This window comes from Nerophis ophidion, linkage group LG04 (genome assembly GCF_033978795.1).
Source record: "Nerophis ophidion isolate RoL-2023_Sa linkage group LG04, RoL_Noph_v1.0, whole genome shotgun sequence".
Classification (NCBI taxonomy): domain Eukaryota; kingdom Metazoa; phylum Chordata; class Actinopteri; order Syngnathiformes; family Syngnathidae; genus Nerophis; species Nerophis ophidion.
The window spans coordinates 65,627,177-65,771,355 of record NC_084614.1 but is presented as its reverse complement, the minus strand read 5'-3'; the positions used below and the strand labels follow the sequence as shown (position 1 = coordinate 65,771,355).

The following is a 144,179-nucleotide window of genomic DNA, read 5'->3' as shown; positions in this document are numbered from 1 at the left end:
GAGTCATACCAAAGACTATAAAAATGGGACCCATTACCTCCCTGGAATTGGGGGTTAAATCACTAAAAATGATTACCGGGCGCGGACACCGCTGCTGCTCACTTCTCCCCTCACCTCCCAGGGGTTGTCCAAGGGGATGGGTCAAACGCAGAGGACAAATTTCACCACACCTAGTGTGTGTGACAATCATTGGTACTTTAACTTTAACTTAACTTAAAATGAATCCGTACATACATGGCAAAGTATGTTACAATAACAGAAAGCTGAAGAAGGAAAAATTATGCCTTTGAAATTGTAAACTCTATCAACGAAATTGTTGCGATCCGCTACACGGATCGTTTGTTGTTTAGATTTTGTGTATTTTCTTATTGTTTGGACTCTTCCGCTTCCTGAGTTGTGTGCATTTCCTTGTTTTGTATTCGTCACCATGGCAACCTCATTTGTTTCACCTGCACTGGCGCCTGACGCACACCTGTTTTGAATTATTATGTTAGTATTTAAAGACCGCCTGCTACCTTAGTTCTGTCTGGATGTTTTGTTTGCTTCTTGCAACAGTTGCGTTTGCCATTCTCGCCTTTTTGTATTCACCCTGCTAAGGCATAGCTTAGCTTCCGCGCGCTCGGCTCGCGCTTCCGAGGACTTTGAACTCGACTCTTGCTAACTATTAGCATTCCGCTTTCCGTGCATTGGCACACCTTTATTTTACCCTTTGTACAAGTGTTCTTTTGTTGTATTTTTATACTAAATAAGCTCCCACCTTCAATCCTGCTTGCTCCGGTCCTGTAGCATCTAGGGGTGACAAAACACGCGCATTCAAAATGCGTCGAGCACGCAACAGAAATAGTGCAGAACGAGAAGATGTGCAATGTAAAATGCACCCTGGCATACCCTGATAGTTGATGAGAGCACTGACATAACAGTACACAAAATGTTAGTCTTGTATATTAAACACAGGAAGGAAAAATGACATTCGCTAAAAAACTGTGTTTGGTGGCATCATCCAGCTGACAGCATGCATTTCTCAAAATCAGCCACAGTTTTACTCCATGCATGGATTGAACGTGCAAAAAAATGGGGGATGCTTGTTGGGAACTCGCATGGCTGCGTTATTTTGTGACCCCTAGATGCAGTAACCAGGCGAACGATGAGAAGGTAAGAGGATTTTCATATAATTAACAGACGAGAAAGCAGTTGTGCATATAAACGGTTCTTCAACATAAGCAATCCTCGAGCCCCGAGAAACAGGCATAAATAGCACCCTGCTTATTAACACCAGGTGTGGCAAGGCTGCCAATCAGCAGCAGGCGAGGGGAAACAGTGCTCAGAAATTGAAATTCAACCACAAGAAGAGCACTGATAGGAAATAAACACAAAACAAGGAAACAAACAAAAATGAAGTGACAGATCGTCACAATGCTGACCTGAGAGTGCCTCAGTAATGCCAGGTAAGTGCAATGATCTAAAAGAATCAATCAATCAATCAATCAATGTTTATTTATATAGTCCTAAATCACAAATGTCTCAAAGGACTGTACAAACCACTACGACTACGACATCCTCGGAAGAACCCACATAAGGGCAAGGAAAACTCACACCCAGTGGGCAAAGAGAATTTACACCCAGTGAGACGCCAGTGACAATGATGGCTATGAGAACCTTGGAGAGGACCTCAAATGTGGGCCATTGCTTTCGGTCCCCCCCTCTAGGGGACAGAAAGCAATGGATGTCTGGGTCTAACATGATACTGTGAAAACTCAATCCATAGTGGCTCCAACACAGCCGCGAGAGTTCAGTTCAAAGCGGATCCAAGACAGCAGCGAGAGTCCCATCCACAGGAAACCATCCCAAGTGGAGTGGGATCAGCATCGTAGAGATGTCCCCAACCGATACACAGGTGAGCGGTCCACCCTGGGTCCCGACTCTGGACAGCCAGCACTTCATTCATGGTCATCGGACCGGACCCCCTCCACAAGGGAGAGGGGGACATAGGAGAAAAAGAAAATAAGCGGCAGATCAACTGGTCTAAAAAGGAGGTCTATTTAAAGGCTAGAGTATACAAATGAGTTTTAAGGTGAGACTTAAATGCTTCTACTGAGGTAGCATCTCGAACTGTTACCGGGAGGGCATTCCAGAGTACTGGAGCCCGAACGGAAAACGCTCTATAGGCCACACAATGTGTGGCCTATAGAGAAGACTTGGGCGTTGATGATGATTGGAAAGATGTGCCTTTGACGCGAGATGTGGAAACTCTTCTGAGAACTGTATATTCCACTTTCTCTCAGTCCACCCTGAAGAGAGGCAAGATGGAGGACCTCGCAAAGATTCTTGATGGGGATGCACTGTCATTTAGCCCTTTGAGCGACGTGCGAAGGCCAAGCAGTGAATGCTCTTTTGAGGAACAACACTGTGCTTAAAGTATACTGCATGAAAATGCAATGACAACCTATATCCAGTGGCAAATTACTGCCACAAGAAGCTGAGGGATTCAAAGTTCAAGGTTATTCTCATTGCTCCGGGAGATGTTTTGGCCGAGCTGGCACAACTCTCCCTTTCTTTTCAAAGACGCAGCCTCAACTGTGATGGAAGCACACTGCTTTGCAAGAGCAAGAATTGTGAAGTTGCATTCCCAATACTTAAAGGATGAGAATTCAGTGGAGTGACCGTGTCAAAGAGGTGATTGCAGAAATACCAGGGAGATCAATCTTTTTATCCGCAAGTTCTGGGATGGATTGGATGCTCATTTTCCAGAGGATGAATTGAAAGACTGGTCTGCATTTGACATCAAAGCACTGAACTTTAACAATAAGTTTGATTATGGCTACACTGGCAAAAATGTATGAGGCCATTAACACTGAATATGGGGAGTTCCAGTACACCATGAAGCAAAAAACTAAACAAGGCTACATCAGCACCTTCTCTGATGTGAAGCTAAAGGTGATCTCACTGCTTGTGATGCATTTTAAGCATCCAGTGCAGATCGCGAAAGCTTCAGTTTAAATAATTGTATAAAAACTACATCCTGAAAGCATCTTGAAACAGACGAGACCATCAACACGAACACGCCCTATAATCACTGGAAGAGTGTAAAGGACAGAGGAGGACATACGATGGCATTTATTTTCAATATCAGATTTGCGTTATAATCATTTGTTAAAAAAAAACCTTTATAAATATGATTTAAATGGTTTTACTATATGATGAGGAGAAATGCAAATAAAAAAAACTGTAAAGTTGCATATTTGGTATATGAATTGAATTTGTATCACAAATAAGTGTGCAAAATGGGAATGGTTTAATGTTGACTATTTTTTTTTCTATTTGTCTAATTGTTTTAAAGCCAAACACACAAACAGAAATAAATCAGCTCTTCACCGTGACATTCAATGGTACTTTAACTTTAACAAGATGCAACCTATTACAGCAGAAATATTCAACTGGCGGACACCATACCGGTCCCCGTGTTCAGTTCAAAACTTAGGAGACAAACATTTTTGTAGCAAGTTCCTAAAAACACTAGCGTGCTTCTGTTGTATAGAAGAAATTGGACCACTGTAAACATGTTGGCAGAGCCTTGCATTGACATCAAACATACAACAATGGGCTCCAAACTTGTGATTTACATATCTGAGGCCTTCCTCAGGGCACCCTAAGTCCTGTCCTTATTTGCAGTTACACATTATTTCCGTAATGTGATTTATGTAACTAAGGTGCTGCTGTAGTTTGTTTACTTCAGATGCAGTCAGTAGTGTTTGTTCACCCAGCAGGCACAAGACATTAAATCAATGTTAAGAACTTGTGGAATTGGTCCTGACATTGAGCAACTGAAATGACAACATGCTTTTTGACGAAGTTTAATCAATATTGGGCTTTGATGTTGATTTGACGTTTGAAATTTGGTAATTTCCCAACCAATATTCTACAACACAAATACAACATTGAAACATGCTTTTTGACAACGTTGGTTCAATGTCAGGTTGTGCCGTTGATTTGACCATTGATATTTGGTCATTTCCCAATCAACAAAGTGCATCCAACATTAGACATCAACATCGTCTCAATTTACAAATAGAACTATTTTGCAACGTTGTTTCAAAGTAATTTTTTTAAGGACATGTAAGTATAACCAATGTTGTATCAATGTATTGTGCCTGCTTATTTATTTATACTAGTGGTGTTCCTCAAGGTTACATTTTAGGTCCTCTCTTTTTCATCATTTGGGCTATTCAACTGGTGGCCTGCAAGTTCATTCAAATAAACCTTTGAGAGACTCGCATTTTTGCAGCAGATTCTTAAAAACACTAGAGTGCTGTCATAACTCAGACAAAATAAATAGACCAAAATCAAATGTATATTTCAGAGGACAGTAGTTCTTCTGAAGATACAAAATAAGACTGACAGGGAAGGTAAACATCTGGCACTCCCGGTCCTGAGCTTTCTGAAAATGTGGCCTGTCCTCAAAACCCTGTACTACACAGTTAATGTAATTTTAATTGTTAATTATATATATTAAAATGAATTTAATATGAATTATTGCTGTAGTTTGATTATTTTATCAAGTCATGGAATGTGTTAAGATGTCACGTTTTGGGTACTGGTATGGCCACAGTGTACATTTTTAATGTTGCTCATGGATTTTGAGGGTTTGCTCATACATAGAAAAAATTAGAGTAAACATTGCTCTTATTTTCATGGCTCCACTTCAACAGCGTCTTTTCCCTTTCATCTTTGATGTAGCTTCCATAGCGAGTCTACTCACAGATATGAATTTGAACTGTACGCTACTTTATATTAGAAATGGCAATGCAGGAGAAAGAATGCCCTAAGGCAGTGGTTCTCAAATGGGGGTACGCGTACCCCTGGGGATACTTGAAGGTATGCCAAGGGGTAAGTGAGATTTTTCAAAAATATTCTAAAATAGCAACATTCAAAAACCCTTTATAAATATATTTATTGAAGAATACTTCAACAAAATATGAATGTAAGTTCATAAATTGTGAAAAGAAATACAACAATGAAATATTCAGTGTTGACAGCTAAATTTTTTGTGGAGATGTTCCATAAATATTGATGTTAAAGATTTTTTTTTTTTTCTTTAAGAAATGTTTAGAATTAAGTTCATGAATCCAGATGGATCTCTATTACAATCCCCAAAGAGGGCACATTAATCAATATTTTGCACTTTTATACGATTTAATAAATCCGAAACTGATGACATAGTGCTGTATTTTACTTCTTTATCTCTTTTTTTAACCAAAAATGCTTTGCTCTGATTAGGGGGTACTTGAATTAAAAAAATGTTCACAGGGGGTATATCACTGAAAAAAGGTTGAGAACCACTGCCCTAAGGTACAAACCCTGTTTCCGTATGAGTTGGGAAATTGTGTTAGATGTAAATATAAATGGAATACAATGATTTGCAAATCCTTTTAAACCCAAATTCAGTTGAATGCACTACAAAGACAAGATATTTGATGTTCAAACTCATTAACTTTTTTTTTTTTTGTAAATAATAATTAACTTAGAATTTCATGGCTGCAACACGTGCAAAACTAGTTGGGAAAGGACATGTTCACCACTGTGTTACATCACCTTTTTTTTTAACAACACTCAAAAAACGTTTAGGAACTGAGGAAAGTAATTGTTGGAGTTTTGAAAGTGGAATTCTTTCTCATTCTTGTGTTATATAGAGCTTCGGTTGTTAAACAGTCCGGGGTCTGCGCTACACATTTTCGACGGGAGACAGGTCTGGACTGCTGGCGGGCCAGGAAAGTACTCGCACTCTTTTATTACAAAACCACGCTGTTGTAACACATGGCTTGGCATTATCTTGCTGAAATAAGCAGGGGCGTCCATGATAACGTTGCTTGGATGACAGCATATGTTGCTCCAAAACCTGTATGGACCATTCAGCATTAATGGTGCCTTCACAGATGTGTAAGTTACCCATGCCTTGGGCACTAATACACCCCCATACTATCACAGATGCTGGCTTTTGAAATTTGCGACTATAACAATCCGGATGGTTATTTTTCTTTTTGTTCCGGAAGACACCACGTCCCCAGTTTCCAGATATAATTTGAAATGTGGACTCGTCAGACCACAGAACACGTTTCCACTTTGGATCAGTCCATCTTAGATGAGATCGGCCACCGCGAAGCCAGCGGCGTTCATTGGTGTTGTTGATAAATGGGTTTTGCTTTGCATAGCAGAGTTTTAACTTGCACTTACAGATGTAGCAACCAACTGTTGTTACTGACAGTGGTTTTATGAAGTGTTCCTGAGCCCATGTAGTGATATCCTTTACACACTGATGTCGGTTTTTGATGCAGTACCGCCTGAGGGATCAAAGGGCCGTAATATCATCGCTTACGTGCAGTGATTTCTCCAGATTCTCTGAACCTTTTGAAGATTTTACGGACCATAGATGGTAAAATCCCTAAATTCCTTGCAATAGCTCGTTGAGAAATGTTGTTCTAAAACTGTTTGACGATTTGCTTACAAATTTGGTGACCCTCGCCCCATCCTTGTTTGTGAATTACTTAGGATCAAATATGTTGTCTTTGTAGCATATTCAACTGAATATGGGTTGAAAATTATATGCAAATCGTTGTATTCCGTTTATATTTACATCTAACACAATTTCCCAACTCATATGGAAATGGGGTTTGTACTTTGATAGTAAAACATTGATTCCAAGGACATAAAATGTGAAACTGATGTTGGCATAGAAGTTGGTCTTTGCTCCTCTTTGTCAGTAATATATTTTTGGCATGTTAGCACACATCATAAATGGTAAAAACTGTAAAACAACTGCATTCACTTTTGTTGCGATAATTTAATTTGTATTTTTGAATATTACTCCGTATATGTGACACATTTTAGGCAGATGTAACCAATATTTTATTTGAAAAAATTACAATTTCATTAAAACCTTTAAGAGGCCTGAATAATTTCCGTTGATTATTTCAAAAATATAGTGACTCACAAGTGAAAAAGTATGCATCTCCATACTTTAATGGGGTCATGACTTATCTCAAACAGAATGCATCTCCAAAGTGCTTTGACCTTCTTTATTTTCATCCTAAAAACAAAGAAAAGACTTTTTATGATATGCCCATGGAAAGCATTTTCATAAGTAATTTTTGTCATTGTTATGTTTACAAAAGACACACAATCATCACTCCGCGTTCCATCAGGCGGTGCGGCTTTGTAGCGTACCAAAGTCGTACTAAAACATTTTGACAGATTTTTGAGTGCCGTGTGTAATGTTCTATATTCGCAATTGAACGTTCAAGTTTTGGTCTTGCTTGCCAGCGTCTTTTATTGAACAGGCGTCAACTTGCATTCCATACGCATCTCTTATGTGTGACTGACATCTACTGGTCACACATATCATTGCTTCTTGTACCAAATAAAATCGCTTCTAGGTCTATAAGGACAACCAGAAATAATCCATACATTATGCGCACTGAGTTACAAGGTTCACTGTCGATTATCGAGAAAATGTAAGGATTGTAAATGGGCCTTATATTCCGAAAAAATACGGTACTTTGACAGTAAAACATTGACTCCAAGGACATAAAAAGGGAAACTGATGTTGGCATAAAAGTTTGTTTTCCAGGGAATTGTTTAACTCTGGGTAGGTTGCTCCTCCACAGAGCAGCAGGCAGGCCAGATTAGGCAGGTGATAATTTGATCTGCCCGAGCACCAAGCAGCTGTTCTACATGATGATGTCCCCCAAGTGGCAAAATCCCCCCCAGCTCTGTTCCATTGCTGCTGAAAAAAAAGTCATAAAAAGCACATAAAATTTGGCGAGAGAGAATGTGTTTGCATCAGCTTCTTTTCTTTCCTTCTTTCTTTTAGTCATCCTAATGTTACAACAAGATTTGCCTACGCTCACGAGTACAAAGTCAACTTGCATAGACAATTTGTATCAACTAACAGGGATCAGCAAACATGGCAACTCGATCCCTACCATTTGGATATGTTTTTGTAAATTCATCTTACAAAAACAAATAAATACAAATTAGGGATAACAAAGCTAACAAATCAAAAACAATTATCGCACGGATTAATAGCGCAATTTATTTTGATCGTGCTCTGAATTATGTTTATGGATGTGCATGCTAAAGTTTTATACTAGCATTTTAGCTCATTTTGTATATTTAAACTTACAAATCTGAGTTTATGGTACAAACCCCGTTTCCATATGAGGTGGGAAATTGTGTTAGATGTAAATATAAACGGAATACAATGATTTGCAAATCACTTTCAACCCATATTCAGTTGAATATGCTACAAAGACAATATATTTGATGTTCAAACTGATTAAGTTTTTTTTTTGCAAATAATCATTAACTTTGGAATTTGAATCCAGCAACACGTGACAATGAAGTTGGGAAAGGTGGCAATAAATACTGATAAAGTTGAGGAATGCTCATCAAATACTTATTTGGAACATCCCACAAGTGTGCAGGCTAATTGGGAACGGGTGGGTGCCATGATTGGGTATAAAAACAGCTTCCCAAAAAATGCTCAGTCTTTCACAAGAAAGGATGGGGCGAGGTACACCCCTTTGTCCACAACTGCGTGAGCAAATAGTCAAACAGTTTAAAAACAATGTTTCTCAAAGTGCAATTGCAAGAAATTTAGGGATTTCAACATCCACGCTCCATAATATGATCAAAAGGTTCAGAGAATCTGGAGAAATCACTCCACAAAAGCGGCATGGCCGGAAACCAACACTGAATGACCGTGACCTTCCCTCAGACGGGACTGTATCAAAAATCGACATCAATCTCTAAAGGCTATCACCACATGGGCTCAGGAACACTTCAGAAAACAGCTGTCACTAAATACAGTTTGTCGCTACATCTGTAAGTGCAAGTTAAAGCTCAACTATGCAAAGCGAAGGCCATTTATCAACAACATCCAGAAACGCCACCGGCTTCTCTGGGCCCGAGTTAATCTAAGATTAACTGATGCAAAGTGGACAAGTGTTCTGTGGCCTGACGAGTCCATATTTCAAATTGTTTTTGGAAATATTCGACATCGTGTCATCCGGACCAAAGGGTAAGCGAACCATCCAGACTGTTACCGACGCAAAGTTCAAAAGCCAGCATCTGTGATAGTATGGGGGTACATTTCTGCCCAAAGCATGGGTAACGTACACATCAGTGATGGCACCATTAATGCTGAAAGGTACATACAGGTTTTGGAACATATGTTGCCATCCAAGCACCGTCTTTTTCATTTCACCAAGACAATGCAAGCCACATTTAGTACATGTTACAACAGCGTGGCTTCGTAAAAAAAGAGTGCGGGTACTTTCCTGGCCCCCATCGAAAATGTGTGGCGCATTATGAAGCGTAAAATACGACAGCGGAGACCCCGTACTATTGAACTACAAAAAAGTTAAAGTTAAAAGTACCAATGATTGTCACACACACACTAGATGTGGCGAAATTATTCTTTGCATTTGACCCATCACCCTTGATCACCCCCTGGGAGGTGAGGGGAGCAGTGGGCAGCAGCGGTGCCGCGCTCGGGAATCATTTTTGGTGATTTAACCCCCAATTCCAACCCTTAATGCTGAGTGCCAAGCAGGGAGGTAATAGGTCCCATTTTTATAATCTTTGGTATGACTCAGCCGGGGTTTGAACTCACAACCTGCCGATCTTAGGGCGGACACTCTAACCACTAGGCCACTGAGTAGGTGGCCTAACGACTGAAGCTCTACATAAAACAGGAATGGGAAAAATTCCACTTTCAAAGCTTCAACAATTAGTTTCTTCAGTTCCCAAACATTTATTGAGTGTTGTTAAAAGAAAAGGTGATGTAACACAGTGGTGAACATGCCCTTTCCCAACTACTTTGGCACGTGTTGCAGCCATGAAATTCTAAGTTAATAATTATTTGCAAATAAAAAATAAAGTTTATGAGTTTGAACATCAAATATCTTGTCTTTGTAGTGCATTCAATTGAATATGGGTTGAAAAGGATTTGCAAATCATTGTATTCCGTTTATATTTACATCTAACACAATTTCCCAACTCATATGGAAACGGGGTTTGTACTTAGCGCGATCTTAGAAGCAGGGCTGCCAAGTTTCAGAAAATGACAAGAGTGAGACTTTTGTGGCATGATGCGTTGGAAAAAAACAATGGCCTTTTAACAACGATTTTGCCTGTTTTAACGTCGATTTATACCTTAAAACTGATGTCCTCACCTCCAGCAGCTCTCCCTGCACTGTAGCCTCCTAATTCATCTCCACTATTTTCTCTGATGGCTCTTTTGTCTCATCTTCTGCATCTGTGTTCTCAATTTGTATCTCTTCTCCATCTCTGGCCTCACTGTCCTCAATCTATTGTGCTCTATGTTCACCTTCAAGTATTGCCAACACCTCAGTTAGGAATCTCGCTATTTTTGGCTGTCATAAGACTTGCTCGAAGTTGACATCATTTGCTCATTTGCATGACTGATTATAATGGATGCTGTAGAAGAGAGGAATAAAGTAGTGGGAGACATAAAAAGTGACTTAAAAATGCAAATTATGATTAAAATTGTATAGGAATTTTCTTCTGTTGGTTCTTAGTTTAGTTCTATTTTTGTTTGTTCTTCATCGTTAAATATTATTATCAAATTTGATCAAACGGCTGTAGGCTTGTATTATCCCCAAAACAAACTAAATCTGTTGACTGGCTCGTTAACATGAACAAAATGTTTGTTTTCATTTGTAGCGTGACAGTGGTTAAATTTACATCCCACTCTGTAAACCAAGGCAGAAACATGGGCAGATTTGCACAGAGTGAGTGTACATCTCCTCTGCTCCGAGAGGAATGGAACAAAACGTTATTGTCATTGACACTTAAAACTAGAGCAAAAGGTGTTTTCAGTACAAGCTGTCAAAGAGCAGACATTCAGTAGACAGCCTGTGAGGAAAGGCTCACAGCAGCACAGCTTGTACATTCAGAACATTCGAGTGTTACGTGCTTTCATGTCTCCAAAAAGTCGCTAGATTTGTCGCTTGTTTTTTTTAAGAAAGAATGTCGCTAAAAGGAGTTGGAAATATTCTAGATTTAGCATGAAAGTCCCCAAGTTGACAACACTGCGCTGATGTGTGTGTGAAAGAAAGTGCCGTCAAGACCCGCCTTAGGTTGCTTAGGGTTGGTTTACATTGCATGGTGCCTTCCATGGTTGGCTAGATTTAGGCACAATAATTTATGGCCTGGTCTGTAATTGGTTATTTCCGTCCGTCAATCAAAGTTACTTGAACTGCAGCAAACTGCGAGGAACAAAGTTCATTATTAAAAAAATAAATATTGATTACTAGAGAATGAGGACATATAAGCGTAAGAAATGTCTATTGTGGTGGGAGAATGGGTTAAATTACGTGGTTCTCATGCTCAAAGTATGAGGCTTGGCGGCACTGTTAGAAGTATGCTAACTCCTTCTACGTTAGCATGCTAATGTTTTAGGCTCGCATTTTACCTAATTTTGATAGTTTATACCGAAAAAAATCATGTTTTATTTATACATCTTACAAATATGCTAACTTATCTTATGTTAGCATGCTAACATGGTATGCTTTTAGCAATTGTTTTATGTTTACAGCTTAAAATCATATATTTTCATACTTGGCAGCGTCTAAGAAGTATGTTCACGTCTCTCATGTTAGCATGCTAACATTTCATGCTAGCCTTTTGTTCGTTTTAACCAGAAATCCGTTTTTTTGCTCCTTGGCGTCATCATACAAGTATGTCAACTTCATTGATTGATTGATTGAGACTTATATTAGTAGATTGCACAGTTCAGTACATATTCCGTACAATTGACCACTAAATGGAAACGCCCGAATAAGTTTTTCAACTTGTTTAAGTCGGCCGAGGTCCACGTAAATCAATCCATGCTAATTCATCCATATTAGCATACTAATATTTAATGCTAGTGTTTCTGCTCATTTCCTTCCTATAAACCTACAAACCCTAACCCAAATTTCCGAAAACAGATACAATTCATCAACACAAAAAAAAACACCTAAATAGAATTTTTGAACTTTGAAAATGAATGTGAAAAACTGACCCAAACTGGCAAACTGCTAGGTCAGCATTAATAGCGTTAATGAGTTGATTGTAGACTTCAGTGCAGTAAAAGTGGAACATGACTTTCAGACCAACAGCCAACATATTACAGTGCATGCAGAGCTAGATAAAGCTACTGGATGCAATCACTCATGCTACGTGAAATGCAGCTGCTGCCAGTTTAGTTATTTAAAAAAAAACATAAAAGGAGGTTGACAACAGCCACATCTCTGATGTCAAAGCCTGAACGGTTATTTACTTTGGGAGACCTTCCACCCAGAGACCAAAATAGACTTAGCTGTTAGCTGAATAAAGGAAATAATAACAGCTTTGACTGGAATTTGTGATTGACTATAACTGGCTGTGAGTATAGGGGACATGCTTTATCAGTATCATGCGCCAAACCCCACGTCGAAAAGCTGTGTGCACAACAAAAGGTGCTAATTGTCGCCATTAATCCCGATTTCCTAATTTAGATTTTTTTTAAATAACACATTATTTTATTCATTTTTGTTTTGTAGGATAAAGCGTTTTATATATTGTGTTCAGGAGGTAGTATTGCTGAACAATCTAAATTAATTATTATTGATTGAGGTGATTTTATTTCATTTTTCAGTATTAAATGGTTAAAGTTGGTCCAAAAAAAATATATATATATATATATATACATATATACATATGGGGCGGCATGGCGTAGTGGGTATAGTGGCCGTGCTAGAAACCTGAGTGTTGCAGGTTCGCTTCCCACCTATTGACATCCAAAATCGCTGCCGTTGTGTCCTTGGGCAGGACACTTCACCCTTGCCCCCGGTGCCGCTCACACTGGTGAATGAATGATGAATGAATGTTTGGTGGTGGTCGGAGGGGCCGTAGGCGCAAACTGGCAGCCACGCTTCCGTCAGTCTACCCCAGGGCAACTGTGACTACAGATGTAGCTTACCACCACCAGGTGTGAATGAATGATGGGTTCCCACTTCTCTGTGAGCGGTTTGAGTATATAACAATAGAAAAGCGCGATATAAATCTAATCCATTATTATTATTATTATCATATGTATAAATATATATATATACATGTAAATATATATGTATATATATATATATATATATATATTAGGGCTGCGAATCTTTGGGTTTCCCACGATTCGATTCAATATTGATTCTTGGGGTTGCGATTCGACTATATATATCGATTTTTTCGATTCAATGTGATTCTCGATTCAAAAACGATATTTTTCCGATTCAAAACGATTCTGTATTTATTCAATACTTAGGATTTCAGCAGGATCTACCCCAGTCTGCTGGCATGCAGGCAGAGTAGTAGAATTTTGTAAAAAGCTTTTATAATTGTAAATGACAATGTTTTATCAACTGATTGCAAGAATGTAAATTTGTTTTAACTATTAAACGAACCAAAAATATGACTTATTTTATCTTTGTGAAAATATTGGACACAGTGTGTTGTCAAGCCTATGAGATGCGATGCAAGTGTAAGCCACTATTGTTCTTTTTTTTTTTTTTTTTTATGAATGTCTAATGATAATGTCAATGAGGGATTTTTAATCACTGCTATGCTAAAATTATAATTAATATTGATACTGTTGTTGATAATATTCATTTTTGTTTCACTACTTTTGGTTTGTTTTGTGTCGTGTTTGTGTCTCCTCTCAATTGCTCTGTTTATTGCAGTTCTGAGTGTTGCTGGGTCAGGTTTGGTTTTGGAATTGGATTGCATTATTATGGTATTGCTGTGTATTGGTTTGTTGGATTGATTAAAAAAATAAAAATAAAAAAATAAATAGATTTAAAAAAAAAAAAAGAGAATCGATTCTGAATCGCACAACGTGAGAATCGCGATTCGTATTTGAATCTATTTTTTCCCACACCCCTGATATATATCAATCAACTTTTCCCCAGGTGCATGGCTTTGGAAGTAGGAGGAAGCCGGAGTACCCGGAGGGAACCCACACAGTCACAGGGAGAACATGCAAACTCCACACAGAAAGATCCCGAGCCCGGGATTGAACCCAGGACTACTCAGGACCTTTGTATTGTGAGGCAGTCGCACTAACCCCTCCTCCACCGTGTTGCCCTACATTTTATATATATATATATATATATATTTTTTTTTTTTTTTTTTTTTGAATAAGGAATTGTTTTAAAATTTCAAGCGAATTGTTGCACATTAAATCTTATGTTACAGATGATTTCATGTTCTCATGAATTGATTAACGTGGACCTCGACTTAAACAAGTTGAAAAACTTTTTCGGGTGTTACTATTTAGTGGTCAATTGTATGGAATATGTACTGTACTGTGCAATCTACTAATATAGGTTTCAATCAATCAATCGATCAGATTAAAAACAATGTTAAATTAAGTTATTATTTGCTGTAAATTTATGTTTTTTTCTGTTTTGTTTTTTTCTTTAACGTTAATAAGGATACAGTGTTATGCAGAGGTGTGTTTATAGCAATTTTATACACAAATGAAATTAGTTATAGTTGCGGCAGAGAGTGTGGGGGGTGAAATTTTTACCTCTTCCTGGGGGAGAAGGGGCGTCACAGAAAAGGATTGAGAAGCACTGCCCTAACCCTTAAAAAGTTAACATTTTCTGCAGAGAGAAGACAGAAAGAAACATGAAAAGTTTGCGCAGCTGTCAAATTCATCAAAAAGCATCCACCACGTTTCCCCAGCTGGGTTGAAGTCGACAAATTAGTGCATCACTTTTTTTCCCCGAGTCAAAGAAATCAGAATGCATTCGTGCCACACCTGCTTCTCTTTCCTGCAAACAACCGCCACCTGTCTCGAGGAGCTTCCAAAGGGCTGCTGTGCTCATGTGATTAATGTTCAATCATGGCCGCCGGCGTCTCCTGGCAAAAGGCGAGCCCGGTGTGTGTGATCGCTGCATCTGCAAGAGAAACAAACAAAACCTGAAAGTTTGTCATTTTCCATCTCGAGAGTCTACCCGCCTCGCTTCGCTTCGCTCTCCACCATCTATCACGTCGCCTCGTCTATATTTGACTGTGTTTCACTTTCTTTTGCACTGTAGAGTTTTTGCTACAAACAGGGGAGCGGGGTGTGTGGTTGTATGTTTTGTAGGTGAAAGGGAAGAAGTGAACTGATGCATGTGATTGCTCCTCTTTGTTAGTATTATATTTTTAGCATATTAGCACACATAAATGGTAGAAACTGTAAAACAAATGCATTCACTTTTGTTGCGATAATTCAATATGTATTTTTGAATATTACTCCATATATGTGATATATTTTAGGCAGATGGAACCAATATTTAATTTGACAAATTTACAATTTCATTAGCTCCTCTCTGAGCTGCCACCTTATCGTGGTAGAGGAGTTTGCGTGTCCCAATGATCCTAGGAGCTATGTTGTCCGGGGGCTTTATGCCCCCTGGTAGGGTCTCCCAAGGCAAACAGGTTCTAGGTGAGGGATCAGACAAAGAGCAGCTCGAAGACCTCTATGAAGAAGACAAAACATGGACCCAGATTACCCTCGCCCGGACGCGGGTCACCGGGGCCCCCCTCTGGAGCCAGGCCCGGAGGTGGGGCACGATGGCGAGCGCCTGGTGGCCGGGCATGTTCCCATGGCCCCCGGCCGGGCACAGCCCGAAGAGGCAACGTGGGTCACCCCTCCAATGGGCTCACCACCCATAGCAGGGGCCATAGAGGTCGGGTGCAATGTGAGCTGGGCGACAGCCGAAGGCAGGGCACTTGGCGGTCCGACCCTCGGCTATAGAAGCTAGCTCTTGGGACGTGGAACGTCACCTCACTGGGGGGGAAAGAGCCTGAGCTAGTGCGCGAAGTGGAGAAGTTCCGGCTGGATACAGTCGGACTCACTTCGACGCACAGCAAGGGCTCTGGAACCACTTCTCTCGAGAGGGACTGGACCCTCTTCCACTCTGGCGTTGCTGACAGTGAGAGGCGACGGGCTGGGGTGGCAATTCTCGTTGCCCCCCGGCTTAAAGCCTGCACGTTGGAGTTCAACCCAGTGGACGAAAGGGTAGCCTCCACCCGCCTTCGGGTGGGGGGAAGGGTCCTGACTGTCTTTTGTGCTTACGCACCAAACAGCAGTTCAGAGTACCCACCCTTTTTGGGTACACTCGAGGGAGTACTGGAAAGTGCCCCCCCGGGGGATTCCCTTGTCCTAGTGGGGGACTTCAACGCTCATATTGGCAACAACAGTGAAACCTGGAGAGGCGTGATTGGGAAGAATGGCCGCCCGGATCTGAACCCGAGTGGTGTTTTGTTATTGGACTTTTGTGCTCGTCACAGTTTGTCCATAACAAACACCATGTTCAAACATAAGGGTGTCCATATGTGCACTTGGCACCAGGACACCCTAGGCCGCAGTTCCATGATCGACTTTGTAGTTGTGTCATCGGATTTGCGGCCTCATGTTTTGGACACTCGGGTGAAGAGAGGGGCGGAGCTTTCTACCGATCACCACCTGGTGGTGAGTTGGCTACGATGGTGGGGGAGGATGCTGGACCGACCTGGCAGGCCCAAACGCATTGTGAGGGTCTGCTGGGAACGTCTGACAGAGTCTCCTGTCAGAGAAAGTTTCAATTCCCACCTCCGGAAGAACTTCGAACATGTCACGAGGGAGGTGCTGGACATTGAGTCCGAGTGGACCATGTTCCGCACCTCTATTGTCGAGGCGGCTGATCGAAGCTGTGGCCGCAAGGTAGTTGGTGCCTGTCGGGGAGGCAATCCTAGAACCCCTTGGTGGACACCAGCGGTGAGGGATGCCGTCAAGCTGAAGGAATCCTATCGGGTCCTTTTGGCTGATAGGACTCCGCAGGCAGAGGACAGGTACCGACAGGCCAAGCGGCGAGCCGCTTCAGCGGTCGCTGAGGAAAAAACTCGGACATGGGAGGAGTTCGGGGAAGCCATGGAAAACGACTTCCGGACGGCTTCGAAGCGATTCTGGACCACCGTCCGCCGCCTAAGGAAGGGGAAACAGTGCACTATCAACACCGTGTATGGTGCGGATGGTGTTCTGCTGACCTCAACTGCGGATGTTGTGGATAGGTGGAAGGAATACTTCGAAGACCTCCTCAATCCCACCAACACGTCTTCCTATGAGGAAGCAGTGCCTGGGGAATCCGTGGTGGACTCTCCTATTTCTGGGGCTGAGGTCGCTGAGGTAGTTAAAAAGCTCCTCGGCGGCAAGGCCCCGGGGGTGGAGGAGATCCGCCCGGAGTTCCTTAAGGCTCTGGATGCTGTGGGGTTGTCTTGGTTGACAAGACTCTGCAGCATCGCGTGGACATTGGGGGCGGTACTTCTGGATTGGCAGACCGGGGTGGTGGTTCCTCTCTTTAAGAAGGGGGACCGGAGGGTGTGTTCCAACTATCGTGGGATCACATTCCTCAGCCTTCCCGGTAAGGTTTATTCAGGTGTACTGGAGAGGAGGCTACGCCGGATAGTCGAACCTCGGATTCAGGAGGAACAGTGTGGTTTTCGTCCTGGTCGTGGAACTGTGGACCAGCTCTATACTCTCGGCAGGGTTCTTGAGAGTGCATGGGAGTTTGCCCAACTAGTCTACATGTGCTTTGTGGACTTCGAGAAGGCATTCGACCGTGTCCCTCGGGAAGTCCTGTGGGGAGTGCTCAGAGAGTATGGGGTATCGGACTGTCTTATTGTGGCGGTCCGCTCCCTGTACGGTCAGTGCCAGAGCTTGGTCCGCATTGCCGGCAGTAAGTCGAACACATTTCCAGTGAGGGTTGGACTCCGCCAAGGCTGTCCTTTGTCACCGATTCTGTTCATAACTTTTATGGACAGAATTTCTAGGCGCAGTCAAGGCGTTGAGGGGTTCCGGTTTGGTGGCCGCAGGATTAGGTATCTGCTTTTTGCAGATGATGTGGTCCTGATGGCTTCATCCGACCGGGATCTTCAGCTCTCACTGGATCGGTTTGCAGCCGAGTGTGAAGCGACCGGAATGAGAGTCAGCACCTCCAAGTCCGAGTCCATGGTTCTCGCCCGGAAAAGGGTGGAGTGCCATCTCCGGGTTGGGGAGGAGACCCTGCCCCAAGTGGAGGAATTCAAGTACCTTGGAGTCTTGTTCACGAGTGAGGGAAGAGTGGATCGTGAGATCGACAGGCGGATCGGTGCGGCGTCTTCAGTAATGCGGACGTTGTACCGATCCGTTGTGGTGAAGAAGGAGCTGAGCCGGAAGGCAAAGCTCTCAATTTACCGGTCGATCTACGTTCCCATCCTCACCTATGGTCATGAGCTTTGGGTCAGGACCGAAAGGATAAGATCACGGGTACAAGCGGCCGAAATGAGTTTCCTCCGCCATGTGGCGGGGCTCTCCCTTAGAGATAGGGTGAGAAGCTCTGCCATCCGGGAGGGACTCAAAGTAAAGCCGCTGCTCCTTCACATCGAGAGGAGCCAGATGAGGTGGTTCGGGCATCTGGTCAGGATGCCACCCGAACGCCTCCCTAGGGAGGTGTTTCGGGCACGTCCAACCGGTAGGAGGCCACGGGGAAGACCCAGGACACGTTGGGAAGACTATGTCTCCCGGCTGGCCTGGGAACGCCTCGGGATCCCCCGGGAAGAGCTAGACGAAGTGGCTGGTGAGAGGGAAGTCTGGGTTTCCCTGCTTAGGCTGTTGCCCCCGCGACCCGACCTCGGATAAGCGGAGGAAGATGGATGGATGGATGGATGGACAATTTCATTAGAACCTGTAGGCGACTTGAATAATTTCTGTTTATTAATATCAATGATATAGTGACTCACAAGTGTGAGTGAAAAGGTATGCATCTCCATACTTTAATGGGGTCATGACTTATTCATGAAAAGCATGTATCTCCAAAGTGCTTTGACCTTCTTTACTTTCATCTTACCAAACCAAGAAAAGACTCATGTTTTTTATGACTTGCTTATAAAAAGCATGTGCATATGCATTTTTTTTTAGTTGTTATGTTTACAAAAGAAACAGTCATTGTTGTTTGGACTAACACAATCATCACTAACCTATTAACTAAATGCATTTATATAATTTACTGTTAAGTAGCAAATTGTTGACAGACTTAAAACGGACTACTGTTACTTTTGTAAACATAAAAGCTCAGAAAATCTGAAAGGAGAACTGTACTATTGGTGGAATTTTGTCTAATTTTGTCTATCATTTACAATCCCTGTAGGTGAGTCAGGCACACATATTTGTCTTTATTGTATGCATTGTAACTCTTAAATAAATGCTAGCAAGAGTCAGCTAACAATGGGGTTTAGTGGGGATTCGGTCAATTCGGTCTATAAAGTTGTGAAGGGATGCGTCGGGCAAGAACACAGCAAAAGATAAGAAATAAAGGACTTATTAAAGTAATAAAATAGGCTAGAAACAAACTAAATAGAAAAGGCAAACACAAAGCGCTAGCATGGATGCTAGGAAAACAAACGGAAACACAAACACTAGGCACGAAGGCACGAAAAGGGGAAACAAAACACTTAGCATGAGAGCTAGGAATAAACAAAGGCGTAGCGTGTAAGCTAGCGAAAATATACGTATGAATTAGTCACTGTTGCACGAAGGCAAATTAGGATCCCAGGCAGAACAACGAAAAGAGGCGAGCTTAAATAAGGTAGCAATCAATAGTAAAATGTGTGCGGGAACTGAGAGTAGCAGGTGGAACTAATAAACAACCATGGTGACAAAGCAAACAGGAAATAAGGACGTCAAACAACAGAGTGATACCAAAATGCAACAAAAACAAGAATATGGGTATGATCCGGACATCCGATCATAACAAGTGTTCTAAAAAAATTCAAAAACCTCTATCAACATTTTATAAACATGCTGTAAGTTTATATATAATATAGTAACAGGCACATTCATGATAACATGTAATATTTACAAACTTTGCTCATTTTAAGCATATGGTGGCATACAACAATTGCTATTTCTTTAAACAACAACACTACTACTCATGGCATACTATATGAGAGACACAAAGACTACTTTGAGAATAATGATGATCCAGAATCTTATATTTTTGCGTCTAAATATAAGAAAGATGAGCTACAAGTTTTAGAAGCTGAGTTATAAGCAGATCCAGCAAGTAGCAGTATTGCTAAGACTAAACAAGAAATAGGAACTACGATCATAATAACACTATCACTTACAGGACAATGTCTGCTCTCATTGGAATACTGACTGATGGTATGTTTAGATGAAGAATTAATCGTAATCCTCAATCAGGTAAGAAAAAAAAAAGTGCTTCAAACAAGCCTCATTTTGTGTCTCTTTTGCAATCTCAGAGAACAAGTTAATCGTTAAAGTTGACCAACTTCTCGGTTTATGTTTACGACCTCCTACTATTCAGATCAGAGGCATGATTTATGATCTAGAATTAACTTTCACCAACTCAGAGGCGATGCAGCAGCTCAGTGCTTCAATAGCTGCATAAGCCAGTTACCTCACTGTGATCACAGCACCACTAAAAGTAGTTTATCTTTTTTAGCGCTATGTTGCTAATACTTGGTCAATATTAAGGTTACAACATGTAAATGGAGTATTGTTGGCAGCTTTTGAAATTTTATTTAGAAGCCTTTATGGCCGCAATACAGTACTCCCATTAGCTGCACCCCGTACATGCAGTATGTTACAAATTAGAATGCATATGCAAACATATGTGTTCTTGTCTTACATAGGGATTGTGAGTGATAGGTACATTTCCCCAAAATAAGTGCAGTTCCCCTTTAAAACACTGTATCTAATTTTTTGGGGGGGAAAATCCCAGAAACGGCTTTTAAAAATGTTTTGAGCTAAAAATGAAAAAGTCAGACAATTTTCTTTTCATTGGTGAGTCATGATCACGTTAAAGGCTCATCAAAATCACGTATCAAAACCATGTTTGTAAAAATAAAAACTCAAACTATTTGGAAACACATGCTTTTTATTCTTACTCTCATGATGACGTTAAGAAAAACACATATCTCCAAATTGTTGGAAAAAACAGCAAGGGCTAATTTAAAGACAATTTAGAGATACATATTTGGCGAGTCTGATAGCGTTGAAGGCTTTTCAAAGCCAACTATTACAAAGACAACGGTGTCTTTTCTTTCTTTTGCAAACATACTTTTTTTGAACGCCCACAACAAGTGTTCCCTGAGCAACACATCTCCAAATGATAATTGTTTTGTAAAAACACAAGCTGTGACAATTTGCAGACATGTGCTTTCAATTTTCCTGATGGAACTCTCCTGAAGGAATCAGTAAAGCACTATCCGTCTATCTTTTTTTATTGGCAGATCATGAGTGCAAAAAAGATTCCTAAAACCATTTATTTTCAAACTCTTTTTAAAAAAACAAAACAATGTCTTGTCTTGTTTTTTTTGGGGGGGGGGATTAAAAATTCGAAAAATCTGACAATTTGGAGATACATGCTTTGCATTGGCAAGTCATGATCGCATCCATCCATTTTCTGCCGCTTATTCCCTTTGGGGTCATGAAGGGCACTGGTGCCTATCTCAGCTACAATCGGGCGGAAGCCGGGGTACACCCTGGACAAGTCGCCACCTCATCGCAGGGCCAACACAGATAGACAGACAACATCCACACTCACATTCACACACTAGTAACCATTTAGTGTTGCCAATCAACCTATCCCCAGGTGCATGTCTTTGGAAGTGGCAAGAAGCCGGAGTACCCGGAGGGAACCCACGCAGTCACAGGGTGAACATGCAAACTCCACACAGAAAGATCCCGAGCCCGGGATTGAACCCACGACTGCCATGTAATATTTTTTTTAGGACTGAATACAACTAAATGCGTGCATTTTTAAGTAAGAGCAACATTTTTAGTATATAATAAGTCTCTTATTCTTTTTAATAACATTGTTATTCCGAAGCTAACCAACAATAAATAAAATACTTCTTACCATTAATGCGACTTCTTGAACAGGTGCGGTGAAACCGGATAGATGGATTAAAATGCATGAAAATGTTTTATATTTTGAACGTTATTTTTGACACTGTGATTACCAACGGAATTATTCATTCCTTACCGTGTTAAGCAATGTCAGCTAAGATTTATCTGAGAGCCAGATGCAGTCATCAAAAGAGCCACATCTGGCTCTAGAGCCATAGGTTCCCTACCCCTGTCTTACTGTATGTCAAACGAGAACTAAGTTCCCGCGAGGATCCTTGGTCCACTGGTCCCTTTATACAGCTTTACGTCATCAGTCAAATGTGTGTTATGCGTGGACTGCCACCGGCTGCGGCGGAGAGTGGGCGTGGTCCGCTTGATGAGCGCGGGGGTGTGTCTGGAGTGCGCTGTCAGCGGGTCCTCTGGGTGGACCAACAGCGGAGGGAGACGTAGACTGCGCATGTTCCACAACAACGGGAAAACAAACCTCACCATAGTCCAAGTCGTGACATCAATAAGATAATAGTTTTTGCAAAAAAATGTGGACACATGGCTTTCAGAACCCTTGAACTTTATCATGACTTGCCAATGATCAGCATGTATCTCCAAATTTGTAGACTTAAAAAAAAAAAAAAGACGAGCCATTGTGGTTTTTCCTCAAAAAAGTTTTGAAAATAGGATTTATTGCGATCATGACGGCTTCGCGGTGGCAGAGGGGTTAGTGTGTCTGCCTCACAATACTTTTAAAAATATTTAGCTTGTATGGCTCTCTCAGCCAAAAAGTTTCCCGACCCCTGCAGTAAGCGATCATCCTGCTTTATACAATCCTGCTCTCCCTGTGTTCTGCCTCTCCGTGTTCTCAGTGTGTTTTCTTGTGTCGCTCCCGCAGTACCCTCCATCGCCTGGAAAGAGAGCTGTGCGTCTCTCTTTTCCCCGCATTTTCCTCTGGACTCTGACTGCCTCTCTCAATCCTTGACCCCACTTTGGACTCGGACCTCTTGACGCCCCTCTCAGCCCCACGGACTTCCGCTTGTATCTCGGATCACCTGCCTGTTCACCTGGACGTTCCTTCGCTCTCGTCAACACTTTGGTAACACACACTCCAGTTAATCTACACACATAGTCTTACACCATACACACTCTTGGGTTTTTGACACACACCATTCTATAGTTTGTTAGTATTGTCTATTATTATTATTATTATTATTATTATTGGTATTATATATATATATATATATATATATATATTTACTATATATATATTAAATCTCTGTACACTGCTGCCACCTGGTATCCGTTTGCTGTCACCTCCATTACTTAAACATAACACCCGTGGTGCAAAGCGACTGGACCGGGCACGACGTGAAGGTAATGACATATTTTATTTTAACACTCAAAAGTACTACAAAACCCACGGCGTTCACAAGGAGGGGAACAAACTTAACGCAGGAACAAAACTAACATATAAACAGACTAAGGACATGAAACGGAACTACACTTACTGTGACGTGAAAAGCATGAAACTATGGCAAGAAGTGAGCAATCAGAAGTGTCAGGAAGGTGGTAGAGGGTGATGTCGCCACGCTGACTGCCCGGCAACTCCAGGCTTAAAAAGTGACGTGGTGATTTGCAACAGGTGCATGAGTCCAAGTGAATCAGGTGCGTGACATGGGGACAGGTGGAAACTAATGGGTTGGCATGGAACAAAACAATGGAGTGAAAAAAAAGGAACTAATGGAGTCTTGAAGTAATCTAACACAACTAAACAAAACATGATCACAAGGACATGACAATTGACCTTACAAAATGTTTAAGTATTTGATAAATTTTAGTTTATTGTTAATATTTATTGTTTATATTGTAGAAAAAGTGCACAGTCTACAAAGTCAAATTCCATATGTGTTACACATACCTGGTCAGTAATGCTGGTTCTGATAACATAAGTAGGAGTCTGGAAATCTGCTTACCGGGTATGTTTATTTTAAACTTATACTTTAGAACAGAGGAAGTTCTTTTCACAAAAGATATGCAAGTTTCCAAAACTGTTCAATAATTAGTGTGATAAGTACCTAAGTTTTGTAGAATAGGCAAAAGCACACTTTTTAATACATATGTCTCCTCAACTTTTGATCAAATGTTTCGACCAGAAAGAGAACAGCCACCTGGTGTTCACCTCCATTTAAAAACGAAGAAGTCATCAGTGGGCTGTCATAAGAAATTTAAATCTCCCCATGTCAATGGCTATGAAAAAGCAATTTATGACATCAAAAGATTTAGTCCTTGCTGGCAGCACGCTCTGCTTACTGTCCAAAATCTGATGTGGATGTAAAATCAAACAAAGCCACGAGCTCCGATCAAAGCTGAAGTCACACACTTTTGATTAGGTCGGAGCCAAACAACAGTCCTGCGACTGTCATGCTTGTAAGGTGATCCTTTTCCAGTTTAGTCCTTGATCTAAATACAGATTATGCTTGTTGAAATGTCATTAAATAACTTCTGAATTGCACTCAGAATGTCATAATTGTATCATTGTTGACATCTACATCTATGTTACACTATCCAGTTTTTTCTTCCGTATTCGTCACATTAGGTATGGGTTGGGTTTAGTTGTGTATAGTTCAATATGCATTTTTAAAAGCCATTAAATATCTGAACCATGCAATCCCTCTTTTTAGACCTCTTTAGTATGCAGTACTTTTATTTTATATGATTCACTGGCAAGTTACTCATCATCATCCCGCCTACAGTCCCTGGGATACAGCAGATAAGGAGCAATGCACAGTAATTCTCAACACAACTGATTACCAAAACCAGTTGCTTACACACACAATGATTCTAACACATAGGACATACTTAAAAGAGACCCAACAAGTGAGAACAAGAGGATACACATTCAATATTTGCAAACTCTATAAAAGTCAGAAGCCATCAACCGGGCATTGTATTAAAGATTATACCCACAAGAAATTATCCCTGGTGTTTATGGCCTTCCAAAAATACCCAAAAATGGGGTTCCTCTCAGACCTATTGTCAAAGACATTAACTGTTTGACATTCAATATTGCTAAGTGTGTGGTCAACATCTTACCACCTTTGGTTGGCAAAACTCTACCTCATGTCCAAAACTTCATTGACTTTGTCGCGAAAATCAGAAATGTAAAACTTGATAACAATGAAACTACGGCATCATTGGACATCACCTCCCTGTTCAGCTGTATTCCAACCCAGGAGGTAGTGGAGACGGTGAGGCAACATCTACTAGTTTACAGGATAGATCCACACTAACCCCAGAACAGATTTGCCTTTTGCTGAAATTTTGCCTCAATACTATGTATTTTCAATTCATGGGAACGTTTTACGGACACAAACATGGGGTAGAAAGTGTACAAAGACTGATATTTTGCCAGTAATGGCATTTGGTTACGTTCACACTACAGGGTAGGATGTCCAACTCAGATTTTTTGGTCGAATCGGATCTTTTTAATGTAATTGTTGACATTACAAATACAATGCGTGAATGCGTGGGTTCCCTCCTGGTACTCCGGCTTCCTCCCACTTCCAAAGACATGCACCTGGGGATAGGTTGATTGGCAACACTAAATTGGCCCTAGTGTGTGAATGTGAGTGTGAATGTTGTCTGTCTATCTGTGTTGGCCCTGCAATGAGGTGGCGACTTGTCCAGGGTGTACCCCAACCCGCCTTCCGCCCGTTTGTAGCTGGGATAGGCGCCAGCGCCCCTCGCAACCCCAAAAAGGGAATAAGCGGTAGAAAATGGATGGATGGATAAAATAATGAGATTTTGCTGCTGGATGGAAGGTACTGAAATAAAAATATGTGCAATGTGAATTGAAACCTGCTGTTCAAAAGTAGTCAAAAATTGCAACGTCGATTAAATGTGATTACTTATAAATTACCTTTAGCCCAAGTATTCTCCGATTTACTGCGATGAGGTGGCGACTTGTCCAGGGTGTACCCCGCCTTCCGCTCGATTGTAGCTGAGATAGGCACCAGCGCCCCCTGCAACCCCAAAGGGAATAAGAGGTAGAAATGGATGGATGGATGGATTCTCCGATTTAGTATCACCACTAAACTAAGTGAGTAATTTATTTAAATCTTGAATAACGTAGGCCTAATTAAGTGTGTACGTACACACATATGATGTTATAGTCAAGTTAATCAGGTCTTGATTGTTGCAGTCCTGTCATAGTTTTGGCTTGGTAACATTGAAATACTTTAACAGAAGTTCATGGAGAGGTTTCAGCGTATAATCGGACTGGTGGTGGTGACCTCCGGATCCACATTCGCCCCGACTTCTGTCCCGAAAACGATCATATCATATTGATTACTGAGTCCTCTGGGTTACTCCACATGTCATCAAGATAATCCAAAATAGGAAACAGGTCTGGCTGTCCAACCACCATTTATTTGGGTGAACTGAGCTTCTGCCACCTAAGTCGCTGCCAGCACAATCATCTGTTGTGTGAAAGTAACAAACATAGTGTTGACAGAACAATAAACATTATTATTCCTCTTTTTGCCAAAATGGCACCCTAATGACCGATCAGATAACTTTCCATCTGTCCCTGCATTCTTTGTGAACTTTTCTCTTATCAACCTCATCTTCTTCATGGCAGTAGAGAAAGTTTTTCTTTCAGCCGTATTGATCGGTATGTAACTACAACATTTGCCTCTGCGACGAAGACCATGTTGGCGAGCAGTCGAAGGTAGAAGTGGTGCAACATTGACATGAGTTCCTAAAACATTATTTTTGCCTTTTTTCTGCTTATTTGTTAACTACTTTGCAACCGTCTATTTTGGCGAATAATTATGACGCTTATTGTTCTTTGATGACATATTGGTTGGATGAACGAGACTGGAGCGTTCACACTGCAGTCACAGTAGACACATGTCTGATTTATATCCACATACAAAAGAGGCCTGGGTATGATTTAAACAATTCAGAATTGCACTGTTCACATTGACATCAAAAAAATTGTTACAGGTCAAATATGGGCAAAAAAATCGGAATTGACCTGCAGTGCCAACAGAGCTGTTGATGAAGCTGTTTTGGAGCATGGATTATGTCACAAAATATGAAGCTTTTGCAATCAACAGATACCGTTTTCATGTAATCAGAAAATGGTTATTTACTGATGTTTATTGTTTAAGATAATGTCCAATAACGTCAAATACGAGTGAAATTGTATTACTTTGTATTATTTTACTCACAAATACACTGTCAAATTGTGTTCCAAACACACTTTGTGATAAGATGCGGGAAGTTGTTGCCAATGCTTTAAGTAGTGCAGAAAAACGTTGTCAAAGGCTATCTCACTAAGGACATTGAAATTGTAATGTGTGGGATTTAAATGCAAATGTATGATTTGTGTGACATTTTTTTTGGTTTGTTAAACGATATTTGAAAACATATTACAATATATGAAGCAATGAAAACGGTTGTTTAATGTTTCTGTTTAAGGTAATACGTCCAATAACGGTTTGCTACTCATGAAATTGTATTACTTTCATACTTTCAAATTTGAATGTCACAAATATGTTGTCAAAGCGTCTTCTGAACATGCTTTAGGATAAGATGCAAGAGTTTGCAGTTGCTTGTAGTGATGGAGAAAATGGTTAGGGGAAGAATAAACCGTAATGTATCTTGAGTTTTTAACGAAAATGTACTACAAGTGTGAAATTTTGGTTCTTTGTTGAAACTGCACACCTGTTCTAGACAATCATTTGAAAACACAGTCTGACATTTGTTTCAACCAACACTGCTGTAGTTTGCATGTAAAGTCCGAAAACGCTCGTTAACGCTTCTATTTAAGAAAATGCGTCCGATAATGCTATGCAACTCCTAGAATTGTATTACCTTGGTAATGAGATCATTAATCTTTCGGGGGTACCAGCCGAATATCATGACCTCAAACAGGTATTTAGTAAGGAATAGGCTCAGTCCCTTCCCCCACATCGTCCTTATGACTGTTACATTAGACTCCTCCTGGGGCATCGTTACCTGTGGCATGACTCTACAATGTGTCAGGTCCGGAACAGTGTATTAAGAGATTATATTTTCTCGTCTCTCGCGGCAGGTCTCATTCTCATTACTCTCTAAATGGGGCCTTTTTCTTGTTTTGTTCAGAAAAAAGTTGAATCTTTGTAGCCATGTATTGACCATCGTGGTCTTAACGACATAACTGTGAAGAATAGCTATCCTTTACCACTTAGGGATTCAGCCTTTACTTATTTATCTTCTGCTGCTATTTTTATAAAATTAGACTTACGCATTGCTTATCACCTGGTGAGAATTAAGGAGCGGGAGGAATGCCAGACCATTTTTAACACTCCTATCGGGCATTTTGAATATTTAGTTTTGCCTTTAGGCTTCACTAATGCGCCGGCAGTTTTCCATAATCTAATTAACGATGTCCTCAGGGCCATGATCCATTATTCTAGTTTGTGTACCTTGATGACATTTTCTTATCTTTTCCAGAAATGTCAAAGAAAATGTGCGCCACATTTGTCTCGTCTTTTAGAGGTAATTAGAGAATCGGCTACACGTCAAAGCTGAGAGATGCAAATTTCACTCGCAAGCTGTGTCGTTTATGGGGTTCATCATTGAGAAGCCATCTCAAACCTGATCCTGCCAAGAACCAGGCAGTGGTCGAGTGGCCATATCTTACACCAAGAAAGCACTTGCAAAGGTTCTTTGGTTTCACTAACTTCTTTAGTTGATGTATCCACAACTTCAGCAGCAAAGCTGAACTCTTGACAAGTCTCACGTTCTCTAAGCTACCTTTCCGGTGGTCCCCAGAAGCCGAGGCCGCCTTTTCTTCACTAAAGCGCAAATCCTTAAGCACGTTGATCCTGCTTTCCAATTTTTTGTCGAAGTTGATGCATCAGATTCAGGAGTAGGAGCAGTTCTTTCCCAGCATTCCTCGGTTGACCAGAGGCTTCACTCCTGTGCCTTCTTCTCGCGTCGCCTCACAGTTGCCAATATGAATAGCGAGCCATTGGTCTCGCGCTACAGCAGTGGAGGCACTGGTTGGGGGTAACTGCCATGTCATTCTTGGGCTTCACTGATTATAAAAACCTGGCATCTATAAGGCCTGCTTGAAGACTAATCTTCCGCCAAGCACGTTAGTCACTGTTTCTAACACGCCTTAACTTTTCTATTACCTACAGACCTGGCTCCCGCAACTCGAAGCCCAATGCGCTCTCCGAAGTTAACGGACCTCCCGCTGAGGAAACCATTATGGACATCATCATACCGAGTGATAGGACCGTGGTTGGTAGAGCGGCCGTGCTGGCAGCCTCTCCGTCCTCTCCACACGTCAAAGCTCCTTCCTCGGAATTACGGTTGTCTTTGCGCTGCTGTCAACTCCACGCCTGGGGTCCGCAGACTGGCATCATCCTACAAACTTAGACCTGGTCGCAACTACCGGCAGGTGTTTTCCACTGGACACATCTTGACCTATTTCCTAGTTCTATGAATATTGCTAGGTTAATATTATCGAGCTTAAAATAGTGACATTATGCTGCTTGATGGAAGGTACTGAAAACAAATGATATGTGCAATGATAATTGAAAACTGATATTCAAAATTTGTCAAAAATTGCAAAGTCAATTAAATGTGATTACTTATAAATTACCTTTAGCCCAAGCATTCTTCGATTTAGTATAACCACTAAACTAAGTGAGTAATTAATAATGGTCACTTAAAGGCCTACTGAAATGAGATTTTCTTATTTAAACGGGGTTTCAGGTTGGGGGTGGTAAAGGATAGCTATTCTTCACAGTTATGTCATACTTGATCATTTCACGATATTGCCCTATTTTTGCTGAAAGGATTTAGGAGAGAACATCTACGATAAATTTCGCAACTTTCGGTGCTAAGAGAAAAGCCCTGTCATCGTCACCCATCACACGGGTGACGATGACGTCACCCGTGTGATGGCTCCTCAAATATTCACATTGTTTTTAATGGGAGCCTCCAACAAAAGGTGCTATTCGGACCGAGAAAACGACAATTTCCCCATTAATTTGAGCGAGGATGAAAGATTCGTGTTTGAGGATATTGATAGCGACGGACTAGAAAAAAATAAAAAATAAATAAAAAAAAGTTTTAAAAAAAACGTGATTGCATTGGGACTGATTCTGATGTTTTTAGAGACATTTACTAGGTTAACTCTGGGAAATCCCTTATATTTCTATTGTGTTGCTAGTGTTTTAGTGAGTTTAATATTACCTGATAGTCGGAAGGGTGTCTCCACGGGTGTGTTGACGCCAATGTCTCAGGGGAGTCGACGGCAGCTATGGACGGCACACGCTCAGCTTTTCTTCGGTATGAACTGACTTTTTAACCACAATTTTCTCACCGAAACCTGCTGGTTGACATGTGGTCGGGATCCATGTTTTCTTGACCGTGCTCTGATCCATAGGAAAGTTTCACCTCCAGGAATTTTAAACAAGGAATCACTGTGTGTTTGTGTGGCTGAAGGCTAAAGCTTCCCAAATCCATCCTTCTAGTGTGACTTCTCCATTATTAATTGAACAAATTGCAAAAGATTCAGCAACACAGATGTCCAAAAAACTGTATAATTATGCCATTAAAGCAGACGACTTTTAGCTGTGTGTGTGGGCAGCACTCATACGTCCTAAAAACCAGTGACGTCTTGCGTACACGTCATCATTACACAACGTTTCGAAGACAAACTCCCGGGAAATTTAAAATTGTAATTTAGTAAACTAAAAAGGCCGTGTTGGCGTGTGTTGCAATGTTAATAATTCATCATTGATGTATAAACTATCAGACTGCGTGGTGGGTAGTAGTGGGTTTAAGTAAGCCTTTAAGTCCTGATCAACCATTGTCTACCGCTTATTCCCTTTGGGGTCGTGGGATCCTGAATAACATGATTTTTGCAGTACTGTCACAGTCTTGGCTTGGTAACTTTGTAATACTTTAACAGAAGTTCAGGGAGAGGTTTCAGCTTATAATCGGACTGGTGGTGGTGACCTCCTAGTGCACATTTCTCCCGACTTCTGTCCCGAAAATGATCATACCTTATTGCTTACTGAGTCCTCTGCGTTACTCCACATGTCATCAAGATAGTCCAAAATAAGAAACAGGTCTGGCTGTGCAACCACCATTTATTTTGGTGAACTGAGCCTCTCCCACCAAAGTCGCTGCCAGAACAATCATGTGTTGTGTGAAAGTAACAAAAATAGTGTTGACAGAACAATAAACATTATTATTCCTATTTTTGCCAAATTGGCACCCTAATGACCGAAGTTGGATGTTAACCAATCAGATAACTTTCAATCTGTCCCTGCATTCTCTGTGAACTCTTCTCTTATCAACCTCATCTTCATCATGGCAGTAGTGAAAGTTTCTCTCTCAGCCGTATTGATCGGTAAATAACTACATTGTTCTCCAAACATATGACACACTCTCCCCTTTTCTGCAAGCATCTAATCCAATGCTTTACGATTTTGCAATGCCATTTTGGATGTTTCATGCAATTGCTTCCCTAGAGCTTTTAGAGCAGAGGTGTCAAACTCAAATACATAGTGGGCCAAAATTCTAAACTGAACAAAGCCGAGGGCCAAAGTTGAACAACTTAACCTTTTAATAGGGACCCAAACAAGTTTTACATTGAATATTGAACAAGCAAGGCTTATATAACTTTATAGTGACATGCAAAATCGTGTTTTGTTGGTAGCGGGGATGTACATTGTAGCGTCCCGGAAGAATTAATGCTGCAAAGGGTTTTGGGTATTTGTTCTGTTGTGTTTATGTTGTGTTACGGTGCGGATGTTCCCCCGAAATGTGTTTGTTGTTCTTGTTTGGTGTCGGTTCACAGTGTGGTGTAACAGTGTTAAAGTTGTTTGTACGGCCACCCTCAGTGTGACCTGTATGGCTGTTGACCAAGTATGCCTTGCATTCACTTGTGTGTGTGTAGAAGCCGCATATATTACGTGACTGGGCCGGCACGCTGTTTGTATGGAGGAAAAGCGGACGTGACGACAGGTTGTAGAGGATGCTAAAAGCAGTACCTTTTAGGCACGCCCTCAATATTGTGTCTTGTAGGAGTAATGGCAATTATTAACTGGTCTCCATTGGTTCAAATCTAACATATACTTTGTATTTGTTTGATTGCTGAATCAAGGTTATATTACAGTGTCCTAATACGCGATTTTTGGGACCCACTCTTCCCTTTTAAGTTCCAACCACAAATTTATATCTTTACCTTGAGTTTTTGGACTTATTTGACACTAGTCTTCCACAGTTCTGCAACCTTAAAATTGTGAAACTCAGGACCTATGTTTTTAGTCGTGTAAAAAACAGCTGTTAATTGTGAGTTGCAAAAATTGTGCCGAAACATAACAACTGTACCTATAAGTAGTACTCTAACTTAATGAGTACTGAGACTAGTTGCAAGATAGCTTCATGCAGATCTTAGATTAGATTAGATAGTACTTTATCTATTCCGTCAGGAGAGTTCCTTCAGGAAAATTAAAATTTTCAGCACAATCCCATTCAAGTTTAGACAAACATTACAGGGAGACAGAACAGGATCGCTGACGGGTCTGCCGGCTTCCAGCGCCCCTTACAAAAAAGATGAGATAAAGGTAAACAAAGGGGGGGGGGGTAGAAAAAAATATAAGATTAAAATAAAATTTAAAAAATCGGTCTTTGCCTGGGCCCTGGAGAGGAGGTGCAGACTGAGGCCAAGGGAAAAAAACAAATAAATATAAAAAATAAAAAAACAACTCATAACCATGGTACACATCCCTCTTCCATGTGTGTAAGAGGGAAACATCAAAGAACACAGAGGACATTAAAGACATTAAAGCAGCAGATACAACCAGACACTTCTACATACAGCTATGAATAAAAAGTCAAATAAACATATCCACTGTGGTGGCCTCTGCGGTGTTCCACGCCATCGTCCGCTGGGGAGGAGGGAGCATGGTCAGAGACAGAAGCAGACCCAACAAAGCAACCAAGACAGCCGACTCCACTCTCGGCCAGTGTCCAGTCCGCATGGATGAGCGAGGATACGTCCAAGGTGACTGAGGTGTCCGACACCTGCTCACCCAGTCAAGACACCGCGAAGCCTCTCCGTCCCAGCGCTCAGTGCTAGCTCCGCAGCCCTGTCCCTTCATCCGCATCTCCTCCAGTACATCCAAACAGACTCTGGTGTAGCAGACACCCAGCAGCTGGTCTCCATAGCCAAAAGGCTCCCGGGAGGTAGATCCAGAAGTCCACAAAAAAAGCACCGCAGAGGTCACGAAAGTGCCACCCCTTGTCACACAGTCCCAAAGGGTCCCGGACCAAAAGGCAAAAAAATATAATAAGACATGAAAACAAGAGGGAAACACAAAAGGATGACACAAGAGCACAGAGCTCCTGCCTACAGCAGCCACTACAGCAGCGCCATCTTGGAAAAAAAAGAATATCTGATAGTTTTTAACTAATTTACAGGTGTCCAGTAGCTCTGCTATAAACCTAACAGCGACCTGATATATTAAAACACATTTTCGCTGATTGTGGCCAATGCAACAAACTTAAATTGCACTTTTTTCACAGTGGCTCACCTGAACCCAGAACCAGACCTACCTGATTGCGAGCTGTAAACTGGCCTGGCACACTATGCGGCACTGCAATCTCAGGATTAAACCACTGCCAAGGAGGATTACTCCTCCTTCAGAACAGCTGTTGCCATAATACTACAAAAAAAAAAAAAATGTTGGTAGCGTTAAACGACCAAGCCCAATATTGCCAACATTTGTAAACAGATAATACCAAGATTTAATACAAAGGTTTTTCTGTACAACATCGCCAACTAGTTGCCTGACATTCATATAACAACATATTTAGAAATGTTTACAGGTCAATGTGAAAAACAAATAATTGTGTAAAATTGCGTTGGGGAGTTTATGGTAATAAAAACTGTAACTGTCAGGGTTGCAAGTTTAGGTTGAAGTAGTTTGTCCGAGAAGGGAAATACAACACAAGCACTCACATCTTCCCTGAAGCTGCATGTAAAAATGTGGTATGACGCTGATACACTTGTCCAGCTGTGGTGAATATTAAGCCTTGAGGGGTTTTTTTGTGGGAAGGGCAACATGGAAATGAAGGAGCATGCCACCTTTGTGTTTGAAACGCATCATTAACAAACTCCCATCGGGATCATTGGGAAGAGAGAGAAACCAGACGTGTGGGGAAATCAATAGCTGGAATCAGTCTGAGCAGAACGGATATACAGACTGTACTTGTACACTCCAATACTTATATTTCACTTGACTTCCTGCAGTGTTACTTTCAACAAGTAAGAAATAATTTTTACTTGACTTGGGGAGATATTGAGACACTTGTTGGGACAACAAATCAAAATCTAAAATATTGTTTTCAAAATAAAACAGCCTGCTCGTCTACCAACCATATTTCATCTTAAAAGGCTCAATTCACAGACTGTTTTTAAAATATGAATTTCCATTTTTATGACAAAATGTCAAAAGGGCCGGCTAAAACAGTACTTTGTCAACTACACTACTAATAGACTACATGTTAGGACCGGACAATTATGGCAAAAATATTAATTACAATTATTTTTGAAGATATTGTAATCACAATTAATTACATGAATAATTATTCATTTGAAAACACAAGTATATATTCTACCACCAAAACTAAACTTTAAATATAACTTAAAAGAGCAATGATTATAAATTAGTAAAAAAAAAAAGAACGTAAACTACACAAAGTACAAAAATAATAATAATAAGAACTCCAAATGTAAATAATAGTACTGTAAAAAAAAACTATACAATTATGTTTTTCCATTAAATTTTTTTCATTCAATGTTTTACTTTTTACACTCATTTCACCACAGTGTGTGCTTTTAGTGTCATACATACATTTTAATGAAATATTTGTTAGTTAAATGCAAAAATCCTTACATTTATTGGTGCAATACATCTTTGGACAATTTTAACCAGTATTTTATGTCAAAGCTTAATAATTTTGTGTACCAATAAGTGTTTTAAGTACATTATGCAGAGATGTGTTGGTGTTCTGAGCTTGACGAGTTTTAAGACGACTTTAAGTTGCAAAAAAAGTTGTGACTGCTGTCCTGTTTGTACATTGATCTTACATCCAAGATGTCTTCACAACAAGTCAAACAGATTAAATTGGTTGTGGGTGTAAAGATTGTTCTTGCTAACTTTAGCTTGTTAGTGTAGTCGCTCTTTCTAGTGACCGTCTCAACACTGTTTAGTTTAGGGCGGGGCGTTTGAGTGTTTCAGATATAAATCTCCAATTTCGTTGTTCTTTGAACCTGTTCATTGCAATAATGACAATAAAAACTCTATTCTATTCTAAATGAGCAGTGAAGGACACGTTAAAGCAAACACTTGTGTTACTAGTGTAGCCACAAACAATAATGATGACCCAGCCAGAGAAACAGGGCTGGCATATATAACATCCTGATTGACAACAAGGGACAAGTGTGTCCTAATTGTATGGAACTTAAAGGCCTACTGAAACCCAGTACTACCGACCACGCAGTCTAATAGTTTATACATCAATGATGAAATATTAACATTGCAACACATGCCAATGCGGCCGGTTTAGTTGACTAAATTGCAATTTTAAATTTCCCGTTGAGTTTCTTGTTGAAAACGTCGCGGAATGATGACGCGTGCGCGTGACGTCACCGACTGTCAGGAAATATTAGCGCAGCACTATTTGCGGCTTAAAGTAGTCTCTTTTCATTGCGCAATTAAACAGTATTCTGGATATCTGTGTTGCTGAATCTTTTGCAATTTGTTCAATTAATAATGGAGAAGTCAAAGTAGAAAAATGGAGTTGGGAAGCTCTAGCCTTTAGCCACACAAACACAAGGGGATTCCTTGTTTAAAATTCCCGGAGATGAAGCTTTACTATGGATCAGAGCGGTCAAGCGAACATGGATCCCGACCACTTGTCAACCGGCAGGTTTCGGTGAGAAAATTGTGTTAAAAAGTTGCCTCCCACCGGAGACCTGTGGAGTTTGCACCGTCCTTGTACAGGCCGTCGACTTCCCTCAGACACTGGCCTCAAGACACCCGCGGACACACTCCTCCGACTATCAGGTACTATTTAATCTCACTAAAACACTAGCAAAAAAATAGAAAGATAAGGGATTTCCCAGAATTATTCTAGTAAATGTGTCTAAAAACATCTGAATCCGTTCCAATGCAATCGCCTTTTTTTTTCTAGTCCTTCGCTATCAATATCATCATCCACAAATCTTTCATCCTAGCTCAAATTAATGGGGAAATTGTCGTTTTCTTGGTCCGAATAGCTCTTGCTGCTGGAGGCTCCCATTATAAACAATGTGAGGACGTGAGAAGCCCTCACCCTTGTGACGTCATCGTCTGCGACTTACGGTAAAGGCGAGGCTTTTTTATCAGCACCAAAAGTTGCAAACTTTATCGGCGATGTTCTCTACTAAATCTTTTCAGCAAAAATATGGCAATATCGCGAAATGATCAAGTATGACACATAGAATGGACCTGCTATCCCCGTTTAAATAAGAAAATCTCATTTCAGTAGGCCTTTAATTTGTCTTTATTACGAAAGCTTATTTTCCACACTGAAATTATGTAACTGAATTTTTTGCATTTGAATTTTGTAAACTGAATTTTTTAGGTCGAATTATGCCGAAAATGTCATTGAAAAAAAAATTCAGTGTTTTAAAATTCTGTATATAAAAATTGTATATCATTATTAATTATATGATATTAATCCATCAATTATATTTGTTTTAATAAGGTGGCGACTTGTCCAGGGTGTACCTCGCCTTGCGCTGGACTGCAGCTGGTATAGGCTCCCGCACCCCCCGTGAACCCAAAAGGGACAAGCTGTCAGAGACTGCTGTCGATTTTGAACCCCAAGATGCAGAGATGGCAGGCGTAGCACAGGAAAACATGACTTTAGTGTCAAAAAACAAATAGTGCAACTCGTAAGTGCACATGCAGGGAAAACAGGAACCAGGATAACAGGTTACAGGAAACAGGCAACAGGATACAATATACAAACATTGAGCCCTGACTGGAGTGCGAGGCTGGCATAAATAGTAGCCTGATTGGTAATTGCAACCAGGTGTGCCAGTCTGCCAATCAGGGACAGGTGAGGGAAACGAGCACTCAGGGAGACATGGAGGAAATGGAACCAAAATAAAAGCGCTGACAGGAAATAAATGCAAAAAGAGAGGAAAACCCAAACATAACCAAACTGTCAGTGACAAGCCTGACACAAGAGGTAGAAAATGGATGGATGAATGGATATTTAAAACATATTATCATTACTACTGTACATATTTTACACAATTATATATCTTTATTGACATTTAATTGGGTTAGCGGGGTTTCACATTGCATCAGATAAGTGGATGTAAACAATGAATTACACACCAATATTGCAATATTACATGTATTAATATTTATGATCTTCTTCTTAGGTTCAGTCTCGTCGATGTCGACCTTGGATGCTATCATGCCCCTGTCTTCTCCACTCTGCTCTTTCCACCACTCTATCTCTTAGTTCAGCCAATGTCATTCCTGTTGTTTTTATGATTCCTTCCATCCACCTTTGCCTTTGTCGTCCTTTTCGACGGCTCTCCTCAAATTTTCCAAGCATGACGTCTTTACCTAATTTGTTGTTTCTTCTCATGATATGATCCAAAGTAACCTAGCTTTTGTTTAATAATCCTGTCTAATAATGAAATGCTTGGTTTAATTTTGCTCTACCACTTCTTTATTTGAGATTTGATTTGTCCACCAAAATTGTTAAGACTCTGCGCCAACACTATAACTCAAAGGCAAGTATTTTTTCGTGAGTCTTGTTTTTTTAGTGTCCAGCTTTCACATCCATACATTGCTATTGGGATTATTATCGTCTCTATCATTGTGCTCTTGGTGCTTAGAAGAATGTGGTTGCTCTTGAGCATATTATTCAGTTTAATCAGTGAGGCTCTGGCCATTGTTATTCTTCTTTGGATTTCCTTTGAACACCCACTGTCTTCATATATTTCACTGCCTATAGGAAGCAGAACCAAAGCACGACTTTCATGTTTTCTTGATCCAACTTGAACTCTCTGATGATTTCTGTTGTCATTATCTTGGTATTTTTCATATTTAAGTATAAGCCCACTTTAGCACTTTCTTTCTTAACTTGAGCCAATATTTCTAGATCACTACAGGATTCACCCAGTAGGCTGGTGTCATCTGCGTATATTAGATTATTGATATTCAACCCCCCTATTGTGACTCCGATTGCCTTACACTCATCTGGAGCTTTCCTCATTATATCTTCTGCATATAGGTTTAATAGAAGGGGTGATAGTATACATCCTTGCTTAAACCTTTGCCTATCAGGAACCATTCGGTGTTACCATGTTCAGTTGTTATTACTGCTATTTTTGATACAGAATTTTCACTAGTAATATTAAATGTTCTGATATTCCTGTACATCTTAGTGAAAGCCATAGTTTATTGTGATCTATGCAGTCAGAAGCGTTGGTGTAATATATAAAGCACATGAATAAGCGAATATTTCTGATAATCATTGTGAATAACATCTATATATATATATATATATATCTATATATATATATATATATATATATAGATATATATATATATATTGCCAAATTGGCCCTAGTGTGTGAATGTGAGTGTGAATGTTGTCTGTCTATCTGTGTTGGCCCTGCGATGAGGTGGCGACTTGTCCAGGGTGTACCCTGCCTTCCGCCCGATTGTAGCTGAGATAGGCGCCAGCGCCCCCCGCGACCCCGAAAGGGAATAAGCGGTAGAAAATGGATGGATGGATATATATATATATATATATATATATATATATATATATATATATATATATATATATATATATATATATATATATATATATATATATATATATATATATATATATATATATACAGTGGGGCAAAAAAGTATTTAGTCAGCCACCGATTGAGCAAGTTCTCCCACTTAAAATGATGACAGAAGTCTGTAATTTTCATTATAGGTACACTTCAACTGTGAGAGACAGAATGTGAAATAAAAATCCAGGATATCACATTGTAGGAATTTTAAATAATTTATTTGTAAATTATGGTGGAAAATAAGTATTTGGTCAACCATTCAAAGCTCTCACTGATGGAAGGAGGTTTTGGCTCAAAATCTCACGATACATGGCCCCATTCAATCTTTCCTTAACACAGATCAATCTTTCTGTCCCCTTAGCAGAAGAACAGCCCCAAAGCATGATGTTTCCACCTACATGCTTCACAGTAGGTATGGTGTTCTTGGGATGCAACTCAGTATTCTTCTTCCTCCAAACACGACGAGTTGAGTTTATACCAAAATGGATACATGGATGATACAGCAGAGGATTGGGAGAATGTCATGTGGTCAGATGAAACCAAAATAGAACTTTTTGGTATAAATTCAACTCGTCGCTGGATGCAAATATAGCTACAAATGAGGCATAATGATGCAATATGTACATACAGCTAGCCTAAATAGCATGTTAGCATCGATTAGCTGGCAGTCATGCTGTGAACAATTATGTCTGATTAGCACATAAGTCAATAACATCAACAAAACTCACCTTTGGGATTTCGTTGACTTTATCGTTGGAAATGCATCTCTGTCGTAGCATCGCTATCGTCAGTAAAGTGTGCGAGGGACTTTCGCATCTTTTGACCACAGGTGCAACTTGAATCCGTCGATTGGTATGTGTTTGTTTGGCATTAAATGTGGGTGGAGGGAAAGCCTGGATGCAAATATAGCTACAAATCAGGCATAATGATGCAATATGTACATACAGCTAGCCTAAATAGCATGTTAGCATCGATTAGCATGCCGTGACCATTGATATATCTGATTAGCACACTCCATGTAAGTCAACTTGAATCCGTCACTGTTCGTGTTGTTACACCCTCCGACAACACACCGACGAGGCATAATGTCTCCAAAGTACGGAAAACAGTTGAAAAAACGGAAAATAACAGAGCTGATTTGACTTGTGTGTGTAATATGTTTGAGAAAATGGCTGATTGCTTCCTGTTGTGACGTCACGGTGAAAGGTCATTGCTCCGACAGCGAACAATTGAAAGGCGTTTCAATCGCCAAATTCACCCTCTTAGAGTTCGGAAATCGGTTAAAAAAACATATGGTCTTTTTTCTGCAACATCAAGGTATATATTGACGCTTACCTAGGTCTGGTGATAATGTTCTCCTTTAAAGGCAGTCATGGTTGAATTCACACCCAACTTTATTTGTACCAGAAATTCTATAGATGGGAAGATAATTAGGAACAAGAAAATATACGCCCTCCTTGCTATTTGCAGGACTCACGTCGGGAAGATGGCTGCACATGAAAAGCACGCAGAGCTCATGTTTTTAGATAAAAGCCCAGCGCTCTCGTGGCTTTTACCTGCTAATGCCGTGTCGTCTGCAGCCTCAGGGTCATTTCGTATTCTAATTAGCGAGTCGACTGACTGCTGCCATTTGACGGGCACTTTATACAACACACACAACGTCCAACTTCGCTTTGTAAGTACCAATTACTGTAGTTTTGTAGCAATCGCCTACACTGAACACCATGAATGTGACATTTTAAAGGAAACTTCTCTCTTGTTTTTCTTTGCTGAAAACTTATAGGGAGACAAAAACAACATCACCCTCAAACCCGAATGCGTCTTGGCGGCCGTCTCATCTGCCGCTTTGTTTTATCAACCGCAGACAAACGCCATCAATGTGTGTTTGCTCATTTGGCACCGCTCTAAACAGATTGACTTTTCTTCGGCGAAAGCTTTTATAGATGCGGCGACCACTTGGAAGCAACAGCTTGCGCAAACACAATCATAAGCAAAGCTACTCCATGGATCTGACGCTCAACCACGTATCGAACGAAAAAGCTCTCTTCTCTATTATTAAACACGCACTTCATTGGCGTTTTGATGAAGTCTAATTGGGTTTCATTAACTCTGTCATTACAGTCATGTTTAAAACCATTCTAATAATGACTATTTGAAGAAAAAATATGAATGATGTATCATGATGACTGTAAACACTGGATATTATTACATGCATTTTAAAGATAATAATAAAAATAAAAAAACTAAATTATTAATTTAGAGATTTTCTAGTAATTATAAAAAGTATTTAACAATAACAAATGGATGGGTGTGTGTTAAAAATATTTTTTTCTAATTATTTGAAAGAATAATAAAAAAATATTTATTAAATACACAATAATTACTGTTACACTTATTAAAATGATTAAATTCAATATTATTTATGATGAAAATGTATGTAAATAAATTTATATACACACACACACACGCACGCACGCACACACACACACACACATACACACACACACACACACACACATATATGTATATACACAGTGGGGCAAAAAAGTATTTAGTCAGCCACCGATTGTGCAAGTTCTCCCACTTAAAATGATGACAGAAGTCTGTAATTTTCATTATAGGTACACATTTAATGCCAAACAAACACATACCAATCGTTGGTCAGAAGTCGATCGCCAAATTCGTCCTTGCTTCCTCCCGTTCTGCTGTCTGTCGTGATATGGCTCAATAGCTTCAGTTTCTTCTTCAATTTCGTTTTCGCTATCTGCCTCCACACTCCAACCATCCGTTTCAAAACATGCGTAGTCTGTTGAATCGCTTGCGCCGCTGAAATCCGAGTCTGAATCCAAACTACTATGCTATACCTTTCTGTGCTATCCGCCATCTTTGTTTGTGGTGATGTCACGCTGTGACGTCCCTGGAAAATGGACGGGTGTATATAACGATGGTTAAGGTCAGGCACTTTAAAGCCGTTTTTCGGGATATTGCGTGATGGGTAAAATTTTGAAAAAAACTTTGAAAAATAAAATAAGCCACTGGGAACTGATTTTTATTGGTTTTAACCCTTCTGAAATTGTGATAATGTTCCCCTTTAATGCGGAACAACTCACACGCGCTCAGTTCAGCGAGCATCAAATGATTAAATGTCAAAGTCGACTAACAATAAACAGTATCCATGATACCAACTTCACACAGGTGTGCGTGAAGTTGGCACCCACCTTGTCCAAATCACCACAAACCAATCCGTAGTGCTGCATTTTTTTTCGATTATAGTTGTTATGTTATTAAAGTCTTATGATTCAAAACAGCTCCATAAAATGTTCTTAAACCATGACTTACAAAACCCAAAACCGGTGAAGTTGATACGTTGTGTAAATGGTAAATAAAAACAGAATAAAATGATTTGCAAATCCTTTTCACCTTATATTCAATTGAATAGACTGCAAAGACAAGATATTTAACGTTCGAACTGGAAAACTCTGTAATTTTTCGCAAATATTAGCTCATTTGGAATTTGATGCCTTTCAAAAAAGTTGGCACAAGTGGCAAAAAGGACTGAGAAAGTTGAGGAATGCTCATCAAACACATATTGGGAACAGGTGGGTGTCATGATTGGGTACAAAATCAGCTTCCATGAAATGCTCAGTCATACACAAACAAGGATGGGGCGTGAGCAAATTGTTTAAAAACAACATTTCTCAACCAGCTATTGCAAGGAATTTAGGGATTTCACCATCTACGGTCCGTAATATCATCAAAAGGTTCAGAGTATCTGGAGAAATCACTACACTTAAGCATGCCCGTGACCTTCGATCCTTCAGGCGGTACTGCATCAAAAACCAACATCAGTGTGTAAAGGATATCACCATATGGGCTCAAGAAAACTTCAGAAAACCACTATCACTACAGATTGTCGCTACAAATGTAAGTGCAAGTCAAAACTCTACTATGCAAAGCCAAAGCCATTTATCAACAACACCCAAAAACGCCGCCGGCTTCGCTGGGCCCGAGCTCATCTGACATGGACTGATGCAAAGTGGAAAAGTGTTTTGTGGTCTGACGAGTCCACATTTCAAATTGTTTTTGGAAACTGTGGATGTCGTCTCCTCAGGAACAAAGAGGAAAATAACCATCCGGATTTTTATAGGCGCAAAGTTGAAAAGCCAGCATCTGTGATGGTATGGGGGTGTATTAGTGCCCAAGGGATGGGTAACTTAGACATCTGTGAAGGCACTGTTCAATCAATCAATCAATGTTTACTTATATAGCCCTAAATCACTAGTGTCTCAAAGGGCTGCACAAACCACCACGACATCCTCGGTAGGCCCACATAAGGGCAAGGAAAACTCACACCCAGTGGGACATTGGTGACAATAATGACCCAGTGGGACGTCGGTGACAATGATGACTATGAGAACCTTAGAGAGGAGGAAAGCAATGGATGTCGAGCAGGTCTAACATGATACTGTGAAAGTTCAATCCACAATGGATACAACACAGTCGCGAGAGTCCAGTCCAAACACAGCAGCGAGGGTCCCGTTCACAGCGGAGCCAGCAGGAAACCATCCCAAGGGTAGCGGACCAGCAGCACAGAGATGTCCCCAGCCGATACACAGAGGGACATAGAAGAAAAAGAAAAGAAACGGCAGATCAACTGGTCTAAAAAGGGAGTCTATTTAAAGGCTAGAGTATACAAATGAGTTTTAAGGTGAGACTTAAATGCTTCTACTGAGGTGGCATCGCGAACTGTTACCGGGAGGGCATTCCAGAGTACTGGAGCCCGAACGGAAAATGCTCTATAGCCCGCAGACTTTTTTTGGGCTTTGGGAATCACTAATAAGCCGGAGTCCTTTGAACGCAGATTTCTTGCCGGGACATATGGTACAATACAATCGGCAAGATAAGATGGAGCTAGACCGTGTAGTATTTTATACGTAAGTAGTAAAACCTTAAAGTCACATCTTAAGTGCACAGGAAGCCAGTGCAGGTGAGCCAGTACAGGCGTAATGTGATCAAACTTTCTTGTTCTTGTCAAAAGTCTAGCAGCCGCATTTTGTACCAACTGTAATCTTTTAATGCTAGACATGGGGAGACCCGAAAATAATACGTTACAGTAGTCGAGGCGAGACGTAACAAACGCATGGATAATGATCTCAGCGTCTTTAGTGGACAGAATGGAGCGAATTTTAGCGATGTTACGGAGATGAAAGAAGGCCGTTTTAGTAACGCTTTTAATGTGTGCCTCAAAGGAGAGAGTTGGGTCGAAGATAATACCCAGATTCTTTACCGTATCGCCTTGTTTAATTGTTTGGTTGTCAAATGTTAGAGTTGTATTATTAAATAGAGTTCGGTGTCTAGCAGGACCGATAATCAGCATTTCCGTTTTTTTGGCGTTGAGTTGCAAAAAGTTAGCGGACATCCATTGTTTAATTTCATTAAGACACGCCTCCAGCTGACTACAATCCGGCGTGTTGGTCAGCTTTAGGGGCATGTAGAGTTGGGTGTCATCAGCATAACAGTGAAAGCTAATACCGTATTTGCGTATGATGTCACCTAGCGGCAGCATGTAGATGCTGAAGAGTGCAGGGCCAAGGACCGAACCCTGGGGAACTCCACACGTTACCTTAACGTAGTCCGAGGTCACATTGTTATGGGAGACACACTGCATCCTATCAGTAAGATAAGAGTTAAACCAAGACAGGGCTAAGTCTGACATACCAATTCGTGTTTTGATACGTTCTAATAAAATATTATGATCGACGGTATCGAAAGCAGCGCTAAGATCGAGGAGCAGCAACATAGATGACGCATCAGAATCCATCGTTAGCAATAGATCATTAGTCATTTTTGCGAGGGCTGTCTCCGTGGAGTGATTTGCCCTGAAACCGGATTGAAAGGTTTCCCATAGATTGTTAGACGCCAAGTGTTCATTTAACTGCTCCGCAACAATTTTTTCAAGGATTTTTGAAATAAAGGGAAGGTGAGACACCGGTCGGTAATTTACCATGAGGTCAGGATCGAGGTTAGGTCTTTTAAGAAGAGGATGAATAACCGCTTTTTTGAATGCTAGGGGAACAGTGCCCGAGGAGAGTGATAAGTTTATAATATTTAGCACTGATGGACCTAATAATACAAAAAGCTCCTTGATCAGTTTCCCAGGAAGAGGGTCAAGTAAACATGTTGTCTGTTTTATTCCATTTACACGTTGTAACAATTCCTCTAATGTTATTTCCTCAAAACGAGAGAAACTATTTTGGAGGGCAGTATCCGCCCCATATACCATCGTATCAGTGTTAATAGAACCCCGTTGTAGCTGGGACGCATTGTCTTTAATCTCCTTTCTAATGACTTCAATTTTCTTACTAAAGAATTGCATAAAGTCATCAGCTGAGTGGGTTGAGCTACTGGAAGGAGTCCCTTGTTGGGTTAGCGATGCTACCGTACTAAACAAAAATTTAGGATCGTTTTTATTACGGTGGATGAGATTTGAGTAATATTTAGCTTTAGCTAAGGTAAGCATGCGTTTATAAGTTATTAAACCATCACTCCATGCTTGATGGTGCACCTCAAGTTTAGTCGTGCGCCATTTGCGTTCCAGCTTTCTACATAATAATTTCTGAGCTCTAGTTTCTTCTGTAAACCACGGGGTGCGCTTTTTTGGAGCCTTTTTTAACTTTAGCGGTGCTATGTTATCAATGGTTTCGCGCAGGGCGTCGTTAAAGTTGTTAGTGAGGTTATTAATAGAGCCCACATACTTTGGGAATGGTGCCATTACCGAGGGCAGTAGGTCAGCAAGAGTTGTCGTTGTGGCTGTATTAATGTTGCGGCTGCTATAGCAGGTATTATTATTATTAGTTTGACGAACATGCGTCTGAACCTCGAATTTTATAAGGTAATGATCGGACAATACTTTAGTATACGGGAGTATCGTAACTTTGGAAACGGTGATGCCCCTGACAAGCACTAGGTCTATCGTATTACCGTTGCGATGCGTGGGTTCATTTATTATTTGTGTGAGACCACAGCTATCAATTGCAGTCTGGAGCGTTAATTATTAACTGTTAATTAATTAAAATTAAAAATTAAAATTTAAAATTAAAATTAAAAATTAAACTGTTAATGCTGAAAGGTACATACAGGCTTTTGAGAAACATTTGTTGCCATCCAAGCAACGTTATCAAGGACACCCGTGCTTATTTCAGCAAGACAGTGCCAAGCCACGTGTTACAACAGTGTGGCTTCATAGTAAAAGAGTGCGGGTACTAGACTGGCCTGCCTGTAATCCAGACCTGTATCCCATTGAAAATGTGTGGCGCAATATGAAGCCTAAAATACCACAACGGAGATCCCGGACTTTTGAACAACTTAAGCTGTACATCAAGCAAGAATGGGGAAGAATTCCACCTGAAAAGCTTACAAAATGTTAACAGAGTGTTGTTAAAAGGAAAGGCCAAGTAACACACTGGTAAAAATGCCCCTGTGCCAACTTTTTTGCAATGTGTTTCTGCCATCAATTTCTAAGTTAATGATTATTTGAAAAAAAATAAAAAAGTTTAGCAGTTCGAACATTAAATATCTTGTCTCTGCAATCTATTCAATTGAATATAAGTTTAAAGGGATTTGAAAATCATTGTATTCTGTTTTTATCCACGAATTACGCAAAGTGCCAACTTCACTGGTTTTTGGTTTTGTAAAAACTACAATAGTTAGACCAAATATTTTTGCAGCACAAAGACAGAACAAGTTTGGGAAGATCTTGACATAGTGAATGGTTGGGCGAACGTGGAAATAGTGTCAAAGCGGTTTGAGTTCCTTAAAAAAAAGGTAGAACCCATTTACCATTTACCATTAGTGAGGGTGGGGTCTAGATTTATAACACATTGATTACACATTTTAACATAAAAACCATAAAATATTACCTTAAAAACTGCCAAGCCAGGACATGGATTTTGGTTGCTTCTACGATGCAGAGAGGATTTGGAACGAGTCAGGCGTGGATGTGAGTACATGATTACATTTATCTACACACTAAATACAAAAAAAGGCAAAACAAAGGGCGCTCACAAGGAAGTACAATACTAGGCTATGAAACACAAACAGGAAACAAAAACACTTGCTCGATGGCATGAATAACAATGAACTAAAAACTAAAACGCACGATCGCATGGCTAGATACAAACGAAACAAAATCTTACATGGCGTGGTCAAAACAATCATCAACATGGCAAGGAAAGGTAGGTGCGTGGTCTTGAGGTAAGTAGCAAGTAGGCAAGCAGTAGCAAGTGGTTTGCAAGCAAAGTTCCCAGGCCGATGAACAGAAAACAAATTATTTAAATAGTGACTATGATGATAAGAAACAGGTGCGGGACTGAGGGCACGGGCGTGACTTGGAGACCAGGTGGAAACTAATGCGTAACTATGGAGACAAACAAAACCAGGAAGTGCAAAACGGGAAACGAGAGTCCAAAAACAAAACATAAACATGATCAAACATAAAACTGATTACCAGGCATGACAAAAAACTATAATAGTTACCAAAAAAAGTTTGCAGCACAAACAATCAGAACAAGTTTGGGGAGATTTTGACATGAGTGACATGACTATAAATCACTAAAAAACATTTTTACGGTACAAACGACTTGGAATTGTTTGGGGAGATTTGGACAAAGTGGGGGGCAACAGGTGAAAAGGTGCACGTACAAGCCATACGAGTGTTGCTGGTTGCGCAGTTTCCTACAAGATTCCCATTCTTGTAACCAGCGTTTGATTCCTAGCGCAGACGTCAACTAAATATGGTTCTTTTCAAGAGGCTTAAATGTGTCTCTTTTATTGAATCTGACCACCACAGTGCGCCCCACTGGGCATCCTTAGTGGAGAAGTCACAGTTTCTGTCATAAATTCAGCAGCATAGCTTCTAATTTACTGGCTAGTTCCAGTGACCCAAATATGACAGCGTGTTATCAGCAAGCAGTCAGTACATAGCTGATTGTGGGCCTTGGCAGACCCTAAAATACTGCGCCTGGCTCCCTGGCAGCCTGTCTTAGTGCGAATTATGTAAATACAAGCAGATCCTAAAGAAACGTATCAGCGTTACTCGTAACAATAAACGCGGCCTTATATCACACACCCGTGCCTCCCACCTGTGTGAGGAAACATAGAGGACGTAGGCCAAATGCATTTTTCATGAGTTTAAACATTGCATGTTTATCACGTGTTTGCCACGCAGGGCAGTCCATCCGTCTGAGTAGATGCCACCCAGCCATCTTTGACCAGCCAGCCAAAAGCGACACAGAATCCTCGCTCATGAGGGTCCTGCAAAGTGATAAGACTGCAGAGCCAAACGGCAAAAAGCATAATAATACATAAATCTGGGTCAAATTATGTAACATTGTATTTGCATTTTATTGGACAAGGGGTTTTAAGAAAATATACAGCTATTTTAATCTCTTAAAGAGATTAAAATCTCTCTTAATGAGATTTTCTTATTTAAACGGGGATAGCAGGTCCATTCTATGTGTCATACTTGACCATTTCGCGATATTGCCATATTTTTGCTGAAAGGATTTAGTAGAGAACATCGACGAAAAAGTTTGCAACTTCTGGTGCTGATAGAAAAGCCCTGTCTTTACCGGAAGTCGCAGACGATGACGTCACAAGGGTGAGGGCTCCTCACTTCCTCACATTGTTTATAATGGGAGCTTCCAGCAGCAACAGCTATTCGGACCGAGAAAACGACAATTTCCCCATTAATTTGAGCGAGGATGAAAGTTTCTCTGATGATGAAATTGATAGCGAAGGACTAGAAAAAAAAAAAATATTATAAAGTTTTTTTTAAAAAAGGCGATTGCATTGGGACTGATTCAGATGTTTTTAGACACATTTACTAGGATAATTCTTGGACATCCCTTATCTTTCTATTGTGTTGCTAGTGTTTTAGTAAGATTAAATAGTACCTGATAGTCGGAGGATGTGTCCACGGGTGTCTTGAAGCCAGTGTCTAAGGGAAGTCGACGGCAGATACAAGGACGGCGCAAACTCCACAGATATCCCCTGCCGGTTGACAAGTGGTCGGGAACCATGTTCAATTGACCGTTCTGATCCATAGTAAAGCTTCACCTCTGGGAATTTTAAACAAGGAATCTGTTACGGTGAGGTCGCATCTTGGATGCGCGAGGAGTGCCACCTCTCGATACCAAAGGACTGGAGCAGGCAGGAATGAAGGTAGGAGCAGATTTTATTATAAATAACCAAATTAAAACTTGACAAAAGAGCAAAACAAAGGTGTGCCTTAGCACAGGAAGCTAAATGCTACTATTAGCAAGAGGCAGAGTTCAGAGTTTGAAGTAGCGCGAGCCGAGCGCGCGGAGGCTAATCTAAACTTAGCGTGGAAACAAACAAAAGGGCAAAGAGAATATACAACGTAACAGTTGCCTTAAGCAAGCAAAACGTCCAGGAGGAACTGAGGTAGCAGGCGGTCTTAAATACAACACAATAATTAACTACCGGTGTGCGCCAGGCGCCAGTGCAGGTGAAACAATTAAGTTGCCATGGTGACGAGTATAAACTAGGAAGTGTTCAACCCAGGGAAACGGCAGAGTCCAAAACGTGATCAAACATACAGAAAAGTAAACAACAAACGATCCATGAAGTGGATCGTAACAGAATCACCGTGTGTTTGTGTGGCTAAATGCTAAAGCTTCCCACCTCCATCTTTCTACTTTGACTTCTCCATTATTAATTGAACAAATTGCAAAAGATTCAGCAACACAGATGTCCAGAATACTGTTTACGTAATTGCGCGATGAAAAGAGACGACGTTTAGCCGCATATAGTGCTGCGCTAATATTTCCTGACAGTTCGCGACGTTTTTAACAAGAAACTCTGCGGGAAATTTAAAATTGCAATTTAGTAAACTAAACCGGCCGTATTGGCATGTGTTGCAATGTTAATATTTCATCATTGGTATATAAACTATCTGACTGTGTGGTCGGTAGTAGTGGGTTTCAGTAGGCCTTTAAATACCACACCGGCATCCATTTTTTTGGTGAAATTTATTATGACATTGTAGTACGCGTTCGGGCGGAAGGCAGGGTACACCCTTGACAAGTCGCCACCTCAAAATAATACATTCAATTAGTAATAATAACAACTATTATCATAATATTTAAACAATAGCACACATTTTACTGAATTAGTTGGGCTCCACATTTAAAAGATATTAGATGTAAACAAGGGACTTTGTAAAAAAGACATTTTTAAATAAAACATTTTTTTAAATTGCATCACATGTTAAACAAAAAACAATACATTTTTAACGTTTGGTTTTATTTGCAGCGCTTATATAAATAATGGTAAGAAAAAAAAAATAGTCCAAAATAATCGTAGAGATGAATTTTTGCAACCACATTACTGTTAATTTGGCATTTTTTTAAGTTTGAATTTCCGACAGTGCAGAAGAAATATTTGGCTAGAAGCACAGAGGACCGTATTTGGGATAAAGCCAACTAATAAGGAGCGTAAACAGACACACACACACACGCACGCACACATGCACACACACACACACACACACACACACACACACACACACACACACGCACACACACACACACACACACACAAACAAACACACACACAAACACAATATACTCACAGCTGCTGCATCTAATAAAGGAAAATGTTGTGGAACACGTCATCTGTTTGGCTCTTGTTGCTGTCCTCTTCCTTCAGCATGAGTGGAAATGCAATAAAAAGAAGAACAAAGCACAGTAAGGGAGCATGTGACTAACACATGTTCATATAAAGTCATTAATCAGCCATTTATGAATCCATATGATTAATTTCCAGTACCATGCCCTCCATTGGACAATTCAAATACTTCTAATCTTCCTTCCCTCTCCTCTCTGCTTAAAAGTGTGGCTGCGTGTGATGAACAATGTGTAGGGCAGATCAATTCTATTTAGATAAGCTCGTCTCCAGAGAAGACAGGTGAGGAATGGGGGATGGATTTTTTCTTCTTCTTCTATCTCTTTGGGGATTTGGGTTGCTATCCCACTGGATTTTTAACAGCAATATGGCAGACGTTAGGCTCACTGGGTTAGCCTGCAGACGGCGTTTCTGCAAAACTGGATGATGGACCAACTAACCACTCGAATGTGATTGTCACCTGCTGATAAAAACGGAGGAAATCTCAATTTTTAGGGCTAGAAAAAAAAAATTGATTCCTATCTAAATGCATCCATCCATCCATCCATCCATTTTCTACCACTTATTTCCTTTTGGGGTGGTGGGGGGCGCTGGCGCCTATCTCAGCTACAATCAGGTGGAAGGCGGGGTACACCCTGGACCAGTCGCCACCTCATCGCAGGGCTCCTATCTAAGTCACAATTCTTATTCATCCCGATTCTAAATCGATTAATAATTTTCTAAATATAGCTTTTTTTTCTTTTAAGAATCAATCTTTTAGGCCAGGGGTCCCCAAACTAAGACCCACCAGTGTCCAAAATCCAGCTTGCAGGAAACATCCATCCATCCAACGATTTTCTACCGCTTGTCCCATTCAGGGTCGCGGGGGGTCGCTGGAGCCTATCTTAGCTGCATTCAGGTGGAAGGCGGAGTACACCCTGGACAAGTCAACACCTCATAAAAGGGGCAACACAGATAGACAGAAACCATTCACACTCACATTCACACACTAAGGCCAATTTAGTGTTGCCAATCAACCTATCCCAAGGTGCATGTTTTTGGCGGTGGGGGGAAGCCGGAGTACCCGGAGGGAACCCACGCAGTCACGGGGAGAACATGCAAACTCCACACAGAAAGATCCCGAGCCCAGGATTGAACCCAGGACATCTTAGGACCTTTGTAACACCGTGCTGCCATATATATATATATATATATATATATATATTTTTTTTTTAATCCATCCTTTCTAATCCATTTTCTACTGCTTGTTACTCTCGGTGACTCCTAGCCACTCAGGCAAATCATATTGTCATATAAATTACGAAGTGCGCACTATTTCAGTCAATTAGTACACAAGGAATATATATATATGTATATATCTATCTATCTATATATATATATATATATATATATATATATATATATATATATATATATATCTATATATATATATATATATACCTATATATATATATATATATATATATATATATATATATATATATATACACACACACGTTAGGTCAGGAAAAAACACAGAGGCTATATTATCCCTTCAAGCCTGTTTTGCAGGTTTCCCTGATTTTATCCCCTGAAACAGCGAAACAGGCTTGTAAGGATGATACAGTCTCTGTGTTTTTTCCTGACTTAAGGTACATTTCGCTCTACGCTGGTATTTAGCACAGTATAACGGTTAAACCAAAAACTCAAGTATATAAATATATATATACATACGTATAGACACAGTCCGGCCGCCGGCCAAATTGTTTTTAACCCAATTATGGGTAACCTTGTTTTAGGCCATCCCCACGCAACCAAAGGGAGCTTTTCTAACCTGTAACCTGTTTTTTTCAAAAGTTTCGTTGTAATCATAATATCAAATAACAATCGTGTTGAATTTGGAATCGATTCTGAATTGAATCACCGCCCCAAGAAATGGATTGAATCTTTAGCTGCCCAAAGATTCACACACCTAACCATTTCCTATTGAATACCTATAAAACGAGCAGAAAAAGAGGCTAACATTAGTATGCTAATAGTTAGCATGCATAAACTAACAAAATATTTGACTCTAAAAATGACCCGCAAAGTTCCATGCTAACAGTTAGCCTGCATGAGGTAGTAAAATATTTGACTCCGAGGTGTTTCACCTGTAAAACTATATCAAAATTTAGCATGTTAAAATTAGCGTGCTAGCAAGACAGAGTCAAGTAACAAAACATGTTGGTTGGTACAGAAATTTTTAATATTTTCTTTACATGTCCAAAAAGGAGTAGGAAGAAGCAAGGCTTCTTTAATCCTCCCCCTGTTCTAAATGTGTACTCAATTTAATGTGTTGTTAATACAAGTTATTTTCCTAAGTAGTTAAATCAGTTATGACTCACTTGATGAGATGGATAACATTTCATGTTCAATAAATCCATGACGTTTAATTCATCTTCTCTGTACTTTGTGAACACTTGTAGTTTGAACAGCCTCTTGAACTAGATGATCATATCAGTTAATGTTTTGATTTCTTTACTTAACCCATTCCATCATTTAATTCCACATACGGATATATTAATGGTCTGAAATGTTGTGCGAGCATACAAATGTTTTAAGTTAGATTTTCCTCTAAGGTTATATGTGTCCTCTCTAGTTGAGAAGAATTGTTGTACATTCTTGGGTAGCAGGTTATAGTTTGCTTTGTACATCATTTGAGCTGTTTGCAAATGCACCAAATCGTAAAACAGCCCAAAGCAAGCATGCTAACATTTGCATGCTAGCAATTCATATTAGCATGGAGCATTTTGACTTTTTGAATGGTTTGAATTGGTCGAGAGATGTGAACGTAGTAAAATTTTTTCCAATTTTTAACAGAGAAGAAGTGCTACGTACATTGGGAAATTTAGGGAAAATTTGAATTATTTGCACATTGAAAAAAGTGCAATGTTTTGATTGTGGAATGATTGAATTAGGTTTGAAAATGAGCACGTCATTGTTCGTATTTTGTGACTACACTTCCCATGATGCATTGCGTCAATGGCGGCTATCCATCAAATCTGAAATTTACTTTAAAACAAAACAAACGTCACGTCAAAGCTTTTACCAAAAATGCTTGCATTTACAAGGAAATGTTCGACTGTACATACGTTTATGAGTGTGTCTTGCAAGTATACTTTGATTTAAGACGGTAATGTTGTAGTTTCCGGCAATTTAGCTAATTCGGTGAAAAATGGTCAGTTATAGGACGGCGTTATTTCCGATGCGATCTAGCACGTCGCTCGAAAATAGGAAGGCTTTGCAACTAGAAATGTGCAATTTTCAGTGGTTAGCTATCAAGTCCCATATGGTCTAGCGGTTAGGATTCCTGGTTTTCACCCAGGCGGCCCGGGTTCGACTCCCGGTATGGGAACTGCTTCTTTTCCATAGAAAAAAAAGAATTCAAAACTTACAACGTTGTGTTCACGCTCACTTTACCCTGATGTTGAAGTACCATTTGCCGCATTTCAGCATGCTCGGAAATCCTACAAAGTACATTTCAAACGTTTAACTTCAACATGTTTTATGTGATGTCTTTGAACGCAACCGCCAATCAAACATAATAATTTTGTTATTCACAGTATTCCTGCTATTTAAAAATAGTTTTGAATTAATATTTACTTATGAAAACTTAAATATTGTTTTTAACTCAGAAATTAATATTATGACCCCATAATTAGCACTATACAAAATGAAGAAGGCAATATGTGTTGCATGTTAGGACGAATTAATGTGGCTTGTTTTTACCTTATTTTGGCCAACAGCGCCCGTCAGAGGCTGATGTCAGTTACAACACGCCTTCGCGTCAATTAATTATGGTATCTATTATTAATACATCTTTATCTTCCTTTACTACACACAGCAAAAAGGATAAACACTTAAAGCAAATTGTTCTAAGAGTTTTTCCTGTAAAGGTTAACATGCTTTTAGCTAGGGTAATGTTCAAATGATCACAGTAATCTCGGCAAAAGGTCACTGTGTATTGTTTATGCCATGTTTTTTTGGTAAATGAATTCAACCTGAAATTATCAGAGAAACACAGAGGAACAGATTAAATGCGCATTACTATTCTTTGTGGGTCGACGTAGAAACAAAAAAGAGGGAAAAAGAAGGAAAGATACAGGTCTGTCAAAGTGAGCACAAATCAAGGTGACACAAATGTAGGAGGAAAGACAAAAAGTGAGAGCTCAGCAAATAAAAAGAAGGTCTGGATACAGTAAGATTACATTACCTCTAATAGGAAATAACAGTGAAGGAATTTAATCTGTTCCAGTGTCAAGTTGTGGCCATCATTAAACTGTTTATTACCTGTACAAGTATTGTTTAAGTAACAATCTTAAAAATACATAAAAGTGTAGAAACGTGCAAACAAAACAGGAAAAAGTCAACAGCTGTAATGCCAATTAGGTCAAAAACGATATATATATATATATGTAAAAAAATAAGTTAGCTTTGCTGTATTTCATTTCCCAGTTAATGATCCAGTTCATGAAAAATAACAAACTTCAAGTAGTCTGACAAATGGTTACTGTCGAAATACAATATATCAAATATATTTCATAACCTTATATATGCTAATTTCAACAGTTTCTATAAAACATCAAATGAGGGAAACAGCAAGCTGTATTTCATGTTTATTTCATCTTTTTTTTTTTTACTATAGATGAGAAAAGGAGGATATATTTTATTGATCCATTTTATTTCTAACTGTATACACCTCAGTCATATTTTGGAGCTTGACACATGCTAACTGTTAGCATTCTGGGGACGGTGTGGCGAAGTTGGTAGAGTGGCTGTGCCAGCAATATGAGGGTTACTGGTTCAATCCCCACCTTCTACCATCCTAGTCACGTCCGTTGTGTCCTTGGGCAAGACACTTCACCCTTGCTCCTGACGGGTCCTGGTGAGCGCCTTGCATGGCAGCTCCCACCATTAATGGGTGAATGTGGAAATACTGTCAAAGAGCTTTGGACTCCTTTAAAAGGGGTAGAACAGCGCTATACAAGTACAACACATTTACCATTCTAGCTGTTTTAGCTAATTTTTTCATCTATACGTTTAAGAGCCATAAATATAAGCTAACTGTTAGCATGCAAACATTAACATGCTAGCGGTTTTCATATCATTTTGCCAATAAAAAGTTAAGAGTCATATTTTTAAGTGCTTTTCATATGCTAACTGTTAGCATGCTAACAGTAACTATTGTCCTATTGTCCACTGCCACAATCGAGTTTGTTCGGATCATTTCGTTTCAGGTAAGCTATAAATTGGGGGGTAAATTTTAAGTAGAAATTAATCTAAAATAGATGACAGCACAAGAGTGCATGATTCTGGCCTTCACTGGATTTATACAGAAACACAAACGTTCAGAGCTTTCTACACTGATCATTTTGAAAGTCCTTCAAAGTGTAAAATGGGCTGGGTTGAAACGCAAGTACCTTACAAAGTCCAGGTATGAAACATTGGGGATGATGTAGTTATCTCCACTCCACTCAGACTTGTTGATACGGTAAGGATCTTCACATTCAGTTATGGCTGTTTTGTCTTCATAACGACGACGAGACTTCATATCTAGTGACTCACGGTATCTATTTGTCATATAAAAGCCGGTGGCATGTTATTTACCAATGAATACTTTGAAAAATCAAGTGCACAATGAATAGCTTTTACCATGAAATGATTAACGTGGACCCCGACTTAAACAAGTTGAAAAAGTTATTCGGGTGTTACCATTTGTGGTCAATTGTACGGAATATGTACTGTACTGTGCAATCTACTGATAAAAGTATTAATCAATCAATCAAGCAATAGCTATGTTGTAAACAATGAGTGTCAGTAAACAAAGCCTACCAACATGGTCGCCAACAATGCATTGTGGGATATTTCTGCAAAAAGCCCAGTCTTCTATACATCTCAGGGTTTTATACATTTTGGTACTAGACACATGCTAACTTTTTGTTTGTTAAGTTTACCGATAGGAACTTAAAGGCCTACTGAAACCCACTACTACCGACCACGCAGTTTGATAGGTTATATATCATTGATGAAATATTAACATTGCAACACATGCCACTACGGCCGGTTTAGTTTACTAAATTGCAATTTTAAATTTCCCGCGGAGTTTCTTGTTGAAAACGTCGCGGAATGATGACGCGTGCGCGTGACGTCAGGAAATATTAGCGCAGTACCATTTGCGGCTAAAAGTTGTCTCTTTTCATCGCGCAATTAAACAGTATTCTGGACATCTGTGTTGCTCCCATTATAAACAATGTGAGGACGTGAGGAGCCCTCACGCTGGTGACGTCATCGTCTGCGACTTCCGGTAAAGGCAAGGCTTTTTTATCAGCACCAAAAGTTGCGAACCTTATCGTCGATGTTCTTTAGGAAATCCCTTCAGCAAAAATATGGCAATATCGCAAAATGATCAAGTATGACACATAGAATGGACCTGCAATAACCGTTTGAATAAGAAAATCTCATTTCAGTAGGCCTTTAAGAGTCATATATTTAGGTCCTTGACACATGCCAACTGTTAGCACACTAACATTTTATGGAAATAACTCCATCTCAAAATTGGTTAAGATTGGTTATTAGTTTATGACTGTGTTTGTATTGACTCAGACAACATCCACTAGTGGGTTAACAATATGCGTGTGTATATTTGGCTCCAAATTCCATAACTTCCTTCAGAATGGGAATCCTGAGTCATAAGTATCTCCGCAGACTTATGTTGCGTGTGGGGGTGCGAGGGCCCGGTTAACAGTAATCAATTTTTATTTAATTAAGGCCTGAGCAGCAAAGGCTGCGAAAGCCATGTTGTAATGTCTCCGTTTTCACTTTTCTCTCACTTTAATTGCATTTTGAGGCCCTTGACATATACGAAAACATGCCATTTTTTTTTTAGGGGCCTCCGTTTTGGCAAAAAAACCTTTCTAAATTGGCTCTGTAGCACTCCCTCAAATAATTGAAGCCAAAACCCCTTCCCATCAGTTTCATGCATCGTCACAAACATCGTTAGATACATCTATCGTCGACAGCACACTTTCCTTTCAAGCCCACATAAACAGCATTACCCGGTCTGCTTACTTTCATTTACGGAATATTAATCGTCTTCCCCCATCCCTTACCCCACATACCGCTGCCATATTAGTCCATAGCCTGGTCACCTCTCGCCTGGACTATTGCAACTCTCTCCTGTTTGGTCTCCCTCACAAACTTCAGCTTCTCCAGAACTCTGCAGCCCGGATAATCACCAGAACCCCTTCAATCCAGCACATCACCCCTGTTCTGCAGCAACTCCACTGGCTACCCATCAAACACCGTATCCACTTTGAAATAATTCTCCTCACTTTCAAAGCCATCCATAACCTCTCTCCATCATATCTCTGACCTGATCCATGTCGCCATGCCCTCACGTTCCCTAAGATCCTCTTCATCCATCCAGCTCACTGTCCCCCTTATTTAAACTGAGCTTTGAGCCGCTCTGCCCCACATCTTTGGAACTCATTACCACCAGACCTTCGCAACTTGGACTCATTATCCCTCTTCAAGTCAAGACTCAAAACACACCTATTCCGGACTGCGTATTCTTTGTTATCATCCTATCTTATCTATCTTTGTTGTTATTATTGTTGGTTTTATCCAATTTGATTTTATTGTTTTGATTTTGTACGGTGTCCTTGAGGCCTGGGGAAAAGACAGACGACATCTACTTCAGGAGGAGGTCCGAGCAGGCTTGGAGGAAGAGAGAGTGGTCAGGGTAGTGGGACTCCGGCAACAGGGGGCATGGACAAGATGGGAGGGCACGTTGCAGCGCAAAGTCACCTGGTCAAACATCATGCAGGCAGACCTCCACCGCGTCCAGTTCCTCGTGGCAGCAGTCTACGATTCCCTCCCTAGCCCAGCAAACCTCCATGTTTGGGGGAAGAGCAAGACAGCTTCCTGCTCCATTTGTTCTGGAAGAGGCTCCTTGGAACATCTCCTCAGCAGTTGCCCAAAGTCTCTGGCTGATGGTCGCTATCGCTGGCTTCATGACCAGGTACTCAAAGCAGTTGCTGAGAGCATAGCCTCAGCCATCAGCCCCAGCAAGCAACATCATGCGCCAAAGAAGGCAATGTATTTTACCAAGGCTGGAAAGAGACCTTGCGCACGTCCAAAGGCAACAACAGGACTCCTTCACACAGCCCCTGATTGGCAGCTACACGTTGACCTGGGAAAACAACTGAGGTTCCCCCAGCACATTGTAAAAACATCTCTACTGCCAGCCATGATCATCCTTTCAGAGGCTTCGAAACATCTTATCATGCTGGAACTAACTGTGCCTTGGGAGGAGCGGATTGAGGAAGCCAACGAAAGGAAACGTGCCAAGTATCAGGAGCTGGTTGATGACTGCAGGGGCAGGGGCTGGAGGACTTTCTGCGAACCAATAGAAGTTGGCTGCTGTGGCTTTGCAGGACGCTCCCTCTGCAAAGTGCTTGGCCGATTGGGAGTCACAGGGGCGGCCAAAAGGAGGGCCATTCAATCCGCGAGTGAAGCGGCAGAGAAAGCCACAAGGTGGTTGTGGCTGAAAAGGGCAGATCCGTGGGTTGCTACTGGGACTTGATCACCCCGGCTGGGTCGCCTGGATGAGGGTGTCTGATGTTGCGAGACCAGAAACACCCGATAAATCCAGGTTACATCACTGATGATGTGTCTCAGTGCATCCAGGACATGTATCTTTCAATGCCCGAAAGGCGCCTTATAAATAAAATGTATTTATTATTATTATTATCGTGACAGGACGCACATTAAAGTGTCAAGAACTCATATTTAAAAACAAACAGGAAGTCCGCCATCTTGGTGTCCGCTTGCCATTTTTGGGCCAAAAACGTTAAACTCCTCCAAGGGACTTTGGTCAAATGAGTTGCCATAAAATGTAAGATATGAGTGTGAATGTTGTCTGTCTATCTGTGTTGGCCCTGCGATGAGGTGGCGACTTGTCCAGGGTGTACCCCGCCTTCCGCCCGATTGTAGCTGAGATAGGCGCCAGCGCCCCCCGCGACCCCGAACGGGAATAAGCGGCAGAAAATGGATGGATGGATGGATGATAAATTGCCATGGAATTTTGCATATGCCTTCGGATGTGGGCGTGCTTTGGTGCCCAAATTTGATTTGATGACTCGCCACAAGACTTTCATCTTTTATAACTTAGCTCCATAAACGCCGATCTTGATCAGAATTGTTCCAAATGATTATGACACTGAAGAATTGGATCGGCGAAGGCCCTCTCAATGCTGTTCGCAGCTTTAATTAGTATTTGAATCTCTGCTACAACCAATCTTGTATTACAAATAAGTCAGCAATCATTGGCATGTTTTTGAATGAAGTAAAGAGGATTAAGGTGAAGCGTACGTCGAGTGCACCGCTACCTTGACGTCGGCGCCATTGCCTTGTCCCTCCTCACAGGACATCAGCGCGACATCTACTTCCTGATTCTCTGCGTTGACTACTACCTGTCCGCTCTCCGCGGGCTTCGTCTCAAGGTTGACAACCTCCTCAACGAACGTGCGACAGTTGAGGATGAGCGGCGGCAGGGGGATGCTGCGCGCCAGCTCCTCTATTTGCCGCGCCAGCTCCTTGGTCTTGAACTGCGTCACCTTGGCCAGCTCCAGCGTCTTGGCTGATGTGATGATCGGGATGTGCTTGGCGACCTCGAAGGCCTTCTGGAGCTTCTCGGCGCCGTCGGTGCGGAAGAACTCGTTGATGGCCAGCTCGGTTTTCTTCAGGTGGCTGCTGACCATGCAGAGCCGGGCCACGTTGAGGATCATAGTGACGGAGAAGGTCACCAGGCAGACGGTGACGTAGTACAAACCCAGGCCGCTGTCGGTGTGGGCCACACGCACTGTGATGGTGTAGTTGGCGTCCCCGACGCCCGAGTCATTTGAGGGGACGCACGTGTAGCGGCCACGGTCCCCGAAGGAGATGACTGAGATGTTGAGTTGTCCTGTCTCGTCAATGTTCCACTTTCCGTCTAGAGAGAATAAAAACATTAGTTAAGCCCTCTTTTTGACTACATTTTGCAAAATTTGCTAACTTAGCATTTTAACATGCTAACATACAGCGCTAAGAAGGGCTGCGAATCTTTGGGTGTTCCACGATTCGAATCAATATCGATTCTTGGGGTCACAATTCGATTCAAAATCAATTTTTTTTCAATTCAACACGATTCTCGATTCAAAAACTATTTTTTCCCGATTCAAAAGGATTCTCTATTCATTCAATACATGGGATTTCAGCAGGATCTACCCCAGTCTGCTGACATGCAGGCAGAGTAGTACAATTTTGTAAAAATCTTTTATAATTGTAAAAGACAATGTTTTATCAACTGATTGCAATAATATACATTTGTATTAACTATTAAATGAACCAAAAATGATTTATTTAATCATTGTGAAAATATTGGAAACAGTGTGTTGTCAAGCTTATGAGATGCGATGCAAGTGTAAGCCACTGTGAAACTATTGTTCTTTTTTTAATTTTTATAAATGTCTAATGATAATGTCAATGTGGGATTTTTAATCCCTGCTTTGCTGAAATTATAAATAATATTTATACTGTTGTTGATAATATTCATTTTTGTTTCACTACTTTTGGTTTGTTTTGTGTCGTTTTTGTGTCTCCTCCCAATTGCTCTATTTATTGCAGTTCTGAGTGTTGCTGGGTCAGGTTTGGTTTTGGATTTGGATTGCATTGTTATGGTATGGCTGTGTATTGTTTTGTTGGATTGAAAAAAGAAAAAAAATAGATTTTTTAAAAATGAGAATCGATTCTGAATCGCGATTCATATTCAAATTGATTTTTTCCAACACCCCTGGCGCTAAGCCTTCTGGGTAATGTAGTAAATAAATGTTCAGCAACACATCAGTATCCTCACTTCTGAGTTTACACATACATACATAGATCCATACATAGATCCATATATAGGGTAACCTATATATATGTAACAACATGCAGATCATAAATGGTCGACATATATATGTTGACCATTTATGATTCAGTAAGGCAATCAAAAACATTTTCATTTACAGTGCTTCCCTAGCAATGTCATGTTAGAGATGTTGTTGTGTGATTATAATCTATCATCGTATCTCATTTGAAGACCGCAAAAATTACCACTTTAGACCACTTACAGCAGCTCACAAATGCTCTTAACGTGCTGGGGTAAATGTGTTTGAACATAAATGAATGTTTGAAATGGACAAACACTTTTCAAGCGTAAAACAGACACGGAGAATGTCTGCAACCTATAGATGACAGCAGACAGCGGACAATGAAGAAGCGTTTAGTGGTGTTTGTAATTATAAGTGTTATATTACATGGATAAAGTGATTTAAAACAGCACGGTTATTTGACAATGAGGGCTGAGTATGTGTTTCAACAGCCATGTAGTGTCTACTTGTAAGTCTGCTGTATAAAACGAGTAAAACAGTATTTGTTTTCCAATGTTTGTTGTGCTTTGTGATATTAAGGTTCCAGGAAACAAAACATTGATAACAAATTCATTAAACCACAAGATGATTCGTTGTTATTAGAAAAAAAAATAAGCCTCAAAGCGCTGCAACTTTCTGAAAAAAGATGCCGTGAATTCAGATATTGTTGGCCGTGATAATTTTTTTTTTTTGCAAAAGCTGCTAAATCATAAAGCATCATCCAACTTGAAAAAAAAAACAGTTTTTTGGTAACCTGGGGCTGAGCTGCATCATACATTAGCCAGAAAGCTAATGCCGATGTTAGCTTGCCAAGAGTTAGCATACATAAAATAAATGAAAAAATTACATGGGACTGTCTACCCCACAGGTTTTGAGGCCCAGTCATAGACAATTTAGAGTGAAAAGCAAATTTTAATTTCATTCGCATACAAAATGATTCTAATTTGGACTGTTTCCCTGGCTTCCAGACTCTCCCGAAGAACAGCGCAGAGAAGACACAACAAACTCCCTTCTTGTCTCTCATGGACACACACCTGTTGTTGTTGACTTTGAACGAGACGGCACAATACATCAAGGCCGCGGAACAGAAACACACTATGGGCTTATACACACACACACACACACACACACACACATCCACAAAAAAAATATACGCCACACATACACCCCACCTCCCCCCAGCCCAACGCAAATCCCGTAGGGGTGATGAATGGATGGTCAGCACCTGAGAGCTGCGGCCTACCACCATGACCTTGAACTACCTTCCCTCTGTTGCTGGATATCTCGAGATGTATGTTGTAATATGTATATGTGCTTTGCTACGAAGGTTTTTTCCCACTCCGAACTGGGCCCCCTTAGGAGCCCAGTCTGGATTGTATTTTTTTACTCATCCTTCCCCAGCGTTTACCTCTTTCCCATCTTTTACGGGGCGCCTTATGGCGACCCATCAGCGTTCTTGTTATGTAACCCTGTAGACTGTTTGTTTGTCTAATCTTGAACAGGTTTGTGCTGAAAACAAAGTTTTTTTGTACTTGTGCAATGACAAAAAAGACCTATCCTATCCTATCCTATATCCAAAAATTGCGACTTTTTCCTGTCAACTGAGTTTCGTTTTTTAGTGATTTCTGCTGGTGGTGTGCCTCCGCATTTTTTTCAACGCCAAAAATGTGCCTTGGCTCAAAAAGGTTGAAAAACACTGAATCAAGTCCCACTGTGTTCTGGAACGTAATGGTCGCCTACCTGGGTTCCCAACCAGCAAGCGTCCGCTGGGGCTGAACCACCTGACGTCCCCGCGGGCCCCCGTCACGTTACACTCAATCAGGACGCTGGATCCTTCCTTCACCACCATGCTGGGGGACGCGGCCACTGCTTCCGAGCGGTTCTCCGCGCCATCCACCATCCAGATGCCGAGTAGCACCAACGCTAACAACGCGGTTTCCTTCTGCATGATGGCGCCCTAGCATGAGTGCACGTTTACTTGTTGTAAGCACAATACCAATGGCGCGCAATTTGCAAAATGTGCAACCGCATTTTGCAAATTTAATGTCAAATCAAATTAAATCAAATGTTTATTGGATTCATCACTATACAGTGTACATCCACGACAGAACTACTGACTAAACTACCAGCACAACTTGGTTTACTATTTATAAAATATAATAATGTAGGGTTACCTGGAACTTGAAATAGGCCACCGGCTTAAATCCACACTTGGTAGTAGTTTACTCAGTAGTTCTGTCATGGATGTACACTGTATAGTGATGAATCCAATAAACATTTGATTTGATTTGATTAGCCAGATGAGGTGGTTCGGGCATCTGGTCAGGATGCCACCCGAACGCCTCCCTAGGGAGGTGTTTAGGGCACGTCCAACCGGTAGGAGGCCACGGGGAAGACCCAGGACACGTTGGGAAGACTACTGTATGTCTCCTGGCTGGCCTGGGAACGCCTCGGGATCCCCCGGGAAGAGTTAGACGAAGTGGCTGGGGAGAGGGAAGTCTGGGCTTCCCTGCTTAGGCTGCTGCCCCCGCGACCCGACCTCGGATAAGCGGAAGATGATGGATGGATGTATTGATGATTTGATTTGACATTAAATTAGCAAAATGCGGTCGCGCATTTTGCAAATTGCGCGCCATTGGTATTGTGCTTACAACATACTGATGACATACCTGCAGAAGAAGAGCGAGTAGTTTTACAAGTTGGGCAACATTTTTACACTCTTTTTTTTTTTTAATCCGTGTTTTTTTGCTTATAATTTACGGTGATTTAAATTGCTAGGTTAACATAGTTATAGTAAAAAAGGTGTACTTATGATTCAATAATACATGATTAATGACCGCATTCCCCACAATGAATATAACAACGCATACCTAAAACACGTGCTTACAAATCACAAATTCTCACTATTACTCCGGCGGACTTTTTTTTACACTTCAAATATTTAATAAATATTGGTGAAATTGTAGAGAAAAATATGTCGTTACCGTCAGGATAGCGATGGGAATCAAGGCAAGAACCTTCGCTCGCTGATTTTGCTTCCGCAATCAAGTAGGAAATGAAGCAAGTGGGCGGGGCTTGCCATCAGGTAAAGACACTTTTTAGTTAAACTGAATTATGACTTATTAGGAGTTTCGTGATTTTGCAAATAAAACAATATAATTAGGTGTTGAAACAAAGTAGACACACATTTTTTCTAAAATCGTACTTTACAATTTGAAGTCATGGAAAGGTACCGGAAGTCGTTTTTTTTCTGGAAACCAGACAAGAACCTTAGCTCACTGCTATTGGATGAGAAACAAGGGTGTGGAAAAGGGCTTTGGCTTTTTGTGTGAATTATTAAAAAAAAAATCTAAATAAAATAAAGAATACCTTAGCCCAGTGGTCCCCAACCACCGGGCCGCAGAAGATTTTTTTTATTAAAAAATAAATAAAATAAAAATATATATTAAATCAACATAAAAACCACAATATACACTTACAATTAGTGCACCACCCACAAAAACCTCCCTTTTTCATGACAAAAACGTCCCTTTGTCATGACAAAGAAGAAGAAACCCCCCCGGCCGCGGGACAAATTATTAAGCGTTGACCGGTCCGCAGATACAAAAAGGTTGGGGACCACTGCTCACTGCTTCTACTTCCGCAATCAGGGAGAAAATTAAGCAAGTGGGCGGGGCTTGCAATTAAGTAAATACATGTTTTATCAAAGCTGAATTCTGACTTATTAGGAGTTTCTTGATTTTGCAAATGAAACAATATTATTCGGTGCTAAAGCAAAGTAGACACCATTTTTTTCTTCTAAAATCTTTATAAATTTAAGCCACAGAAAATTTACCGGAAATCGTTTTAGACAAGGAAACAAAAACAAAAATGGCTGAGAAACAAGAGTGTGGCGATGTCCATATTCTCTATAAAATAGATCAAATCTGGTATTTTTATTAACGACTGTAACATAGAAATGTTGGTCAACATTGTTATGCTCCAGACAAGGTTTTTAAGTTTTTAAAATTTTACATAAATGTTGTTTTATAAAAGTAAGGCCGACATTTTCCAATTGGCCTAATGGGTTACAATCATCAATCAAATCTTGGAAAATGATTAAAAGTACAAAAACCCTTAAATTCATATAAACATATGTACAAATATTTAAAGTGATTTAGGTAGCCCTGCTTGTCTTTTTATTTTTTTTTAAATTATTTTTAGTGCTATTACCCCATCTGTATTTTTAAAAAAAATTTTTTCCTTGATGTTGAAAGTACCTTGGCTTTTGGTGTGAAATATAAATGTATGTTTGTTGTTCAATAAAAGATAAAAAATTAAATAAAAAAATACCTTAGCTCACTGAATCTACTCCCGCAATCAGGTAGGAAATGAAGCAAGTGGGCGGGGCTTGCCATCAGGTAAAGACAATTTTTAGTAAAACTGAATTATGAGTTATCAGGAGTTTCGTAATTTTTCAAATGAAACAATATAATTAGGTGTTAAAGCAAAGTAGACACACAATTGTTTTTCTAAAATCTTACTTTACTTTACTTTAGGCCACGGAAAGGTACCGGAAGTCGTTTTTTCTGGAAACCAGACAAGAACATCACTGCTATTGGCTGAGAAACAAGGGTGTGGCGATGTCCCCATTCTCTATAAAAGAAACCAAATTTGGTATTTTTTATAAACGACTGTAATGAAGAAATGTTGGTCAACATTATTATGCTCCAGGAAACATTTTTCTTTACATAAATGTAGTTTTATGAAACTAAGGCCGACATTTTCCAATTGGCTTAATTACATTCAAATCTTGGAAAATAATACAAAGTACAAAAGTACTTAAAAATGTATATCCTTGTTGAAAACATTTTCAGTGATTTAAGTAGCCCTCTTTGTCTTTTTTATTTTGTATTTATTTAAAATGATATATTTTTTAGTATTATTACTCTACCTGTATTTGTTTTTTATATTGTTTCCTTGATGTTGAAAGTGCCTTGGCTTTTTGTGTGAATTATAAATATATGTTGGTTGTTCAATAAAAACATTTAAACAAATGAAATAAAAAATACCTTAGCTCACTGCTTCTACCTCCACAATCAGGTAGGAAATGAAGCAAGCAGGCGTTGGCTGATATCAACCAAAGCTCCTCATCCCACCCCCCGGATTGTAAATAACGTAAATAATTCAATGTGTATACTATGATGATTAACCTGTGTGATGACTGTATTATGCTGATAGTATATATTTGTACCATGAATTGATTAACGTGGACCCCGACTTACACAAGTTGAAAACATTATTGGGGTGTTACCATTTAGTGGTCAATTGTACGGAATATGTACTGAACTGTGCAATGTACTAATAATAAAAGTACTGATAAAAGTATCAAGGCTGTTGGTTGTTCAATAAAAAAGATTTTAAAAAATTGAAAAAACTAAATACAATATACCTTAGCTCAGTGGTCCCCAACCACCGGGCTGCAGCTCGATTGGTACCGGGCCGCAGAATATTTTTTTATAATTTATTTTTATTTTTGTAATTAATCAACATAAAAAACACAAGATACACTTACAATTAGTTCACCAATCCAAAAAAACTCCCTTTTTCATGACACAGAAAAAAAAAAAAAAATTCCCCCTGCTCCGCGGGATAAATTATCAAGCGTTGACCGGTCCGCAGCTACAAAAAACACTGCTCTAGCTCACTGCTTCTACTTCCACAATCAGGTATGAAATCAAGCAAGCGGGCGGGGCTTGCCATCAGGTAAGGACACTTTTTAGTAAAGCTAGATTATCACTCATTAGGAGTTTTGTTATTTTGCAAATAAAACAATACAATTAAGTGTTAAATCTTAGTAGGGTACACAAAAACATAATGTAAAACCTTAAATTACAATTTTAAAACACGGTAAGGTACCGGAAGTATTTTTTTCTGACCGGACGTAGCTTTTATTTGACGGAAGTGTCTTTCACTTGGTGGCTTTTATTGCGAAGGGTCTGAACCGGATAAGCGGTGATCAATATCCACAATCTGTAGCGAGTCTAAGCGAAATGTGACGTGGCTAAGCCATTTTTTAGAAGACAAAGGACAGACAAACCAATCCGAAGAACAATTTACTTAATGTAAGATAAAAAGAAGAAACGTATCGTCCAGTTTTGACCATGTTATAGACACGTAGGAACGGCGAAGGTAACTTAGCGTCAACTGCTAGCATTAACACTTTTGACAGTTGGGACATGAGAAGAGGTGAGTTGTTGGTATGTTATTGTGCTCACATTTTGTCTCTAAACCGTTATTGTATGAATATAATGCCTACTATTTTTTGCCTTGAAACAACCATGAGACGTTAAATTAACACTGCAGATGTTGTAAACAACCTGGCCACAATAATGTCTACATTAATGTCAAAAGTCAACAAATAAAGGCAGCAACGTTGTGAAAGTTATGCCAACTAGCTAGTGCAGATCAGGATTGCACTGTAGAAACTGGACTAGTTTGTTTGTGGGGGGGTGGGGGGATGTGTACACAGTTAATTGTAAAACTTTTTAATTAAGATATACCGTTTTTAGCTAGCTGGCAGTCGCCGTGGCAACAATATTTAAAAGCATGCTTTTGCCTTTCGCAACCAATCCTTCCGGGACTTTGTACCTCCACGTCTTGTTTACGATTAACATTGAGAAAATCTAACATGCTAACATTCTGTTAGCTAACCCCCGTCCTAAAACTAGCATAATACTTTAGTAATTGAATTACCGTATTTTCTTGAATTGCCGCAGGGCATATAGTATGCGCCTGCCTTGAATTACTGCTGGATCGAACTCGCTTCCCAAAATAATTAGCGCATGCTTAGTATTACCGCCTGGTCAAACTCGTGATATCACGAGTGACACTTCCCCTGTCATCATTTTCAAAATGGAGGAGGCTGATTTCAATACCAGTAATTTGAAATCGCATAAAGGGAAGAAGATTTAACGCTATTCAGTAGGATTTAAGGTCCAAGCTTTCATCACACTCAAATTTTTACTGCATACCTTTGGTAAGTGCCGGAGTGAGAAGAGGTTATTAAAATAATTAGCGCATGCTTACTTTTACCACATGCCTTTGGTAAGCGCAGGAGTGAGAAGAGGTTTTAAATTAATTAGCGCCCCGGCAGCAATTCAAGGAAATACGGTAAACACTTTGTAAGTAGTTGCCCTATTGCGCACACATTGCTGGTTTTCAGGAGGGGGTAGTGGCAGGTGGCATGCCTTTACTAAACTGGAGAGAGTATCAGGCGACCATTAGCTGGAAGAAATTTACCACCTGATCATTATGTTAAAGATTTGCAGTGTGTTACTTAGGTTTTCAACTATAATGACTGTAATTCGAGTTATAACACCAGTTTTATATGCTAACCCTCAGCATTTATTAAATAAATCAAAAGAATGGTTCCAAAACAGAAAGTCAAAACTACAATTCAAAGTAATGATGATTTTGTATTTGTTTAGGGTAATGTGCTAAGTCGATCGACCATGTCGGACAGCGCAGCCGAGGTACCAGATACCGAAACACCCGATGGCACCCCGCCGACCACACCCCTTGTAGCTACGGATGTGCCCCCCACGAGGAAAGCCAGGAGGAGGGCTGAAGTGGAGGAGACGCCGAAAGTAGAAGCGCAGCCTCCAAAGGTAACTGTCATGCCATTTTTTTTAAAGAATCTGAATAATTACAATTTCCTTTAGGTGCCCAGTGAGTCTACCGTCTCCCAGGGAGGGTGGGGTTACTGGGGAAACTGGGGGAAATCCATCCTGTCCACTGCAACAGCCACTGTTGCCACCGTGGGTAAGTACGGCTCTCAAGAGGACCTCGAAGCTGGCTCACCTTTTATTGCATTTGATGCCGCGGTTTCTTGATCAGGTCAGGGGTTGACCCAGGTCATCGAGAAGGCAGAGACCTCGCTCGGCATTCCGAGTCCTACCGAGATGTCCGCGCACGCTGAGGAGGAGGAGAGAAAAGAAGGTTCAATATTCCCGGCGCCTCAGTTACTCCTTTCATCTAACACAATGGCGTTTTGTTGATATTCAAGGAGGGGAAACGCCGAATGAGACCGAGCGAGTGGCGGGAGATGGAGCATCGGCGGTAGAGAGCGCCATAGGGATGTTGACGTCGCTCAGCAGCGTCGTTCAGAACACAGTGAGTCTGAAATAAAGCACAATTTAATGGCGTATTGATACTAATTATCGAAAAAAGGCGTCACCCTTTAGTTACTTAAAGGCCTACTGAAACCCACTACTACCGACCACCCAGTCTGATAGTTTATACATCAATGATGAAATATTAACATTGCAACACATGCCAATACGGCCTTTTTAGTTTACTAAATTGCAATTTTAAATTTCCCGGGAGTTTCTTCTTGAAAACGTCGCGGAATGATGACGTGTACGCGTGACGTCACGGACTGTTAGGAAATATTAACGCTGCGCACACACACAGCTAAAAGTCGTCTGCTTTAACCGCATAATTACATAGTATTTTGGAGCTATGTGTTGCTGAATCTTTTGCAATTTGTTTAATTATTAATGGAGAAGTCCAAGTAGAAAGATGGATTTGGAAGCTTTAGCCTTTAGCCACACAAACACACAGTGATTCCTTGTTTAAAATTCCCGGAAGTGAAGCTTTACTATGGATCAGAGTGGTCAAGCAAACATGGATCCCGACCAAATGTCAACCAGCAGTTTTCGATGAGAAAAGTGTGGTAAAAAGTCTCCATTTACCGGAGATCAGCTGAGCTTGAGCCGTACATACAGCTGCCGTTGACTACCATCAGACACTGGCCTCAAAACACCCGTCGATACACCCTTCCGACTATCAGGTACTATTAAACTCACTAAAACACTAGCAACACAATAGAAAGATAAGGGATTTCCCAAAATTATCCTAGTAAATGTGTCTAAAAACATCTGAATCCGTCCCAATGCAATCGCGTTTTGTTTTTTTCTCTTGATTTTTTTTTTTTTCTCTTTTTCTAGTCTGTCGCTATCAATATCCTCAAACACGAATCTTTCATCCTCGCTCAAATTAATGGGGAAATTGTCGTTTTCTCGGTCCGAATAGTTTTTTTTTGTTGGAGGCTCCCATTAAAAACAATGTGAGGATGTGAGGAGCCCTCAACGGGTGACGTCATCGTCTGCAACTTCCGGTAAAGGCAGGGCTTTTCTGTTAGCGACCAAAAGTTGCGAACTTTATCGTCGATGTTCAATCAATCAATCAATGTTTATTTATATAGCCCCAAATCACAAATGTCTCAAAGGACTGCACAAATCATTACGACTACAACATCCTCGGAAGAACCCACAAAAGGGCAAGGAAAACTCACACCCAGTGGGCAGGGAGAATTCACATCCAGTGAGACGCCAGTGACAATGCTGACTATGAGAAACCTTGGAGAGGACCTCAGATGTGGGCAACCCCCCCCTCTGTTCTCTACTAAATCCTTTCAGCAAAAATATGGCAATATCGCGAAATGATCAAGTATGACCCATAGAATGGACCTGCTATCCCCGTTTGAATAAGAAAATCTCATTTCAGTAGGCCTTTAAGTAATAGTAAACCATGGAACTTCTCTAACCAGTCGTTGCCAAAAAGTAGCGAATAATAACATTTTTGCTTTTTTCACAAAATAAAAATGTACTTATTTTTCTAAAATGACCATTGATCATAAAATGACAATCCTTATCTACAATTCGACTCCCTGTGTAATGACCTTGGTCGTAAAAAGTAAACGTCCCAATGAGACCATTGCAGCGAAAGACGCTCTGAAATCCCTTCCTCCTGCTTCAAAGACACATAGGATGTTGACTCTGTTACGTGATGAAGAATGGAGTGACTAACAGGCTTATGGACAAAACACGCAGTCCTGCAGCATGTCTACTTATGCAAAGCTGGACAGCCAGTTAACATCTAAATATCCCCTAATAAGCACACAAGGTTGGTCGTGTATTTTAGTCAAGTCATTTACCAAAGGTAAACATGGTAGCCTATAGGCTACTATGCTAGCGCCTACACAACAGCTACGCCCACAGTAGCACACAGGCTAGACATACTATACTGCAGTCTTGTCAATATAAACAAGTATCAAATAATTAAGGGTTGCTTATTACTTACACATACAAAGTTTCCAAGGAAAATATCCAGGAACAAACATGTCCGCATTATTAAGTCAATTCCAGGCGGTTAATAACCAGGTTAGTGATTTTTGAGGCGCTACCTGTTAAGAATGATCAATGTTCTTGCAAAATGTATACGCCACATATACTTTGCAGTACTGTGTGGAGGTTTAGCTCGAGTTTCAGTTACTGTACTTCTGCTTGAGGCGTTTTAAATGGTTGAAATGGTTCAGGTGTCTACGGATTGTTGTAGCTCACCTGTGCTGGCTTTGCTCGCAGGGCAAGACGGTCCTCAGTGGCGGTCTGGACGCTCTGGAGTTCATTGGTAAAAAGACGATGGACGTAATCGCAGAGGGCGATCCCGGCTTCAAGAAAACCAAAAGGCTCATGATCAGGAACTCTACTCTCTCGCAGGTAAACAGAGGAAGTAGGTGACGGGTCAGCGAACCGGGCTGATGTCTCCATGTTTGGTCGCCCAGGTGCTGAGGGAGGCGAAGGAGCGAGAGCTTCAGACGTCCAAAGAGGAGTCATCGAACCTCGAGAAGAAAGCGGTGGCTCATTACGGGATGCTGTTTGACGAATATCAGGGTCTGTCGCACCTAGAGGCTCTGGAGATGTTATCTAGGGAGAGCGAGTCAAAGGTTGGACTCCAGAAAAAAGAACGGCGAGAAAGGGAAAGGCGGTCTTTTATTTGTGTTTGGTTTCCTGCAGGTGAAGTCGGTGCTGACAACACTGTCTGGAGAGGAGTTGAGTCAGCTGAGAGAGGAACTGGAGCTCATCAAGGATTCCTTCTCTCTGATGGAGTTTGAAGAGGAGGAAGGGGACGAGAAGAAAGGTACTTTACAACTCACTGCTGGGAAAGTGGATGGAGTGAGGTTCCCCACTCTGGCAAATGTAGAATGTCTGCCTCCCCTTTCTTTAACTGCACTTACCAGCAAGCCTATTTTGCTATTACTAGCTTGTTGAAGAGGTTTAGCTCTTAGCATCATGTTATTCTACTTTTGGACCATGAAACACTTTAGTCAATTATCAGACCAAACTGTCTTAGTTTGCAATATAAATTGGAAAACAGAACAAAATACGAAGAGAGACACTTTTTAAATAAAATCACAAACACAATGGATGGAGTGAGGTTCTCTGGGCAGGGAATGTTAGCTTGTTAACAAATTTACATCCACGTAACTTTTTTACCGTGCTCATAACACCAACTAATATGTTTATTACTATCATGTTTTTTTTTTTTTTATGTAAAAATGGCTAGGTTCGAGCCTCAGGTTATTCCTTAGAACAGAAAGTTAATAGAAAGAGAGCCAGTTGTTGAACTAAAATATATAATAAATATTCCAATAATCCTTTATCCTACAACACATACTATCAAATAAGCAGATGGAGTGAGGTTCCCCAGGCAGGCAAAGGTATATCAGCAACTATGCTGCCCCTTAACTTTGTTACCAGGCTCATATTTTGTAACAAGAACTTGTAGGCCATTTTTGCAATTTGTATATTGTTTTTTTCAATGTAAATAAGCTTAGCTCAGAGCCACAGGGTCTTGTGCTTATAAATAATTACAATTTCTCTAACATGTAGAATTTGAATATCCTTTTGCCACTTTTACATGTGTGTTATGTTGCGCCTTCTTGAATCAAAAAAGGCATATTTGAATTTCTTCTAAGCAGATCAAGTGAGGTTCCTCTAATCAGTAAAGTTAGCGTGTCAACAACCATGTACCCTCCATACAATTACCATACAATTCATAAGAAATGATCTGTTTATTTTTGGGACGGCGTGGCGCAGTGGAAGAGTGGCCGTGCGCAACCCGAGCATCCCTGGTTCAATTCCCACCTAGTACCAACCTCGTCACGTCCGTTGTGTCCTGAGCAAGACACTTCACCCTTGCTCCTGATGGGTGCTGGTTGGCGCCTTGCATGGCAGCTCCCTCCATCAGTGTGTGAATGTGTGTGTGAATGGGTAAATGTGGAAGTAATGTCAAAGCGCTTTGAGTACCTTGAAGGTAGAAAAGCGCTATACAAGTACAACCCATTTATTTATTTATTTATTTTATTCTGACATGTTTTTTCATTTTAGATGCAGAGGTTTAGCTTTACGCCTTAGGCTATTCTTGAGTACAGAATGTAAACGGGAAGAGAAGGCAGGTTTTGAACAAAAAAATAGTTAAGTTAATTAGAAATATTGTAGATATTTGTATTGTAAATATTTATTTCGGACAATTTAAAAAAATTAAATAAAAATAAACCCAAAGCCAAACAACAATGGTTGGTAAAATAAAATAATAAATTAAATAACAACATAGTGATTTTTCGAACATGTTTCCAGTTTTACAGTCTAACATGTCCGAAATGGAGTAGGAAGAAGCAGAGCTTGTTTAATCCCACCCAATTCCTGTCTAGAAATAAATTCTAACACAATTGTTCACTTCCTTTTTGTTCTTAAACACCACAACAACAAATTAATAAAACATTTACTGAATATGTGATTGGTTCTGTATCATTCCTCAATTAGGTTCAAGATTTTTATCAGTTTTCCTCTTCCCTTTAATTTTAAAAACACTTCAAGTTTGAACAATTTCCCAAGTGGATCACATCTGTACTTTGTTTGACCTCAATCCATTCCATATGTTGCAATCATCTTTTACTTTACAACACATACACTACTATTAGCTAAGCAGATGGAGTGAGGTTACCCAGGCTGGCAAAGGTGGCATGTCAGCATCTATGCGGCCCCTTAACCTTGTTCCTGGCTTATTTTGCTATTGTGTTAATTAATTTATTTTCAATGAAGAGGACGTTAGCTCAGAGCCACAGAGGCTTGTGCTTTTACAAAATCACATGTTGTCAAATATTTGGAATTTAAATGATCTATTGAAAGATTTACACTTATGGTGCTCCTTCTTGAATCAACTGAAGCATACTTGATTTTTTTTTTTGGCTACTAGGTGGATGGAGCGAGGTTCCCTGAGTTGGCTAAGTTAGCGTTTCCGCAAACTTGCACCACTTTTACTTTACCATGCTCATGTTTACATTGTCCTAAGAAATTGTTGACTTATTTTATTCTGTCTTTTTCCATTTAAGATTAGCTCAGAGCCTAAGCTTTTTCTGCTTTTCTAACATAATTATTATTATTTTTTCTTTTTACTTCAGACCAAGATGGCTCAGAGTTTGAGACGGAGCTCACAGAAGCCTTGGAGGGTCTCAGTGTTTCTGCTACAGCCGGTAAACTCAGCAAGGTATAGCTAATTACGCTCTACCTGTTTCCACTGTTCTCTTACTAAGTGATTCTCAAACTGTGGTACGTGTACCACTGTCCATTGACAATCACACAACTAAATATTCAAACACAGTGTTACTGTTCAAACTGTGTGTGATGTTACAGTGGCCTAACATATCAAATATATTTGCTAAAAATAAAACATCTGGCTTATTTTTTAATATTACTCAGGCCTACTACGCTGCTGTGTTTTAATGTTGGTGATTATGGTGGTACTTTGATAGCCAAGTTATTTCTGAGGTGGCATTTGGTTAAAAAAAAATTGGAGAAGCTCTGCTCTAACAGATTGTGACCCCTAATCTTCCCTACAGGCCTGTAAGGACGCTTGCGGTGTGATCGTCGGCATAAACAAACCAGCGGAGGGCGACAGCAAGGAGGATGAGAGGGCAACGCTCACTGTGGAGGTACGATACTTGCCGTTATGTCACCCGTCATCAAGGGTGAGGTAGTTTTGAGTGGTTAACTTCTTTTTACACTTAACACAATCCTTTCTCAATGACGCCGACCGTTTTAACAAGTTCAGTTTCAAACAGGAGGTGAACGCCGCGGCCATCAGGAGCCTCGCCGAACTGACTGCACGATCCATTGAGCTTTTCCACAAGTTGGCCGAGAGCATCCTCCTCTGCAACGGCGCCGTAAAGGGGGATGCCTTGTCGCTGTAAGACCATATTAAGGCGGACGACTTTGCGTCTTTTCCCAGCATTCATGTTCCCAAAACTCCCTCAGGTTGACGGTCGTCTTGTGTAAAGAAGTATCGCTGCTTTCCAAGAAGTTCACCGCCTGTTTGACAGCAGCCGGGGTTAGTTATTAGGATGTTAGGCGTCGCAAAAAGCCTTCAACATATAACCAAATGTTGTTTCTTCCCAGTCAAACGAGAAAGGAGAGATCCTCAACCCGCTTATTACTGGGGTCTTCTTGGAGGTTTGTGCCTCAAGCTGTTTGAGGAGTAAAATAAGTATGATTGTGAGTCCTACATCATTGTCTTCACAGGCGTCCAACAGCGCCTCCTACATCCAGGACGCCTTCCAGCTCCTGATGCCCATACTGGAGCTCTCTCACATCCAGAGGAGAGCCGACACGTCAGAGCAGTGAGAAGCCACTTCCTCTTCATGGGGCTCTTCCATCAAACAGTATTAACTATTTTTATAAGTATTGAACTGCAGAATAATTCATACCACTACTGTTGCTGCTTATTTGTGATCAATTATTCAGTAGAAAGGCACAATAAGCCAAACTTTTTCCAATGAGGCCTGCACACTAAAAAATTATCAAAGCATCAAAGCCATTTGGATATTTTTCATTTTCAAGATCAATACAATATAAATTTTTTAAAAACCTTTAGGACCCTCCATAAGTTTGGTTGTGGGTACCTGAAAGGGTCTCAGTCATAAAAATGTAAGGAACAAGTCGTATATTGGTGAATTATATTTATATAGCACTTTTTCTCGATTGACGGAAAGCACTTTACTTTGAGAAACCCATTATCTACATTTAAGCTATATTTATTGAACTATTTAAAGCTCCAGTTACTTCACATCAAATATTACACTTTGGAATTTTTGGGGTCAGGTGAAATATTGCATATTTTGGCCTTGGGTGGCACTGGGAGAAAGGTGGGTGAAGTGTCTTGCCCAAGGACACAACGACAGTGACTAGGATGGTGGAAGCTGGATTCGAACGAGGAACCTTCAAGTTTCTGGCAGGCCGCTCTACCATTAGAGCGACACTTCCCAATATACATATTGTTTTATTCAACGCAAAAATCTCTAGATCAACTCCAGGCTCGTCTGTCGAAAGTTTGAATTTTTTTTTAATGTTTTATATACTTTTTGTGAAAACTCTAAATTCAATTGCAAAAACACAAAACATGCACTATTTACCCCTCCAAAATAATCAGAGTGGAAAATAATTTGAGCTTTAAATAGGCCAATAACTCATAACTGATTCATTTTAATTCAAGATTAGTTTTTAAGCAATAACAGTTATAAAATTACTGGGTACCCAGAAGGGCCGCTGCGGTCACAAAACTGTAAAAAATAAGTCACTTTTTTTAAATTTTATTTTATTTTTTACTTTGAAGGGTTAAGTCACTAGATCAACTTCAGATTTATCCGTCGATTGTTTTTGTTTTATGCCCTTTTTGTAAAAAAAAATATACATATATGTATATCTAAAATAACTTTTTTTTATATATGGCAAACACAAAGTATGTAATTTCCCCAAAAATATATTTCAAAGTGTATTTTTAATGTGAGGTGTTTGATAATAATTCATAACATTCATTGTTGTTATTATTATTATTAACAATGACAGCTTTAAAGGAAAAGAAAAGTGGAGTCAACATTCAACTTAGTGGAGTCAACATTCAACTTTTTTTCTTTTTTAATAGTATGTGCAGCTGGGATAGGCTCCAGCACCCCCCACAGCCCCATAAGGGACAAGCGGTAGAAAATTGATGGGTGGATGTGTAGTAAAAACAGCTGCAGGCCACACTTTGGACACCCCAACCTCAGGTGGTCCTATAAGAAGAAGGAACTACAGTACAATACTGCCAGCTTTGATCTCTTATATGTATCTTTTTGAATAAAACATTGTAAAGGCACATCTTTTTTTTTGGGTTTTTTTTGTGAACACAGCATCATCGTTTTCACAGCTTTTTGGTTGTTAGAGGTAGAGTGTTTTAATGTAGAGTTCTAAATCTTTTTAAAGGCACCAAAAACAGGTCGGGTATTGAGAAACTTACATTTATGAATATAAAACTTAGCCAATAGTATAATGCGCTTGCAAAGGTAAAATTAATTTTCATTACAGTGTAAAACCAAATATATATTTAATATATATTATTGTTTTAGTTGCTTAAGAGATATTCCTGGCTCTGAATTTGTTCATTGCCATTGTTATGTTTTTGTGCATTACTTGTTGCCGTCATCATTAAACGAACAGGTTACTCATCAGTTAAATCAGTACTTGAGTAGTTGTTTCACAACATACTTTTTACTTTTACTCAAGTAAATATTTGGGTGACTACTCCTTACTTTTACTTGAGTAATACATCTCTAAAGTAACAGTACTCTTACTTGAGTACAATTTCTGGCTACTCTACCCACCTCTGAAAAAAAAAATGCAGCGAGGGGTCACCAACGCGGTGCCCGCGGGCACCAGGTAGCCCGTAAGGACCAGATGAGTCGCCCGCTGGCCTGTTCTAAAAATAGCTCAAATAGCAGCACTTACCAGCGAGCTGCCTTTATTTTTTGAATTTTATATATTTACTAGCAAGCTGGTCTCGCTTTGCTCGACATTTTTAATTCTAAGAGAGACAAAACTGAAATAGAATTTGAAAATCCAAGAAAATATTTTATAGACTTGGTCTTCACTTGTTTAAATAAATTCATTTATTTGTTTTACTTTGCTTCTTATAACTTTCACAAAGACAATTTTAGAGAAAAAATACAACCTTAAAAATGATTTTAAGATTTTTAAACATACCTTTTTACCTTTTAAATTCCTTCCTCTTCTTTCCTGAAAATTTAAATCAGTAAATTTATTTTTTAATGTAAGGAATAATAAATACATTTTAATTCTTCATTTTAGCTTCTGTTTTTTCGCCGAACACTATTTGTGAAATATTTTTTCAAACTTATTAGGGACTGCGTGGCGCAGTGGCCATTTTCAACCCGAGGGTCCTTGGTTCAATCCCCACCTAGTACCAACCTCGTCACGTCGGTTGTGTCCCGAGCAAGACACTTCACCCTTGCTCCTGATGGGTGCTGGTTAGCGCCTTGCATGGCAGCTCCCTCCATCAGTGTGAATGTGTGTGTGAATGGGTAAATGTGGAAGTAGTGTCAAAGCGCTTTGAGTACCTTGAAGGTAGAAAAGCGCTATACAAGTACAACCCATTTATCATTTATTATGATTAAAATAAAATAATATTCTGGCAAATCTAGAAAATCTGTAGAATCAAATTTAAATATTATTTCAAAGTGGATTTTAACCTATTTAAAACATGTCATCAAAATTCTAAAATTAATCTTGATCAAGAAAAATTCATAATGATCTTCCATAAATTATATTTTTTATTTTTTCAAAAAGATTCAAATTAGCTAGTATTTCTCCATTTTTTTCGGTTGAATTTTGAATTTTTTTTAAAGAGTTGAAATTGAAGATAAACCATGTTTCAAATTTAATTTTCATTTTTTGTGTGTTTTCCCCTCTTTTAAACCGTCCAATTAAGTGTTTTTTTCTTCATTCATTCTCTACAAAAAACCTTACGTAAAATGAAAAAAAAAAAAAGTACGACGGAATTGACAGACAGAAATACCCATTTATATATATATATATATATATATATATATATATATATATATATATATATATATATATATATATATATATATATATTTATTAAAGGTAAATTGAGCAAATTGGCTATTTCTGCCAATGTATTTAAGTGTGTATCAAACTGCTAGCCCTTGGCATTAATCAGTACCCAAGAAGTAGCTCTTGGTTTCAAAAAGGTTGGTGACCCCTGCCTTGGAACATGTGTTTCCTTTCCCTGCTCTGCTCTCTGGTGTCAACGCTCCGGTTCCATGACGGGACACCAGGGGGCAGTGTCTGCGTTAACGGCTGCCACACACACGCACAAAGAAGGAAGCAAAGACATAGCAAGCGAAACCCCGAAGAAGTCCGGCGCGGCAGTGGCCACTCGCTCGGCAGGTTACGTCGAGGGAATTCTCTGGTAAAGCTATACAATTTGTTTTTGTTTTCAACAGACGTGTTAACTCCCTGTGGTCGTGGCAGCAAGTTTACGCGCTGGCGCTTGCACGTAAGCGCCGTTTAATGGCAGTATAAGGTCCGCACTGCCGCTAGCGCCATGATGCAGGTAGCTAAAAGCGGTTAGCCGTTGACGCTTAAACACTCGGCGAGGTGTCAGCGACCTTATCTTACTAAAAAAGTTAAAAAAATATTTTCAGTCCTCCCGGTACTGAAATACTTAATTTGTTTGTGTGGTTATTGGTGGTTTCAATCATGGCCACGCATGTTAGCTTGTTTAAAATTGTAAACAACACAGACATTACCCATCGTGCGACTTAAAGTAATAATTAATTCTACATCAAAATCCGTAGGGCAGCACGGTGGAACAGGGGTTAGTGCGTGTGCCTCACAGTACGAAGGTCCTGAGTTCTGTGTGGAGTTTGCATGTTCTCCCCATGACTGCGTGAGTTCCCTCCGGCTTCCTCCCACTTCTAAACTGGCCCTCGTGTGTGAATGTTATCTGTGTTGGCCCTGTGATGAGGTGGCGACTTGTCCAATGTGTACCCCCCCACCTGGGACCCCGAAAGGGACAAGCGGTAGGAACGGATAGATCAAAATATACTTTTCTGTGAATTTAAGATGTTTTGTTTAAAAATCAATGTTAAAGGCCTACTGAAATGAGATGTTCTTATTTAAATGGGGATAGCAGGTCCATTCTGTGTCATACTTGATCATTTCGCGATATTGCCTTATTTTTGCTGAAAGGATTTAGTGGAAAACATTGACAATAAAGTTCGCAACTTTTGGTCGCTCATAAAAAAGCCTTGCCTTTACCGGAAGTCGCAGACGATGACAAATCACAAGGGTGAGGGCTCCTCACGTCCTCACATTGTTTTTAATGGGAGCCTCCAGCAACAAGAGCTATTCAGACCGAGAAAACGACAATTTCCCCATTAATTTGAGCGAGGATGAAAGATTTTTGGGTGATGATAGTGAAAGACTAGAAAGTAAGAAAAAACTAAAAATAAAAAGCGGCGGCAGTGTTAGCGTTTCAAATGTAATTAGACACATTTACTAGGATAATTCTGGAAGATCCCTTATCTGCTTATTGTTTTAATAGTGTTTTAGTGAGATTATAAAGACATACCTCGAGGTCGGATGGCTGCGGTGAACACGCAGTGTCTCAGAGAGAAGCCGAGGAGCCAAGCTCACAGCTGCCTTTTAAACAGCTACTGCAGGAGGATGAATAATCCAATGATGTCTCCGGCAAGATATATCAATCAATCAATCAATGTTTATTTATATAGCCCTATATATCACTATTTTCGCATCCAAAAACATGCTGGTTGACGTAGAGAAACATGTTCGCTTGACCGCTCTGTGTTAAAGCTTCACAACAAACAAAGAAACACCGCCTGTGTCTCGGTGCTAAAGACAGCTGCAATACACCGCTTTCCACCAACAGCATTGTTCTTTATAGTCTCCATTATTAATTGAACAAATTGCAAAAGATTCAGCAACACTAATGTCCAAATTACTGTGTAATTATGCGATGAGAAGAGACGACTTTTAACCGTAACTGGTGTTGAGCTAATATTTCCTGACAGTCCGTGACGTCACGCGCACGCGTCATCATTCTGCGACTTTTTCAACAAGATACCTCGCGGGAAATTTAAAATTGCAATTTAGTCAACTAAACCGGCCGCATTGGCATGTGTTGCAATGTTAATTTTTCATCATTGATGTATAAACTATCAGACTGCGTGGTCGGTAGTAGTGGGTTTCAGTAGGCCTTTAATGGTGCATTCAAAGCTCCTCCTCAAAGTGTGACCATGATGTTTACACAATTGCTTTATATTATTATTACATGTGTTTTCCCCTCTCAGGTAGTATTCATATTTCCACATCCCACCACCCCACCTCCGTTCTAAACGTCCTCCCCCGGAGCGCCGCAGAGTTGCCGGGGTTTCCAAACTCTCGCCGCCTGCCAACATGCCAGCCGCAATTACTGACGCCAGTCAGATAATCTGCGAGGTGTGGGCCAGCAACGTGGAAGAGGAAATGAGAAAAATCCGTCAGATAATTCAAAGCTACAACTACATCGCCATGGTACGACCGACAGGAGACTATGGACGCTGGATAGATGGATGCAGATATGTTAAATGCGGGAAAATGCTCTGTCTTTCCAGGACACAGAATTCCCCGGAGTGGTTGTGCGTCCTATCGGCGAGTTCCGCAGCACGGTGGACTACCAGTACCAGCTGCTGCGGTGTAACGTGGACCTTTTAAAGATCATCCAGCTGGGGCTCACGTTCATGAACGAGGACGGCGACTACCCGCCTGGCACGACGACGTGGCAGTTCAACTTTAAGTTTAACCTCACGTATGTACGATGTTTGCTGTTTGTCATTCTGTGGGTATTTGTTAACCCCTGTGCAACCTAAAAGTTGACTATACACTTACTTTTAAGATCCAAAAGGTCATAAACGTGTCATAAGTCAGCAAAACATTAGTTAGTTGTTACTTTCAATGCCTAAAATCTTTTAATAACTTAAGATTTATTTATTAATACGTTTTTGTCAAAAATATTTCAGAAAATGAGTTGCAGAGTGGAATATTTGAGATTGGTTAATTATACAGCCTTAGGTCAATAATTCATGACAACATTTTTGATACAGTGGACAAGACTTTTTTGAGATCATATTTAACGTGCCCATTGAGCTAGAATGGGAGAAAGCTGTTGAGTTTAATATATGTGTGTGTGTCAGTATATATCAATCAATCAATGTTTACTTATATAGCCCTAAATCACTAGTGTCTCAAAGGGCTGCACAAACCACTACGACATCCTCGGTAGGCCCACATAAGGGCAAGGAAAACTCACACCCAGTGTATAATATATATGTAAACATATAAACTGGCAATGGTCATTTTCATTGCATTCAGTGTAATGGCAGTTTTACACTTATCAAAGCTTAGTGTGTACATAAGTATTTGATAAATGTGTAAATATATTATATGTAAACATAAGCTGTCTATGATCATTTTCATTGTATTCAGTTTAAAGGCAGTTTTATGCTTATCAAAGATCAGGGAATTTTGCCCATTGTTTTTGGCCTTAATCTGGTAGTTAAGGGGCACAACAATGCCTTGTCTTGGTTTTTTTTATCGACAAGACGAAACTCAATCGGTTTTCATGGAAAAGCATAGTGATATTCCAGGATTACAGTCTATTAAAAGTCAATGGGGCCAAAAGATTTTTCAAGAGTAAGTGTGTGTCTTTCGAACAATGTTGCAATAAAAAAACATGATGTAATTAAATAATAAAAAAAACTTGTGAAAATCTTCCTGGTAAAACTAACCTTCAGACTGAATAATTTTATCACATAGGAAACACGTGAAATACCTGTCTTGGGCCCTTGGGCTGCACAAGGGTTGAATGTAATTTTCATATTTTTACCGCAAACCACTCAGACATCCAGTGAGAGTAGATCGGCCTGAATGAAAATGACAGAATAAAAACATGTCTTGTTATGAACACTTCCAGAGAAGACATGTACTCACAAGACTCCATAGACCTGCTGCAGAACTCGGGCCTTCAGTTCAAGAAACACGAAGAGGAAGGCATCGACACGCTGTACTTCGCCGAGCTACTCATGACGTCGGGCCTGGTGCTGTGCGAAAACGTCAAGTGGCTTTCCTTCCATAGGTCATATTAGTGCCGTCACTCAGAATAATTGTGAAAGCGCTTTACTCACAACCTGTGACTGTGTGTCCTGCAGCGGGTACGACTTTGGCTACCTGGTCAAGTTGCTGACGGACGCCCGGCTCCCAGAGGAGGAACACGACTTCTTTCAGATCCTCAACCTCTTCTTCCCCGCCATCTATGATGTCAAGTATTTAATGAAGAGCTGCAAGAACCTTAAGGTAAGAACACAACTGTTATTTCCATCATATACAGAACACTCATCAAATGAAAACGGATGAATACGTTTTTATACCAATATCATAACACTATTCATTTATAATCATGTTATGCCACATATTATGGCATAAATTACAGGTGAAACTCCAAAAATTTGAATATTGTGCAAAAGTTCAGATATGTTAGGAATTTAAATGTGAAACTATTGTGATATGGGAAAGTAAGATAGGTCAATCATTTATTTCTTATAAATGTGATGGTCTTTGCTTAAAGGTTTAGAAAGCCCCACATTTTCTGAGGTTTTCATTAGCTGCAAGCCAAAATCATCAAAAGTATATCAAAATGAGGTTTATAATGTCTGTTGTTATGAGCATTTTTCATAATAGTTTCATCTTGTAAATCTAATTGCTGTAATAAACAAACCATTACACTATATTAATTTTTTTGCGTTTTACCTGTGCATGGATTAATGGATGTATACTTCATTTATCCTGCAATGGAGAAATTATGCTGTTGCAATGCAGATACAAAACGTTTACAAAAAATAAGGTAAACCCATGAAAATGCATCAAAAGAGCACAGAGCTGATGCAACTATCTGCCACTTCTGTATGTACAGTATATATTAGGGTTGGGAGAGTTTATGAAAAAGCAGAACCGTTCAGTTTACCTGATACAGGTGGAAGTGTGTGTGTGGATGGTAGGAAAGTAACAATATGACAATTTTGTATCACGGTTATCATTATTATCACAGTGTTGTTGAATGTGTCCATAAAGTACTTTTACACACACTGAAATTGTTTAACCGGGTTTTATTAATACAAATATTGTAATAATAGATTGACAGAATATTGTGCAGGCTTCTTTTAAAAGCCATTATTTTATTGTTTAAATATTTTTATCTTCTTTCTTTTGATTTGTAAAGATTTTATTGTATTTTTTTTAACGATAAATAGGTTTTGGGCGCATCCGTTTTGGTTTATGTGACATCTGCTTTCCCTCGATTATAGTTTGATCAGTTTTGGCATTTAAGATGGCTAATGAGCTAGCTTTCTTCTCTAGTAAATTATCAGTATCACCGCTGTTACAAAAGTTGTAAATGACATTATTGAAGCATTGGATTGCAAAAAATATTTTGCAGCTCTATTTGTTGACCTGCACAATTTGATACAGTCGACCATATCATTCTGACAGACAGAATGCACAGAATTGGTCTCTCAGGATGCTGTATAGTGGTTTTATAATTGCCTGTACAATAGAACACGATGCGTCCAATTTGCTGGATCCTCTTTGTCTTTCCTCCCTGTATTAAATGGTGTAAAGAAGGGTTCCATATTGGGTCAGTTGTTGTTTTCCATTTGTGTAAATAAACTCTGATAATGTTTCGGATGCTGCGTTTGATTTTTACACAGATGACGTGGCCATATATTGTTCATCCCCTGCTCTTGTGCCAACTTTTGAGGTCCTGCAGTTAGCTTTTGATATTGTTCAATCCCAGTAGAGACTAGTGCTAAATGCACAAACATTTTAAAGTGGTGTTTTTTTCAAATGATTAACAACTGCCATTGAGCACCCCCAAAATAATAACTGCTCATGAGGTTGAATTTGAAATGGTCACAAGATTTAAGTACTTGGGAATTGTCATTGATGAGGACTTGTCTTTTAAATCTCACATTGAAAAACTTGTGGCTAAAGTTAAAATCAAATTGAGATTTTTCTTTAGAAATAAATCCTGTTTTTCCCTACAAGTTAGGAACGCTTGATTCTGACCACTTTTATGTCTTATGGAGACTTGCTTTTTGTGAATGCACCTGACTCTTATTGGAACAAACTGGATACTATATATATATAACTGTGCCTTATATTTTATTACTGGTTGTGGCAACCATGTCCATTATTGCACTTTATATGCAAAGGCAAATTTTCCATCTTTATCAGTACACAGATTTTATGGATTGTTGTTCTTATTTATAAATCACTTCTTGGTCTGGTTACTCCTTATTGGTGTGCTTTAATGTAGTTACTAATTAATGTGTAGTAAACGCACCTTTACACAACTTACCATAGTGCACCATTTACTCTTCTTTAGTTTAAACAGTTGTTTAAACAAACAAGGTTGTTTACCTTTTTCAGATGACAATGCTGATCTCTTTTTTTGATACAGTTCAACCCCAGCTCGTTGTGATTACTTACAGATGTCCAACGTTCTCTTGGAAGCAAAATAAATTCACAGTTAGTCTGTAGTTGCAAGTTGATGCTCTTGTTTGTGTTGGTTTATTCTTGCTGTAATTGTGACTCTTTAAGGTACGACAGATCATCTGCGGTGATATGAATGACATCCTTTTGGAGGACTTGGACTTCACAGGTGTTAATGTCCTACATGTGCTAATGTGTTTAGCAAAGGCATATATTTGACATAACTGTGCTACTTTTGTTGAGAACATTGACTCGGTAATCTTTGCCAGCGGTGCATTCTCCTCTGCTTCTTGTTGATGTAGCTAGCATGTAGCTGTCGGCGCGAGCAAATCACCAGCTGACCGGCATTAGCCGTCAGTGCTCGCTGAGAACGGTGACTGCTTTTTGCTTGTAGCCATTTACAAAAAAAGTTGACAAGAGGATTGGTAATAATGTTGAGTACTTGTTTTGTTTCTCTCCTTAAAAGCAGTCACTGTCCTCTTAATATTTGCACACTTTGTACATTGCTGTCCACAGGTGTACCTGGATATATTAAAAGTTACGTCCACATCGCAGACATGCTGACTAGGCCCCAGACAATTGTGTACGTTTTCTTTACATCACAGCATCCGGCTTCAGCGGCGATGTTTTCATTGGTCAAAGTCTTTTTGGGGCAGCTGAATTTTGGGTGCATCATTAGTCATTAGTGCACACATTATAGGCTATATACATCCATTCATATACTTTAATGGTGGTTAGAATATTTTATGGTTTTGTGATTTTGATATGATCATTTTTGTCATGATCCAAAACAGACCGTCTGTGCCTGGAAGTGGATTGGTGGGAAATGAGAAAATGTTAGTGTGTCCGGCTAAGCGCGCAGAAGAAAGTGTGTGTGAATGGGAGGTAAAACTTGCTGGAATTAGGCTGATTTTTATCATAAATATAGCAAAAAAAAAAGTAAAAACAATAGTCATACTTTGTGTGACTTCTTTTGGAGACAACAGTACATTGCATTACTTTAACTTGGTTTTATGTAAAAAAAAAAAAAAAACTTTCACTGTAGCGGCTATGATTTTGCCATGGCGGTGCACTACATTGTTACAATAGGAGGAAATCTATAAGTAGCATGACTCAATTAATATATAATCATTGTGTATTGATTATTTGACTCCACAGTACAAACAGGTGTTTTTTGATACGTTTACTAAATGCATCATATGAGGATGTAACTGTATTGAAGATACTGTGGTTTAAAAATCATCACAATAATGTCGTGACGTTTGAAACCAAAACTTAGCTAGTGTAGATTTTTTTTCTGGCGCTTTTTGTATTGGTGGGTTTAAAAATGAAAATCTTCCATAATCCTTTGCGCAATGCAAAAGGAGGAAGAAAGAAGTGGGATCGGGAGAGATGAGGAATATTTTTTTCTGGACATAATCTGAACATTTCTTTGAAGTACACACAACATTTTTAATTATGTTGCTAAAAATAACACACCCTGGCAAAAACATGACCTCTTTGGCCGAGGTCTACGTACTAAAGCGCAACTTTCGTCTTGAGCATTTCCAGGGTGACACACGGCCAAGGGAAAGCGTCCGGTTGAAGCGCAGACTTTGCACACCGCGGAAAATTTGAAAATTCATTTGATAAACCCTCTCCCAGAAAAAAAATATTTGAAGCCAGTGAAGCTAACAATCAATATGAGGTATTTATATTATTAAAAGTTCAATTGTCGGATATTTGGAGGAAACCGTGGATGTGTCCGTACACCGCGTTCCGCCTGAATGCAGCTGGGATAGGCTCCAGCACCCCCACGAACCCCAGAAGGGACAACAGATAGATGAAGTGGATTTTTCCGCACAATTCTTTGCAGTTAAAAAAACATGTTTGTAATAATAAATAGAACATTACAGAGCTTTGTATTTGTGTTCAATGACCTGTTGTGGAGTGAACACTTTACTTTCTGAAACTCCTCAAAAAGAACCACCTGTCACAAAAACTGCTTGTGTCCTATCGCTGCTCAATAGAGAGTGTGCTGACATACTGCATGTGTGTATGGTATGCCAGCTGCACGGCGGCAGAGAGAAACGCACTTCAGAGGGTCATAAAAAAACTGCCATGAAAATCACTGGCTGCTCTCTCCCCTCCTTAGATGAGCTGTACAGTGCCAGGTGCCTCCAAAAAGGCCCAAAACATCATAAGGGACCCATCTCACCCCGGACATAAACTTTTTGAACTGCTGCCCTCGGGCAGGAGATACAGGACAATAAAATGCCGGACAAATTGTTTTAAGAACACTTTTTACCCGAGAGCAATAGTGTCGTTGAACACAAGACAAGAAAACTGTGCATGTGAGCTGTGTGCTTGGTATTAAGTATTATGTGTTTGTATCTATTTATCTATGTTCTTATGTGTTATTATGAATTTGCACTAAATTAGGTTTTGCTTACAATTTTGTTGTACAATGACAATAAAGATATATTCTATTCTGTTGTAATTACCGTAAGTGTTCATCCTCAACATTCTTTGCACTTATTTTCTACACACTATGGCATTTTTGAGGGGGGTAGCAATTTAACAATAATGCACCATGGCCTTAATATCGTGATATCATAGTGTGACATTTTGATATTGTGAGATCCTCATTATAAAAATGTAGCAGTATTAACACTTTTTTTTTTACCATTTCACTTGTGATACTTTATGTATTATTAAACAAATACAATTATTTCCCTCCAATTATAAAATAAATGTGTTATAATAAATGCGAATTGTTGCTGACATGTTGAGCAGCTTTTACTTTGGAAAACATGAATCCGCTTTACTGTACCTCCTCGGAAACGGTAAATTTTCACCCGCCATTTGAGATTGTGAGTTTACTGTTTGCGGAAATATTAAAGGTGATTTATTTTTTTAATTAAAAGGTCTAAACAAAAAGTGTTTTTGCACTCAGGGTGGATTACAGGAAGTAGCGGACCAGTTGGAACTGAAAAGGATCGGAAGGCAGCATCAGGCGGGTTCCGATTCGCTGCTGACGGGAATGGCGTTCTTCAGGATGAAGGAGGTGACGCAACTCGCTGCACTAAGCTCTTCCACTAGCAGGCGGCCTCTCAAACTGAAATCCATTCCTTCCCCTGCACAGCTTTTCTTTGAGGACAACATCGACGACGCAAAGTATTGTGGGAGATTGTACGGCCTGGGCTCCGGCTCCAGCCAACCTCAGAACGGCATCTCCAGCTCGGGTCAGGAGGAGACCAACAACAAGCACTGACAGCCGCACTTGTTTTTAGAATCATCTTCGACACGCCACCAACCCGTCTATTCAGGTCTTCACTCTTCCCGGGATCACATTTCTTTTAGAAGGCTTTTACCGAGTAAATAACCCTTTTAAAATGTTTTTGTTGTAGCAGCATGGGACCAGCGCCTGGTTTTTCCTCACCAGCCGCACTCTTTTCACTTCTTTTTCATAAGTGAGAAATAAGGGCCTGTAAATTTAAAAAAGTATAATTTTTGATGAAAAATAAAAATGTTTCGCGTTCCTCCACAGCCCTTCTGCGTGAAAAAAAGGTAACAGCGAGCATGCGTCCTTGCGGACAAACTATCGTTGTCCTTGAAAAAAACTTGTTCCACCGTCAGCTTCACAATATTTCCGTTTTGTTTTTACATTCTTTATTGTTTCAAAACCGTTGTATATTAAATTGTTTTGTATTTTCAATGTACACTTGAATCTTTTTCATACAGAAGCAAAGTCGGCCAATTTTTCTTCCACTGCACAGGTAATTAAAATGAAATGTTTTTAATCCTTTTCCCCATAAACAAAAAACTTAGCTGAGGAATCGCTCAGAAGCCTTTCGCAGTGCCGGGCTGGTTGCGTATTTTCGCAGCAGGTTTTTAGCGTCTTGCTGCAGAGACTCGGGGACACAAGGAGACATCTGGCTGAGGTGGAGAAGCACCAGGCAGCACTCGATGACATCTGGATGAGGAAATGACTAGAAAACGCAGACAACATCACGACCTGATTGGTTAATACAGACTAGGTCAGTTACCTTGATGGTATCAGGAATGGCGGCGAGCTGCTTTTGATGCGCGGCCATCTTTACTGTCAAGGAAAGAAAAGTGTCCTCTTGAGGCCTGTAGGAGACAAAAGGACATAAGACAATGTTTGACTAAATTATACAGCGGTGTCCAAAATGTGGCATTCAGGTACTTTTTTTTAAAAACTGGAAATAAATAAAATGGTAAATGGTTGTACTTGTATAGCGCTTTTCTACCCCTTTTTAAGGAGCCCAAAGCACTTTGACAGTATTTCCACATTCACATGGGGATGGCGGGAGCTGCCATGCAAGGCGCTCACCAGGACCCATCAGGAGGAAGGGTGAAGTGTATTGCCCAAGGACAACGGACGTGACTAGGATGGTAGAAGGTGGGGATTGAACCAGTAACCCTCACATTGCTGGCACAGCCACTCTACCAACTTCGCCAAACCGTCCCCAAGGCCGCACATTCGAAAAATACTATTTAAAAAAAAAAAAAAGAGCAAACAGGTAAAATGTAAGACATTCAAAATACCACTTTGAAATATGTTTTGGGAAAATATTGCATATTTTGTGTTTGCCACATAGTTCTTTGAAATAAAAGGCATTGAAAAAAACTTAATGTATAATAAGTTTATCTAGAACGGGGTGTCTAACTTTTTAGCTCAGGAGAAAAATCTGTGCACACGCGGGTCGGACTATTAAAATCATGGCATTAAAACTAAAACACAAGTTTTCTTTATCTAACTTTGGCCAAAAATAGAACTTTCAATCCAAATATAAAAAAATAAAATACTGTCAGCAGTAAAGTTTAGGTCCATGAAGGAAAGAAGACAGTGAATGTTTCTTACATATGCATAAAAGTGCATTTTTTTCAATGAATTAAGTAACGTTTATGACAACCTTTTTCCAAAACACAATATAGAATGTGAGATATAACAGGATAATGCTTACATTTATCATTTGTTTTCAAAACGGTTACAAAAAAGTGGGACCCCATTATTATGACTTGATGGGGTCCCGGGGACCCCATTTTGAAAATTCCTAGCGCCAACACTGATGGAGTATTGTGCGTGCAAAACAGCAGCAGGCGGCTGTGGCCTGCGGGCCGGGCCGGTTCTAATGCTAATCAAATATCATGCCATAGATAATTCATTCGTGAGCCAGATCTGGCCCGTGGGCCTTGACTTTGACACCTAGGCTCTAGAGACTTCAGCGTTAAAGAAAAAAAATGTATCACTTATTAACATTTGCGAACAGGACCTTTTCGGATCCCCAAAAATTTTAGTGAGGTATTTTTTTTCTTTTACTACTAACAATTTATGCTAGCACTTTAACTTTGTATGTTTAAACAAAAAAATATATGTTTTTCGTTACTAGACATTAAATTGTAAGTAGGCTAAATGTTTATTCTAGCATTTTTGGTAATATTGTAGGTTTAAACCTAAAAAAAAAAGGATTTTGTTATTACACGCTAAAATTACAAGTATGTGTACTGTTCCCAGTTCAACATCCATCCATCCATTTTCTACCGCTTATTCCCTTGTGGGGTCGCGGGGGGCGCTGGCGCCTAGCTCAGCTACAATCGGGCGGAAGGCGATGTACACCCTGGACAAGTCGCCACCTCATCGCAGGGCCAACACAGATAGACAACATTCACACTCACATTCAAACACTAGGGCCAATTTAGTGTTGCCAATCAACCTATCCCCAGGTGCATGTCTTTGGAAGTGGGAGGAAACCGGAGTACCCGGAGGGAACCCACGCATTCACGGGGAGAACATGCAAACTCCACACAGAAAGATCCCGAGCCTGGGATTGAACCCAGGACTGCAGGACCTTCGTATTGTGAGGCAGACGCACTAACCCCTCTCCCACCGTGAAGCCCCCAGTTCAAAATTTTAGCTAAATTCGTAGATTTGAACTTACAAAAAATATATAAAACTAATGAATTGTGAAATTAACGTTTTTTTTTTATGTGAATATTGACCCATTTAAAGCACTAATTACTTCACATCAACTATTGTACTCTGAAAAGGTTTTTGGGAAAATATTGGGTTTTTGCCATAAAAATCAGGGAGGGTTTTGACAAAAAGGGCACAAAACCAAAAAAACCTATGGAATTTTTTTTTATTGACAGATCTTTAATTGATCTTGAAGGTATGACTTATTTTTATGAATGGGGCTTATTTTGATCCTTAACAATTTCAGAGGGATTTTTTTTTTAACTGTCATTGCTCAAAAATAATAATGAATTAGAATTAACTGTGAATTACTGACCTATTTAAGGCTCCCAATACTCCAAATATTCCACCTAGAGAAAAATATTGCTTGTATTGTGTTTTTGCCATAAATAAATACAATTAACGAAATATCTACAGATAAACCTGAAATTGAGCAGACATTTAAGAGTTGAATACATTTAAAAAATAAAATTACATGACTTATTTTTAAATTTTTTATGACTATGAGACCCTTTTGGGAGCCCTAAAATGTCAAACTAAATCTATAAAGTAAATTTCAGATATCAAAATGGCGCCCGCATGCTTTGACTTTTTAGTGGAAAAAGTTAGGACACCCCTGCCATAATATGATCTTACTGTTGATGGCGCTCTGGTTCATCCCCGTTGCCGCTACTGTGCTGCATCACCATGGCGCTCATACGCTGCTGGATCTCACCGACTGACCTCTGCTCAGCCTGATAGGCGGCGAAGGTGTCGGACAGAAGCGACGCCGCGTCGAAGCCCAGCCAACATTCGCCATGGGCGAGTCCTTCGCTGTCAGGGCGCTGCCACCAGCACTGGTACAGACGGTGGTACCCCACCCACACCTGCAGGCTGTCGGCGGCCTCTCGGGCGTCCTCGGACTTTAGAGGGTTTGTCTTCAAGGCGCCCACGTCTCCGCCGGGGATGAGAATCCTGCAGATTTCGGCGAAGACGCAGAAGTCGGTGGCCTCTCTGAAGCACGACACCGCCTGCCAGAGTTCCATCATCAGTTGGTCGCCGTCACCCAGCAACCAGCTGATGACGCCACACGCCACCTGGAGGGACGACGACAGCAGCACCTGAAAGGGAACAACATTACTTCTTCCTCCCAATGAAGTCTCCATCATTATCATTAAGTTTGTACCTGCATGAGAGGAAGGCTGGCGGTGACCCTTGGACTTTCCACGCTCTTCAGTGCCTGCAGGAGTTCCGCAAGGCACCCGCTCCCCTCTGACTCCACCTTAAATATGCCAAAATGCTCCGACCAAATGTCTTGTGCCCGTTCGAGGATGTGGATGTTGCCAGACGGCGACGCCGCCGCCCATTCGTGACCCGAAACGGCCGACGCGGGGACGACGCCCGACTGTGTCAGAGCGGAGGACATCAGCTCGGTGATGCTGAGGTGAAGTCTGTGAACCTGCAGAATGAAATTATTTGTGACAATACGCTATTTGCTTCTCTTACATGGTACTTCTGCCAAAAAGATGACCTTCACCTGTGGCCAAAACATTAGGCACACCTGATGTCGAATAATAATAATAATCCTCAATACCGCCCAAAACACGGATGAACTATAAAGACAATATAACATACATCCATAAACGTGGATGCATATCAAAAAGTGCAATACATTTACCGTATTTTCCGGACCATAGGGCGCACTGACGATGAATGGTCTATTTTTGGTCTTTTTTTAATATAAAGCGGATTATAGGGCGCATTAAAGGAGTCCTATTATTATAGTTTTTTTCTAAATGTAAAACACTTCCTTGTGGTCTACACAACATGTGATGGTCATTCTTTGGTCAAAATGTTGCATGGATTATGTTTTACAAATCGTCTTAAAGCCGCTCTGTGGGCGGTCTTATTTACCTGGCTCACCTTCGGCAGCGTCTTCTCCCCGTCATCTTTGTTGTAGCGGTGTAGCGTGCAAGGACGGGAGTGGAAGAAGTATAAAAAATGGAGCTAACTGTTTTAATGACATTCAGACTTTACTCCAATCAATAACAGAGCAGCATCTCCTCACCCGGAAACAACAACAACACAGAAATGTGTCCCGTGAAAAAGCATCCGACAGGAACTCTGATAACTAAAGTTCCTTGGGTGAATAATAAAACTCAATACACCGGTATGTTTTTGCACTTTCATTGTGAGTTTACTGACGGATATAAGTAAGAACTTTAGACTACTTTATATTAGAAATGGCAACAGTGGAGGATGAATGTCACATAAGAAGATAGAGAAAAAGAAAAAGCTTGTCGACTACGGGGTCAAAATGGACTACAATGGCGGAAGCGCGCACATTTTTTAGGATTTATGCAGATATTTTTTTCCCCTCGGGATTATTAAAGTATTTCTGAGATCCCAAATACACATCAGCAGGTGCCAAAAAGTAAGAAAAAATGGTGTTGCATAATATTGCGAAAGAAAACGCCAGATAATATGTCTGCTAATAGGTGTCATTTTGAGGTCCTTATAAACACACACCATAATAATACTGGTATGTCTGACTACAGTAGACATAACGCGCCGACAATCCATCAAGTGGTGCGGCTTCATAGTTTACCAAAGTCGTACTAAAACATTTTGACTGATTTTTGAGCACAGTGTGTAATGTTCTATATTCTCAAAGGAACTTTTAAAGTTGTGCCGTTGCTTACTGACATCATCTTGCAGTCTACACATATCTCTTATGCCATCTACTGGATTTTCTTATTAGACACTAAACTGCAAGCCCTGTATGCTGTTTCCATGTCAGTATGCTAACTGTTTATGCTAGCATTTTACCTCATTTTGTATGATCAAACCTAAAAAAAAAACATTTTTTTGTTATTAGGCACTAATTTGCATGTATGCTAACAGTTTGTGCTAACATTTTAGCTAATGTTGTTGGTTTAAACCTGAAAAAACCTATTATTAGGCAGTAATTTATAAGTTTATGCTGACATTTTAGCTATTTTTTCAGGTTCAAACCAAAAAAAAAATGTTGTTTTTTGTTATAAGGTGCTAATTTGCAAGTATTCCCATGTTACAATAGCATGTTTACACTTTGTTAACATTTTAGCTAATTTTGTAGGTTTGAACCCAAAAAATAAGATTTTCTTATTAAATGCTAAAATGCAAGTACGCTAACTGTTCCCATTTAACATGCTAACAGTTTATCCTACCACTTTTAATGCTTTTGTATGTTTCAACCTAAAAAAAAAACATGTATTTTTTTGTTATTGGGCACTAACTTGCAAGAATGCAAACATTTTATGTTATTATATTTCATAACATGCTATATATTCTATATACGAATATAATATGATAATATATCGGTAAAAAAACCCTGTATTTTTTTGTTTTGATAATATAATAATATAATGATAATTAGTTTTGTTTTGATAATATATCAGTAAAAAAAAAAAGGAATTTTTTTGTTATTGGGCACTAACTTGCAAGAATGCAAACATTTTATGTTATTATATTTCATAACATGCTATATATTATATACAAATATAATATAATAATATATCAGTAAATATTACGTATATGTTATATTTTATATTCCTACTATGGTACATTTTTAGTCTACTTTATACCTGCATTATCCTTTCCATCCTTTGTAACTGAGCTACTGTATGGAACAATTTCCCTTGTGGATCAATAAAGTTTTTTCTATGTCTATTCTTATACTAGCATTTTAACAAAATTTCTAGTATAAAACCTAAAAAAAAGTAATGATTTTGTTGTTAAGCGCCAAGTTGTGTGTATGCTAATGGTTTATGCTTGCATTTTGGCTAATGTTGTTGGTTTAAACCTGAAAAAATCCTATTACTAGGCGGTAATTTATAAGTTTATGCTGACATTTTAGCTATTTTTTCAGGTTTAAACCTAAAAAAAAAATCATGTTTTTGTTATTAGGCGCTAATTTGCAAGTATTCCCATGTTACAATAGCATGTCTACACTTTAACATTTTAGCAAATTTTGTAAGTTTGAACCTAAAAGAAACATCATAGATTTTCTTATTAAATGCTAAAATGCAAGTACGCTAACTGTTCAATTTAGCATGCTAACCATTTATGCTACCACTTTTAACCCTTTTGTATGTTTCAAACTAAAAAAAAACATATACCGTATTTTTCGGAGTATAAGTCGCACCGGCCGAAAATGTATAATAAAGAAGGAAACAAAACATAAGGCCGACTAGAGCATAAGTCGCTTTTTTTGGGGGGGAAATGTATTTGATAAAGTAGTAGCAGGTAGCATCTTTTCTTTCACAAGCACTTCTGCCATGACCCGCCCCCGCCAAATTTTTATTGGTTGACGTGTGTGTGTGACGATTGCTGATATACGCCAAGTCTCTTACGTAAATGAGATCAAATATATTACCGTATTTCCTTGAATTGCCGCCGGGGCGCTAATTAATTTAAAACCTCTTCCTACTCCTGTGCTTACCAAAGGCATGTGGTAAAAGTAAGCATGCGCTAATTAATTTAAAACCTCTTCTTACTCCTGTGCTTACCAAAGGCATGCGGTAAAAGTAAGCATGCGCTAATTATTTTAAAACCTCTTCTCACTCCGGCACTTACCAAAGGTATGCAGTAAAAATTTGAGTGTGATGTAAACTTGGACCTTAAATCCTACTGAATAGCTCTTAATCTTCTTCCCATAATGCGATTTCAAATTACCGGTATTGAAATGAGCCTCCTCCATTTTGAAAATGATGACAAAGGAAGTGTCACTCGTGACGTCACGAGTTTGACCAGGCGGTAATACTAAGCATGCGCTAATTAATTTGGGAAGAGAGTTTGACCCAGCAGTAATTCAAGGCAGGCACATACTATATGTCCTGCGGCAATTCAAGAAAATACGGTATTTCATATTTTACGGTAATGCGTGAATATTTTCACACATAAGTCGCTACAGAGTATAAGTCGCACCCCCAGTCAAAATATGAAAAAAACTGCAATTTATAATCCGAAGAATACGGTATTTTTTTGTTATTGGGCACTTACTTGCAAGAATGTTAACATTTTATGTTATTATATTTCATAACATGTTATATATTCTATATATCATATAAAAATGTACTATAATAATACATCAGTAAATATTACATATATTTTATATTCCTACTATGGTACATTTTTAGTCTAGTTTATACCTGCATTATCCTTTCCATTCTTACCTTTTCCATCCTTCGTATCTGAGCACTTTAACAAATTTTGTATGGTTGAACCTAAACAAAGTCATGGTTTTGTTATTAAGCTCCAACTTGTGTGTATGCTAATGGTTTTTGCTAGCATTTTGGCTAATGTTTAGGTTTAAACCTAAACAAACATCTAATAGGCGCTAAATTCCATGCTAACTGTTGTCGTTTAGCATGCTAACAATTTGTACCAACCTTTTCGATAATTGTGCCCGTTTAAATTTAAAAATCATGGATTTCGTTAATAAGCGCTACCTTGCCAGTATTCAAACCTCCAACACGCTGTTAATCGAGGGTCTCCAACTGAAAACCCCCGGGCCGTCCGCCCTACGTGGCTTTAAAAAAGATTTATTTTTTACCTAAAGTAGCATTCTAGCTTATTACAGGCATGTGATTTGACCACAATGAAAAACGCTGAAAAAATTTCCGGGGGTTTGGGGGACAAAGAGGGCAAAGCCCCCCGAAGCTCCTGGTTTTTCACCAATTTAACATGCTAAAATTAACAAAGACAGCACCATTTGAAGAAAATATTTTAGTGTTTAAAGACATAAAAACATTATTAATAGAACATACATACCCAAATGATCCAAATGAATCACTGTATATGGTTCAGTCCCAACAGTATTTAGTCACAATATTTACATCTTCTGTTCATTTCACATCCACAGGTGTCACATTGATCAGTGTTATTATCTACAGTTTAATTACAGTATTACCACATTACTTCACTTCACACATTTACTTGTTTGGAGAGCCCTAACATAAGCTTTCATTGCAAATTTCTGAGCAGCCTGCATTTTCTTTTTGGTGTTTGCTTTTGTAGCTTCTTTTTTTTATTTCACTGCCAACATGTTTAGTACTGTTTACTCATATTTGAAAATAGGAAATAATAATAATGTGAGGACACTGACATATTGCATGAAACAAGTGTGAAAATATTTACCTTCAAGATTGTTACACCACTGACAATATTGTTTCAAGAGACTACATAAGAACTTAATATTACAAATTAGTATTATATGCAAATTTATTTCAAATGAATTGTTAACTGGAATCAATAATGCAACTCTTTGAATTTCTGTAATTTCATAATATATTTTCACGTGGCTTTTTATTTTTAGAAAAACCCATTTATATTTCGCAAATCAATAATTGATTAATATTTAAAACAAACATGCGTACATCGCAAGCAAATATTTTTTAGCTTACCTCATTATTAACTACCAAGTCTGCAACTGAAGTGGGTTGTTTGGGTGGATCTTTCCTCTCGATGTCTGCGGCAGTTGTCGATGTAAACAAAGGATGAAGTCCGTAAGGTTTGCTCACTTTTGGTTGACATCCAAAAGTACCAGCTAGTGAAAAGTTCTTTTTCCTTCTTTCATGTTGTTTCATATGTTTTTGGCATTGCGCATGTACTTCCAAAGCCTTGAAACCTCGTGATCCATAGTCAATATTATCTTTACACCACGTGCACAAAACTTTTCCGGGACGATCGATTTTTTGAATAAAATCGCCAAACAAAGTCATAACTTCCTTCTTCCCAACAGTATCAGTGATTTCCCTTTCCATCCAGTCCCATCGAAACTTATTTTTGACATGTTTATCAATTTCTTATACTCGTGAAGCGTCCTTTCTCTCGAGAACCGTCATCGTTTACATTTGGAAAATGGCGGTAATAACGTCATCATTCATAACAGATGTACTGATTAGTCATAAGGGACATATCGACCAATCAACTACGGCATAGTATAACCTACGTCTCGATTACAAAAGACGAATCGGCAAGTAAACGAATCTTGACTTAGGGTCAGAAAAAAACAACGAAAAACGGAAGATAACCCCCCCCCGATATTAAAAAAGACGGAATTCCGACTTAAGACGGAAAAATCCCATGCCGGTTATTAGCATTTCAGTTCAAGCAAAGTTTTACATGCAGTTATTATAAGGAATATTATAATAAAGTGTTCAGGCACTAACCAGCAGGCTCTCCTGCGAGGCGAGGACCTCCTGAGCGGCGATCCAGTCCCTCGCCGAGGCCAAGTCCTTGGCGCAGCGCAGAGCCAACGACTGGGCAAGGGCACTCTCCCCCGAGACGCGGGCCAGAGCGGCCGCCGTCCTCAGCGAGGAGACGTCGTTCTTGCGGGCGATGACCTTGGCGGCGTCAAAACTGGCGCCGGCAGCGACATAACTACGGGATGGCGTGGTAGTCGTGAGCGTTTTAAACACCGAGGGAAAGACAGCAACAGAAAGAAAGGAGTCACCATTTGGCAGCGGAAGAGAAATGTCCGTCCTTTTCCAACATGGCGGCCCAGCAGGTGTAAAGATCCTTCAGGACTGGATCTTCCGCCGGTAGCCTGGCCTTGACCAGAGCGATGGCCTCCCTGGAAAACATCATACTTTTTGAAATAATACATCTTTATGTTTGTGTTAAATGACTAAAAATACATACAAACTAATATAATGTATTTTATCTTACATTTCTTCTTATTTCAATTGACAACTTTTTTTTGAAATAATACTTATTTTTTTTACGTATAAAATGTCTGAATAATGACCATAAAAATAAATATTTGAAAATAAGATAGAGAAAAATAAAATTACACAAATAAGGTATTATTTCTTCAATTAACAAAAACTATTTATTTAAAAAAAAAAATTGAACTTAATTCTAAATACTACTTTTTTTTTACACATAAAATGTCTAAATAATGACTAAAAATAAATATTTGAAAATAAAATAGAGAAAAGTTTTTGGATGAATAAAAACAAAAACACAATTACACAAATTACAATAATTATAATTTCTTCAATTGAATAATTTCCATTTAGGATAAATACATTGTAAGTCTAATATTATATATATACATATATAAGACATAATCATTATAAAAATATATTCTGGCAATCTGTGACACATTTTTAGAATTAAACTGTAAAAAAAGTATAATTATTATCAAAATAATACACACTTTTGAGTAGAATAATTATAAATGATTTAACGATTGTAAATATATTGACTAAATAAAACTTTTAAAAAGGCAAATAAAAAAATATGAATAAATAAAGCTTTTAAAAAAAGGACAAAAATTGTAATCATCACAAATATATATAAATATTAAAAACACATAATTATGTTAATTTTGAGTTAATTGTTTAGCATTTTACAATTGTATACAATTAATGATTCTTCTTACTCCTATTTGGACATTTAGTGAGAAAATGGAAATTTGTGAAAATGTGAAACTGTATGCATGTTTAAAATAAAGCATAAGCAGTTATGCTTAGTCTGCAGCATTTTGATGTTTATTGCTGAATTATCCAGCGTTATTGAGACTTGATAGACTTCTGGTATTGATCACAATTGAGCAGGTATTACCCTTTCCATTATTTGTAAGTGACCTACTGTGTGGAACAATTTCCCCTGCAGATCAATAAAGTTACTCTAAGTCTAAGGCTAATTTCTCGTCATGTTTGTCACCTGTAGAGCTTGTGAGAGCGCAGCAGCTCGACCGCCTCATACAGCTTGTTGATTGACAGCAGGTGGGAGGCGGCCTTCAGGTGCTGCTCCTGCAAACACAGCTGCTTGACGTAGCGCTCCACCGTGCTGTGCCACACCTTGAAGCCCGCTGCAAACCAGAAGCATTAACAATCCCTGCTTGACTCACATCATCTTCAGAGAACAATCTGCTCACCCATCGGCGCCATGGAGACGAGGTGGTCGTTGAGTTCTCCTTTTTCTGCCGCCAGCTGCAGCGCCCCCTCCAAGTCTCCGCTCCACAGACGCAAGTAGACCACCGACTCAAAGTGGTCGGCCTCCACATGACTTTCCTCTGCAAGTACGAGAGGTTTTTTTTTTTAGTCACTTCTTCTGTGCGTCTGAGCTAAAAGGGAGTAGAAACCAAGCGTACCTTCGGCATCGAACATGCGGTGCAGAGCGGCTCTGTCGGAGAAGAGACCCAGGTGGACGTGCTCCCCCTGGCCAGGTACACAGCCCGCAGGGGGTGCTGGAGAGCAAACATGGATCAAGTATGCTATTTTTGCACCAGACATAATGCCCGAATGCAGCTGAGATAGGCTCCAGCGACCCCCCCGCGGCCCCCAACGGGACAAGCGGTAGGAAAACGGATGGATGGATGGATGGATAATGAGTCGTTTGTGAACCAAGTGGCTCTTTGAATTGAACCACGGAAGTGAGCGCTTGTTTTATTTGGCAGGCATATTTGCTCAAATGTGTATTTCGGACAGACCTGGCAGGCCCAAATGCATTGTGGGGGTCTGCTGGGAACGTCTGGCAGAGTCTCCTGTCAGAGATAGTTTCAATTCCCACCTCCGGAAGAACTTTTAACATGTCACGAGGGAGGTGCTGGACATTGAGCCCGAGTGGACCATGTTCCGCACCTCTATTGTTGAGGCGGCTGATTGGAGCTGTGGCCGCAAGGTAGTTGGTGCCTGTCGGGGCGGTAATCCTAAAACCCGTTGGTGGACAAGCTGAAGAAGGAGTCCTATCGGGTTCTTTTGGCTCATAGGACTCCGGAGGCAGTGGACAGGTACAGACAGGCCAAGCGGTGTGGCAGTTTCAGCGGTCGCGGAGGCAAAAACTCGGACATGGGAGGAGTTCCGGGAAGCCATGGAAAACGACTTCAGGACGGCTTCGAAGCGATTCTGGACCACCATCCGCCGCCTCAGGAAGGGGAAGCAGTACACTGTCAACACCGTGTATGGTGTGGATGGTGTTCTGCTGACCTCAACTGTGGATGTTGTGGATAGGTGGAAGGAATACTTCGAAGACCTCCTCAATCCCACCAACATGTCTTCCTATGAGAAAGCATGGCCCGGGGAATCTGTGGTGGGCTCTCCTATTTCTGGGGCTGAGGTTGCTGAAGTAGTTAAAAAGCTCCTCGGTGGCAAGGCCCCAGGGGTGGATGAGACCCGCCCGGAGTTCCTTAAGGCTCTGGATGCTGTGGAGCTGTCTTGGTTGCAAAGACTCTGTAGCATTGCGTGGACATCGGGGGCGGTACCTCTGGATTGGCAGACCGGGGTGATGGTCCCTCGACTTTTAACAGGGGCCAGGAAACGCCAGCATATAACCCCAATTCTTCAGAGTTTGCACTGGCTACCTGTTCATTTTAGAATTGATTTTAAAACATTGCTGTTTGTTTTTAAATCTTTACATGGACTGGCACCTCAATATATCTCAGACCTCATCCAAATTTACTTTCCTGCGCGCGCTCTGAAATCCGAGAGCCAGCTCCAGCTCGTGGTGCCCAAGACTAGACTTAAGACCAGGGGAGACAGGGCCTTCACTGTGGTCGGCCCTAAGCTCTGGAACACTCTGCCGCTCCATGTTCAAACTGCTTCCACAGTAGAGTGTTTTAAGTCTCGTCTTAAGACCCACTTTTATTCTTTGGCTTTTAACACTACGTGAGTTGTATGGTCCTCTGTTGTCCTCTGTGTTTTTTATACACTTTGATTTCTATTTTACTGTTTTAATTGATTTTACCCTTTAAAATAGTTTTTAATCATATTTGTTTTTATTGGTTTTATATGTATTTATTTTTTGTTTTTATTCAGTCATTGGTGGAGCATAATATTTTTTTTTTTTTTTTTTTTAATATTGTTTTTAACATGGCTGTGCAGCACTTTGGAAACGTTATCGTTGTTTAAATGTGCTATATAAATAAAGTGGATTGGATTTAAGAAGGGGGACAGGAGGGTGTATTCCAACTATCGTGGGATCACACTCCTCAGCCTTCCCGGTAAGGTTTATTCAGGTGTACTGGAGAGGAGGCTACGCCGGAAAGTCGAACCTCGGATTCAGGAGGAACAGTGTGGTTTTCGTCCTGGTCGTGGAACTGTGGACCAGCTCTATACTCTCGGCAGGGTTCTTGAGGGTGCAAGGGAGTTTGCCCAACCAGTCTACATGTGCTTTGTGGACTTGGAGAAGGCATTCGACCGTGTCCCTCGGGAAGTCCTGTGGGGAGTGATGTGTCCTGATGGCTTTATCTGGCTGAGATCTTCAGCTCTCACTGGATCGGTTCGCAGCAGAGTGTGAAGCGACCGGAATGAGAATCAGCACCCCCAAGTCCGAGTCCATGGTTCCCGCCCGGAAAAGGGTGGAATGCCATCTCCGGGTTGGGTTGGAGACCCTGCCCCAAGTGGAGGAGTTCAGGTACCTGGGAGTCTTGTTCACGAGTGAGGGAAGAGTGGATCGTGAGATCGACAGGTGGATCGGTGCGGCGTCTTCAGTAATGCGGACGTTGTACCGATCCGTTGTTGTGAAGAAGGAGCTGAGCCGGAAGGCAAAGTTCTCAAATTACCGGTCGATCTACGTTCCCATCCTTACCTATGGTCATGAGCTTTGGGTCATGACCGAAAAGGACAAGATCACGGGTACAAGCGGCCGAAATGTGTTTCCTCCGCCTGGTGGCGGGGCTCTCCCTTAGAGATAGGGTGAGAAGCTCTGCCATCCGGGAGGAACTCAAAGTAAAGCCGCTTCTCCTCCACATCGAGAGGAGCCAGATGAGGTGGTTCGGGCATCTGGTCAGGATGCCACCCGAACGCCTCCCTAGGGAGGTGTTTAGGGCACGTCCAACCGGTAGGAGGCCACGGGGAAGACCCAGGACACGTTAAGACTACTGTATGTCTCCCAGCTGGCCTGGGAACGCCTCGGGATCCCCCAGGAAGAGCTAGACGAAGTGGATGGCGAGAGGGAAGTCTGGGCTTCCCTGCTTAGGCTGCTGCCCCCACGGACCGACCTCGGATAAGCGGAAGAAGATGGATGGATGGATAGTGTATTTCTACTGAGTAGAAGAAGGGAGGCAGAGTTTACACAAAAAATATATATATACATAAATATCCATCCATCCATCCATTTTCTACCGCTTATTCCCTTTGGGGTTGCGGGGGGCGCTGGTGCCTATCTCAGCTACAATCGGGCGGAAGGCGGTGTACAGCCTGGACAAGTCGCCATCTCATCGCAGGGCCAACACAGATAGACAGACAACATTCACACACTACGGCCAATTTAGTGTTGCCAATCAACCTATCCCCAGGTGCATGTCTTTGGAAGTGGGAGGAAGCCGGAGTACCCGGAGGGAACCCACGCATTCACGGGGAGAACATGCAAACACCACACAGAAAGATCCCGAACCCAGTGTGACGCCAAATTTGTGCCCAGCAAAATAGGTGCTCAGGGGGGGTGTACGCATGCGCGCACCTGCGCAGTGACCAGCCAGGCAGTTTTTTGGCAGGGCGGCCTCATTGACAAACCAACGTATGTGTAGCGAGAGAGAGAACATCCTCGAGTGATTTAGCGAGACTCTGAAGATTTGTTTGTTTGTGTGGACTGACAACCGTCATGGAAGAGGACGACTGTGTCAGCAGCAGTGTCAGTGGGAGTGAATCCTGTTGCACTAACAACAACTCAAGGCTAATGAGTATACCTCGTATGCACTCTCACTGAGGCCACAGGGGCAATTATTTGGCAAGCCGTCCCATACACACGGTATACAATAGGGTGGGCATATATTTCGCACTTAAGGCGCTAAATATATGCCCCGACACGCTTGGGCACTTATTTCGCTTGACACCACAGTACTCCGGACCTTCGTATTTTGAGGCAGACGCACTAACACCTCTGCCACCGTGAAGCCCTATAAATACACATATGCATATATATATATATATATATATATATATATATATATATATATATATATATATACATATATGCATATATATATATATGCATATATGCATATATATATATATATATATATATTAGAGATGCGCGGTTTGCGGTCTCATCCGCGTAGTCGGGCGGGTGACATGACGAAATATATATATATATTAGAGATGCGCGGTTTGCGGTCTCATCCGCGTAGTCGGGCGGGTGACATGACGAAAAAATTGATTTTAATTAGATTCAGGCGGGGGGCGGTTGAACCTTCCGGAAATATTTGATATACATGGTTCTGGGATCGGTATCCTTTGCCATTCAAAGATCCATTTAAGACCTGTGTCACAAAGCGAAGAAGACAATAGGAGACGCTAATATTCTCTTGAATGACTGTATGTCACCCAGATAAGTATTAGGGCGTGCTATGAAGCCATTGACTTTGTCGCCTTCTACAACATGTACGATCTACTTGTCAGTTCAGCATCATGTTGTGTGTGGCTTCCGCAGCAACACGCACACGACTGCAAGGCATACTGGGTGACACAGAGTGCACTAATGGTTGTGATATAAACAATTTTAACACTCTTAGTAATTTGCGCCACGCTGTGAAGCCACACCAAACAAGATTGACAAACACATTTCGGGAGAACATCCTTCCCAGTAACACAACATAAACGCAACACAACAAACACCCAGAATCCTTTGTATCCATGACACTTCCTGACTATTTTATACACCCCGCTAGCAGCAAACCCCTTTCAATCTTGTACGTGTGATTGCGGAAGCTGCACACAACATGTTGCCGGACTAACATTTGGTTTGTACATGTTGTTGAAGGTGTCAAAGGCAATGGCTTCACAGCACGCCCATATTGTTGTCATCAGGATGAACGGCAAATGGATATTCGCGAGAACGTTAGCGGCTCCAATTGTCTTCATTACTCTGTGAAACGGGTTTAAATAGCTCTGTGAGTGGTAAAGGTGGCCGACCTCTGATGTATTTCAGCGGGCGGTTAGCGGGCGGGTACGGTCCTGATAAAGTGTTGGTTCGGGTGGACGGCGGGTGGATGATGACTCTGGTGATGCGGTTGCGGATGATATAATTGCCTATCTGCGCATCTCTAATATATATATATACATATATATATTTGTAAGTGTATTAAAAAAAAAAAAAAAAATCAAATGCACAAAACCCAAAACCTGTGAAGTTGCCGCGCACACACACACATATGAATTTTCCTGAGGGAACTCTCCTGAAGGAATCAAAAAAGTACTATCTATCTATCTATCTATCTATCTATCTATGCACAATCAATATTACTATTTGTATTTGACGACATTTTATTGGATATGTTATTTTTGAATTGTGTTGATGAAGAGTCATTTTGGTATAATAATTTGCTGATGACAATGAAGATGCAAACGCTCACCACTGCCGTGCGTGAAGGCCGCCAGTGTGAGGCAGTCCTGCAGGAGCTCCTCTTTGGGCCGGTGGTCCATGGCGGTGCTGATGGGCAGCATGGAGCGAACCTTCTTCCTCTTCTGCACGTTTGAGTCTGGAAATGTAATAATATTCATGTTATCTATCTGCACCCCAAACGTGAAGATACGATTTAAATGTACCTGCTTTCTTCATCACAGTCGAGGGTTTCCTCTGCACCGCTAAGGAGGCTAATTTGACAGAACGTTGTTAGCATAAAAGCTACAAACAATTAATAAGCACCTTTTTTACCTGCTGGAGGCACAGGACTGTTAGCAGGGACCACCTCCACCTGTTCATCGTCATCAGAAGGCTCCTGTCCTGTGGCGACTACCTCAACAACCAACTCGCCGTTAAGATCTGGCGTCTCCTTCTTGGTCTTTTTCTTCTGCTTGTTCTTCCCCTTCAGGTCCAGCATCTTCTTCCCTGTGACAAGCGGCACCATGAAGCACAAGAAAAACACACACTTTCGATTTTGTCCATCGTCACCTTTGGGCGGGTTTGTGAACTCCTGCTTGGAGACCCTCCACTCTTGCACGGTGAAGTCCTTCCCTCCTGTCCAGACGACGTCCGGGTCGACAGGGGACCACTCCACGCACAGCAGGTACCCCACATGTCCGCGGTAGTTGGAGACCGCCGCTTCCTGCTGCACGTCCCACACCTGAACACCACAAACAAAAACAATCCGAATCCTGTGTCTTAATTATTTTATCCTAAATGACTGACCTGGGCGGTGCCATCGTATGACACAGTGGCCAGTTTGCCACTGTTGTGAGGACTCCACGACATCCCGGTGATTTTGGAAGTGTGACCACACAGCCTGCGATAAGGCTCTGTCAACACCAGGGGACTCTCCGGAGGATTCTCTGTGTTAAAAAAAACACTAGTTTAAAAACAACATCATAGTACGTGACAATCACAATGTATATTGTATATCAAAAGCCATGAAAGTTCTAAAGCTAATACTATTTTTGCACTCTGTTTAAGGAAAAACTCACAGGAAAGTAAAGACAACTATTACTGTGGAAATTAACAAGCTAAGAAGATTGCCTGATAAAAACTGATTTTTTAAAATCAAGTAAAACCAAAATAAATTTAATTGGAAATCAAAATTTTAATTTTCAAACACAAAAACATGGTAAATCATTCACATGATACAAAACCTATTTTTAGGTGTTATCACAGATGATAAAATGAGCTGGAAACAACATATTAAAAGTACATATAACATAAATGTGGCAAAATATATCAATATTAAATAATGCATAATACATTTTGAATCAATCATCACTTTATACTCTGTACAGTTCTTAAGTGTATCCATATGGGAGATATAGGGAAACAATTACAAACCTACACTTCATTCACTCATAGTACTGCAGAAAAGATCAGTTAGGATAATCCATAAGGCTGGTTATACTAGGGCAGTGGTTCTCAACCTTTTTTCAGTGATGTACCCTCTGTGAACATTTTTTTAATTCAGGTACCCCCTAATCAGAGCAAAGCATTTTTGGTTGAAAAAAAGAGATAAAGAAGTAAAATACAGCACTATGTCATCAGTTTCTGATTTATTAAATTGTATAACAGTGCAAAATATAGCTCATTTGTAGTGGTCTTTCTTGAACTATTTGGAAAAAAAGATAAAAAAAATAACTAAAACCTTGTTGGAAAATAAACAAGTAATTCAATTATAAATAAAGATTTCTACACATAGAAGTAATCATCAACTTAAAGTGCCCTCTTTGGGGATTGTAATAGAGATCCATCTGGATTTGCGAACTTAATTCTAAACATTTCTTCACAAAAAAAGACATTTTTAACATCAATATTTATGGAACATGTCCACAAAAAATCTAGCTGTCAACACTGAATATTGTATTGTTGTATTTTTTTCACAGTTTATGAACTTACATTCATATATTGTTGAAGTATTATTCAATAAATATATTTATAAAGGATTTTTGAATTGTTGCTATTTTTAGAATATTTTTGAAAAATCTCACATACCCCTTTGAATACCTTCAAGTACCCCCAGGGGTACGCGTACCCCCATTTGAGAACCACTGTACTAGGGGATTAACCAATTCCTTTTTTTACTAGACATAAAATACTAAAGTTTAATATTCTAATAGTCTGTTTACTCATTGTATCTATCCATCTATGTTCTACTGCTTGTCCCTTTCAGGGTCGTGGGGGGTGCTGTAGCCTATCTCAGCTGCATTCAGGTGGAAGGCGTTGTACACCCTGGACAAGTCACTACTTCGTCGCAGTCACATGTCCAACTATTACCAGTAATATTATGGCTTTTTTCCCCCGAAAAATAACGTGTCTTAATCTACGATGATTAAGGTAAAATATTACAAATTTATGCGTAAAAAAATTTATAAAAAAAAAAAAAAAATTCATGAAAAAAGTTGTGTAGTATTTTAGAAATATTGTCATTTACCGAAAAATGCGGAACTTTATATTTTTTAGTTGCGTTACAACTTTTATTGGATACAAAACAAGAATTACAATTTTATCATTTCACATCAACATTGGAAATTATTTTGTAATATTACAACTTATTTCTTCTAACTTAATTCTAGCAACATAACTTCTTGCATAAAAAAATTGATAAGACCTTTAGAAGTATTTTTGTAATACTACAATATAAATATCGCAACATAATTTCATTAGCGTAATACTACAACATAACTTTAATATTGTAATACTAAAAAGTAATTCTCATCATTAAATCTTATTATTGCAATACAGCGTTGGAAGGGGGACCCACGTTGCCTCTTCAGACTGTGCCCGACCGGTCCCGCATGGGGAGAGGCCACCAGGCCTCTGGGATTGGCTCCAGAGGGGACCCATATCTGGGCCTGGGAAATCTGAGTCCTCGTTTTTTCTTCATCATAAAGGTCTTCGGGCTGCTCTTTGTCTGATCCCTCACCTAGGACCTGTTTGTTTTGAGAGCCCTTACCAGTGGGCATAGAAGTCCCGGGACAAAATAGCACCTAGGATCATTGGGACACGCAAACTCCTTTACCACGATAAAGGTGGCACCTCAAAAAAGCATGATATTTCTTAAATGATAAAATATTGATTTTAAGCGTCATAACATTGCAAATGTTTTGCTCACAATAACACAATTTCTGTGAATTTTTTTTTTGAAATCACTAAAGTTAGGCATACAAGAGTCAACATTACAAGAAAAAACTTCCAATGCTATTTTGACAACAATGTTGCACTTTAAACTAAAAATATTGCAACTTTATCGTTTATTACTATTTTTGTCATTCATTTTCTTGAAAACATACCTTTTTTCTTCTGATTTTTTTTGTGATTTAAAAAAAAATGCGCAGAGATGTGTGACAAAAATGTCAAACAATTGTTTAGCATTGCAGCAATATTTTGACATTACGGTTTATTTTGTAGTATTACAAAGAAAGGGAATAAGCAGTAGAAAATGGATGGATGGATAAATTTAATGTGAAATTTGTAATTTTACAAGTATTTTCTAAATCTGCACTTCGTATTGTAGCAGTGATATCTTGAATTTTTGCAAACATAATTTACCTATCACAGAGCGTAGGTCATGCACGTAGACGATGGCGTTGCTGGAGCCCGAAGCCAGCAGGGCGTGCAGCTCTTCGGTGTGGTTGTGTTCTGGATGCCATCGCAGGGTGTTGATGATCTTGTGATGCTGCTGGATGCTACACAAGAGCTTCAGAGTCGGAGCCTGATAGACGTCGATACATCTGATGGGTGGCGTAAAAAAGGGAGACTGGATGAGGATGGTAAAACAAACACATGGTATTCGAAGGAGTCTTTCCCGTTACCCGTCCTCGTTGCCGATAGCGACTACTTTGCCATCCGGCTTCCAGCTGAGGTCGGTGTGCGGAGACAACTTGTGCTGTCAGAAGAAACACAAGCCAACATTTAGAACACATTTCGGTCCAAGTAGTAAGTATAACAACTCTGGACTTTGGCCCCTCCCACATCAATGTTGTTGGTCTCCCGGATGAGTTTGTTGATGTCGCTGGCGTCCCCACTCAGCTTGTAGGGGTCATGCTGCAGAATGACGCCCTCTCCGGCACAGCTGTACAAGCTGTAGGACGCTTTAGCCTCTGATGACCCTAATAAATCATTTCAAACGATAACGTTGATGAGAGAAGTGATACTATTTATTCCTCTTGTGCAACAAAATATCAACATCCTGATATATTGCATTGTTGTATGTCACAGTATAGACTTAGACTTCCTTTTTATTGTCATTCAAATTTGAACTTTACAGTACAAATAAGAACAAAATTTCGTAGTATAGAAACACCTGTATCAGATTTTGATACCATACTTTCACTTTCCTTTGGACTTTTTAATCTGGAATGGATTGGATGTGGGTCAATACTGAGAAAAACATCCCATCATTAGCGTTCATTGTACAGTATCAATACAACCACATCAGATAAAGTAAATATGGGTGGCAAAATTGTGGTGAAATATCACAGTTACGTATACATAATTGAAACATCAGATATCGATACAGTCCTATGTCGAAGTATGTGTAGTTACACACTTTATCACGATAATTAAAATTGTAATGGAATGTCTGTTAAGGTCGGTACAAAATATCAATATTATGATATCATGATATGTATCATATCATTGGCGTTCACTGTACAGTATTAATACAACTGCAGCAGATTAAGTGAACGGGGTGGGAGAAAATGGTAAACATATTGATATTATGATATCATTACAAGTCAATTTAAATTTATATATTTGATATGAGTGTAGCGTAAATGTGGATAGCGGAAAAATATTGATATTTTAATATCATGTTGCAGTTATCTATGAGGAAATAAAACATAAGATATCGCTATAATATTTTGTGCAAGTATGTGTGTATGTATTGTGATATATCCCATCATTACTGTCAATGGTACAGTATCAATACAATTACATCAAATATCAATATCAGTCTTTTTTGAAAAGTTGATGTGAAATTATACACATTATATAAGTGTGTGGTGTAACGCCAAATGTCGGTAGGAAAAATAATAACTTGTGATATTATATCATTGGTATTGTGATGTCAATTAAGGATTAAATATTGATATTGCAATATCATATTATCAAGGGAATCGATACAACAGCACCAGATGTCAATACAGTCCTAAATCTGTGTAGTTGTCCTCGTCCTCACGAGAATTTTACTTTTTTAATGTGATGTCAAACAAGGGTGGGACAAAATGTTTATAAATAAATTAATTATAAAAAAATATAAATATCGATACTGTGATACATCTGCATCAGATATCGATATTGTCCTTTGTCCGAGTATGTGCAGTTATGCAGTAAATGACAAGTTTGACTATTGATATTGTCATATCATATCAGTCATCTATACAGAATTGATACATCAGATATTAATGCAGTCCTTTGTCCAAGTGTGTGCTGTTTCAATTTTGATTGCAATGTCAAGTAAGGGTGGGGCCAAATATCGATATTGTACTATAATATAAAAGTTCACTCTCAGGGTACAGTATCGATACAAATGCATTAGATATTGATTCAGTTCTTCATTTGAGTATGAAGTAGTTATGCAAACATGAGAACCGAGTGTTGTACAACAGATCAATATCACGATATAATGTATCCCATTGTTACCTCTCAGGATAGAAAATCAATATATCAGCATCAGCTATTGATATAGTCCTTTGTGCAGTTGTTTACTTTAAGACGACCTTGACTTTTTCAATGAGATGTGAATCTGGGGTGATATATTCCTCCAAAAGGTACAAAATCAATACCAATACAACAGTTTCAAATATGGATGTTGGCTTTAGTGAGAATAAGTGTAGTTGTGCACTTCAAGATAAGTTTGAATGTACAATACGAAGTCAATTACAAGTAGGACAAAATATGTATATCATGTTACATCACGTTATCTCTCAGGCTTAAGTCTCAATGAGTGGAGTATTGCAATATTGCATAATCGCTGTCTCTTGATACCAGTGCACGCCAAACCTGGAATTAGATTTAAAAAAATCCTAATAATAAGGTTAGTAAAATAATACAGCAGTACAGCTTTACATGATAATTATAATATCCCATGTAATTACATATGATCAGATGGGTTATGATGGCAAACATCTCTGATAGATGGCAGTTAGGCAATGCCCACTCAGCAGGCAGGTGTTAAAACGTAAATAAAACAGGCAGAAAGTAACACTTCTAATGAGACAAATGAACTGTCTTGACATTAAAGGCTTGTTTCGCTTCCATTAAAAGCCACCAAACAGATGGTCGCCATGGCAACACTCAGCGCTTGGACTAATTACAATGCCGTCTGCCCAAAACGACTTTAAATGAACTCTGCTCGTTTAATTACAAGACTGACAGCCAAAAGCATGTGTGATCTTTTTGCTGTTTTTTGTGCTGTTCAAAAAGGAGCTTTACCAAATGACATCGGCGGCAGCGGCGGTCCCCAGGCCAGAGAATACACTGTCTTTTTGTGGTAGGAGCTGGAGATGTGAGGAGGCCTGCCAGGACACAGACAGTAAACAATGTGCAGTAAATAATACTAAGCAACAACAAAAACTGCTTTAACTTGTTGGAGAAGACCTCGTAGATTCCCACTTTCCCGTCGTCTGTGCCAAACGACAAGGTTCCCTCTCTTTTCGGGTGCCAAGCCAGCTGCAATTTATAAAGAAAACCTCTTTTATGGGCTTTTACACATACTCCAAGTTAAAAAAGGGACATTGTGCGGCGACTTCACGGGTGACGTAAAAGGGATGATACACATTTGTAGACACACACTCCTTAAAAACCATTTATAAACATTTACAGAACCAGTGAGCTGGGAAAATAATCATTAATAGCATTTGTAATTGCAACTCATGTGAAATATGTGAAAATGATGTGCCTGCTTGACGATAAAGTAAATTTAATAGCTTATATCTTATGAGATCAAAAATACTCTCCATATACCATACAAAATTTAAATAAAAAGCAACTCCATTATGAAGAGTAAAATGGGGCAAATTTGAAATAAATATGTATTGAAATAATTACTTAAATGTGTCAGTTGAATAATATGAAATAATAAAATCAATAATTAAATTGTGAACTAATAACATCATAAATTAAATTATGAAATGAAAAAATCAATAGAAATTACATGATTAAATAATTAAATGTATTCACATTAAATACATTTATGACAGATTAAATAACGCTATGTATTCTAATTAAAATTAAATATGACACTTTTAAGTAATTATTGATATATTTAATAATTTTATTTTGTCCCATTTGGCTCTCCATACGTTATTTTCATCTGCATAAAAACAATAGCAATATCAAAAATAATATTTTTAAGTGTGTCTAAAAAAGGAGGAAGAAGCAAAAATCTAAAATGGTCCTGCTCAATCACTCAGATAATCTGATTCTAAATCATTAGTAAAATGGACAATCACCAAACATATCTTTAATAGTTAATTTATTATGCATAAGTATATCATTGACCATACATTTCACTCAATAAGATCGAAATAGGTAATTGACAGGGATGTATAAATATGTATATCATAGGGAAGGGAATCTCACAACAACTCACGATTTGATTCTCGTTCATGGGGGGACAGTTCGATTCAACGAGGTTCTCAATTCAAACAGATTCTCGCAATATAATACATTGTTCCCTTGTTTATTGCTAGGGTTACGTTCCAAAAAATACCTGCTTTGAGTAAAATGCCTGGAGTAGAAGTTGATTTTTTGTTTTTTATACGTGTTGTCGTTCTTTATATATTTTTTTCGTTTACACTATGTTTTTTCATTTTCAGGATGTTTTTTTTCCCCACTTACAATGCATTTTTTTTTTGCTCACAGGTTGTTTTTTTTTATATGTTTTTTTCGTTGTATTTGGTCTAATAATTATGATAAACCTTTTTAAAACAGGTTACAAAGGCTCCTCTCGGCTGTTCACGTATGAATGATGTGCGCAGAGAGTACCCGTAAAGATGGCCCAAAAAACTTTAGTTTAAAAATTGATTCTTAAAAAAATACATTTGATCGAAACTTTAACATTTTTTTGAGCACCCCTTACATTTAATTTAATAATCATTGTTAGTTTTTGTTTTAAATTTAGTTTTCATTTGTAAAAGCATAAGTAAAAAATAAATAAGGAAGATAAGAATTTAAAAAATATATATCTATATTAATACAACAGACATACAAGACACAATGATGCATATTTATGCTATATTTTACATTTAATTATAACTAAAATAACAACAATTAATTGTAGAGCTTAAAATAACATTGAATTAAACAGTATTTTGTATATTTTTACCATTTTAAGCCATTCTAATTGTATTTCTCTAATGACATTTGAACTATGGAAGACTTTAACAAAAATATATAAATCACATATGAAACTGAATTTAAAAAAATACAATTCTGATCAAATTAAATATCGCCACTATAACATTGAATTTGGCATTATATAAAACGTTTTAATTGATTATGATGTAAAGGTATTATTACTTATTATTAATATAATAACATCCGCTTGGTGTTAAAGACGTCTTCTTACCGCTGTAACCTTGGATTTGATGCCCTGCCAGAAGCAGCGCATGTCGTAAGGGTTCTGTGCGGACATTGTGTTCCACACCCGGATCATGCTGTCGCCCACACCTAGAGCAAGGCAGCCGGTGCCGATGGGCGAGAAGTTCAGGCTGTACGCAAAGCCGCCAAGCGTGGGCAGCGTCCAGCAACAGTCGAGGGAGGCCATGTCCCAGCATTTCACCTTGGAGGAGAACAAGGTGCTGGTCAATGAACGAATACGCCGTATATGCAATGTAGAACCTGAGACAACATCCACCTCTCTGTCCAAAGACGTGCTGAGGAGCACCTCACGACCGTCCTGCAGGATGAAGGACGCTGTGTTGAAGACAATCCTGCTGTGGTTTTGTCCCTCGGAGGACGAACCAAACAACGTCCACTTCTGCTTCCCAGTCCTGGTTAAGTCCCACATCACTAGCTCACCACTGCACGTAAACAGAAGTTAATAACCTCAATGAAATTTCCAGCAGGTTTGACGATATAGAAACCTGAAGCAGCTGGACACCAACTGAGTGGGTCGTCCTTTAGGCCAGTGGACGTTGAGCCAGAGTCTCTCTTTCAGGGTCGGGTCGACAGCAGAACCTCTTCTCTTCAGATAGGGCAGTTTCATGGTCGACACGCCTACAGAGGAAAATGTAGTCACTGGCTTTAATGACGTTTGTGTTCATCTTCTTACCCCCAATTTTTACATTTATTGTTTTACTTTTATTATATTCTGTCCCATATTTTGACTTTAATTTAAATGTATTCTTATTTTATCACTTGCAAACATTGTCTACCACATTCTTGTTGTTGATAGAGTTCATCTTCTTACTACAACCACCAAGTGGAGTGGAGTTGCAGTAACTTTTGTTTCTTACTATGGCTGTAAAAAAATTAAAAAGTTCAATCATGATTAATCGCAGTTTGTTCATAGTTAACTCAAAATTAATTGCGATTAATCACCAATAGATGTAATATGTTATCATTAATAATGTACCCTATACAGATCATTTTCAAGTTATTATCCGCCATGACTGGAAAATAAGTTTGCTTTAATAAAATATATTTCAACATTATGCTTTTTTAAACAGCTCAACACAAAATGGATACAAACATGCTTTTAATGACAATAAAAAAAGCTGAGCAGAGCTGCATTGGTGTCTTGTCAGGTTTTGTATTTTGTATGAATACAGAATTTGTATTCCTGCTATAAGAGCACTTGCATTGAGGAGGAGCTACACTAAGTCTATTTAACTTGCAGCCCGCAGGCCATATCTGACCCGTCAAAGCTTTTCAATTGGCCCCTTGAACATTACCCAAATATGCTTAATGAAACAATTAAAACAAGATTTGATCATGTATTTAGTACTCCCGCCACCACCCAAGGGCCAACAGCGAGGCAAATTTGTCACAATGAGGCAGCAGTGGGGTGAATAGGAGACTACTCATTAAGCCCAGAAAAAACTCTAAATAAACTGCAAAAAATCAGACTTTTAACAACAACTGGATATTGAAGTATGAATGTTCTGCCCCGAGCAAGTGCTGGACTGATTGTTTCCTGGCACACTTTTTAAGTAACGGACACATTGGTCCAGACAAGCAGCAATAATGGTAGAAATCCCAGCGTGTAAGCTTCATCACAAAACTTGGTCAAAAATTTGTAAGTAGATGTTGTGCATAAAGATATTTAGTTGGTTTTGTATTGAAATTGCAGACTTTTTTTTTTGTCCTGTCCAGCTTCTCAGGCAAATCATATACAAACCCCGTTTCCTTATGAGTTGGGAAATTGTGTTAGATGTAAATATACACGGAATACAATGATTTGCAAATCCTTTTCAACACATATTCAATTGAATGCACTACAAAGACAGGATATTTGATGTTCAAACTCATAAACTTAATTTTTTATTGCAAATAATAACTAACTTGGAATTTCATGGCTGCAACACGCGCCAAAGTAGTTGGGAAAGGACATGTTCACCACTGTGTTACGTCACCTTTTCTTTTAACAACACTCAATAAACGTTTGGGAACTGAGGAAACTAATTGTTGAAGATTTGAAAGTGGAATTATTTCCCAATCTTGCTTTATATAGAGCTTCAGTCATTCAACAGCCCGGGGTCTCCGCTGTCGTACTTTACGCTTCATATTGCGCCACACATTTTCGGTGGGAGGCAGGTCTGGACTGCAGGCGGGCTAGGAAAGTACCCGCACTCTTTTTTTACAAAGCCACGCTGTTGTAATAATAATAATAATAATGGATTAGATTTATATCGCGCTTTTCTATTGTTAGATACTCAAAGCGCTCACAGAGAAGTGGGAACCCATCATTCATTCACACCTGGTGGTGGTAAGCTACATCTGTAGCCACAGCTGCCCTGGGGTAGACTGACGGAAGCGTGGCTGCCATTTTGCGCCTACGGCCCCTCCGACCGATCCTTTTTTTTTTTTTTTTGTCTTTGTCATGAAAAAGGGAGGTTTTTGTCATGAAAAAGGGAGGTTTTTGTGGTTGGTGAACTAATTGTAGGTGTATATTGTGTTTTTTTATGTTGATTTAATAAAAAAATAAAAAAATGTAAATAATTTTTTTTTTTTAATAAAAATGAATAAAAAAATATTCTGCGGCCCGGTACCAATCGGGCCACGGCCCCCCGGTGGTTGGGGACCACTGATCTAAAGTTTAACTGTGATAAGTCACAGTGAACATCCACATATTGATGTCCGGCCCCTGAACCCTTGAACTCTTGAAACTGCTGCCCTCTTCCCTATGTACTGTAGTTGAATAGCCCTGAGCTACACCATGTTTAGATACCAGTTTCACTCATTACCAACACACAATGTGTATTGTTACGATCATGGTGTGATTGTCAAAGATGTTTTGTAATGCCATCTATGATATTTCTACCTCAATAAATGCTTCAAATATGCTGTACATTGCATGTTGTACAAGTTAATAGTACTCATATCGTTGCATGACAATGATTTGACATTCTCTATGTATTAATAAAATATTATATTCAGTCTGCTAAACATTCTGCAATTGTGCACTGTCAATCAGAACATATCATATAAGAATATAGACTTAACTTCAATCTGCCAGAAAACATACTTTTTTTTGATAGAAATATCCCAGATGACATTACAAAACGTCTTTGACAAGCCAGATCATAATGTAAGACGATTTTTCATTTTTAGTTAGACCAGATTTGACACGCAGTGCTAATACTGTTAAGTAAGTGAATGAAATGAGAAAAGTGGTCTTGACATGTTTTGACGATGTGGAAGTCTGATCAAAAATGACTCTTGACTTCCTGTCCACCGTCTTTTTTTCCAGCTGAGTTTTTAATATATCTTACTAAAAGAAGTAAGCGTAAAAATCTACAAATTTATGTTGTTTAGGCTATCAACCGTGATCCAAACACGGACGTAAACTCCTACTCTCTGCAAGCGGCAAAGCGCACCAGCATGTCTTTGGTAAATTGTAAATGGGTCATACTAGTATAGCGCTTTTCTACCTTCAAGGTACTCAAAGAGTTTTGACACTATTTCCACATTAACACACACTATTTCCACATTCACCCATTCACACCCATGCAAGGCCCTCAGGAGCAAGGGTGAAGTGTGTTGCTCAAGGACACAATGGACATGAAATGAGGTGGGGATTGAACCAGGAACTCTCAGGTTGCTGGCACGGCCGCTCTACCAACAGCACCACGCCGTATTTGCTCCAATGATGTCGTCTCACAGAGATTCAAGATAAAATTGTCATGGTAAAAAGTAACAACTTGCCATGGATTTGGACCTTGAATTTTCATATTGTACCCTTTTCTTTGTGCATTTCTGATCTTTATTTTTTGAGCTCAACAGTAACTGGACGTTATTACATTATAAAGGAGTCAGAACGCATGAGCGTGAAAAAAAAAATGTTGCTTTTTAAAGAATTTATAGTTAACGCTTCATTATTGCGTTAACTTTGACCGCCCTATTTCTTACCATTACAATTTTTTCTCTTGTTTTCCCTTTGAAATACATGTTTTTATTTGTTTAAATTAGTATTGTGTTTTATTCATTTTTTAAATATTGTTTTAATACTCTGCCTTAATCTAATGAATGCTTTTTGTTAAACCAGTTAGTTCTTCCATCTTCAAGTTGTTGTACTTCATAAGGATTATTTTGGACAAATATTTTTTTTTTTAGGAAGATTTGTATTTAAAATGTTATCTTCTTTTATTGTGTGCTTATTACTTAAGTACTTGTGTCATAATACCATTTTTAAATGTAATTATTTACCGATTACTTTATCATATTAGAGTCGTACCTCACCACAACCTGTTTGAAATATTGCAGCTTCACCACTTTATCACATTTTACTAAAGCATAATCTACAACATTTTTGCTAAATTAGACATTTTCAAGCATTACAAATGAATGAATAAACTAAAAATATTATTACCACAGTAGCATTGGCCACCAGATGACATCAAACCAATCAGAGCGCCCAGTTCAGTATTGTGGCCACTGAAGGGCTCAGCCTGGGTTAGCATTACTCTATTGGACTAAAAGAGGGTAAAGGTGACTAAAATATATCATGTAATGCCTAGAGGGCTCACATTATGGTATGTTAAAAAAATGTTCAATGCAAATACTTGAAAAATATTGTAATAATAAAAATATTCTGGTTAGAAAAATATTTGATTCATATTTCATGATTCCTACTTGGCGGAAATCAATGTATCGCAGTCATGTCTGAAACCAATTAACAGCGATAAACAAGGGATTATAGTAATTGATATAAAAATATGAAATAATTATTAGTTACTAATATAATTAATTGATTATAAAGTGATTGTTCCCAATTAATAAAAGCGTTATAAATAAAGTGAAGTCAATTATATTTATATAGTGCTTTTCTCTAGTGACTCAAAGCGCTTTTACATAGTGAAACCCAATATCTAAGTTATATTTAAACCAGTGTGGGTGGCACTGGGAGCAGGTGGGTAAAGTGTCTTGCCCAAGGACACAACGGCAGTGACTAGGATGGCAGAAGCGGGAATCAAACCTGGAACCCTCAAGTTGCGGGCCGGCCACTCTACCAACCGAGCTATACCGCCGCAAGCGGCAAAGTTTTTACATTGCAGCCAAACTGCTTCAAAGCACCTTACCTTTCCCCGTTGCCGTGCTCCAAATCTTCACTGTCTGGTCTTTGCTTCCGGAAGCGAGGTAGCAGGCTTTTTCCTCACCTGCACTCATCCCGTTAGATGCTGGAACATGTGCGAGATATGTTCACACATTGTGTCATTGACGGAAATATAAAATGAATATAGTTTGCCTCGGAGTTCATTTCTACCGTTGACAGCCTCCGCTCTGCAGTAGAGGGCGTCCTCGCCGGCAACGGGGCACCACGCCAGTGAGTGGATGTCGTCATCGTGTCCGCGGAGACGGTGCGTCACCTCGCCTTTCTTACTTACGTCAATCAGCACAATCATGCCGTCTTTGTACCTTTGTGACAACAAAACAGTGTGACCGCGTGTATACATTTGAAAGTACAGAGTTTAGTTAGCTAGCTATAATTATGATATACATTGATAGACTAGGCATATATTTTTTTTAAACTTTAGAAAAATAAAATGGAACTTAAACATACAGACATCTCTCGGTTATCAACGGTAATTTGTTCCAGAAATAACCGGGATAAGTGAATTTCCGAGAAGAAGAAATTATTTATTACAAATTAATCATTGTCATAGCTAGAGCATTAAAAAACTGTTTACAACTTTCTAAATATACTTTTCAACATTATGAGAGACTTCTAAGCGTGAAAAAACATCCTTTAGTCACATTTACACTCTTTTAGGCCAATATAGTAATGCTGTCTGAACCTGAGCCAATCAGTGGCCGTGACACTAAAGAGCACACACTAACTGGTTAGGTCTCCACTAGTGACCTATACGACTGTAGTATTGATATTTTTAGTTTATTTAGTAAATTTATGCTTGGAAATTGTGTATTGAAATCCCAAAAATTTAAGAATATGTTTAAACTAAAAAATCCCCCCAAAAAATCTACAATGTGGTGAAGACTGTAATTTTAAATAAATTAATACATGGACTGGGTAAAGGTAAAAAAAAATAAAAGTATAATAAACAACAGTAATAAATAATGATATCAAATAACCTTAAACCTAAATAGAAAAGTAAATTCAATAAGAAAATAAAATAAAATAAAACAAATGCAAAAAGAGTTAATACAAAATGGACAGAAATACTACTTGAAATGTAAAATATACTAAGTATGAGTTTTGGCTTGGTAAAAACTAAAGGTACAGGGTAAAATCCAATATGCAGGGATGTAAAAAAAAAAGTAACATAGCAATAAAAACACTCAACTAAGGAGATGATAACACTGCACTTTTTTTTTGTTTGCTTAAATTGTCACTTTAGACAAAAAATTAATCAGGTTTGTAATTATCTCGAGAGCAGTTTGTAAAAGGACTACTCTTGTTGTTTTTGCTTCTTTAAATAATCTACTGTTTATGTTATCTTACCCGACAGCCACTGTGTTCCACGTGTGAGGGGAGCAGGTGAGGCAGATGATGTTTCTAGGCTCCGGGAAGAAACTTGTGGTGTCTCCTGTTTTGTACCAGTGACATACCATGATCCCCTTCTCATCCCCTGACACCACCAAGTTCTTGTCCAAGGGGGACCAGTGCAAGGCCGTGACCGGATTCTGAGGAGGAAACGAGCATTAAAAAAACATGACTCCACTAAGACGTGGAATTTTACAACCTACCTGATGAGCTGCATCCTCCCTTATCAGAGTTTGGGTGTTTGTGTCCCAGAAGAGGACCATGCCATCTGAGGAGGATGTGGCACAGATGTGGGTTTGCGTCGCATCCTGGCAGAAGGAAACGCCCGACACCAAGCCTTTATGCCCCGCGAGGACTCCTGAAACATTAAATGTTTTAACAAAAAACTACTTCGATGCCACCTTCAGTAGAAGCATTTAAGTCCCATCTTCAAACTCATTTGTATACACTACCCTTTAAACAGACCCCCCTTTTAGAACAGTTGATCTGCCGTCTCTTTTCTGCTCTGCTCCCCTCTCCTGCATGGAGAGGTTATTAGGTGACCACAGATGAGTCGTTAGCGGTTCAAAGTCGGGACCCGGGGTGGACCACTCATCTGTGCATCAGTTGGAGACGTCTCCACTCAAGATGATGGCCCCACTATGGACTGGACTATCACACAATTAACTAAGATCCACTCGACGTCCATTGCACCGGTGGCCCAAGGGGAAAGGGGGAGTCCCCTCCAAGGTTTCTCATTGTATCCCATTGGGTTGAGTTTTTTCTTGCCCTGATGTGGTATCTGAGCCGAGGATGTTTTTGTGGCTGGTGCAGCCCTTTGAGACACTTGTGATTTAGGGCTATATAAATCAATTTTGTTGAATGATTGCCTCACAATACAAAGGTCCTGGGTTCAATCCTGCGCTCGGGATCTTTCTGTGTGGAGTTTGCATGTTCTCCCCGTGAATGTGTGGGTTCCCTCCAGGTACTCCGGCTTTCTCCCTCCTCCAAAGACATGCACCTGGGGATAGGTTGATTGGCAACACTGAATTGGACCTAGTGTGTGAATGTGAGTGTGAATGCTGTCTGTCTATCTGTGTTGGCGACTTGTCCAGGGTGTACGCCGCCTTCCGCCCGAACGCAGCTGAGATAGGTTCCAGTACCCCCTGCGACCCCGAACGGAACAAACGGTAGAAAACGGATGGATGGATGATTGATCGATTGACCTGAATTTTGAATTCAGATAAAATCATGCAATGGCATCTCAACAACATGTATTTATTTGATATGGACATAAGAGTTACATTGTGAGCCACGGACTAAAGAATGTGGACACGTTAATAGACTTTAACAAGGTTTGTTTGGTTTTTAAGGTAGTTGTAAATCCACCAAAACTAGCAATCATGCAAGCAAGCTAATCATCACACCTGAGGAAGCCCAAATTAACAGGCAAAACGCGTGTGTGAGTTTATTTCACTACTACAATCAACAGACAGAAAAATAATAACATTTAAGACTCTTTAATTGGATAGTGTAAGTGGCGCTGGCGGGCTTCACGGTGGAAGAGTGGTTAGTGCGTCTGCCTCACAATACGAAGGTCCTGAGTATTCAGGGTTCAATCCCGGTCTCAGGATCTTTCTGTGTGGAGTTTGCATGTTCTCCCCGTGAATGTGTGGGTTCCCTGCGGGTACTCCAGCTTCCTCCCACCTCCAAAGACATGCACCTGAGGATAGGTTTATTGGCAACACTAAATTGGCCCTAGTGTTTGAATGTGAGTGTAAATGCTGTCTGTCTATCTGTGTTGGCCCTGCGATGAGGTAACGACTTGTCCAGGGTGTACACCGCCTTCCGCCCGATTGTAGCTGAGATAGGCACCAGCACCCCCTGCGACCCCGAACGGGACAAACGGTAGAAAACGGATGGATGGATGATTGATTGATTGACCTGAATTTTGAATTCATCTAAAATCATGTAATAGCATCTCAACAACATGTATTTATTTGATATGGACATAAGAGTTACATTGTGAGCCACAAACTAAAGAATGTGGACACGTTAATTGACTTTAACAAGGTTTGTGTGTGTAGTTTAGGTAGTTGTAAATACACCAGAACTAGCCATCATGCAAGCAAGCTAATCATCACACCTGAGGAAGCACAAATTGTCAGGCGAAACGCATGCGTGAATTTATTTCACTACTGCAGTCAACAGACAAAATAATAACATTTAAGACTCCTTAATTGGATAGTGTAAGTGGCGCTTGTGGGCTTCACGGTGGAACAGGGTTTAGTGCGTCTGCCTCACAATACGAAGGTCCTGAGGAGTCCTGACAATCTTTTCCGCCGTCCTCACCACTCTCTGGAGAGACTTCCAATCTGAGGCATTGCAGGCTCCAGTCCAGACAGAGATGCTGTTGGTCAGCAAGCTCTCTATAGTGCCTCTGTAGAATGTGGTGAGAATGGGGGGAGCGAACTGTGCTCTTTTCATCCAACGCAAAAAAGGGCATGCGCTGCTGAGCTCTTTTTACAAGAGCTCCGGTGTGTAGGGACTACGTTATATTGTCAGTGATCTGATGGAGCCACGAACTAAATAACGTGGACACGTTAATTGACTTTAACAAGGTTTGTGTGTTTTTTAGGTAGTTGTAAATCCACCAAAACTAGCCATCATGCAAGCAAGCTAATCATCACACCTGAGGAAGCACAAATTAACAGGCGAAACGCATGTGTGGATTTATTCTACTACTTCAGTCAACAGACAAAAAATAATAATAACATTGAAGACTCCTTAATTGGATAGTGTAAAAGGCGTTTGCTTACCCACAGTCCTGCAGGTGGATGCCGACACGTCAATCAAATTGAGTAAGTTTTTGGCTCCGTATCCCAGCAAGCCGCAGCTGTTGACGTCACAGCACCGCGAACAGTACCAGTTAGGAGAGGCAGGAAGCAGCCTTTCGTGCATATTTAGACTTTACCGGTTGACTATGTTTTATTTTGACAAAAGCATCTGAGGAGTTCACATGAAACACCGCTCACATGTTTCCCAAGTAGCGTCACAGCAACGGCCGTACGACGGAACGGTGTCGTAAATTCCTTTCGTACGGAAGCCGATTAAGCCCCTACAAGAATTGCGAGTGAAATGCTGAGATGGTCTCCAGCACCCCCCGTGACCTCGAAAGGGACAAGCGGTAGAAAATGGATGGATGGATGTTTGTCAACATTATCATTCTCCAAGCAAAACCTTTTTTACATAAATGTCGATTTATGAAAGTAAGGCCTAATGGGATATAATTGTAACCGAGGGTTTATATACAGTGGGGCAAAAAAGTATTTAGTCAGTCACCGATTGTGCAAGTTCTCCCACTTAAAATGATGACAGAGGTCTGTAATTTTCATCATAGGTACACTTCAACTGTGAGAGACAGAATGTGAAATAAAATCCAGGAAGTCACATTGAAGGAATTTTAAATAATTTATTTGTAAATTATGGTGGAAAATAAGTATTTGGTCAACCATTCAAATCTCTCAATGGTGGAAGGAGGTCTTGGCTCAAAATCTCACGATACATGGCCCCATTCATTCTTTCCTTAACACGGATCAATCGTCCTGTCCCCTTAGCAGAAAAACAGCCCCAAAGCATGATGTTTCCACCCCCATTCTTCACAGTTGGTGTGGTGTTCTTGGGATGCAACTCAGTATTCTTCTTCCTCCATTTTTTTTTTCATATTTTTTAGTATTATTACACTATCTGTATTTGCTTTTGTTTTCTTTCATTGATGTTGGAAGTGCCTTGACTTTTGCGTGAATTATAAATGTATGTTTGTTGTTCAATATAAAAAAATAAATAATTTAAGTGTTTATCATACCATGTGTCCGTTGTATACTGATTATATAATTTAAACTAATACATGTTATGCTTTCAATAAAGTTAATACATCCATCTATCCAATTCCTACCGCTTGTCCGTTTTGGGGTATAGAAACATAACACTGCCGTAAAATGATTCGTTGTCGGGACTTCGGAAAGAAGCTAACATGGCCGGCTCCGTGACAACCGTCGGTGAGGCACATGCCCACAAATTGCCTCTTTTCTTTACGTTTAAATACATAATTGACGCCACTTTGTCCATTTACAGGGTTTTCATCGATACGGCGTATACTTGGTATTTTTCATCCGAGGTAAGAGGCGTTATTTGTAACGTTAGCATTAAAGCTAGTCAGAAGGACATTGGTGCTGGACAGTAGTTATAGTTTGTTATTTCCAGTGTGTATGCAACAGTGAAATCAAATAAGTTCCTGGAATAAAGTTAAAGTATCAATAAATGTCACACACACACTAGGTGTGGTGAAATGTGTCCTCTGTATTTGACCCATCCCCTTGTCAACCCCCTGGGAGGTGAGGGGAGCAGTGAGCAGCAGCGGTGGCCGCGCCCAGGAATCATTTTGGTTATTTAATGGCGTACTGAAACGCACTACTACCGACCACGCATTCGGATAGTTTATATATCAATGATGAAATATTAACATTGCAACACATGCCAATACGGCCTTTTTAGTTCACTAAATTGCAATTTTAAAATCCCCACAGAGTTTATTGTTGAAAACGTCGCGGAATGATGACGCGTATGATGATGTGTGTTTGTGATGTCTCAGGTTGGAGGGGACATAATAGCCCAGCACCACACACGGCTAAAAGTTGTCTCTTTTCATTGCATAATTACACAGTAATTTGGACATCTGTGTTGCTGAATCTTTTGCAATTTGTTCAATTAATAATGGAGATGTCAAATTAGAATGCTAGTGGTGGAAAGCGGTGGATTGCAGCTAGGGCTGGGCGATATTGGCTTTTATTAATATCGCAATATTTTTATGCCATATTGCGATATACGATATATATTACGATATTTTGCCTTAGCCTTGAATGAACACTTGATGCATATAATCACAGCAGTATGATGATTCTATGTGTCTACATTAAAACATTCTTCTTCATACTGCATTCATATATGCTACTTTTAAACTTTCATGCAGAGAGGGAAATCACAACTAAGTCAATTGACCAAAAGTGTATTTATTAAATACTCTTCATTCTATCGCGGGTGACTTTTTAAATTAAAGAACACATTAATAGTGTTGCTACCTTTTGGTAGCAACACTTCTGCTGCATACTTTGCATATTGCTGTTGTCTGCTGAATATCTTCCCACTTGAAGCCAAACCACCGCCAGATGACGGACCCCCTGCTCTCTTTTTTGGGCATTTATTGTTCTTCCTCTATTTGTGATCAGTTTCGCACCATCTCTCTCTTGTATTGTCATAAGCTCTGCTCCGCTTGACCTGCCTCAGCTAACGGCGAGAGCTATGACGCTAGACTCGCAAGAGTATGTGACGTATGTAAGAAGGCGGGCCTGTTTTCCGTCTCTGTGAGAATGAGAGACGAGGAGGAGTGAGAAGAGCCTGTTGTGTGATGCACGCAGCTAAAAGCAACTCGACCTGTCTCAGCTAACGTTAGCCATGCTAACGTTAGCTCTCGGCGAGAGCATGTGACGCTAGACGCGCGACAGTCTGTGATGTACGGAAGAAGGCGAGCTTGTTTTATGTCTCTGTGAGAAGGTGACACAAGAAGGAGTGATAAACGGCAGTAATGTAATGCACGCAGCTAAAAGCAAGTGTGGGAGAACATTTAATCAAATATTACGATATAGTCATTTTCTATATCGCACAGAGACAAACCTGCGATATATCGTTTCAATCGATATATCGCCCAGCCCTAATTGCAGCTGCCTTTAGCAACTGAAACACAGCCTCTGTTTCTTTGTTTGTTGTGAAGCTTTAACACAGAGCGGTTAATCGAACATGTTTGTCTACGTCAACCAGCAAGTTTTTGGATGGGAAAATTGTGATATTAAGTCGACTCTTACCGGAGACATCAGTGGATTATGCGTCCTCCTGCAGCAGCTGTCAAAAAAGGCAGCTGTGAGCTTGACTCCTCGGCTTCTCTGAGAGACACTGGCGTTCACCGCAGCCATCCGACTTTGATGTATGACTTTACAATCTCACTAAAACATTAAGCAGATAAGGGATCTTCCAGAATTATCCTAGGTAATGTGTCTAATTACATCTGAAAAGCTCACACTGCCGCCACTCGGAGCCTTCGCTTTTTTAGGGTCCGCCCTGCCAGCAAAGGACATCCATGTCCTTTGCTAAGGCAAGGACCCTATTGAATCTGTAACGTTTCTTATTATTATTATTAGGGTCCGCCCTGCAATGGCAAAGGACATCCATGTCCTTTGCCATGCAAGGACCCTATTGAATCTGTAGCGTTTTATTATTATTCTTATTATTATTCTTTCTTTCTTCCGCACCGATACTCGCCTATGCGCTGTATTTTGACCCACTGACCATGCCTCAAAGCACACCAAATTTGACACACGCGTCGGTGAGGAGTTTCTTCCCAACATATTAGGGAGCCGAACCAGAAAAATCAAAATTGCGCTCTAGCGCCCCCTAGGAAAAGACAAAAAATGGATTGCTTGTAACTTCCGGTAGGAATGTCGTAGAGACATGAAACAAAATCCTCTATGTAGAACTGACCGAGACCTAAATTCCCCATCAGAAACTCCTATACCTAAAATCAACAGAAATTTTGCAAAACCCTTTCAAAGCAAAATTTTTGCCAAAAATGCTATTTTTGCCTCTTTGAGCTGTAATTTGACCCCCTTAAAATGCTTCAAAACTCACCAAACTTGGCAGACACATCAGGACTGGCAGAAATTGTGATCTAATGAAAAAAAAAATTTCTAAAACTCAAAATTGCGCTCTACAAAATTTTTGGAATGAAACACAGAAAAAACTGCTTCTAGGAAGAAAACACAGACAAAACTGCTTGTAACTTCCGGTAGGAATGTCGGAAAGACATGAAACAAAAACTTCTATGTAGGTCTTACTTAGACCTACATTTTAATAATTGACAGCTAGCAGAAAAAATCAACAGGAAGTTGGCAATTACCCCTTCAAAATAAAAGTTTTCGTGAAAACCCGTCACCTTTTTCAAATCGAAACTCCTCCCAGTGCGTTTGTCGTTTCGGCTTCAAACTTGCACAGGGGAGGGATTGAACCCTTTTAAAAAAAGTGGTCGGACAAAATTGTGATAAGTTTTAAGGGTTTGATTTTACGCGCCTTCAAAGAACCCCTGCGCAAATTTTCGTAAAAAATTTCGTTTTTGCCTCTTTGAGCTGTAATTTGACCCCCTTAAAATGCTTCAAAGCTCACCAAACTAGGTACACACATCAGGACTGGCAACAATTGCGAGCTAATGAAAAAACCAAACCCCAAAACTCAAAATTGTGCTCTAGCGCCCCCTAGGAATACAACACAGACAAACTGCTCCTAGGAAGAAACAAATACAAAACTGCTTGTAACTTCCGGTAGGAATGTCAGAGAGACATGAAACAAAAACCACTATGTAGGTCTGACTTAGACCTACATTTGAATAATTAACATACTTTGGCAAAAATCAACAGGAAGCTTGATATTTTCACTTCAATACAAAAACTGCATTACTTTCACAATGCATTAAATAGTGTCACCAAGGCTTCTCCTGCCGTGGGGCTCGGGGGCAGCAACCCAAGGCGCGCTCGCACTTTCGCACCCTTATTTGACCCCCTTAACATGCTTCAAAACTCACCAAATTTGACACACACATTGGTATGGAGCGGCAGACCAACTTATTAAGCAACCAAATACCAAAAATGAAAATTGCGCGCTAGCGCCACCTAGGAAGAGACAAAAAACAGACTGCTTGTAACTTCCGTTAGGAATGTCGTAGGGACATGAAACAAAAACCTCTATGTAGGTCTGACTTAGACCTACATTTCCGTTAAACACTTCTATACCTAAAATCAACAGGAAGTTGACAAAAACCCCTTCAAAACAAATTTTTTGCAAAAAATGCCTTTTTTGCCTCTTTGAACTGATATTTGACCCCCTTAAAATGCTTCAAAGTGCAAGTTAAAGCTATACAATGCCAAGTGAAAGCCATTTATCAACAACATCCAGAAACGCAGATCTGTAATTTGACCCCCTTAACATGCTTCAAAACTCACCAAATTTTACACACACATCAGGACTGGTGAAAATTGCCATCCAATAAAAAAAGCAAACCCCAAAAATGAAAATTGTGCTCTAGCGCCCCCTAGGAAAATAAACTGATAAAACTGCTTGTAAATTCTGTTAGGAATGTCGTAGAGTGATGAAACAAAAACTTCTATGGAGGTCTGACTAAGATCGGGACTCGGGACACGGCGGCGGCGGCGGCCAACGGCGGACCCGACCAACGCTGCTTGCAGCTTTAATTATTATTATTCTTCCGCAGCTTCGAACCCTAATTTGACCCACTGACCATGCTTCAAAACTCACCAAATTTGGCACACACATCGGTAAGGCTTGGCAAAAACACGTATTAAGCAACCAAACCCCAAAAATGAAAAATGCGCGCTAGCGCCCCCTACGAAAAAAAAAAAAAGAATTGCTTGTAACTTCCGGTAGGAATGTCGTAGAGACATGAAACAAAATCCTCTATGTAGAACTGACCTAGACCTAAATTCCCCATCAGAAACTCCTATACCTAAAATCAACAGAAATTTTGCAAAACCCTTTCAAAGCAAAATTTTCGCCAAAAAACGCTATTTTTGCCTCTTTGAGCTGCAATTTGACCCCCTTAAAATGCTTCAAAACTCACCAAACTTGGAACACACATCAGGACTGGCAGAAATTGTGATCTAATGAAAAAAAAAAAAAAAAAATCTCAAAATTGTGCTCTAGCGCAATTTTTCAATAAAACACAGAAAAAACTGCTTCCAGGAAGAAACCACAGACAAAACTGCTTGTAACTTCGGGTAGGAATGCCGGAAAGACATGAAACAAAAACTTCTATGTAGGTCTCATTAAGACCTACATTTTAGTAATTGACAGCTAGCAGAAATAATCAACAGGAAGTTGGCAATTACCCCTTCAAAATAAAAGTTTTGTAAAAACCCGTCACCTTTTTCAAATCGAAACTCCTCCCAGTGCGTTTGTCGTTTCGGCTTCAAACTCGCACAGGAGAGAGATTGAACCCTTTTAAAAAAAGTGGTCGGACAAAGTTGTGATAAGTTCTAAGGTTTTGATTTTACGCGCCTTCAAAGAACCCCTGCGCAAATTTTCCCAAAAAATATCATTTTTACCTCTTTGAGCTGTAATTTGACCCCCTTAAAATGCTTCAAAACTCACCAAACTTGGCACACACATCAGGACTGGCAACAATTGCGAGTTAATGAAAAAACCAAACCCAAAAACTCAAAATTGTGCTCTAGCGCCCCCTAGGAATGCAACACAAACAATACCCTAATTTGACCCCCTTAACATGCTTCAAAACTCACCAAAGTTGACACACACGTCGGTACGGTGTCCCTCCCCAACATATTAAGCAACCAAACCCCAAAAATGAAAATTGCGCGCTAGCGCCCCCTAGCAAAAAACAAAAACAAATCGCTTGTAACTTCCGTCAGGAATGTCGTAGAGACATGAAACAAAAACCTCTGTGTAGGTCTGACTTAGACCTACATTTCCAATGAAAAATGTCTATACCCAAAATCAACAGAAATCTTGCAAAAACTCATTCAAAGCAAAATTTTCGCAAAAAAATGCTATTTTTGCCTCTTTGAGCTGCAATTTGACCCCCTTAAAATGCTTCAAAACTCACCAAACTTGGCACACACATCAGGACTGGCAGAAATTGCGATCTAGTGAAAAAACCAAACCTTAAAACTCAAAATTGCGCTCTATTGCAATTTTTGAAAAAAACACAGAAAAACTGCTCCTAGGAAGAGGAAACGGATAAAACTGCTTGTAACTTCTGGTAGGAACGTCGGACAGACATGAAACAAAAAACTCTATGTAGGTCTCACTTACACCTACATTTTGATGATTGGCATCTTTCAGTTGAAATCAACAGGAAGTTGGCAATTACCCCTTCAAAATAAAAGTTTTGTAAAAAGCCGTCACCTTTTTCCAGACAAAACTGCTTGTAACTTCTGTTAGGAATGTCGTAGAGACATGAAACAAAGACCTCTATGTTGGTCTGACTAAGATCGGGACTCGGGACACGGCGGCGGCGGCGGCGGCCAACGGCGGACCCGACCAACGCTGCTTGCAGCTTTAATTATTATTATTCTTCCGCAACTTTGAACCCTAATTTGACCCACTGACCATGCTCCAAAACTCACCAAATTTGGCACACACATCGGTAAGGCTTGGCAAAAACACGTATTAAGCAACCAAACCCCAAAAATGAAAAATGCGCGCTAGCGCCCCCTACGAAAAAAAAAAAACAGACTGCTTGTAACTTCCGGTAGGAATGTCGTAGAGACATGAAACAAAATCCTCTATGTAGAACTGACCTAGACCTAAATTCCCCATCAGAAACTCCTATACCTAAAATCAACAGAAATTTTGCAAAACCCTTTCAAAGCAAAATTTTCGCCAAAAAACGCTATTTTTGCCTCTTTGAGCTGCAATTTGACCCCCTTAAAATGCTTCAAAACTCACCAAACTTGGCACACACATCAGGACTGGCAGAAATTGTGATCTAATGAAAAAAAAAAAAAAAAAATCTCAAAATTGTGCTCTAGCGCAATTTTTCAATAAAACACAGAAAAAACTGCTTCCAGGAAGAAACCACAGACAAAACTGCTTGTAACTTCGGGTAGGAATGCCGGAAAGACATGAAACAAAAACTTCTATGTAGGTCTCATTAAGACCTACATTTTAGTAATTGACAGCTAGCAGAAATAATCAACAGGAAGTTGGCAATTACCCCTTCAAAATAAAAGTTTTGTAAAATCCCGTCACCTTTTTCAAATCGAAACTCCTCCCAGTGCGTTTGTCGTTTCGGCTTCAAACTCGCACAGGAGAGAGATTGAACCCTTTTAAAAAAAGTGGTCGGACAAAGTTGTGATAAGTTCTAAGGTTTTGATTTTACGCGCCTTCAAAGAACCCCTGCGCAAATTTTCCAAAAACATATCATTTTTACCTCTTTGAGCTGTAATTTGACCCCCTTAAAATGCTTCAAAACTCACCAAACTTGGCACACACATCAGGACTGGCAACAATTGCGAGCTAATGAAAAAACCAAACCCCAAAACTCAAAATTGTGCTCTAGCGCCCCCTAGGAATACAACACAGACAATACCCTAATTTGACCCCCTTAACATGCTTCAAAACTCACCAAATTTGACACACACATCGGTATGGAGCGGCAGACCAACTTATTAAGCAACCAAACCCCAAAAATTAAAATTGCGCGCTAGCGCCCCCTAGGAAGAGACAAAAAACAGACTGCTTTTAACTTCCGTTAGGAATGTCGTAGAGACATGAAACAAAAACCTCTGTGTAGGTCTGACTTAGACCTACATTTTGATAATTGGCATCTTTCAGTTAAAATCAACAGGAAGTTGCCAATTACCCCTTCAAAATAAAAGTTTTGTAAAAAGCCATCACCTTTTTCCAGACAAAACTGCTTGTAACTTCTGTTAGGAATGTCGTAGAGACATGAAACAAAGACCTCTATGTTGGTCTGACTAAGATCAAGACTCGGGACACGGCGGCGGCGGCGGCGGCCAACGGCGGACCCGACCAACGCTGCTTGCAGCTTTAATTTTTTTTGTGCTTCAGTCTAACTTTCCTCATCCACAAATCTTTCATCCTCGCTCAAATTAATGGGGAAATCGTCGCTTTCTGGGTCCGAATAGCTCTTGCTGCTGGAGGTTCACATTATAAACAACGTGAGGAGCCCTCACCCTTGTGACATCACGCGCACATTGTCTGCTACTTCCGGTACAGGCAAGGCTTTTTTATTAACGACCAAAAGTTACGAACTTTATCGTCGATGTTCTCTACTAAATCTTTTCACTAAAAATATGGCAATATCGCGAAATAATAAAGTATGACACGTAGAATGGACCTGCTATCCCTGTTTAAATAAGAACATCTCATTTCAGTAGGCCTTTAACCCCCAATTCCAAACCCTTGATGCTGAAGTAGTTATTGCAAGTGTTACAGTTTGTTAGATATGCATTTTATTATTTGTCCAGGTTGGCAACAGGAGCAGGCGGTACCCAACAGATGTGCCTCCACACCAGCGCTTCACTAGACGCCAAGAACTGGGAAAGGAAGAACAAGATCGTTTATCCACCTCAGCTTCCAGATGAGCCCCGCAGACCAGCAGTATGTTCCCAATACAGAATGCAATTACCGTATTTTTCGGACTATAAGTCGCAGTTTTTTTCATAGTTTGGCCGGGGGTGCTACTTATACTAAGGAGCGACTTATGTGTGAAATTATTAACACATTACCGTAAAATATCAAATAATATTATGTAACTCATTCACGTAAGAGACTAGACATATAAGATTCATCGGATTTAGCAATTAGGAGTGACAGATTGTTTGGTAAACGTATAGCATGTTGTATATGTTATAGTTATTTGAATGACTTTACCATATGTTACGTTAACATACCAGGCACCTTCTCAGTTGGTTATTTATGCGTCATATAACGTACACTTATTCAGTTTGTTGTTCACTATCCATCCGTCCATTTTCTACCGCTTATTCCCTTTGCGGTCGCGGGGGGCGCTGGTGCCTATCTCAGCTACAATCGGGCGGAAGGCGGGGTACACCCTGGATAAGTCGCCACCTCATCGCAGGGCCAACACAGATAGACAGACAACATTCACACACACATTCACACACTAGGGCCAATTTAGTGTTGCCAATCAACCTATCCCCAGGTGCATGTCTTTGGAAGTGGGAGGGAACCCACGCATTCACGGGGAGGACATACATACTCCACACAGAAAGATCCCGAGCCTGGGATTGAACCCTGACTACTCAGCAACTTCGTATTGTGAGGCAGACACACTAACCCCTCTGCCAACATGAAGCCCCCTGTTGTTCATTATTCTTTATTTATTTTAAACTGCCTTTCAAATTTCTATTCTTGGTGTTAGGTTTTATCAAATGAATTTCCCCCAAAAATGCGACTTATACCCCAGTGGAACTTATATATGTTTTTTATTCCTTCTTTATTATGCATTTTCGGCAGGTGCGACTTATACTCCGAATAATACCGTAAATGTTTAAATATCGATAGTAGTTCTATTTCATCCTTCCTAAAACAGGAGATCTATCATTCAAGAAGACAGATCAAGTACAGCAAAGACAAGATGTGGTACCTGGCCAAAATGGTGAGTTTAAAGAACATGGTACATTCAAATTCCGCAAGTAAAAAGATGGTAACTACTAGGGCTGCAAATCTTTGGGTGTCCCACGATTCGATTCAATATCGATTCTTGGGGTCGCGATTCGATGATATATTGATATATGATACTCGATTCAATAACAATATTTTTCCGATTCAAAACAATTCTGTATTCATTCAATACATAGGATTTAAGCAGGATCTACCCCAGTCTGCTGACATGCTAGCAGAGTAGTTGATTTTTTTAAAAAGCTTTTATAATTATAAAGGACAATAAACTGATTGCAATAATGTAAATTTGTTTTAACTATCAAACGAAGCAAAAATATGACTTATTTTATCTTTGTGAAAACATTGGACACAGTGTGTTGTCAAGCTTATGAGATGCGATGCAAGTGTAAGCCACTGTGACACTATTGTTCTTTTTTTTATTTTTTTTTATAAATGTCTAATGATAATGTAAATGAGGGATTTTTAATCACTGCTATGTTGAAATTATAACTAATATTGATACTGTTGTTGATAATATTCATTTTTGTTTCACTACTTTTGGTTTGTTCTGTGTCGTGTTTGTGTCTCTCAATTGCTCTGTTTATTGCAGTTCTGAGTGTTGCTGGGTCAGGTTTGTTTTGGAATTGGATTGCATTGTTATGGTATTGCTCTGTAGTGGTTTGTTGGTTTGCTTAAAAAATAAAAAAATCGATTTAAAAAAAATATGAGAATCGATTCTGAATCGCTCAACGTATTCGATTCGATTCGTATTCGAATCAATTTTTTCCCCACACCCCTAGTAACTACGAGTGTTGTCCCGATACCAATATTAGGTTACTGGTACTGGTAATAAAATTATTTTGATACATTAAACATATGTTTCTTATCGCAAGTTTGTCCTTAGATAAAATAGTGAACATACTAGACAACTTGTCTTTTAGTAGTAAGTAAGTAAACAAAGGCTCATAATTAGTCTGCTGACATATGCAGTATCATATTGTGTCATTTTACTTTATTTTATTTTGTCAAAATTATTAAGGATAAGTGGTAGAAAATGAATTATTCATCTACTTGTTCATTTACTGTTAATATCTGCTTACTTTCTCTTTTTTTGAATTATTCTCTCTACACATCTGTTAAAATGTAATGATCACTTATTCTTCTGTTGTTTGGATGTTTTACATTAGTTTTGGATGATACAACAAATTTGGGTATCAATCCGATATCAATTCGTTACAGGATCATACATTGGTCATATTCAAAGTTCTCATGTGTCCAAGGAAATATTTTCTGAGATTATAAACGTAATATACATTTTCTTAAAACGAAAGATGTTGTGATGCCAAAAATATCGACGTAATCATTGAAGTATCCACTAGATACACTCTTGTACTTGGTATCATTACAGTGGATGTCAGGTGTCGATCCACCTATGGCGTTTGTTTACATTTTGACGCCGGTGAGCTACGGTGTGTAGTGAAGCATGTTTAGCTATTCCTCGTCCCGCAGGGATGATACTTGTAAGAAACATACTTTATTTGTTGCCATGGAGACCAGGATTAGTGATTTAGAAGCAGCTACGACACTGCTGACAGCGGCTGGACTTTAGCCACTAGTTAGCTAGCCATGTCCTAAAGCACCTCTTCCTCAGGGCTTTTCAGTGTTATAACTTCACCTTTATCTTCAGTTTTTAAGCCAAAATGCGTCAGTTCTCCCTTTTCCGTCTACACACTGTCTGCTTGTAAGTTCTTCGTGATTGTGCGCTAGTAAACCAGCAATGACACGAGGTGACGACGGCGGGGCGGAGTGGTGGACCGGTACTTTTCAGAGGCATTATAGTACCGAATATGATTCATTAGTATTGCAGTACTGTACTAATACCGGTATACCGTACAACCCTAGTCACTACTATAAAATTATGCTTTTTGCAGATTCAAGGCATGAGTATCGATGAGGCCATTGCACAGTTGGACTTCAATGACAAGAAAGGGGCTAAGGTCATGAAAGAGGTCCAAAGCTGCACCATTTTGGCTCACCTATTTATTTTAAATCAATGAAAAATGTAAGAATTGTCTTAACTTCTAATCTCCCATTGCAGGTGCTCCTGGAAGCTCAGGAGATGGCAGTAAAGAACCACAATGTGGAGTTCAAATCCAACTTGTATGTAGGTGAGTGTCTGCAGGAGGATCTAAATTAAATTACACTTACTGTTTATACATAAGAGGTGTTGGGACACTCAGCTATTACACTTACAGGAAAAAAGTAATCAACCATTGTGTTACTTTTACAGCAGTAAACTCTATAAATAAAATGATAATACGCTGCTATAGGAATATTATATATTGAAAATAAATTATTTTCCAGTCCAGAATATACCCTACCTCTTGCCCTAAGTTAGCTGGGATAGGCTCCATCCTACCTGTAACCCGAATGAAGATATTGTAGAAAATGGATTGAAAATAATTTTAGAAAATGACAAAATTGTGTCAATCAAAATCCACACTCTAAAAGTCATGTATTAAAATCGTAGTTTTGAGTTATGGAATTTTGGTTTTGATTGAAAAGAAAATACATTTTAAAATATAATACTGCGATAATATACTAAGGTTAACAATTAAAATGGTCACTTTTTTAAGCAAGTTCCCCTGTATATACTTTTTGTTGTAATGCCATTTCTGTCCACTAGAGGACAATCCAACACTACCAATCAACATGCTTTTTCTTTTGTTTTGAGAGGGGTTGCTCACTTTTACATTCAAATTAGACATTAAAATAGTGTTTACTATAATCCCACAAGGCAACACTGAAAGTATGTAACATTAGGTAAGTTAAATATTCCCTCGCCTCGCCTGCAGCCCAGTCATTCTCCGGTAAAGGGATGTACCTGAAGCGCATCCGCTACCACGGCAGAGGGTTGTTCGGCATCATGGACAAAGTGAACTGTCACTACTTCGTCAAACTAGTGGAGGGATCACCGCCCAAAACGGAGGAAGGGACCAGCTTGGATCAGGCTAAGGAGTACGTGCAGAGCCTCAAAAGAAGAACCATCATACACAGTCTGTAGACTGAGTGTCCACTGTAACAAATGAAGTTTATGTGTGTCAGTGATATTTGTAAATAAATGAGTAAGGAGACCCTCTTAAGCGCTGCTCTGAGTTTTTTATTGTGGTGACTGTTAGGGGGGAAAAAACTGCAGTGTATCGATTTTCTATAAAAGATGCTCCATTGTAATACAAAATAATACCAGACAAAAAATTTTACTTGAAAAATTGAAATTTGACGATAAAGTTGTCAATGTATTTTATGAGAAGAATTACCATATTTCCTTGAATTGCCGCAGGGCATATAGTTAGCGCCTGCCTTGAATTACTGCCGGGTCAAACTCTCTTCCCAAAATAATTAGCGCATGCTTAGTATTACCGCCTGGTCAAACTCGTGACGTCACGAGTGACACTTCCCCTGTCGTCATTTTCAAAATGTAGGAGGCTGATTTCAATACCGATAATTTGAAATCGCATAAAGGGAAGAAGATTAAGAGCTATTCAGTAGGATTTAAGGTCCAAGCTTACATCACGCTCAAATTTTTACTGCATACCATTGGTAAGTGCCGGAGTGAGAAGAGGTTTTAAAATAATTAGCGCATGCTTACTTTTACCGCATGCCTTTGGTAAGCGCAGGAGTGAGAAGAGGTTTTAAATTAATTAGCGCCCCGGCGGCAATTCAAGGAAATACAGTAAGTTGCAATATTATAGAAAAAAATGATACTAGTAATTTGCTTTGTGTATTGTCATGTCATTTAGTTTGATTTCTTATTTCAGGATTATGTTTGTGTAACATTACGATTTGGTTCTTGTAATGTACTGTGACTACTTTTATGGTTTTGTAATGTTACAACTTACATCCTTCTGAATATACCTTCCCATAGCGACTACTGTAATTCTTGCTATTTTGAACATTGTTTTTCTTCGTTCTTTAACCATTTTTTTGTTGTAACTCTATGTCGGTCTCGTAAAATGACAACTTTTTTATTGTAAGAACTTTATCTGTAACTTAACTTAATTCCAGTCTATTCCTGGGTCCCTATACCATTTAAATGTTCCTTGTAACATTACGACTGTAATAACCCAACTTTGTTTATGTAACATTTTTCTCTTCAGTATTCTCGCTACTTAACAATTTTTCTGACTATACAACTTTTTTTTTATACCAATGTGACCTAATTCTTATTCTGTCACATTTTTTTTTCTTGTAAAATTACCAACATCTTGTAACTACATTTTTCTCACATTACATTCTCTTAGTATGATTTTATTGTATTATTACGACAACTTCTCATTAAATTGCTTTTCTTTTAGAATGTCACACTTTTCTTGTAACGCCACAACGTTCTCAACTTGAAGAACTTATTCTTAAAAACTGTAAAAACATATTTTTGCAACATCATTTCCCAAATCATTACTTTTCTCTTGTAACTTCAGGCATTTTTCATAAACATCACAATTTTCTTCTCAACTTTAGCAACCTATTTTTGCAAGATGACTTAAATTTCGTAACATAATTTATCTTGTAAGACACCTCATAACACTACTTTTCATTTGTAACTTTATGCTTTTCTCGTAACGTCCCAATTTAATTCTCAACTTTAAGAACATATTCTTGCAACACGACTTGTGTCTTGTTACATCATGATAACTTCTAATTACATAAATTTTCTTTGATAACTTAATGCTTTTCTCGTAACGTGGTAATTTTCTTCTCACCTTTAGGAACTGTTATTCTTGCAACATGACTTAAGTCTCGTTACATGACGTGTCTTGTAACATGTCCTAACATTAATTATCTTTTGTAACTTCACACTTTTTTTGTAACGTCGTAATTTTCTTCTCAACTTAAGGAACCTATTCAGCAACATGACTTAATTTTTGTGACATGGCGCATGTCTTGCAAAATTACGACAACTTCTCATAACATTACATTTCTTTTGTAACTTCACAATTTTTTTCATAATGTCGCAATTTTCCTCTCAACTTTACAAACGGTTTCTTGCCACGTGACTTAATTCTTGTAACAAGACTTGTTACATTACGACAACTTCTCATAACATTATTTTTGTAACTTCACGCTTTTCTCTTAAAGTAGCAATTTGCATCACGACTTTAGGGACTTTTTCTTGCAACATGACTTAATTCTCGTAACATGACGCATGTGTTGTAACATTTTAATTTTCCTTGGGGAACTCTCCTGAAGGAAACAAAGTACTATCTATTACAACAACTTCTTATAACATTACTTTAGTAACGTCATGCTTTTCTCGTAACGTCGCAATTTTCTTTTTACCTTTAGGAATGTATTCTTGCGACGTGACTTAAGTCTCGTAACATGACATGCATCTTGTAACAGCTTCTCATAACGGTACATTTATTTTGTAACTTCACTTTTTTTGGTCATTTCGCAATTTCCTTTTCAACTTAAGGAACCTATTCTGCAACATGGTTTAATTCTCGTAACATAACGCATGTCTTGTAACATTACGACAACTTCTCATAGCATTACTTTTAATTTCCAATTTCACACTTTTTTTGTATCGTCGCAGTTTTCTTCTCAACTTAAAGAACCTATTGTGCAACATGACTTAATTTCTCTTAACATGACGAGTGCCTTGCAACATTACAACTTCTCATAACATTCATTTTTTTTGTAACTTCCCAATTATGCTCATAATGTCACAATTTTCTTCTCAACTTTAGAAACTGTTTCTTGCCATTTGATCTCATTTTTGTAACAAGGCGTGTCTTGTAACATTACGACAACTTCTGATAACATTATTTTTGTAATGTCACGCTTTTCTCGTAAAGTCGCAATTTTCATCTCAAATTTAGGAACTTTTTCTTGCAACATGACTTAATTCTCGTAACATGACACAAGTCTTGTGACATTACAACAACTTATAACATTACTTTTGTAACGTCATGATTTTCTCGTAACGTCGCAATTTTCTTCTCACCTTTAGGAATGTATTCTTGCAACATGACTTTAGTCTCGTAACATGACGTGTCTTGTAAAACAATAATTACATAACATTAATTTTCTATTGTAATTTCACACTTTTTTTGTCGTCGCAATTTTTTTTTCAACTTAAGGAACGTTTTCTGCAACATGGTTTAATTCTCGTAACATGACGCATGTCTTGCAACATTACAACTTCTCATAACATTACTTTTCATTTCCAACTTCACACTTTTTTTGTATCGTCGCAGTTTTCTTCTCAACTTAAAGAACCTATTCTGCAACATGACTTAATTCTCGTAACATGTCATTTGTCTTGCAACATTATGAAAACTGCTCATACGATGACATTTCTTCTGTAACTTCACAATTTTGCTCATAATGTCGCAATTTTCTTCTCAACTTTAGAAACTGTTTTTTTGCCATGTGACGTCATTCTTGTAACAAGACGTGTCTTGTAACGTTACGACAACTTCTCATAGCATTATTTTTGTAACTTCACGCTTTTCACGTAAAGTAGCAGATTTCCTCTGAACTTTAGAAACGGTTTTTTACAACATGACTTAATTCTCGTAACATGACGCATGTCTTGTAACATTGCGACAACTTATCATAACATTACTTTTCGTTTCTAACTTCACGCTTTTCTCATGATGTCGCCATTTTCTTCTCAACTTTTGGAACTTGTTCTTTCAACATGACTAAATTCTCCTAACATGACAACTCTTCATAAAACTTTATTTTTCTTTTGTTATCACGCTTTTCTTGTAACGTCAAGGCAAGGGAAGTATGTTTGAATAGCACAATTTGTACACAAGGCAATTCAATGTGCTTTATAGAAAATTAAAAGGCAAAATTCAAAATAAAATAATTATAATTCAAATTCAAAAACTAAATAAAATCATCAAAACTATCATAATTCAAATTAAAAAAACAATAAAATCATCATAAAAACTATCATAATTCAAATTAAAATAATGTAGGTAAAATACTTTCAGTTGTCATATGCACAATTAAATAAAAGTGTTTTCAGCTCGCGTTTGAACATTGCCAACGTATCGTCGCAATTTTAATATGATTTCATTCTTGTAATATGACGTTTCTATTGTAGCATAACCACGATCTCGGAACATGACTCTACAGTTATTTCTTATAACATTCAGTATTTTCTCATAACATGTTTTTTTTCTTGCGACATCAAAATTGTTATCATTGTAACATTACCTATTTGTAAATTTAAGCATTTTCATAATTGTATAAATGTGTGACATCACAATTTAATATTTTTTCCCCTCAAAATGACACCAGCAAAAGCTTATAGGAACAAAACCATGCATTTTTTTCTCAGCTAAGAGTGGAAGTTGTTTATTTTCCCCTAATTCATCAGTAAATAACCGATTGGTCTTACTCACAGTTTCCAGCAAAGAGTATATTTGATGTATTATTTTGGAGATCATAATGAGCATATGTGCATCATCATCATCATCATACAAGTACAACCATTTCACATGCAAAGCTATTCGCTGGCATCCAATTTCAGCGAGCAAGCGCTTTTGGTGTCAGGTTGGAAGGTCGGGTCGGTCAGGGCAAAAGGTTTCATCTCTCCCCCCGATCTAGAAATTCATGACATGGCTGTCTCTCTTCATCTGTCTTGCTGAGTGCAAGCACATACACTAACATTTAGTGGTACTTAACACTCAGTGTCCACCTCCGAGGTTGCACTTCATGTTGAAGACTCAGCTTACAAATGTTAGATCTTTGCAAAGGAAAATTTGGGAAGTAATAATGTTTATTTGATTCATTTACTTTTTAAATTAGCCCTACATTTTACATGTGTACTGTATACAGAGAATCGACTGCAGTGAGTACCAGTTTTAGAGGTGCAGTTTTTCATTAATGAATTAGTGGATGACGCGCCATATAATTAATTGGACCATTTATCCATCCATTAATTTTCTACCGCTTTCTCTTCGGGGTTCCGAGGGGCGCTGGAGCCTATCTCAGCTACAATCGGGCGGACGGCTGGGTACACCCTGGACAAGTCGCCACCTCATCGCAGGGCCAACACAGATAGACAGACAACGTTCACACTCACATTCACACACTAGATAGATAGACAGATAGATAGATAGATAGATAGATAGATAGTACTTTATTGATTCCTTCAGGAGAGTTCCTTTAGGAAAATTAAAATTCCAGCAGCAGTATACAGAGTTGATATCAATTTAAAAAAAGTAAAAAGTAAATAATGGGGGTTTAAATGGAAACAAAATAGAGAAATATTACAATAAGAATAAAAAGTAAAAAGTAACAATGGGAATAAAAATATAACAGTAAAATAAGAATATAACAAGAGAAAGTAGGCTGTAGTGACCATGTTATGAAAATGTATTGCACTGTTATTGTTTTGCATCCCCTGTCATCCTTGTACCACCCGCCCCCCGTCCCAGAGAGGAGTTGTACAGTCTAATGGCGTGTGGGACAAAGGAGTTTTTGAGTCTATTAGTCCTGCACTTGGGATGAAGCAGTCTAGCACTGAACAGGCTCCTCTGGCTACTGATAACGCTATGCAGAGGGTGACTGGCATCATCCAGGATGCTCACTAGTTTGTCAACAGTCCTCTTCTCTGCCACCGTCACCAGTGAGTCCAGTTTCATTCCGATTGTACAACCGGCCCGCCTGATCAGTTTCTCAAGTCTGGAGCTGTCCTTCTTAGGGCCAATTTAGTGTTGCCAATCAACCTATCCCCAGGTGCATGTCTTTGGAGGTGGGAGGAAGCCGGAGTACCCGGAGGGAACCAACGCAGTCACGGGGAGAACATGTAAACTCCACACAGAAAGATCCCTTAGGTTTTATAAAACCCCCAAAATTGGGTGATTTGTTCTCTTGTCAACTTTTTTATCTTATCGTTTCATGTTTGTAATGTAACACTCTTTGTAGGAATTTGTGGTCCTTGTAAAATTCCGACTGAATTTTGTAATGCAACACTTTTTGAATTTTTTCATGGTCCGTGTAACATTCCGACCTAATCGATGTAATGCAACACTTTTTGTATGTTTTTTGGGTTTTCCTTGTAACATTCTCACTTAATTGTTGTAATGCAACACTTTTTGTATGTTGTTATTTTCCTTGTAACATTCCGACCTTAATTAAGGTCGGAATGTTACAAGGAAAAAAACTTAATTAAGGTCGGAATGTTACAAGGAAAATAACAACATACAAAAAGTGTTGCATTACAACAATTAAGTGAGAATGTTACAAGGAAAACCCAAAAAACATACAAAAAGTGTTGCATTACATTGATTAGGTCGGAATGTTACACGGACCATGAAAAAATTCAACACCTTTTTCTCACTAGCACTCATCGAGGGCGGACGTGCCCTTTTCCTCTCCCTTATCTCTCCGGCTTGCTTCTTTGTCTTGTCTTGTCTCAACTTTCTTGTTGCCTCTTTTTGCACTGCTCGCCACACACACATACCCTAGCCCCTATTGCCCACCCCCCTCTCTCCC

At 39.5% G+C, this 144,179-nt stretch overlaps 5 protein-coding genes and 1 non-coding gene across 12 annotated transcripts; 4 read left to right on the top strand and 2 right to left on the bottom strand.

The window, feature by feature from the left end:
* The first annotated feature begins 53,910 nt into the window (after positions 1-53,910).
* Positions 53,911-53,982, top strand: trnae-uuc (transfer RNA glutamic acid (anticodon UUC)). The gene has a single exon. It is a non-coding gene; the product is annotated as a tRNA-Glu (tRNA).
* Positions 53,983-59,855: 5,873 nt separating this feature from the next.
* On the bottom strand, positions 59,856-64,693 carry LOC133551765 (microfibrillar-associated protein 3-like). 3 transcript variants are annotated; one of them, XM_061898826.1, is made up of 3 exons: positions 64,561-64,693; positions 63,317-63,533; positions 59,856-60,618 (listed from the first exon to the last, which is right to left on the bottom strand). In XM_061898826.1, the coding sequence occupies exons 2-3, from the start codon at positions 63,522-63,524 to the stop codon at positions 59,984-59,986; spliced, it is 843 nt and encodes a 280-aa protein (XP_061754810.1). In that variant the 5' UTR covers positions 63,525-63,533; positions 64,561-64,693; the 3' UTR covers positions 59,856-59,983. The 3 variants fall into 3 exon arrangements, with proteins under 3 accessions (XP_061754810.1, XP_061754811.1, XP_061754809.1); XM_061898827.1 differs by having other exon boundaries at positions 63,317-63,518; positions 64,561-64,638; XM_061898825.1 differs by lacking the exon at positions 64,561-64,693 and adding an exon at positions 64,228-64,245.
* Positions 64,694-67,535: 2,842 nt separating this feature from the next.
* fam114a2 (family with sequence similarity 114 member A2) lies at positions 67,536-77,590 on the top strand. 2 transcript variants are annotated; one of them, XM_061898823.1, is made up of 14 exons: positions 67,536-67,804; positions 69,046-69,225; positions 69,280-69,379; positions 69,455-69,556; positions 69,624-69,730; positions 71,983-72,117; positions 72,183-72,344; positions 72,415-72,538; positions 74,862-74,947; positions 75,300-75,392; positions 75,522-75,646; positions 75,715-75,787; positions 75,856-75,909; positions 75,979-77,590. In XM_061898823.1, the coding sequence occupies exons 2-14, from the start codon at positions 69,070-69,072 to the stop codon at positions 76,078-76,080; spliced, it is 1,419 nt and encodes a 472-aa protein (XP_061754807.1). In that variant the 5' UTR covers positions 67,536-67,804; positions 69,046-69,069; the 3' UTR covers positions 76,081-77,590. The 2 variants fall into 2 exon arrangements, with proteins under 2 accessions (XP_061754807.1, XP_061754806.1); XM_061898822.1 differs by having other exon boundaries at positions 67,536-67,815.
* Positions 77,591-79,571: 1,981 nt separating this feature from the next.
* Positions 79,572-89,561, top strand: cnot8 (CCR4-NOT transcription complex, subunit 8). Of its 3 annotated transcripts, XR_009806562.1 has the most exons (8): positions 79,572-79,723; positions 81,627-81,849; positions 81,930-82,123; positions 83,288-83,449; positions 83,523-83,667; positions 88,796-88,906; positions 88,985-89,168; positions 89,253-89,561. XR_009806562.1 is itself a non-coding variant. In XM_061898820.1 (7 exons), exons 2-7 carry the CDS (start codon positions 81,733-81,735, stop codon positions 89,111-89,113), a joined length of 858 nt encoding a protein of 285 aa, XP_061754804.1. In that variant the 5' UTR covers positions 79,572-79,723; positions 81,627-81,732; the 3' UTR covers positions 89,114-89,561. The 3 variants fall into 3 exon arrangements, 2 of the variants coding, with proteins under 2 accessions (XP_061754804.1, XP_061754805.1); XM_061898820.1 differs by having other exon boundaries at positions 88,985-89,561; XM_061898821.1 differs by lacking the exons at positions 88,796-88,906; positions 88,985-89,168; positions 89,253-89,561 and adding an exon at positions 87,995-88,231.
* On the bottom strand, positions 89,495-124,474 carry gemin5 (gem (nuclear organelle) associated protein 5). Its single transcript, XM_061898819.1, has 27 exons — positions 124,196-124,474; positions 121,601-121,755; positions 121,356-121,537; positions 120,159-120,310; positions 119,974-120,072; positions 115,318-115,450; positions 115,089-115,254; positions 114,801-115,013; positions 112,815-112,900; positions 112,664-112,746; positions 110,201-110,337; positions 110,041-110,114; positions 109,778-109,959; positions 106,940-107,079; positions 106,703-106,874; positions 106,466-106,639; positions 106,357-106,404; positions 106,164-106,289; positions 100,965-101,060; positions 100,749-100,886; positions 100,535-100,682; positions 99,318-99,437; positions 99,034-99,244; positions 93,006-93,278; positions 92,477-92,940; positions 89,889-89,973; positions 89,495-89,831 (listed from the first exon to the last, which is right to left on the bottom strand). Exons 1-27 carry the CDS (start codon positions 124,335-124,337, stop codon positions 89,667-89,669), a joined length of 4,164 nt encoding a protein of 1,387 aa, XP_061754803.1. The 5' UTR covers positions 124,338-124,474; the 3' UTR covers positions 89,495-89,666.
* Positions 124,475-125,333: 859 nt separating this feature from the next.
* mrpl22 (mitochondrial ribosomal protein L22) lies at positions 125,334-137,806 on the top strand. Of its 2 annotated transcripts, XM_061898817.1 has the most exons (7): positions 125,334-125,434; positions 125,511-125,553; positions 133,505-133,637; positions 134,593-134,658; positions 136,595-136,672; positions 136,762-136,831; positions 137,519-137,806. In XM_061898817.1, the coding sequence occupies exons 1-7, from the start codon at positions 125,410-125,412 to the stop codon at positions 137,725-137,727; spliced, it is 624 nt and encodes a 207-aa protein (XP_061754801.1). In that variant the 5' UTR covers positions 125,334-125,409; the 3' UTR covers positions 137,728-137,806. The 2 variants fall into 2 exon arrangements, with proteins under 2 accessions (XP_061754801.1, XP_061754802.1); XM_061898818.1 differs by lacking the exon at positions 134,593-134,658.
* The last annotated feature ends 6,373 nt before the right edge of the window (positions 137,807-144,179 follow it).

What these genes read in the sequence shown, in the direction of transcription:
- fam114a2 (XM_061898822.1), top strand. Translation starts at nt 67,795, where the DNA reads ATGAGAAGAGGTGAGTTGTTG. An exon ending in CTAGGGAGAGCGAGTCAAAG is followed by an intron (nt 72,345 to 72,414) that starts GTTGGACTCCAG and finishes GGTTTCCTGCAG; the next exon opens with GTGAAGTCGGTGCTGACAAC. An exon ending in AAGGGGGATGCCTTGTCGCT is followed by an intron (nt 75,647 to 75,714) that starts GTAAGACCATAT and finishes AAACTCCCTCAG; the next exon opens with GTTGACGGTCGTCTTGTGTA.
- cnot8 (XM_061898820.1), top strand. Translation starts at nt 81,733, where the DNA reads ATGCCAGCCGCAATTACTGACGCCAGTCAGATAATCTGCGAGGTGTGG. An exon ending in AACTTTAAGTTTAACCTCAC is followed by an intron (nt 82,124 to 83,287) that starts GTATGTACGATG and finishes GAACACTTCCAG; the next exon opens with AGAAGACATGTACTCACAAG. An exon ending in AGAGCTGCAAGAACCTTAAG is followed by an intron (nt 83,668 to 88,795) that starts GTAAGAACACAA and finishes TTTTGCACTCAG; the next exon opens with GGTGGATTACAGGAAGTAGC.
- gemin5 (XM_061898819.1), bottom strand. Translation starts at nt 124,337, where the DNA reads ATGCACGAAAGGCTGCTTCCTGCCTCTCCTAACTGGTACTGTTCGCGG. An exon ending in CCTCGCAGGAGAGCCTGCTG is followed by an intron (nt 93,279 to 99,033) that starts GTTAGTGCCTGA and finishes TTCATTCTGCAG; the next exon opens with GTTCACAGACTTCACCTCAG. An exon ending in CCATTCCTGATACCATCAAG is followed by an intron (nt 89,832 to 89,888) that starts GTAACTGACCTA and finishes TGCGTTTTCTAG; the next exon opens with TCATTTCCTCATCCAGATGT.
- LOC133551765 (XM_061898826.1), bottom strand. Translation starts at nt 63,524, where the DNA reads ATGCAGAAGGAAACCGCGTTGTTAGCGTTGGTGCTACTCGGCATCTGG. An exon ending in CTTGCTGGTTGGGAACCCAG is followed by an intron (nt 60,619 to 63,316) that starts GTAGGCGACCAT and finishes TATTCTCTCTAG; the next exon opens with ACGGAAAGTGGAACATTGAC.
- mrpl22 (XM_061898817.1), top strand. Translation starts at nt 125,410, where the DNA reads ATGGCCGGCTCCGTGACAACCGTCG. An exon ending in ATGAGCCCCGCAGACCAGCA is followed by an intron (nt 133,638 to 134,592) that starts GTATGTTCCCAA and finishes TTCCTAAAACAG; the next exon opens with GAGATCTATCATTCAAGAAG. An exon ending in TGTGGTACCTGGCCAAAATG is followed by an intron (nt 134,659 to 136,594) that starts GTGAGTTTAAAG and finishes TGCTTTTTGCAG; the next exon opens with ATTCAAGGCATGAGTATCGA.